A 144,179-nucleotide genomic window follows, 5' to 3' on the forward strand; every position below is an offset into this window, starting at 1 on the left:
AGGTGATGGTGGAACCCTAGTACTTTCTCATTTTGAATTCTAAAAATTGTTTCCTTTTTCCTTCTTTAAAATTGCAAATTTTAGTTAACCTTTTTAATTAATTTCGTTTTTCTTAATTTAGGTCATTAAATCAACCTTTTCCAATCTTTGTTTTTCAAATAATTAACTAAGATTTTGGTTTTACATAAATTGTTTTAAATAATCCCTTTGGAAACGACATTGCTTGAGCCATTTATACTACAACTACCTTGTTCTCTCGCAAGTGTTTTTGTATGTTTTTATCCCTACTTTTGCAGGTGGTAAAAATCCTATCAAAGACACCCCAAACCAATCTAAAGTATATCATTAATACAAATAGAGCATCCCTGGGGAGCTCCTATAAGACCCATCGTTAAATGTTCCATAAGCCATTGGGGAGTGAGCTCAAAAACATACAGACCAAGGTTCAAACTATAGCTCCGATTGACTAGCTGATATGCAACATTGTTTAATTCCTTGAAAATGTTTTAGCTTACATTGCGCAATTCGTCTAATCATATCTTTGCGACTCTTCAAAAGGGTAGCAAGATGATGAAAATTATCTTGCATAGATTCATCAATAATACAACAGAGACATAGTCCATTTCGATAATTAATTAGATGGATACTATAAAAACTATTAAAAACTAACGATTCTTACACTCACAATTACCTCTAGGACTCTAAATTGAGTGTTTTTATTGAATTTTGTGAATGGTATATTCATCATAAGACAATCAGGTATAAGAGATAGCAAATATATATGTGTTAGAGGGAAGACAACAAGACTACCTATCCCTCCTTGATTTACGTCTAAAGCTAACAAAAAAGAACAAATAAGACACATCTCTTGAATTAAGGGAATTGACAACAAGACAAATAAGACACATGCCTTGAATTAAGGGAATTGACAACACTATCTATCACCCTAAAATCCTTTGTATGGTGAACATGCAACCTAACCTAACCCTAGTTTCCATTCTTTCTTCCAATACTCCCCCTCAAGCTGGATCAAAAGGATTAATTGATAAGACGCTGAAAATTAGCAGAGGTTAATCCTTTTGTGAAAATATCCGCAAGTTGATTATGACTGCGCATGTAGTGAGTATCGATCACCTTGGATTGAACTTGATTTCTGACATAGTGACAATCAACTTCAATATGTTTAGTTCGCTCATGGAATACAGGATTCGATGCAATGTTCATCGCGGCCTAATTATCACAGTATAGGGACATGGGTTGTTGATGAGGAAAACCTAAAGCCAACAGAAGGCTTTTGAGCCAAATAAGTTCACAAGCAGTCGACGCCATAGCACGATACTCTGCCTCTGCACTAGAGCGTGCACCAACACTTTTTTCTTGCTTTTCTAGGTAACTAGGTTGCCTCCCACAAATGTACAAAACCCAGTGGTAGACCTGCTATCGAGAGAATTGCCTGCCCAGTCAGCATCGGTATAGCCTGAGATCTGAGTATGACTATTGTTGCGCATAAGAATTCCTCTACCAATGGAACCCTTAAGATAACGTAGCACACGATGAACAATCTTCAAATGATCCATGCTTGGAGAGTGCATAAACTGGCTAACAATGCTGACGGCATATGATATATCAAGATGTGTGATAGTCAGATAAATGAGTTTGCCAACCATTCTTTGATATTAACTTAAATTGGGAACTGGATCATCGTGAGTTTTTAGCTTCAAGTTGCTATCCAAGGGGGTACAAGCAGGCTTGCAAACTGTCATTTTTGCTTCGTGAAGAAAATCCATGACATACTTGTGTTGGTTAAGGAAGAAACCCTTGTGAGAGTGTGCCATCTCGATGCCCAGAAAGTATTTGAGAGTGCCAAGATCCTTGATAGCAAACTTGTGAGAGTTTGACATATTATCACCTGTCACAATTAGATCATCAACATAAATGAGCACAACTAGTTTACCCACTGAGCTGGAACGAACAAATAGGGAAGAATCGCAATACTTCGACAAAAACCAACCCTTTCCAGAACATGACTGAGCTTGGCATACCATGCACGTGGACTTTGCTTGAGACCATAAATGGATTTATGGAGTTTGCACACTATTTCTGGATTGTTTGATTGAGGATAACCTGGGGGTAACTTCATGTAAACCTCTTCTTCAAGTTCACCATGCAGGAAAGCATTTTTAACATCCATTTGAAAGAGAGGCCATGCATTGTTAATTGCAACCGACAACAATACTCTAACAGTGTTCATTTTTTGGCACCGGAGCAAATGTCTCTTTATAATCGACGCCATAGGTTTGTGTAAAACCTCGAGCAACCAAGCGAGCCTTATTCCTTTCGATTGTGCCATCTGAATGAAACTTAGTTTTGTACACCCAATGACTCCCCACTGCCTTCTTTCCTTTTGGAAGTTTCAATATAGTCCATGTGTTATTTTCATGGAGGGCTTGAAGCTCCTCTGCCATAGCATTTCTCCACTCACTGTGAAGATTGGCTTTTGAGGTTCTCGAACTTCATTAATGGCACTTAGGAATGTAGCAAAAGAAGATGAGACTTTGCTATAGTCAATAACATCAGTCATGGGATACGTGGCAGTGTAGGTCACATAATTATGCAACTTGGATGGAAGTTTCCTCTCTCGTGTAGGATTGCGATGAACTGTAGGAGATTGAACTACAGGTATTTGAACAACATCATGGTTGGAAGGATCACTGGAGGGTGCAGTGTGAATCTCCGATGTGGAAGGGGTTTCATCTTCAAGATGTTCCACCGAGTGAAGATTAACATCATCCGGCACATGATCACTAGGAGTGCATGTTGCATCTTCTCCGTTTGGATATGGAAAAGGAAATAAGTCCATCAAATGCTCCCCTTGTCTAGAGTAATCCAGTGATTGTGAGAAGTAAGGAACATGTTCTTCAAATTTAACATCCCTTGAAACAACCATTTTTCTAGTTGTTGAATTATAGCACTTGTAACCTTTTTGGGTAGATGAATAACCTAGAAAGACACATTTGGCAGCCCTTGGGTCTAGCTTGTCACGATTTTGAGCATGAATGTGAACAAAGCATGTACACCCAAAGACTCTCAAATGGGAAAAGTTGATCTTTCTATTTTTCAAGACCTCATAAGGTGATTTAAAATTCAACACTTTACTAGGCAATATATTGATAAGATATGCCGCAGTAAGAATTCCTTGAGACCAAAACTTCTTAGGCACATTCATGTGAAACATAAGAGCTCTAGTCTTTTCAAGTAGATCTCTATTCTTCCTTTCGGCCACCCCATTTTGTTGAGGTGTTCCAACACAGCTAGTTTGGTGTAATATACCATGCGTGCTCAAGTAGTGTGACATGTTATGAGACATATATTCTGTGCCGTTATCTGATCGTAATATATGAATTTTTGAAGCAAATTGGGTGGCCACAAGTCTATGAAACTCTAGAAAAACTTCCATCACTTCACTTTTAAATTTCAAAAGATACAACCAAGTAATCCTTGTGAAATCATCCACAAAAGTTACAAAATATTTATATCCATCAAAAGACTCTAGAATTGGTCCCCAAACATCGGAATGCACGATTTCTAAAGGATTACTAGCCCTAGACAAAGAGGAAGTAAATGGTAATCTAGTAAACTTAGAAAAATGACAAAAATCACAAGGACTTGTAACTTTGCACATGTTTGGGAACAAGGTGGATAGAACCTTTTCAAAAGGATGTGCTAGACGTTGGTGCCAAAGTTGTTGTTCTTGATCTAAGCTTGAAGTGACTTGAAAAACCTTGGGAACTTGAATATGCTGGGAAAGATAGTAGAGACCATTTAAGAAAAATCCTTCACCAATCGTCTTCTTGGTGACTACATCCTGAAAGATCACATTTTTTGGAGAGAAAATGGCAAGACAATTTAATGAGTTTGTGATCTTGTCAACAGATAAAAGTTGAAAAGGGAATGAGGGAACATAAAGAGCCTCAAACTCGACATCACTTGAGATCAAATGTATTTTTCCTTTTCCCACAACCATAGCATTTTTTCCATTGGCAACTGACACTTGAGATGGAATAGAAAATTTTTCAAATTTATGCAAGTTTGTAGACTTGTTAGTCATATGATTAGTGGCTCCAGAATCTATAATCCAATAATCATGCACATTACCAATGTTGAGAGCAGTTGAGAAGGAGTGTAAGATACCTGGGATGTCCCTTTGTACAACGCCTTCATTTCCAGCCCGGAAGCCATCAAACTGTCCTAATAGTGCAGTTTGATTATTGTCACACTGATTTAGTGGTCCTTCACTATTTCCAAGACCTTGTTTCTTGTGAAGAAACATAGCAAACTCGTTGATCAGTGCAGCTGGATTAGTGGTGAACTTCAGTGCTCCCTCAAAAGAAGTTGTGGCAACATGATTTGCCTTGTAAGAAGGGTTGTACAAGCCTTTCGAGACACCTTTGTTATCCCTAGGAAACTTTGGTTTTAACTCTGGATGAAGAATCCATCATCGGTCTTTTGAGTCCCCACCAGCATCACAATGGCTACATTTTAAGCCAATTTTCTTTCCTTTGTAGCCTCTCTCCTCACCAAGTTTTTGGTTAGAGAAGTAAACCCTAGCTTCTGGTATATTTGCCTTTATGTCCAAGGTCATGACTTTCCTTCGAACCTCTTCTCTTTGAATTGTGGCACACACACTTGAAAAAGAAGACAGGTCAGGATTCATGAGGATATGGCTTTGAATATCTTCGAATTCAGGGCTCAGGCTTGCTAGGAGTTGGAATATTTTGTCTTCCTCGGCTCTCTTAGTTAGCAAAGCAGCATCGATGGTGTGTGGTCGATACACATTCAGCTCGTTCCACATAGTGGTCAGCTTTCCAAGATGTTGCACAAATGGCTTTCTTTCCTGTTGCAAACCAGCAATGTCTTTCTTTAACTGAAACACACGAGCCGCATTGTTCTGATTTCTATACATTTCCTTGAGATTTTTCCAAAGAGTCATGGAGGATTCAGCATAGCTAAAAATTTCTGCAATCTTACGATCCATGGCATTGAGTAGCCATGACATGACCAACTGGTCTTTGCATAGCCAAGCATCATACTCCGGTGAGGTAGTCTCAGGCATTGGAATAGCACCATTAACATAACCAAGCTTTAATCGTCCTCCCAAAGCAAGAGAAACTGCTCTCTCCCATGGAAGATAGTTAAACTCATTTAGCAAGACAGAACTAAGACGTTGATTTAGGTTGATATCAATATCTGAGTGTGGTGAGGGTGGAGTAGCATGAAAGCCGTCTCCTTCCAAATTTACTGAGCTTTCTTCAGCCATGATTGAAGGACAAGAAGAAGCTCACAAATCTCTCAAGAGAACACCACAGAGAAGCCGGTTAGGGTCACTGCTCTGATACCATATTGAATTTTGTGAATGGTATATTCATCATAAGACAATCAGATACAAGAGATAGCAAATATATATGTGCTAGAGAGAAGAAAACAAGACTACCTATCCCTCCTTGATTTACGTCTAAAGCTAACAAAAAAGAACAAATAAGACACATCCCTTGAATTAAAGGAATTGACAACAAGACAAATAAGACACATCCCTTGAATTAAGGTAATTGACAACAAAAGACACATCCCTTGAATTAAGGGAATTGACAACACTATCTATCACCCTAAAATCCTTTGTACGGTGAACATACAACCTAACCTAACCCTAGTTGCCATTCTTTCTTCCAATAGTTTTATGATAGTTTTACGCTCACGAAATCACAATGATAGTGTCTATTGCATACAACATAAAAATCCCAAAGCTAACTAGTACGTACATGAAAACTTACCAATTTTCAATTTTTCAATCATCATTTTGTTTTTAATTTGTTTGATCGTAATTTGAACGAAACCTATCCCAACGTTCTCATCGTGCGCATGCGATGTGACCTTCAAGCATGCATGCAAGAGAATGTATGCGCGCGCGCGCGCGTGCGCGCGTGCGTGTGTGTGTGATATTTGTGTAAACATATGGATGCCCCGAATGAAATGGAAACCACGTCCTCTCATTCAAAGATCAAATATGTCCATTTTGTGTAGGACATGTACCATAATAATATACTGCTCAAACAATAGTTAGTACAGGCAAATGGAGCAACGTCTTTGTAGATAAGGAAAATGATCCTCGCCGGATTCTTTTCCTAGGTTTCTTAGGAATTCCGTGATCGTGATTGTTCATTGTATACCGTACGGTCAGAAATCATTTCAAATTTTAAAATTTAAAATTAAATATAAATAGTACCTAATGAAAAATGATCGCACGATATATGATGAACGGTCACGATCCCGAAATTCTTAGGATCCTCAAAAAATAGATCCGGTGAGGATCATTTTCCTGTAGATAAAACCAAATATGTGCATTCTAGCTATATATCATTATTCATTAATTGGGGAACACGATCCACATGTGGCGCATTGCTACATTTTCAAGGCTTGTATCAAATATTGACCCTCTACACTATGTTGCATTTTGTACACGATGCACCAAATTGTCATTACGGAAAGTTTGGAGCTTCAGGTTTTGTCTATTTATGTTGGGGATCCTACTACCCTAAAATGCATGGATGGTCCATATATATATATATATATATATATATATATATATATATGTGTGTGTGTTAACTATAACTTTTATTCGAAATTATGTGATGATTTCGCATACATGCGGTTGCTCAAATGGTTAGAATTTGAACATTCAACTCAAAATTAATAACCGAAAAGATTTATGTAAAACTTTCATTTCAAACATAATATGCTCTCGCGTCTCAACAAATCATATGCATGCATGATGAATCTAGTTTCCCGGGACTCGGAGCTGCGTATGTACCATGACTGGTCAAGGGGCCTATGATGTGCCCATATTTTAATATAGGAAAATTTATGTTTTTATTCTTATTTTTTCTACTTCATTGATTAAAGAGAATTTTAACGAAAAATTTCCGGTACTGTTTACTTTAACAAAAAATCACAATTTTATACTAAAAAGTCAATCTTGGTATTATTCACTTTACCCTTTATTTTGTTCTTATCATTAAAATTGAAAGTTTTCAAACCTTTTTCATTAGTTTTCTTTTGATTAAAAATTTATTCTTCTTTAATTTTTTTTATCAAGGTCTTTAGATTTTAATAAACATCATCAATTATTTCAAAAATAAAATATTTTTTATTTCTAAATATATTCATTTAGTGTTAGAAATGTTACATTTGTTATATTTATATTCATGGCTAAAATTTTTATCATATATTTCTATTTTTAGTTTGTACCCATTTTAAATTTGCAACTTTTGTTTTTCAATTTGTACCAATTTTCTTTTCAGTTTTAATTTGTACCCATATATTAATTTCTTTTTGTGCCCATATTTTTTAAACTCTTATTTGTATTTGTACTCATATTTTTTAATTATTTGTACCCATTTTTAATTTTGCTAAATGTACCCACGCTAATTATATGTATTTATTTTATGTTTTAAAATATATCAATAGTTATTTTTTAAAATATGTTATAATTAGGTGGGTACATTATTTTTTTTGCTATAATTTTTGTGAAGAACACTATTACTCTCAAATTGATTATTAAGTATTTATTATATTTATAAATATTATTTAAATTTGTTTAAATTTCATAATTTGTGGGACATTAAATGCATGGATGCATAAATTAAATCTCTTAAATGAGGCTAAGGACTTCGATCAAAATATTTAAACAAATAAGATTTCAGTCTAACAATTAGGTTGATTAGGGACCAGAACCAAAATGATCCTTTAATATATTTTCAATGAATATTTACCGTACATTTTGCAGTTACGAATGGGTTAATTGCATTAATTCTATTGTTTTAATTTCTAGACATTCAATATTGGAGTTACAAGAAAAAATAGGAAGAATGAGCTTTTAGAGTTCATAAAGTAATGCTATCGTGCAAGGGAAGAGACTTGGAAGTTGAACCTGAATTGAAGAGTTAATTAACGTGGAACGCTATCGAGACTTGGGATATTTTATTCTATTTATTTTAGTATTTATGTTATTTATTTTAATAAGGATTACAAAAGTCCATTAGGTTAGGCTTTGAATTGGTTTAATTTGATACCTGGCCATGAGTTTTATATAAGGAGGTTACTTCTTTTCAGGAGGAAGCCACCAAAAAACCACAAAGAACAATTCATATAGGGGCTGCGGCAAGGAAGGATAAGAGGAAGAGCTACTTTGGAGTTTTTCTTTGTTAGGGTTATGATGTAGTCTGATAATAAATACTTAATTTTTTTGTGGTATTGTTATTATCATGTTTTTCATTTTTATTGAGTATCTTTTGATATTCGTAATGCGCTTGATTTTTATTTAGATGATTGATGACCACCTAGGTTTTAATCGAATTGATTTGATGCAAGTTAGAGTAGATGTCATACTTAACTTGAGTTTAGCTTCTTGCAATTGATACCATAAACACCTATTTTTAGATGCCATGGAATTAGGGTTTGTGTGATTTTCCAACGATTTCCATAAAGCTTTATGGATTCTTACTTGTTTAAATTCATCTAGATGTCATATAGATGGTAAACATGTAAGGATACTTTTAGTGCAACCAGATGTCATGGTCATTGAATAGTTTAGGGAAAATCGATCATCAATATTGGGGAACTACTTGAGCATAACATATTAAGGGAATTAAGTAGAATTGGTTACGATGAATTCGGATGCCCTAGGTTTTTTTTTATTTATTTATGTTTTTCATTTTATTATTTACATACATTTTACTTCAAGCTTTGTTTTATTTCAGTTTAATTCAAAATTTCCTATCTTTTTCTTTAAAACTTCTCAATTATATTTATTTCAATTTAATTAGTAAGACTTTAGAATCAATTTGATCTCTATGGGACGATATTCGTGCTTATATGCTACACTGCCATTTGATTCGAATACTTGCGAGCACAAAAATTCGAGACTTAATGAAGCCAATTTAATGTTTCTAATTTTTGCAACAGCCTAATATTGTACCAGCAGTCAAAGGACGAGAAGTACTCTTTGACTAATATATAAGGTAAGTGAGAAGTCACCGTATATGCAAGGTTAACTTATACGCATGTGGATATAAGTGGTCAGGACTCATGAAATACTAAAGAGAATACGTTTCCTATGTTGTAGGCATAATTTACTGAACAATTATGGAGGCTAGAGAGAAAGGGTGCATCACATAAAGAGAGAAGAGAAAGATGTGTAATTGTGAGGTGTGTGTTATATCACCCCATTGTGCCTTTATTTATAGTAGTAGGGAAGGTTAAATCCTTACCCTTTTATGATTACAACACTTAATAGGATATTAACTACTAAAAAGAATATTCCAAGATATCCATAGATACACTAGGATTTACACAATCACATTTCTAATCTAATAGGATTGCAACACTCCCCCTTGAGTGTATAAATACTCAACTAAATGACACATCAGGTATTCAACGATGAAGTAAGTACAGTTTATGAAATTGTCGGCACAATGAACGAATGTAAGTTTCAGATCAACGGAAGAATGCATAGAAAGTAAAACTCACAAAACCTCGCTATGGTAAAACCCAAGGTGGGAGAAAACCCATAAACTAAGGAGAAAAGTGAGAAGTTGCATTAAGTCAAAACTATACGTCTTTTGGACGCAAGTAGAAGAGCTCACAAGGGAATAATCAACCTAGGATGGGTGCCTCGTTAAAACCTAGTTAGGTAGCAAAAACTCAATGGGAAAAATTCTCCTAATTGTAGGGAAAATAGTACATTAAGATCAAGTGAGTATACTTCTGGTTTTGGATACTCCCCCTGAGTTTGCAGAACTTCCAAATGAGAACTACAAGCATTGCATATGAATAGTTAGGCATATCAATTCCTTGAACAAGTTTCTGGAAGGTTAACTTCCGCAGTGACATCGTGTAAAGGTCAGCAAGTTTATCTGGGATCGGCTTGCATGACTTCAATCTCATGATGCTTCGCTGATGTGATGTAGACGCAATATGTCTTGGTGTTGACTTCGTTGATGTATCATGTCTTGGTCAGGTGGATACATGTGGCATATTCTTTCTGGATCGTCGTCAGGACTCAACGATGGATGAAAACAACAAGTACTTCGAATATGCTTAACAAGAACTCCTAACCATGTCTCACGTGTGGTGTAGTGAAGTGAGGTGAGTCTTGGAACGATTAGAAGATTTTGCAACTAAGGTCATATCGTGGACCTTTAAGATATTGCGATATCCCTAAAGGTCAAGACATAACCATTCGAGGATTTGCCTTGTGTGGGTTTGATACGTAATCAGCGTCAACATAACAAACAAGGCAAATATCATTTCGAGGACCAGGGGGTTAGATCCGCTCGAAATGTGTTGGGATCAAGGTCTTAAATATCAATATTATTGGCGATATTTCACGGATAATATCATTTTTTTTAGAGGGGGATATTTTCACACGTATCCACCTTATTTTCGTCAATATATCAGGATAATATCGATGATATCGGTAATATGGGGATAATATCGGTAATATAAACATAATAATTATGTGTGTGTGTGTGTCAGTGTGTATGTGTGTGTCAGTGTGTCTGTGTTATGATAAGTTACATAATATAATATATAATATATATAATATAAATCCCCCAAACGGGCCAACTTTTGACAAGACAAAAGGTAGTGGTGGTTGGTTTCATACTCAAAACCGTGTGCCACTTCCAACACTTTCACATTCGGAGTATCAGATCATCACACCTCTATTACACCTTTTCGCTTCTTCTTCTTCCCTTAGCCCTTTCAGAGCCTTTCCATATTTAAGGTAAGTTTATAAACTTATATTTATATTATTGTAATTTATACAACAACAACAAAATTTGTGTGGACCCGTACATGTGATCTAAGAACCAAATAATACTTGCATGTTAATTTTTTGAAGTAATTAAGTAATGTTGTATAATTATTCCCTAGGATAATTTTAATATGTTTAATGTTATTTATTATTGTATTATTTTATTAATATTAGGTTTTATTATCAAATTAGATTATTATTCATTAATATTAGGTTTTTTTATTATCAAATTGGATTATTATTCATTAAATTGGATTATTATTAAATTGGATTATTATCAAATTGGATTATTATTCATTAATATGTTTAATATTAGGATTATTTTATTATCAAATTGGATTATTATTCATTAATATTAGGTTTTATTATTCCATATTATTTTTATAATTACTTAAATTCTTACAATCATTTTCTTTACTTCGTATTTAATTCTTCTGTAGAATAACTTTATTATTTAGGTTCTCTTATATAACCGTCATCACTACTATATTTTTTGGCCAAAAAATAATTGCCTAATTTCCATGAAAAATAAATATAGGTACGTTTAAAATGTCTAGTGGAGTTACTAAACGTGATCCAGCTTGGGAACATGGAGACCCAATAGATGTAAACAAACATGGCACAATTTGCAAATATTGTGGTCGGGTAATGAAGAGTGGAAGAGTGACACAACTTAAGTACCATCTTAGTGGATTAGATTCAGGAAATAATGTCCAACGATGCGATAATGTCCCCCAGAAGTGAAGGCATTCATCACCACATTATTAAAAAATAAAAAACACCAGAAGGAAAAGAAAACACATGGAATGAAAAATATTCGAGCTGGGCTACGAGGAGAAGTCATTGGCCATGTGGTTGACAGTGATGATGATGACGATGAAGACGAATGTGATGATGACATAGGACCTGAAGAACGACGCAATTTCAAACAAGCATTACGTGTCTTCAAACAGTCAGCATGGGAAAGAGAACACCTTCATAAAATTCCTAATAGAGCATAAGGTTCCGGGACAAGTGGTGGTGCATAAATGAGACAGAGAGTAAGTGTTAGAGAATTACAACCAACACCACCAATAGCCCCAAGTTTATATAAGTCATCCAAAGCACGTCAAAAAAGTGTTTCGAGTTATTTCACTAGAGGTAATGTGAAGGAGGGAATGGGGTGTCTAATTAGCAAGTTCTTTATCTATGAAAATGTCCCTGTTGAGAAGGCATCATCACATCATTTAAAAAATATGGTATTGGGATGTCAACAGGCCAGTGTTGGAGTACAACCTCCCACTTCCTATGAGGTAAGAAACAAATATTTGGAAATGGAGTATAAAGACATTGGCGAGTATGTTAACAAGTTGAGGTCAAAGTAGGAAACTAATGGTTGCACAATCATGTGTGATGGATGGACTAGCCCAATCAGATTGTCTATCATAAACTTCATGGTATACTCCAAGGGAAAGACAATTTTTTTAAGTCCGTTGATGCTTCAGACCATATAAAGAACTACAAGTATATTTACAAATTATTGAGGGATGTAATCATGGAGGTGGGAGAGCATAATGTTGTCCAAGTCGTGACCGACAACGGTTCTGCATTTGTCAAAGCTGGAAAAAAATTAATGAAGCATCATAATGTGTTTTGGACATCATGTGCAGTACATTGTATTGATCTCATGTTTGAGGCAATGGGGAAGAGAGAGAATATTGCTAATGTCGTAAAAAGAGTTAGAACAATCACAAATTATATTTACAATCACGGCTGGTTGTTGGCAAAGATGTGTGAATTTTGCAAATGAGAAATTATTCGTCCAACTACCACTCAATTCGCCACCAACTATACTGCATTAGACAGTCTACTTAAGAAGAAAGCAGGGTTGAAGCAACTATTCACTAATGACGATTGGGCCAACCACAATTTCAGCCACTCAAATGCAGGTCGTATGTGGAAAGTATAGTGCTTGATCATGCTTTTTGGACTCAATCAGAACATGTGTGCCAACTGTTTGAACCTCTTTACAAAGTTTTACGGATCGTTGACACATAAGTGTATCCTACTATGGGGCCAATATATGAGTTGATACGTGTAGTGAAGGAGGACTTGGAAAGAAAACATGGTGCAAGGTGGGTCATAAAGATAATTGATGACCGATGGTATAAAACATTGTACCATGATTTGCATGCAGTAGGTATAAATTATGTCATAATTTGCAATTCATTTCTTTAGTTACATAAGTATTATTTCTCTTATTAGAGTATGTGTTTCTTTGAATAGCATATTATTTGAATCCTCGATACCAATACAGACTCGGTGTTGGAGATGATGGTACCCTTATATGTGTTGTACATAATGTATACTCTAAATTAGACCCTGCATCACCAGCAGTTGGCCAAATAAGGTACATAATTACTTAAATTATAATAATTACATTGTTGGATTAAACTAACACGATTTACTGAATTCAACTAACATGGTTTAAAGATGCAAGAATAACTTTTGGAGAACCAACATCAGTTGTTGCTCAAACAAAAATGTCTCCTAGTGAGTGTAAACATATTTCACTATCAGTTTATAATAGAATTTGTTAGAGTTATTAAGCTTATCAACATTGTTTTTTATTATAGCTGAATGGTGGATCATGTATGGGACTAATGCACTAACTGTGAGAAAAATAGCAATCAAAGTATTATCACAAACAACTTTCTCATCTACTTGTGAAAGAAATTGGAGTACATTTGCACTCATACACTAAAGCAAAGAAATAGGTTGGCTCATAGTAGGTTGGAAAAATTAATTTATTGCTACTACAATATGAAGCTTCAAATTTGAGATAAGGAAGTAGAAATAGATCATGTCGACCGTGGTGACCCACTAGATGTGTTTGATATTGTTGTTGAATATGATGATATAGAGGGTATCCAACTTTATCAATGAATTAGACCTCTTCATTTAAATGATGATGAAGGCAACCCAGCTCTAAGAGTTGCTGAAGAAGCACGTAATGAAGGGATAAATGTAAAAAGATTATTAGAGGATGAGGTGGGATCTAGCAGCGCTGACTCTTTCGAAGAACTTTTACGCCCAATACCAAGAAACACTGGAATTCCACCTTCTTCCAGTCCTACACAACCACAAGATCCTGCTGATACTAATGATAGCTTTAGTACAAGATCAGGAGACTTACCTACCATCGGATGTGAGAATGATGAAGGATATAGTGGAGCTGGAGGTAGTGGTGGATATGGAAACTATGTTGGACCACCTTCCGGATTTATGAGCCCCTTCACTGGTGAGGCAAACTTCATGCATGCAACACAGGATGAGGACCATGACAGTAGGCGGGCAGGACCAGGAATTGGTGTCGTTAGAAAGGACTATACTCGTAGAGAAAGAGGCAAGGGGACTTTGTCAAGTCAAAAAGATGACTCGTTATCTATAACTTCGGACTCTGTTGGAGTGAGAAGTAGTAACTATGTTTATACTCATAACCAACCATTTCCCTACCCTTCATATCCCATTCCTATTGGAATGGAATCGAGTGACTCATGGAAAGAATCTGAGACTCAATCTTCAAATGATTTTACTTATGGACAACGTCAACCAATCTCGGATCCATATGGGTGGCATGTTAACAATTACATGTAAAACTATTTTGGGGATTTAACATTTGATGACTACTCTTCACAATACACTTACTCTACATATAGAGATGATGAAGATAGTGAAAATTTTGAACCTCATAGGAACTCTATGTGGTACTAAGTCACTCATGTATCTTACCATGCAATGTATAAAATGTAAAATATTGTACTAATTCATTATATATAAATGATTATGGTGTGTTTAAACTCCTTTCATTAATTACTACATATTTTCCACACTCACAATGTTTGCCAACTCGTTATATAATCAACTTAAATCAGTTAAATCCATCATGCAATGCATTTCCTTCCAATTTTTGGTGATAAACTAATAGATAATTGACTAAATAAACATCCTGCAAAGTTTCAATAAAAATTTCCAAGTTTTTCTTACAATTTCTGTGGTTTTTATTCAATTTTTATCGATATCGATAATATCGCGATATTTCCATCGAAATTTTTGTGTTTTTAGGCTACTGATATTTCCAATATCAGTGATTTTTCAGACCTTGGTTGGGATTAGCCCAAATCCATAGTACCTTCAGGGTATGTCTTTAATACCAATTCAGTGGTTGTGTAGGCACGGTGTTACATCTTTACCAATAGATCAACAGCGAAAGAGATGTCTCATCTAACGTAATGAGCTAAGTACAACGAAGCACAAAGTTGAACTTAGATATGGAATTTCGGATTCCATAACCTCTTCAAGGGTTTCTTTTGCATATAGCGTATGAAAGATCATAGGTATACTCAAAGGTAACACCTTCGGGGTGTAGTTCAACTGGTAGACTAAAGTACCGCCAGAACAATGCTTGAACTTCAGGTTAAGGCATAGACGAGTTTCCCAAGATCCTTCATCTCAAATTCTATCTTCAGGTGCGAGACAATTTTCTCAAGCTTTTCTAGAGTCTTAGTGAGATTCATGTAAGTAACATAAACTGTAACTTTAGCAATTCGTAATAAGACTTTATAGTTTAACACGCAATGGCATAATTCATATCCTTGACAAATCAAATAATCACTTAGATGGGTATACCACATCCGTCGGTTTGTTTTAATCTGTAAGTGAACTCCTTAAACAAGTTGAGAAGGGGTTCCGTGGTTTGGAACTATTTGAGTTAGTCCATGTAATTCTTCGGGAACTTACATGTAAATCTCTATATTACTATCCCCATGGAGAATCACTAACCATATTTCATAATTGTGTTGTCAATCACATGGCATTTGAGAGAAACCTTGCGCCATAAGGCGTGCATCATATCACATTGTTTCATTCATCTCATTACACTTCCTTTCCCACATGTAACACATCAGGGTTACCTTGGACAATGTTGGAACGATAGGTCCAAACATAATTTGGTAAGGAATTTTAACCTGGATTGTAATTTTGGTTGTCCAATCAGTTCTACGTTGTCACTTAATCAACGAAACACAGTTCAATATCATCACTTTTCATTTATGTTGGTAGCTACCATACAAGTGAAAGCATCATCGATGGTGATCTCGTTTCAATTCCATTAACTCATCTAAACTAGTATACTGGACCAAGAACTTCAAGTCTTGGGAGTAATCCAGATTAATCTCATGAGATGGAAATGATTTGAGACAGCGATCGAGTGTAAATTCATTTTGTACTTTGTCTTCCTCTTCTAGGGAAGGGAATCTTATGAACCAAGTGATTTGTCATGCTCCAGGCCAAGACAGATTGATTAACTATCCGTCGGTGTACCGAACATCCAATAGGGGTGGCACACCTTCCAGGGATGTTGACTCGAAGTTCGTTAAGTACATCTATCCTTGTAGGCATGTTTGTAGCTGGTATATGATTTCGTCACTTTAGCTAAATCAGAAGATTGCTTATGCAACAACATTCTGAAAACTAGAATACATCACACTTGCTTATCCCATTTATGCGGTAAGGAGATCGAGATGAGACATAATAGGTAACGTCCATGTAAATTCACGCCGTTCTACAGGAACGTTGACATTCTTATCTCCTCCTAACGGTGGGAAGACTGTCTCATTGAAGTGACAATCTGTAAATGAGCAGTAAAGATATCGCATGCAAGGGCTTTAAGAAGCTGGTATGAAAGAGAATCGTAATAGACAAAGATTCACATCCTTCTTTTGAGGACCCATATTGGTATGTTGAGGCGGTGCAACTTGGCATATGGAATGCACACCCAAATACGTAAATACGAAGCGTCATGTTCGTACCCAGTAACTAATTGTAACGTCGAATAGGTTAGGTGGCAATAGGCCTTAAGGTAGACCAACATAACTGAGTACAATATTGCATAGCCCTAGATAGAAACCGAAAAACTTGGTACATTCAATAAGGTACAGGCGATCATTTAATTTGCGCTTTATGATTACTATGCCAGGCTATTTGGGGTGAACATGGGAATTCGATGTTCAATTATAAACCCAAAAGACATGCAATACTTTATCAAAAATCGTTGATATAAACTCTTTGGCATTATCCAGTTTCCCAGACTTCAAAAGATAAGTAGGGTGGTGAACCCTTAAAATTGGCCAGGAGGTTTAGCAGCCATGTGTGTGGACAAACATGTGACTAGTTTGTCGATTCATTAACCAAACCATAAGTATTTATACGGTCCGTAATTTGGTTGGATTAGTCCACATATATTCCCTTGAATCCACTGTGAAAATAGGGTGATTTCGTATCTTTGCGAGGGATGATTTTGAAAATCAATTTCTCTAACGACCAAGCTTGGCAAAGTGTGCTTGTAGGCACGAGATCCTTACTTCGAGTAAGGAGATGCATCGTAGCATCCTTGTTTAACCTAAGTGTTCCAAATGGTCGTGCCAAGGCAAGTAAACTGTTCAATCACTAGGCTCCAGGCCGGCCATATATGGCGTGTTCCCAGTCGGGAGACAGCCCATTACCCCAAATCAAAGCTTCAGGCTCATTTTTTGATGTGGTGTAAAGATATTCCACTATATTTTCTTCGGTTGTTTCATTCATGGTCATTGTTCTCTCGAATATCTTTAAGACTCAACGACGATCTTCTGGAACATGGAGAATATAAGGTCTCTTAAATGGTAATTTAGTACCATTCATACAACGAGGAGCGTGCCAATGCTTTTAATCAGGTTTGACAGACTTGATGAAGTCGTTGCTAAAGATGTGATTTAGGTATAAAGTCAGTGTGCATAGTATCACATTCATCTAGACAACTAACTTTTCTACATTCGTACCTAATCACGTGTTTAAATGAATTTGGTCACATGTATACAAGAAACATGATTCAATTAACTCGTATTCAAGGACAATATCAATAAGGTTATCCATAACTAAATCATACACCCAACTTGAATCCAAGAACATGGAAAAATGTTCACAAACTAAATCAAAATTACTAAGAGGATTCGACCAACAAGGCCATTCATGTCAAAATTCTGCTCTTCCAACGATGTTTAGTGGAGCAAAATTATTCTCCCATATTGACTACTAGAATGGTACTCCTGAATGACATTGGTAAGGGCACATACAGGTGCATAACTAATGATTTATTACATCGAGACGGAAATAGATTATGTAAGGTTGAGGCTTGGGAATATTATCCCTTATTCTTAAAGTTTTAGGTCTTAGGTGCCAATTATCATGCTTCAGAATCCTCAGAAACATTGATAGAAAAACTATTGCGATGTCGAACAAGTCCAAAAAAAACTTAGAGATTCTTCGAGAATCTCTCAAATTCGTTTTCTGCCCATGAAGATGATTGCAGATCGTTGAGTTTTGTGACAATAATCTGTCCATGAACGACTTAGAGAAGTCGGAGATCAAAGTTCTCGTCGGGAAAATCATAAAACGAAGAGATCGAACGACGTCGTTCGACCTGTGCATCTGGGTTCTGGGATAAAACCAGCTCGGCTTAGCTCAGTGGATTGGCTTAACCTTGGCTCCAGCGACTGGCTTGGCGTGGCAACGCAGCTGCAAGCCGTGGATCAACCAAGTTTTCCTTTTTTTTTTCTTTTCTTTTTCGAAAAATCCTAGGGTTTTTAAACATAAAAAAAATTAAAAAAATAAACCCTAATTGCTTCTAATTTAGTTTGATTCTTTGACTCACAAATTTCACATAGTAAAAATTGCATAATGCATGAACATATATATTGACAAATATATGAAACATATACAATATATATATATATATATATATATATATATATATCAGAAGGTAAATATACATGTAAGGGGTTCATGCATCATGGGGAATGTTTTCAAGCTTCAAGGTCATTTCAAATATCTTCCTTTATTTTAAGCGTACGTGATTGACAGAAAACAATAAAAAGCCTTTGAATTTGTAAAAGATCCATCTCGGAAAGCCGGAATTGCATCTCCAATGTGTTGTATCACTTTCAACATAGAAAAATTAAATTGAATCAATAGCATGTAGATTAATTCAATAAAGTAATAAAATAATCATAAAATGAATGATTAAAACGTAATACTCTCCTTATTGAAGATCAAACTCTCTTTAGCGCAGTGTCAAGAGCGTGCTGATAATGTGTTGTAGGCATAATTTTCTAAACAATTATGGAGGCTAGATAGAGGGTGCGGCTCATAGAGAGAGAAGAGAGAGATGTGTAATTGTGAGGTGTGTGTTGTATCACCCCCATTGTGCTTTTATTTATAGTAGTAGGAAAGATTAATTCCTTACCTTTTTAAGATTACAACTCTTAATAGGATATTAACTACTAAAAGGCATATTTCAAAATATCCCTAGATACACTAGGATTTACACAATCATATTCCTAATCTAATAGAACTGCAACATCCTTTTTTTTTCTTTTTGTCAAACACTTCCTATTATTTTGGTTATTCACAAATACTGCATATCAGTGTAAAAGTATGTTCAACTATTACGGGGCGGGTCTTTTTTTTTCCTTGACAAAAAGAAAAAAAAAAAAAGATCAGCCCCTAATAGTTGAACGTAATTTTACACTCATGTTACAACGTAATATTATCTATTGACTTTTGTTTTAGGTAATGTGATCGTGGCGTTCAAAATTTCTGCTTTATGTTGTGTTCAATATGAAGGATTACAAAGTACTAGAGATTTAGGTAAAGTAAGCAAGAAATGTCCAACAAAACATTAGATGTAACACACTAGAGTAACTTGTAAATGACTATTTGCAATGAGTTATATGAATTGTGAAAATATTTGGTTGAGGCGTTATTTGAAAATCATGATTTTCAATTATTGTACTTGGTGTTTTGTAGTGCATTCAATACAATAGCCAATAGAACACCTTTCTTATTGGATTGAAGTTGAGGTTGCATTATAAAATGAATTGATAATATAAAGAATAGTCTAACTCCTTATAAGAACATAAAATGTCATATTTATTGTGAAAATAATTTTGTTGCTGATGATTTGGCTCGTTTGGGTTTGTCATGTAGTTTCAGTCCAGTCTAGGGTTGGGCATGGGCCAAGTTGGGCCCAAATTTGAAGGAACCAAACTGGAACCGGTTAAAAATGAAATGAAAAGGGTGGGCTAAGTCAGGTTTTGAGATTTCTGAATTTGGAATCCGACCTTACCAGGCCCGTTTGAAACGGGCCAATTCGGAACGGGTCCACTGGTCTAATTATATTTTTTTTTTTGTCAGCACAGGTGGGACAACCTCGTTGAGGTCGTCTTCATCATCACAGCTTTGTTTGCAGGAAGGATTTGCTCCTTCGTTGGTTGTTAGTTGGTTGTTAGTTGCAAATATAACTGGAGTCTCGTGGCCTCGTGATATTCTTATGTAATCTTTCTCTTTCTCTTGGGCTTTTGTCCCGTTGTCAACAAAAAAAAAAACATAAAATGTCCATTCTTTCTCTAATTTGAGATTTACTCTCAACACTTATTAGTGTTTTTTTTGGGCAACAGTAAATTTTATTACCATTAGAAAATTTACACAACAAAGGCTCAAACCAAAGGAAAGAGGACCTTCCAAACAATAGACCAAGAGACCAGACAATGGATTAGGCCTAAAAATAGAAACAAACCAAAAGAAAGCCCTAGCCTTCTACTACTACCTCCGCCGCAGCACCTCACGAGCAGCACGAGCCCAATGAACGTCAGCAATCCAACTAAACAATGACTCATAGATAGAAGAAAGGAAGACTCCATGATCCAGCAAAGAAACCCTCTTTGAATATAGCCACCAAGTAGAAGAAATCAAAAAATAATGTGGGATTCCCACAAGCAACACTACCAACAAAGGCAGATTGAGAAAATGTGCTGTGAGAACACCCAAGACGACATGAACACCGGAGCTCTACACACCTTCTTGATGGACCGCAATAGATCATGGTAAAAAATGACTGCATACTAGCTTTGGGAAGACATTGATGAAGGACGGAGCCAAGTCGAAGAGAATGGAGATCAGAGTTGCAAAGAATGGATGAGGGACGTGAAGATAGAGGGATAACATGGATTTGAAAAAAGAAAAAGATGGATCTGAGGACATAATTGAGTACGAACGATAGTTGTTGGGGAGGGCAGATCACACTAGTCATAATGGATAGCAGGGAAAAACAAAAAAACAAACAAAAAAAAAAAAAAAAGAAAGAAAGAAAAGACCACCACCGATCCATACCATAGCTAAAGTCGGTGGCTGAACAAAAATTTGATACAAAAAAACCTCACACTAGTGGTGAGAAAAACTCTCAGTTAGAGAAAAAGACTCCCACCGACTCACTGATTAGTGTTTGTTGCTGTATAATCCCTCGTCCAATCACGCTATTAGAATTAGTCAATAATTTAAAAGAAGAAAACATTTATACTTCACTCCTACAAACAACCACCATCTTCCTTAAATCCCTAAACCACCAAAAAGGGGAAGGGTCCATTAAGACGGAAAAGGATACTCGCCTGATCCTTTTCTAGAGATCTTAGGGATCCCATGATCTCATCCGTTTATCATATATCATACGGTCAGTTTTCGTTAGATATTATTCATATTTAATTTTAAATTTTAAATTTTAAAATGATTTCTGACCGTACGATATACGATGAACGGGTGAGATAACGGAATCCCTAGGATCCTTAGGAAAAGATCCGGCGAGGATCCTTTCCCCCACCAAGACAACCATTCTGCATAGGCCATCAATCAAACATTATTAGTCATGATTATTTGTTCAAATTAATGTGTACGAATATGCTTCTATTTAGAAGTTTTGACTTATGTGAGTAACCGTCTTTTTATCTCTAATCTTTTAATGAAGAAAATGGTGCACACGATAGACTACGAGAATGAGCTCCTGCCAAAAAAAAATTGGGTGTATACAAGATCTTCTTGAACCTCTTCATGGGTGTATCCAAGCACCCCATGTGAGGAATCTCAATTTTTAAGAAAGCTATAACTTAAAAGGCACTACTTACTTTATGAAACTCAAAATTTGTTTTATTTTAACTTATGAACTCTCTCTTCTTCCGAAACTCAAAAGTCGCCCTCTTGGAACATTCGTGGGACCCCACCACCAAACAAGACTATGCAAGTTGTGCCAATAAATTTGATTATAAATCTCTACTATGTGTTAACATCAACAATCAGACAATATTAAGTTCAAAATAAATTGAAGAGATAAAAAAAATAAAAAAGAAATTGATTAGTCTAATGCACTTAATTCAAACCCACATAAGGGAATTAACATAATTAAAGCAATGTGGAGTGAATTTTGAGTTTTATGGAGTAAAATATGACTTTTGAGCTTTAGTGTGCAAATGAGGATCAAAATCAAGTTCTAGAGCGAATTTTGAGTTTCAGGGAGTCAAGTGGCTACTTTTGAGTTACATATCGCAAATTGAAATTAAAATCTAATTCCAAAGGGCATAACTAAAAATAAGCCTTAAATATTTATAAATACACCCTTGTAGTTCTGTATAATTTAAGTAGTCCCTTCTTGATTTCATGTATCTATTTTCATTTGTTTTATTTTTTTTAGGTTGGTCGGTATGGTGTTTTCAAGCAAATTTTGGTAGAATGGAGCTTTATATATAGAGACAAAAACTTTCACTATATTTTGATGAACTTCACTAGTTTTTAAACACGTCAAGAAGAGACAAAAACATAAAAACAATGTTTTAAAATATCATCCATATCCTTAAGGCCTTAGGGGTATTAATAGAACCCAACCCTCACAACTTCAACAAAATTAATATGTGTCATAAGCTCAACACATCATCGATTGTTTCTGCAGAATCAGTTTTGAAATTATATGTAGAATCAATTTGTATCATTTACTACTAGAATCAGCTCAACCCATCATCGATCATTTTTGCAGAATCAATTCAACTCATCCTCGATAATTTTTGTAAAATTAGTTCAACCCGTCCTCGACCTTTTTTCAGTTTTGTAGAATCAGTTCAACCTGTCCTCGACAATTTTTCCAAAATTTGTTCAAACCGTCACCAACCATTTTTGCATAATCAGTTCAAACCGTCCTCGACCATTTTTGCAAAATTAGTTCAAACCATCACCGACTATTTTTGCAGAATCAGTTCAATCTGTCCTCGACCATTTTGCAGAATCAGTTCAACTCCATTCTCGACCATTTTTGCATAATCAGTTCAACCCGTCCTCGACCTTTTTTTTGCAAAATCAGTTCAACCCGTCTTCGATCAGTTTTGCAAAATCAGTTTAATACGTCATCGACCATTTTGCAGTTCAATTCGTCCTCGACCATTTTGCAGAATCAGTTCAATCCGTTCTCGACTATTTTTGCAGAATCAATTCAACCCCATCCTCGACCATTTTTGCAGAATTAGTTCAACCCGTCTTCGAACATTTTTGCATAATCAGTTTAACCTATCTTCTACAACATGTTCTCAACCATTTTTGCAGAATCAGTTCAACCCGTCTTCGGCCATTTTTGCGGAATCAATTCAATCTGTTTTCGACCATTTTTGCATAATTAGTTCAAACAGTTTTCGACCATTTTTGCAGAATCAGTTTCGAATAACCTGACCCTAGTAAAAATTATTGAGTTAACACAGTTGCGCTAAACTAGGTAAATAGTAAACAAGAGAGATCCTTAAATCCTATCGAGCCGATGACGAAAATCTAATTTCCATTCCAAGCCAAAATATTGCTACCACCGCTATACTATGTCATTAGACTTTTAGCTTTCTTCCCCCTCCATAACACTTTATGCAGATGAATGGTATCATGTATAGCATTAGAAATAATAATAATATTAAAAAATTTAATAAAAAAAAATTTGCGACTAGTTTTATCGTTAAGTCTCCATGCTTATCTCACATTGACTAAACTACAACGGTTATAATAATGGTACGTAAATATTTGCACCAACAGGTCCAATACCGTGCTCCCCATCAACCATAAGTGCTAATGACCTTGCTTCTAGTAAGACCTGCATCACCCATGTCCAACTTGCAATCTACAATGATTGTTGTTCCAAGCATTGGATAGATTTTGACCAGTATTTGATATTGTTCCCAACACCATTTGTGTTTAATTCAAGCCAACTTTCCTGCTACCAAATGGAATGACAGTGCATAAAGCCGTTTTTGTCGATGAAGTCTTCCTCTCGAGTCTAATTAATTCAGCAAGCACATTTTGTATATTTGCTGCGAACAACCCAGATAAGTGAATTCCTTCACTAATTAAGATGCCAAAACATGAACCACATATCATGCATTGCTTGATCGATGCAGTCGTATGATGGATAATAAGGGCCATGAAATTGAAGAGGTTGCCTATTGTGATCTCACTCTTCTCTTAGCTATTTCATCAAACAGTTATGGTGTGTGCAAATAAGATTTTTGGAGGTATTTTTACGCACTTTATTTGCACACACAATCTCAATCCACCCATCATAATATGCAGAATTCAATTTCGCATAAGCATATCTACCCAAACAATAAAAGAATTTTTTTTTTGGAAATTAAGAAAAGGAGCATTTGATTTAGAACCAGTTTTTGCAGGCTTGGGACATCCAACAAATATGTACATTCACCATTAACGAGGCGCTGGCTTAGAGCACTTGATTCCGAGCCAGTTTATGCAATATCACCATTAACAAGGTGCAATCTAGCAGAAACAGTGCTGGCGGTGGCAAGGAAGCTACAGCTAGGAGGTGGTGATGGCGACCATGGGAGAAAGTAAGAGAAACAATGGATGAAAGGAGATAGAACTGTGAAGACGTTACTGGCATAGAAGATATTTTCGTAATTTACACTCGGAAACAAAAAAAAAAGTCTTACGATATCCTGTTTTGCAAATATTAATTTTTGTCCCTCATTGAAATATTTAAAAAAATATTATCTCAATATATAATTAAATATTAATAAATACTTTATGTGTAATTTTTTATTGTTCTAACTAATTCATTTACGTGCATATATTCAGTATGAACGCATCGATCTTAAAAGTTGAGGATGTAGCAAAATTGAGCAGTGTCGTCTGATGCTTATTTAATAGACGAGACATGGAAAGGGACGCAAGCCAAACAAGCACTGCACAGTGCTTTATCAAGCCGGCCAAAATCGACAGATATATCCTAATAATGTTTCGGTTTAATTTGTCATTTTCTCCCATGTCTTTTATATTTAACGCATTTATTTTCTTTTGTCCACTTCGATAATGTATGGTGTACCTAAGTGAGAAGCAAAGGAAATGGCTAGCTGTATGTGGTAATTGACAGTATCTTAAGGGGTGCCAACTTATACGTATGGGTATGTTTATTTATATAAAAAAATATTTGATAAAAAAACAGCAGTATAATTTCTATTGATCATATAGCAATTTATAACTAAAGGGTGAACAAATAAGTGAGTCTCACAACGATTTTGGGATGAGATACCAAAAAACCTATGTATGAGAAAATTTGTGGTCAATTATATCATACATTCATTCAGGCTATCATATTTATTCATTCTCGTCTCCAATCCTTAAAAAATAAACACACGTCCCTATAAATTATATTGCAAATTAAAAATTCTATTTACTCCTGATACATATACAACCAAATGTAGCATTTCTTTGATACATGTACAACCAAATGTAGCATTTCTTTTACAAGTTTCTTGAACAAATGGATAGTTCCCTCCTTGTAACATATATCTTTAACTCTAATTTCCATTTTGTAAAATTCCTATAAGTTTTCCAACAAATTCTACCAGGCCAATAGGTTCCAATTGACTTCTTTGGGTTAACCATTTTGTAAAGGCTCCAATGTTAAAATGGTCCATGTGTTTTACTCTATTGGTCAATTTAGTCCCTGTGTTTTCATTTTGGTCAAATCGGTCCCTGTGTTTACATCCTTAGCCGATTCAAGACAATCCGTTAAAGGACCATTAAAATTGACATGTGCCAGACACGTGAGAGGACAAAAATGTAAATTTATGTACACTCACTAAACGGATATGATGCCTACCTTTAAAAGTTGTCACTTCATTCAATTCACTTGAGTACTATGCGATTTAGGACATGTCAATTGTAATTGTCTTTTAACGGATTGTCTTGAATTGACTAACAGATGAAAACACAGGGATCAATTTGGCCAAATTAAATACACAAGGACTAAATTGATCGATAGAGTAAAACACAGGGACCATTTTGACATTTAAACCTTTTGTAAATATGCAGGAAATAATACTGTGGCTCATGGTTTCGGGAATGATCCTGATTCCTTAGAAATTTACTTATATAGCATTTAGGTGTCTGTATATACCACATTCAATTTAAAGCATTTCATATACTTATTATTCTTGGAGGCGGATTCGTAGCACCAGTTTTTTTATATAATTTTTTACACATTTTTATAGGCCCACTTTGTAAGGTATTTTTGTGATGACCAGTCCCGAAATAAAATATATTCTATCCCCGAAAATGTGGAAATGACGATTTTGCCCTTGGAACGACGTGATGTGATTGTATAAACGGACTAAGAAAATGGAAAAGGGGCAAGAAAATGGACCAATTACCTTATTTCCTATCTCTTGGGATCCAATTAAAATTGTAGAGTTGTTTAGGACCAATTTGGTGGCCTAAGTTGTAGCCCAATAGAAATTATGGCAATTTAATATTGCCCAATCCAGACAAGGTCACACACATACACCACAGGTGAACACCTTCCTGCACCCTCTTTCTCTCTCTTGAACTCTCTACTTTGTCCATCCAATCAAGAGTTTTCATCTTCAAACTAAGCCTAAAAGCTACGGATCGAGCTTGATGTTTCCAAATTCTTACTCCTCTCAAACCCTAGAGTCTGGTGATACCTTGGATTGGGTGTTTTGACTTCGGAAACCTGAGATTCTATAAACCCTAATGAGGAGCTAAACTGCCTCGAAGTGATCGTGGGATTTACCTAAGGATTTAAGACTTGTGCTAACCCTTACTCGACTCCTCTAGCATTGTGGAACGATTTTGAAAGGGTTTGGACGTCGGGACACTCGAGTTTATTGAGTTGTAGTTTTGGCCGGACTATCGAGGAATTTTCCGACTAGTTTCCATGGGTTTTAGGACTTCAAAGTAGTAAGAATGTGTTCTAATCGTTTAGAGCTTCATTTTGGCATAAATTTCATGAAATTTGGTTGAAAATGGGAAGATATTAAGGTTTAAATTTTTTCAAGAAACCGATGATATAGACGGCGGTCAGCGCCGGAATCCGACGAACCATCGGAGAAGAAGGAGAATATTCCGTATATGCTGACGGCGTCACTAAATATAACGGTATATGCTGTTATTTAACAGATTATTCTCTAATGCCATTAGGGATTCCGTCCAACGTGCCAGGCACGTGCCTACGTATAGCCGTGCCTTAGCAGGCGCGTGGGGCATCGAAATTTTTTTCTAAAAATATAAGGATGTTCATGGTGTTGAGTAGGTCACGATGGTATATTCAAACACCTCAATTAAGCAACGTATAAGAAGTTATTATGTAGTTTTGAGTATGTGCTTAAAATTAATGTTAAAATAGTTGTTTCACATATAGGTGAGACGTTTCCATAGGACCAGCGCAGTCAGGCGATCCTCGGGGGTTACAACCCTGCTACACACCAGTGAGTGGGCTTTTGGTTTTTAATATATGTATATATGCCTTACGTTTTTCCCAGAAAAATTGATTTAAATGATTTTGTGTTTTAGATGCCATGTCAAATGCCTTATATTTTAGAATATGCATTAGTAGTTATGTATGTTAGTATTTGACACTACGGACACTCAGGTAAGTTCCAGATGAGTATATGAGTTATTGATTGTGAGTTGCATTGTGATGGTTATACATAGATGCATTTAGAGCTCATAAACCTGCACCCCGGTGTTAGTGCTTCCACCCGTGGCCAGGGCACAATCCTTCACATGATGTTCACCTCCCGCATCACACGCTCACCTTGGATCCAAGTTTGGTGCACAGTCCTATTGTACAGACCACAATAGGTGGTTCCGACTCGTAGATGACCTGCGATTTATCGCACAGCCTTCACGTGATCGTAGCACTTGAGCGTACTTATTACACCTAGCACTGTCGTACATACCACATTAGGTGGTTCCGACTCGTGTGCAGGCATACTTGATGAGCTATAGGTTCAGCCGTACATGCCACATTAGGTGGATCCGGCTGACATATCACTTACATTGATTTACTTTACTTGGTTTACTTAATTATTATGCTGAGATGTTTGACATGGCATATATCTGGATTTCATTATTTTCGAGTATGGTTTTGACATATGTATATATTCTATTTTCTATGAAACTATACAGGTTTTACGGCGAGGGGTTATTACTTTTGGAAAGAGAAATGGTTTTAAAAAACTTTGTTTTTGCCCACTCACACTATCTGTTTTGCGCCCCTCCAGGTTCTAGGTAGACGTGCTTGTTGGTGGCTTACGAGGAGTCGACGGCAGTTCTGACAGACTAGAAATATTGTAGGATCATCTTTCTGGTATTGTATAATTAATACTTAACTCGTTGGACTGCACTTAGGTTACCTATACTCTGAATAAGTGTAACTGTACTTAAATATCTCGCACTTATATATTATAATAGTGTAAATTAGTTAGTTTGTTTTATTTACTCGCATTTTTATATCGCTATCACTTTCGCACTACGCACATGGCTACATCACCCTCATGTGACGGCCAAAAAGCCTCAATTTAGGTCAGGGTGTGTCAGTTTGGTATCAGAGCCTAGGTTTGGAAATCCTGCATATTTTGTGAATATTCTAATTATTTTGGTGTCTAATGTTAAAACCATGCTGCCTCGTAGAAAGCCATGTACTTCAGCTGAATCTAGTTTCCCCGATATTACTCAACTTGGGGAAGCAAATGCCAATGCCATTCAGTCTTCGTTTCATCCTTCCCAAAGGACTTCCTTAGAAATTGTGTACAATTTAAAGTTGAATAATTTTGTGGGTACTGAGGGTCCTGGGGGAGTTGAGCGTTGGCTCAATCATCTTGAGAAAACTTTTCAATTGATGTAGAGACAGTGGAACCTTCATGAGGATAGATGGGTCGAGATGACCACTTGTTTTTTGGGTGAAGAGCCTACATCCTGGTGGAGGCAGGAATATTTTTAGTTGTCATTAGGGGAAGCTACAAATTGGGAGATTTTTAAGCAGTTATTCCAGAAGAAATTTGTACCCTCAGAGTATATAGATCGTAAGAAGCAAGAATTCACACACCTAAATTAGGGAAAGATGTCAACTAATGAGTATTATCGGAAATTAACTAATTTATCTCGTTATTGCCCCGAGATTGCTGCAAATCCTGCAGAGATGCTTCACCGTTTTAGATTGGGTACTAGAAAGAAGTGGCATTCCATGGCGACCACGACTCCATGTGCTACATATCATGAGTTTTATGAGATTCTACTGCGGGTTGAGGATTCTGAAAATATGCCCCAATGACAGTAGGGAAGAGGAAGAAAAAGATAATAGCCAGAAGAAAAATGATAATAAAGATAAGGGCCAGTCATCACAGGGATCTTGCAAGACGCAGAGTTTTAAGAGAAGTGGTACTAGTTCCAGTTCTTCCAATGGGGGTTTGAGTTCTACTGCACCGAAGAGAGGCGGCCGATTTTCAAGAGGTTCTCGGTTCCAGAGGCAGGGGATTCCAGTAGTACAGGTGCTCTTTTATGCCGTAGGTGCAATAATCGACATTTTTTTGGAGTGTATGAAAGGTAGTAGTGGATGTTTCACTTGTGGCCAGATGGGACATCGAGCTATTTAGTGCCCACAGAATTAGCAGAAGCCCCAGCCACCTTCCTTACCACCACCAGTTCCGATTCAGCTGGTTCCAAGGCCTAGTGGTTATACCCAGACGGGTCACGGAGGTGCTTATCATTATCAGGGTGAGATAGCTCCATATTTTGGAGGACAATATCAGTATCCATAAGATCCGTATCAGTAGAGTGGTTATGCTCAGTATTCAGAAGGTTATATGCCATATCAGCCATATTCAGCTGGTGGATCACAGTGGTATACGTGGAAGTTGCTTCTTGTAATGCAGGATCATCGAGGTAGCCTAATCAACCTGGTCGAGGTACGCAGAGACGTGGAAATCAGGCTAATAAGGGTCGTGGAAAACGACAACAGGCACAAGGTCGTATTCACCATATTACCCTGCAGGATGCTCAGAACAATCCTAATTTGATCATAGGTATGTTGAATATTCTTGGTCATTTTGCTAGAGTATTAATTGATTGTGGTGCCACACATTCCGTTATTTCTCATACGTTTTATTAGATGACACAACCTCATCCTACACCTCTCGAGTATGAGTTAGAGTTTTCAATGCCTAGAAGTGAGACATGTTACGTTAGCTGGGTGTATCCAGGATGTCCCATGTTGGTGGAAGATGTCGTTATGCCAACTGATCTCGTTCCATTATATATTATGGATTTTAATGTTATTTTGGGCATGGATTGTTATGGGAAGACAGTCACCTTCCATCGTCCAGGCTTACCTATGGTCACATTTGTGGGTGAGCCTGGTGGAGTGAGACACGGTGTTATCTCCGCCATAAAGGCTAAAAGGTTATTGAAAAAAGTTTGTCAGGGGTATTTGGCTCAAATGGTATTAAATGATGATACTCCTAGCAGAGTGGAGGATGTACGAGTAGTCAGTCATTTCTCTAACGTATTTCCTGATGATTTACCTAGATTACCCTCGTATCGAGAAGTAGAGTTCACTATCGATTTACTTCTAGGTACAGATCTTATTTCCTTAACTCCTTATCGAATGGCTCCTGCTGAATTGAGGGAATTAAAAATCCAGTTACAGGAATTTGTTGATAAGGGTTTTATCCAGCCTAGTACTTCACCCTAGGGAGCTCCAGTCTTTTTTGTACAAAAGAAAGACGAGACTTTGAGGCTATGTATTAACTATCAGCAGTTAAATCAGGTAACAATTAAAAACCATTATCCGTTGTCTTGTATAGATGATTTATTTGACCAACTTCGAAGCGCTTGTGTGTTTTAAAGATCAGAAGTGAAGATGTCCTTAAGATAGCTTTTAGGACTCGATATGGTCATTATAAGTTTCTTGTGATGTCATTCGGGTTAACTAATGCACCTGCAGTTTTTATGGATTTGATGAATCGAGTATTCAAGACATATCTTGAAGGTTTGTCATTGTATTTATTGACGATATTCTGGTGTATTCTAAGTCTAAGGCAAAACATGTACGACATCTCACTATGGTGTTGAAGAAATTGAGGGAACACCAATTATATGCTTAATTTAGCAAGTGCCAGTTTTGGCTAGATCAAGTATCATTTTTGGGGCATGTCATATCAACTCAAGGTATTTAGGTGGACCATTAGAAGGTAGCAGCCGTTGAAAATTGGGAGCAGCCACGAACCATCACCGAGGTATAGAGTTTTATGGGCCTAGCAGGTTATTATAGATGGTTTGTTAAAGATTTTTCAGTCATAGCATTACTATGGACGAGGTTGACTAGAAAGGATGTTAAATTTGAGTGGGACGATAATTATGAGCAGAGTTTCCAGCAACTAAAGTATTGTCTCGCTCATGCACCTGTTTTAGTGCTTCCAGATGATAGTAGTAATTTTGAGATTTACAGTAATGCTTTGTTGCATGGTCTGAGCTGAGTGTTGATGCAGCATGGTAGGGTGGTTGCCTATGCTTCGCTACAGTTGAAGCCTCATGAGATGAATTATCCTACTCGTGATCTTAAATTAGCAGCCATTATTTTCGTCTTGAAGATTTGGAGACATTATCTTTATGGAGAAAAAATGTAATATTTTCACGAATTATAAAAGTCTTCAGTATCTTGTCACCTAGAGAGATCTTAATCTTCGCCAACGGAGATGGATAGAATTGCTCAGCGATTATGATTGCACGATTGAATATCATTCTAGTCGTGCAAATGTGGTAGCAGATGCACTTAGTAGGAAATCTTAAGGCCGAATTAATACTTTATACGCTTGTCGTATTCCTCTTCTCACAGATTTGAGATCCACTAGAGTGAAGTTAGGGGTGGAAGATCGAGAGGAAGCTTTACTTGCTAATTTCCAAGTAAGACCAAATTTAATTGATTGTGTGCTCGAGACTCAGATGAATGATGAGGAAACTCAAGAGTTAATTCAGGCAAGATCGTAGGGGAAAAAGAAAGATCTCAGAATTCGGGAATATGATAGTATGCTTATGCAAGATGGACGAATGTATGAGTAGAATAATGTAGAATTAAAGAAAGATATTCTTAATGAAGCACATATATTGGCATATGTGATGCATCCTAAGAGTACTAAGATGTATCACACTATTTGACCTTTCTACTATTGGTCTGGCATGAAAAGAGAAATTGCTGACTATGTGAGTAGATGTGCAATTTGTCAACAAGATAAAGCTGAGAGGAAGAATTTTTTTGGACTAATGCAGCCACTTCCTGTTCCACAGTGGAAATGGGAAGATATTACCATGGATTTCATGTATAAACTTCCTCGTACGCGAAATGGTTACAATGGTATTTGGGTGATAGTGGATTGGCTTACTAAATCAGTACACTTCATTCCAGTACGAGAGAAATATTCTTTAAGCCAATTAGCTGAGTTATTCATATCAAGGATTGTTAAATACCATGGGGTTCCGATTAGTATCATTTCTGATCGGGGTTCTAGGTTCACTTCTAAGTTTTGGGTGGCATTTCAGGAGGCTCTTGGTTCGAGACTATTTTATAGTATGACATATCATCCACAGACAGACAAACGATTTGAAATGACTATTCAAACGTTGGAGGATATGCTAAAAGCTTCTGTATTGCAATTTGGCGACGCTTAGCATAAGCGTTTGGATTTGAATGAGTTTGCCTACAATAATAGCTACCATTCTAGCATTGGTATGTCACAATCTGATAAGACTATTCAAACGTTAGAGGATATGCTAAAAGCTTCTGTATTGCAGTTTGGCTACACTTGGCATAAACGTTTGGATTTGATGGAGTTTGCCTACAATAATAGCTACCATTCTATCACTGGTATGTCACATTTTGAGGCACTCTATGGTAAGTCTTGTCGTACTCCTTTATGCTGGTCAGAGGTTGGTGAAAGAGTATTGGTGGGCCCTAAGATTGTAGACGAGACTACACAGAATATTCAGGTAATTAAATCTAACCTGAAAGCGGCCCGGGATCGACAAAAGAGTCTCGCTGATAAACACGCCACTAATGAAGTGTATAAAGTTGGTGATTGGGTATTTTTGAAGCTATCACCGTGGAAAGGTGTAGTACGGTTCGGGAAAATGGGTAAGTTAAGTCCTAGATACATCGGACCGTACCAGATTACTGAAAAATTCGGTGAAGTTGCTTATAGGCTTGAGTTACCTCCAGAATTATCCAAGGTGCATGATGTTTTTCATGTTTCTATGCTTCGCCATTATGTCTCAGATCCATTGCACATGATACCTCCTCAACCTTTAGAAATTAATCCAAATTTGACTTATGATGAGGAGCCGGTGACGATTTTGGATTGGAATGATAAGGTTCTGAGTAACAAAATTGTGTGCTTAGTGAAAGTTTTATAGAGAAACCATTCGGTAGAGGAAGCCACCTGGGAGACGGAGGATCGTATGAGAGATATGTATCCACGCTTGTTTTATGGATATTAGTGACTGTTATGTTGTGTAAAAATTTCAGGGTCGAAATTTTCTTAAGAGGGGTAGGTTGTGACGACCCATCCCAAAATAAAATATATTATATCCCCGAAAGCGTGGAAATGATGACTTTGCCCTTGAAACGACGTGATGTGATTGTATAAACGAACTAAGAAAATGGAAAAGGGACAAGAAAATGGACCAATTACCTTATTTCCTATCTCTTGGGATCCAATTAAAATTGTAAAGTTGTTTAGGACCAAATTGGTGGCCCTAAGTTGTAGCCTAATAGAAATTATGGCAATTTAATATTGCCCAGTTCGGACAAGGTCGCACACATACACCACAAGTGCACACCTTTCTGCACACTCTCTCTCGAACTCTCTACTATGTCCGTACAATCGAGAGTTTTCATCTTCAAACTAAGCCTAAAAGCTACGGATCGAGCTTGATGGTTCCAGATTCTTACTCCTCTCGAACCCTAGAGTCTGGTGATACCTTGAATTGGATGTTTTGACTTTGGAAACCCGAGATTTCATAAACCCCGATAAGGAGCTAAACTGCTTCGAAGTGATCGTGGGATTTACCTAAGGATTTAAGACTCATGGTAACCCTTACTCGACTCCTCTAGCATTGTGGGCCGATTTTGAAAGGGTTTGGACGTTGGGACACTCGAGTTTATTGAGTTGTAGTTTTGCTTGGACTATCGAGGGATTTTCTGACTAGTTTCTGTGGGTTTTAGGACTTCAAAGTGGTAAGAATGTGTTCTAATCGTTTAGAGCTTCATTTTGGTATAAATTTCATGAAATTTGGTTGAAAAATGGCGAAGATATTGAGGTTTAAAGGTTTTCCAGAAACCGGTGATACAGACGGCAGCCGGTGCCGGAATCCGGCGAACCATGGGAGAAGAATGAGAATATTCCTTCAATTTTGACAAAATATGCTAATGGCGTCAGGTAAATATAACGATATATGTTGTTATTTAATGTAATATTCCCTAACGCTGTTAGGGATTCCGTCCAACGTGTCAGGCACGTGCCTACGCATGATGGCGTGTGGGGCATTAGAAAAATTTTCTAAAAATATAGGGATGTTCGTGGTGTTGAGTAGGCTATGAGGGTATATTCAAACACCTCAATTCAGCAACATATGAGAAGTTATTATCTAGTTTTGAGTATGTGCTTAAAATTAATGTTGCAATAGTTATTTCACATATAGGTGAGACGTTTCCACAGGACGAGCACAGTCAAGCGAGGCTCGGGGGTTACGACCCTGCTACATACTAGTGAGTGGGCTTTTGGTTTTAATATATGTATATATGCCTTACGTTTTTCCCAGAAAATTTGATTTAAATGATTTTGCGTTTTAGATGCCATGTCAAATGCCTTATATTTTAGAATATGCATTAATAGTTATGTATGTTAGTATTTGACGTAGACACTCAGGTAAGTTCTAGGTGAGTATATGAGTTATTGATTATGAGTTGCATTATGATGATTATACATAGATGCTTTTAGAGCTCATAAACCTGCACCCCGGTGTTAGTGCTTCCGCCTGTGGCCAGGGCACAGTCCTTCACATGATGTTCACCTCCCGCATTGCTCGCTCACCTTGGATCCAAGTTTGGTGCACAGTCCTGTCGCACAGACCACAATAGGTGGTTCCGACTCGTAGGTGACCTGCGATTTTTCGCACAGCCTTCACGTGATCGTAGCACTTGAGCGTACTTATTACACCTAGCCCTGTCGTAAATACCACATTAGGTGGTTCTGACTCATGTGCAGGCATACTTGATGAGCTATAGGTTTAGCCATATAAGCCACATTAGGTGGATCTGGCTGACATATCACTTACATTGATTTACTTCACCTAGTTTACATAATTATTATGCTAAGATGTTTGACATGGCATATATCTGGATGTCACTATTTTTTAGTATGGTTTTAACATATGTATATATTCTGTTGATGCACAAAACCGGAAGGGTCTTGGAACAACATAAATCCGACCGTGAATCTGCAAGAAAGTAAATAACACAAGATGTATCATGGTTCACCCCAATGTTTGGGCTACGTCCACACTGATATTGTATTTCTAAGAGGATTGTGAGGGAGAGAGTGTGAGGATCCTCATGGCCTAGGAATTGGCCTCCCTCAATGAGGAGAGTGAAGAGTCCTTTTATAGAATAAGAGTTCCTCACTTATTACATATTTGCCATTTGAGTCCCCCGAGTATTTATACGAGATCTAAATACGGATGCCCTAAGTATGGTACAAACAGTAGTCCCCCAAGTCTTCAATCAAGAGAGTCTTTTGGCTGAAGACTTGAAATTCAGTCCATGTGTAGGCTGAAGTAACTAGATCGGTATGCGGCAGTCGAAGTAACTAGATGTCGTCTTGAACTGATGTTCGGTATGCGGCGGTGCCCAATCCGAAATGATGCTCAATTAGAAGTAGTACATGTTGCAAGGCTATTCGGTTTGTGGCTTATGTTACCTTGGTTGGCTCGGCTTGTGGCGTTGAAGGTGAAGGGGTCCTTTCTATAAAATAAGGGCTCACTCCTCAAACATAAATGATGGGCTAGAGTTGATACTCACAGCGAGGCGGTTGCTCAGTAGGCGGTGATGCTCTCTAATGGTGGTGAGGGAGTCCCTTTTATAAAATAAGGGCTCGCTCCTCAATACATAAGTGATGGTTTATGAGTGATGCTCGCGGCGAGGCGGTTGCTCAACTGGCGGCGTTGCTCTCTAATGAAGGTGAGGGAGTCCCTTTTTATAAAATAAAGGCTCGCTCCTCAATACATAAATAATGGGTGCTCTCTAATGAAAGTGAGGGAGTCCCTTTTATAGAATAAGGGCTCGCTCCTCAGTACATAAATAATGGGTGCTCTCTAATGAAAGTGAGGGAGTCCCTTTTATAGAATAAGGGCTCGCTTCTCAGTACATAAATAATGGGCTAAGTCCCCCAAGTATATTTTATGAGGCCCAATATATGGTACATAATGTAATCCCCCAAGTCTTCGGTCAATAAAGTCTGTTGGCTGGAGACTTCAAATTGAATCCATGTATTGGTTGAAGAGGCTGTTGTTCGGATGCTGTATTTGTATACTCTGCACTAAAGCTTTGTAGGTGAAGCTTTGCAAGTGAAGCTTTGAAGCTAGAGCTCTGTAAATGAAGCTTTTGAAGCTAGAGCTTTTGTAAATGAAGCTTTTGAAGCTAGAGCTCTGTAAATGAAGCTTTTGAAGCTAGAGCTTTTGTAAATGAAGCTTTTGAAGCTAGAGCTCTGTAAATGAAGCTTTTGAAGTTAGAGCTTTTGTAAATGAAGCTTTCGAAGCTGGAGCTCTGTAAATGAAGCTTTTGAAGCTAGAGCTTTTGTAAATGAACCTTTTGAAGCTATAGCTCTGTAAATGAAGCTTTTGAAGCTGGAGCTTTTGTGAATGAAGCTTTTGAAGCTAGAGCTCTATAAATGAAGCTTTTGAAGCTGATTGACATGAGTGATGCTCATGAATGTTTATGTTGATTGATATGAGTGATGCTCATAGATGTTGACATGAGTGATGCTCATGAATGTTGACATGAGTGATGCTTATGAATGTTTATGTATGATTGATATGAGTAATGCTTTTGAATGTTTATGTATGATTGACATGAGTAATGCTCATGTATAATTTGAAGTACTGAGCGTACTTTTGATCACCTGGTTTGCGATAATAGCGGCGGGGTGCCGAATAATTTTTTGTAGTACTGGGCGTACTTTTGGTCACCTAGTTGGTGCTATTTTGGGCTTTGCCCTTTTTTTTTATTATTATTACCATATGATGGAGTTATACAGATATCTCCAAAAGATACGAAAAATAAATTACATCATTCAAAAATAAATAAAGTAAATCACATCATTCTGGTGGGGTGTTTATTCCTTGCTTTTGTTTTTCTACTTTGCTTTTGCTTTTCCCATTCCATTTCTTTCTCTTTTCTCTTTTGGCAGATGGCAGACAACGCCAAAGGGGAATAATAATGGAATTGTTGTAAGATAGCTTATCTTCTGCCTGGTTTTCCACTGCGCATCTCTCTTTTGCTTTTGCTTTCCTTGATCTCTTTCCATTGCGCCTCTGATTTCTTTGAGTATAGGGTTGCATCATGAAAGTTCCAAAATTTTCTGGTAGCTAGGAAAGTAATGGTGATAAAGTAAAATAATAAAGAAAAAATGAATCTTATCTCAGCGGCAAGTCCATCATTCTGTCAGGGGCAAAGGTCTTGAGCTGCTCAAGAATGGAGATATTGGAAGCGATAGACTAAACCGTGGCAGCAGAAGCAGCCACCTTACACCTCACTCCTCTTTGAATTTTGAGCTTTCGACTCTTAATGGGCCTCACAAAACCCACCCAACAGGAACCGCTAGAGGCCCTAGACAACGATGAAGATTTCGAGAGCAGAGCCTTCACCTTTGCTCCAGAATCAAGACCTCGGACTACGTCACCGCCTGGAGTGGCAGCGGCACTGACGAATGCAGCAGGTACATGTAAGTGAGCTTAAAGGGCATGCTAGAAGAAGCTGAGGAAGCGGAGGAGCCGTGACAGTGGAAAAGCTCGCTGATAATGTTCGAGATTTCTTCCGAGTCTGGCGCTGATCCGTACAGATCCGCCATAGTTGAAATTCGTAACTTTCATAACCCGAGAAAAAATCAAACAAATTCACATAGTCGTCGCTGCTCAGCCGGAGACGGTGAGGTTTTAAGTCTGTCGCTGCTCAGCCGGAGACGGTGAGGTTTTAAGTCAGTTGTTAGCATCGTTCCCAATTCGCCGTCGCTGTTGCTTCTATCTTTCCTTTGTATTTCTCTTTCTTCTTATTATGTGTTGTGCTTCCGTAATTCCATCTCCGCCTTGTGACTTCTTTGAAGGTGGTCTGAATCAGACCGCCCCTGATCAATTGGGTAAAAGCAGAGGAGGAACGGGAGAATCTGAGATGTGTGGCCAAGATTTCAGAGATGGTGATGGTGAAGAAGTATGAGCAGCAATGCCGCTCAACTCACCTTAATGTCTGTGCCCTCCGTGACAGTGGTCATGTCCATGCTCATGGCCCTGAACTTGGTCGCAGTCGTAGGCCTTTTCTACGCTATCCTGGGTTTGAGCAGTAGTCTCAGCTAGCTCACGAGCTGAGATTTTAGATGAGAGAAAGAGAACGGCAAAGGCAAGGCCAAGAAGAAGAAAAGTCCTTGAGGATGCCATAATTTTCCTAACAATATTAATACAAAAAGAAGCATAATAATGGTTTCCGAAGGTTGTGTATAAGAGAACATTGTTGTGTCTGTGTGGGTTTTGCAGATCCACGGTGGACAGTGGTGAGGTTGTGAAGGTTTCACGGTGGTGAAATAAAATATTGAGAGAAACTGACATAACTTTTCGTATCGATTCCCATAGACGGCGCCAAATGTTGATGCACAAAACCGGAAGGGTCTTGGAACAACGTAAATCCGACCGTGAATCTGCAAGAAAGTAAATAACATAAGATGTATCGTGGTTCATCCCAATGTTTGGGCTACGTCCACACTAATATTGTATTTCTGAGAGGATTGTGAGGGAGAGAGTGTGAGGATCCTCATGGCCTAGGAATTGGCCTCTCTCAATGAGGAGAGTGAGTGGTCCTTTTATAGAATAAGGGCTCCTCATTTATTACATATTTGCCCCTTTCTTTATTACATAATTACATTTGAGTCCCCCAAGTATTTATACGAGATCTAAATACAGAGACCCTAAGTATGGTACAAACATATTCTATTTTATAGGAAACTATATAGGTTTTACAGCGATGGGTTATTACTGTTGGAAAGAGAAATGGTTTTAAAAAACTTTGTTTTTGCCACTCACACTTTCTGTTTTGCGCCCCTCCAGGTTCTAGGTAGGCATGCTTGTTGGTGGCTTACGAGGAGTCGACGGCGATCTGACAGACTATAAATACTGTAGGATCATCTCTTTGGTATTGTATAATTAATACTTGACCCGCTGGACTGCACTTAGGTTACCTACGCTCTGAATGAGTGTAACTATACTTAAATATCTCACACTTATATATTAGTATAGGTAAATTAGTTGGTTTGTTTTATTTACTAGCATTTTTATATCGCTATCACTTCCGCACTGCGCACATGGTTAAGTCACCCTCACGTGATGGCCAGCAAGCCTCAATTTAGGTCGCGGTGTGTCAATTTCAACGATCCGAACCGTTTATCTTTTAGGTGTGTGTTTATACCACATTCAATTTTAAAGCATTTTATATACTTATTATTCTTCAAGGCGGATCCGTAATACCACTTTTTTTATACAATTTTTTACACATACTTTTATAGGCCCACTTCGTAATGTATTTCAACGATCCAAACCTTCTATTTTTTGGGTTTTCCTTCAAAGATCATATGTACCAAAAATTACCCAAACTCAAAATTATATGACTGTTGGATTAAGTTTAGTGTTTCTGGGTACAGCAGTATTCATCAATTTCCTTCACTACAAATGAATGTCTTAATAGTTTTGGATTTGTCTAGATTTTTGCAAGGATGATATATGAATGATGTTCTAAAATATAGACTGTTCGGATTGTTGAAATCTATTCCGAAGTGGACCTTACAAAAAGTGTGTCAAAATTTGTACTAAAAAAATGGTGTCACGGATCTGCCACATTGTTCTTTGTTCTTTGATTTATATTCATATATTTAACTAAAATTAAATGAAAATTTGACTCTAGTCCTCTGTATAAGACACTAAAAGAAAATTTGTGATAGGCAACCTATGGTGGTTCCCGAAAGTCGAAAATCCATTCGCTAAAGATATTCGCAACGACTGAAAGTCGCTGCCAGCATCGTTGGTTTTGGGGTCTAGAGCATTTCCATAAGATTCTTAAATGAGCACTTAGCAAGTGTACATAGTGGAAGGGGGAAATTGAAGCTCAAGTAGGCTCCCTATGTTACTATATATTTTGGAAAATTACTTTTTTGGTTCTCTATAGTAGTCATTAAGCATACTTTGAGTCTGAGAAAATATTAAATTGTCATATTTTCAGAAGGTAAATAAGATTAATAGTTAGAAGTTATTCAGTTGGTTAAAAATATTTATTTATACTTTTGAGATTTTGAGTTTATTTTTCATTTACATAAGATCACTTGTATAAAGAAAAAAATTTGGTTACTCACATTTCACACCTATAGGTTTGAGGTGATTTTTAAAATTGATCATGAGATTTCAATTTTCTCACATTGCACCTTAAGATTTAAAAGTTGTATCAATTTATACATGTGCCTTAATTATGTCTGTTTTAATGTCTAATCTTCTATTAAATTAAGGACATGCCACCCATTTCTAGGATGACATATAAGCCACACTTTTGCTTTTTGGAGCAAAATGTGTGATTATTTGTTATTCTGGGATACATAACTTTGTTTTGAGAGAAGTCGAAGCTCCATGGTGAGTTATTTTTGTTTATGTAGTGCAAATGTGGCTTCCACGTATAACTTGGAACCATTTTTAGGAAGTCATATAAGCCACACTTACACTTTTTGGAGCAAAATGTGTGATATTATTTGCCATTTTGGAATACACAACATTGATTTAAGAGAAGTCAAAGCTCCATGATGAGTTTTTTTTGTTGATATAGTGCAAATGTGGCTTTCACGATAGCCGAGAAACGGGTCTCAAATTCACAACGCATCAATTTAATGAAGGACCAAAAGGTTGAATAATCTAAAGGCATAAAAAAATTCAAAACCTTATATGGTGTAATATTGAGAAAATTTGAACTATATGAACAATTTTGTAAATCACTAAAACTTGAAAGGTGTAACATGTAAGTAGTCCTATTGTAAGTTCGGAACCTATTTCCAACTTCGTCGGGCCAAATAAGGTTTCATCGCTTCTATATTTGCCCGATCATATTTTGTAGGGCAATGTTCATTGTGCAAAACCCGTCGCTCAAAAGTTTGCCCGACAAATTATAGTAATATGGTGGACAAATTATACTTACTCGACGAAATGTATCCATCGAGTGAATTGTGTTCACCTACTTAGCCTGAAGAATGGAACTTGCCTGACAAAATGACATCGTCGGGCCTTCGTAGATAAAAAAAACAATTTAAAAGTCATTTGCCAGACTAAATAGTTGTCGGGCAATCATTTAAAAAAAAAAGACACAAAATACATGCTCAACAAAAAAAATTCAAACTTTAAATAAATGATTTATTTTTAATTATATTTAAATAAAAATCACAATATTATAAAATATTTAATTATAGTAGAACGAAAATATTCATACAAATGTATGTAAAATATCTTAAACAAACTATTACTGGGTGGATGGTGGGATGGCAGTTGAACGTCGCTCAGAGGATCGGGAAGGCGAATGCTAGAAGTTGTCATTGTCTATGTTATCCCAGCAATGTACCGCTGAAACTCCTCATCTCGTTGGCTATACGCTTCTTCTTGCAAGCATTCATCTTCCCAAGCTTCTTCGTCCCGCTAGCATAAGGCCACTAACTCCATCTCCAGCTTCCCAAGATTCATCTTCCTCGAGGTACCGAAACTCGACCCGCTCCTAAGCCGCGTATCTCTTTGCATTTCCTTCACCTAACCCAATCCACCATCAACTGTAAAAACACCCTTAGATCACGTGTCAACTACTCCATTAGTGTGAGTCGACAAGCTATTGACTTTTAGGCTCTCTCGTGGATGCAGTGGGTCGTAATCGACCAAGATATTGTTTTCCATTATGCTAGTGATTCAATTTAAGGACAAGCCTTTACATATCCCCACACCTTGACCTTTTTCTCGACTGGAGTTTTGTATCTCCTTTCGGGCGTACGGCGGCCTAATAGGCATCGGCCTCAACGATGTCAATAGGGGGTTGGGATGGCACAGCTTAATGTTGCCTCAGGTTGTGAACATGCCTAACAGATCGAGGCACCCGGCCTGATGAAGCAGAGTGGGGCTAGTCCCCGACTCGACAGTGGCCTCCTGGGTGTCGTTAAGCATCTCTGGTGCCAGCTTACTCTAGCCTAAACCAGAGGCAAAGCAGCGGTCACTATGGAAAGAAAAAAAAAAACAATAATTTCTAAATTCCTAAAAATTTCCCTTTTTTCCTACAAATTTCACAAATTCCAATTTTCATACAAATTTTAGACTTTCACATATTGCCCACAATATTCCTACAATTTTCAAATATTCTTCAATTTTCACATATTTCTACAAACTTCATAATATTCCTACAATTTTCACAATGTTCCTACAATTTTACAATATTCCTACAAATGTCACAAATTCTTACAGGTTTCACAAATTCATCACAACACAAGATTTTGCACATGTAATTGATATAAATGAAACAGATGAGCAAACATACCTTTGGTTATTGGGTAAAAGATGTCAACAATAGCTACTAGACATTATTGGTATAGACAATAGACTTGTAATTATTCCTCTAGCTAGCCATCATTACTTTGCTTTCCTTTTCTCCTTATTTTCCTCTTCTATGTTTTCCTCATGTAATCATCATTTGGCTTGTCCACTTGTTAGGACTAGTTGTGTAGTTTTTGGCCCTCTATAAGAGAGGACTTCCCTTTTGTAAATAAATAATAATGAAGTATATTACAACTTCTGAGATGGTATCAGAGCAGTCGATCATGACTAACTCTTGAACCTCAAAAACATAAAAAAGCTTCCGCCATATCATATCTCAATCATCATATCACTTTTATTTTTATTTCAACTTCATTGATCTTAAGCCTATACAATGGCTAGTGATGATGAAGTATCAGACCCACCAATTCAGTCATTCACACCAGGTGAATCAAACTCCACCACACAAGTGGTCACCATTCAAAATGATAATTCCAATTTCTCTGCAGGAATTAAACTTGATGAGAACAACTATTCTCTATGGCATCAAGTCATAGAGATGAAAATTGCTGGTCGAGAAAAACATGGGTATCTTTCAGGTGATACCAAGCAGCCTGCAATCACAGACCCACTGTATAACAAGTGGCGAGCTGAAAATTGCCAAGTCAAAAGTTGGTTATTTGATGTTATTACACCCAATCAGATGAAGCGGTTCATCCGTTACGACACAGCCATGCAGGTATGGGATGCCATAAAAAAGACTTACTCAGATGGCTCTGATGAAGCCAAAATTTATGATCTTCATAAAAGGTCATTTACCATGAAGCAAAATGGAGCTCCTATTGCTAACTATTACAGCAATCTCACCGATATTTTTCAAGAACTTGATCAACTTAGTCCTACTAACATGAAGGACCCAGATGATATCTTATTAAGGCAGCAAGAAATTAAGCGACTTCGAGTCTATATTTTTCTTGCAGGATTAAACAACAAGTTTGATCAAATTCATGGTGATATTTTGAGGATGGAGCCCAAACCTGGTCTTGAAGGAGCATACTCTCATGTCAAACGTGAAAGCAATCGACAAGGAACCATGTCAGAAAGTGCCACCATGCCTGAAGCTACTGTGCTCTTTGCCATAAATTCTTGATCTCCACAAGGACCTCGACTTCAAAACATAAACTCCTCAATAGCTGATCGATTTCGTAATCGACCACCTATGCAGTGGACAAAATGCGGATTGAAAAATCATATTATTCAAGGCTGTTATGAGATTATTGGCTATCCAGAAGGATGGGTTCACAAAGGACGAAAGAAGGAATCCAGCAGAGCATCATTCACCACCTTTGAGTCTTCTCAAGATGTTAGCTCATATGACCATGTCCCAAAAGCCTTGAACACCTCAGGTATATCTAATTCTACATCCGCTAATACTTATAATAAATCGTGGATTATTGATACAGGTGCCACAGATCACATGACATCTGATGCTAACGTTTTTCACTCACTAAAAACAGCCAACCAGACATTCATTACCAGTGTCAATGGTTCAATCTCTCCAGTTACTGGAGAATGCTCTCTTTCATTAACTTCCTCACTCAATCTTGATCATGTCCTAGTTGTACCATCCCTAGATTACGATCTTTTATCTGTTTCTCACATTATTAACTCCCTTAATTGTTCTGTTTCTTTTTTGCCACTATATTGTCTTTTCCAGGATCTGCTCACCAGGGCCGTGATTGGTTGTGGTACTAGAAGAGGCAATAGATTGAGTCAAGTGCATCATGTAAGCAGAGACGAATCAACCCGAATGAAGAAGATTTGGTTATGGCACAGGCGATTAGGACATCCCTCATTTGGTTATCTTAAACTTTTATTCCCTTAACTTTTTCCCCAATTCAAAGAATCCGATTTCCATTGTGAAATTTGTATTTTGGCCAAAAGTCATCGTGTTTCCTATCCATTAAGATTAAATAAAAGTTATGTGCCATTCATGGTCATTCATTCTGACGTTTGGGATCCTGCCAGAATTCTTACCACTTTTGGATTTAGATGGTTTGTGACATTTATAGATGACTGTATTAGAATGACCTGGGTATTTCCAATGAAGCACAAGAGTGAAGTTCCTACCAAGTTCAATATTTTTCATCAATATGTTGCAACTCAGTTTGACAAGAAAATTCAGACACTCAAGTCTGATAATGGAGGAGAATATGTCAATCATGCTCTACAAAACTATTTGCAAGAGCATGGTATTGTTCATCAAACCACATGTGCCTATACACCTCAACAAAATGGTGTAGCAAAGAGGAAGAATTGACATCTCTTAGAAGTGGTTCGTGCATCTTTATATGGTGCCAACATGCATCATAAGTTTTGGGGGGAGGCACTGTGTTCTGCAACATATCTTATAAATCGAACACCATCCAGTACTCTTCAATATCAAACACCATTCCAAACATTTAACCACCTTTTCACCATTCCATCTATCCCAAACTTAGAACCACGTGTCTTTGGGTGTGTGGCTTATGTACAGGTTTATCCACATCAACGGGGGAAGTTTGATCCATGTGCCCTCCAGTGTATATTCTTAGGTTATTCTGATACAAAAAAGGGATACAAATGTTTTCATCCTCCTACCCAAACTCTATACATCACTGCAGATGTCCAGTTTCAAGAAGGAGAAACATATTTTTCAAAGGGAGACATTAAGTATCCCTTTCAGGAAAAGAATAGTATGTTTGAAGAGGATACCCAAGACATTAGCAACATTAAAATTGTTGCAGAAATTTCAAAAACTGAGATAAATGTTGATAAGTCGGCAGACAACTGTAATCAAACAATACATGCAGAAACAGAATCATCGACTCCAACATCAGACACAAAAGTACATCCAGCAACATTAAGTCCAGATGGCTTGGGATTACCTTCTTCGACAGTACCACATGATCAATCAGCCCCTGAACACAATCAACAGGTAACTGATCAATCTAATTCTATTGAGATCGTACCTGAGTCAAGTCAAATGGAGTCCACTAATTATCAACTTCTCCCTCGAAAATCTCGAGGGATTCCTAAACAATTATATGATCCTGATCTTAGAGCCAAGGTTAAATACCCAATTGCTAACCATGTGTCCCTCTATAGGCTATCTACATCATGTGAGGCATTTGTAAATCAATTATCCACTGTATCTATTCCTTGTAGTGTAGAGGATGCTATGAAAGATCCTAGGTGGACTCATGCAATGAATGAAGAAATAGAGCCACTCCAGAAAAATTCCACTTAGGAGTTAACTAACCTACCCAAGGGGAAGAAATTAGTTGGTTGCAGGTGGATATACACAGTAAAATTCAATGTAGATGGCACTATTGAGCGATACAAAGCAAGATTAGTGGCAAAAGGCTACACGCAGACATATGGCATTGACTACGGAGAGACTTTTGCCCCTGTAGCTAAGATAAGCATTATTCGTGTACTCTTATCCCTAGCAACAAACCTTGACTGGCCTTTGCAACAATTCGATGTCAAAAATGCTTTCCTACATGAAGATTTAGAAGAAGAAGTTTATATAGAGCTTCCCCCATGATGCAAGCTGGATCCCAATCAAACCAACAACGTTTGTAAACTAAAAAAGTCGTTGTATGGTTTAAAGCAATCACCGAGAGCTTGATTTAGGAGATTTACCAAATCGATGAAATTTTTCGGATACAAGCAAAGCTACTCAGATCATACTCTTTTCTTAAAGCATTAAAAAGGTAAAATCACTGCTCTTATTGTATATGTGGATGACATGGTGGTTACAGGAAATGATCCAGAAGAGAAGGCAGCACTGCAAAAGTATCTAGCAAGTGAATTTGAGATGAAAGATCTCGGTGCTTTAAAGTATTTCTTGGGCATTAAGGTGGCCCGCTCACAACAAGGAATATTTCTATCACAACGGAAATATGTTCTTGATATTTTGATGGAAACTGGGATGCTAGCATGCAAACCAACAGATACCCTAATTGAGCTGAATCACAAACTTGGTGAATATCCTGATCAGATACCTACCAACAAAGAGAGATATCAACGAATTGTTGGTAAGCTAATATATCTTGCACATACTAGATGAGATATAGCATATGCAGTCAGCATGGTAAGCCAGTTTATGCATGCACCAAGTGAAACACACATGGATGTTGTAAACTGTATCTTGAGGTATTTAAAGTCAGCTCCTAGGAAAAGATTAATGTTTTCAAAACATGATCATCTAGACGTTAAAGGCTACACTGATGCTGATTGGGTTGGTGATGTAACTAACAGACGATCAACATCAAGATACTTTGTTATTGTTGGAGGAAAACTAGTCTCTTGGCGTAATAAGAAACAAAAGGTTGTTGCTAGATCAAGTGCTGAAGCAAAATATTGGAGCATGGCACATGGAGTATGTGAACTGCTTTGGGTGAAGAATTTACTGAGAGATTTGGGATTTAGGCCCAAGCATGCTATACCTCTACATTGTGATAACAAGGCTGCAATTGACATTGCTCACAATCCGGTTCAACATGATCGAACCAAACATGTGGAGGTGGATAGACATTTTATTAAAGAAAAAATTGAGGCAATACTTATTGAAGTTCCATTTGTTAAATCTGAAGATCAATTAGCAAACATGCTCACCAAAACAGTCACAAGTTCAGTATTTCACAACTCACTAAGCAAGTTGGGTATTCATGACATCTATGTACCAACTTGAGGGGGAGTGTCAACAATAGCTGCTAGACATTATTGGTATAGACAATAGACTTGTAATTATTCCTCTAACTAGCCATCATTACTTTACTTTATAGCTAACCATCATTACTTTACTTTATAGCTAGTCATCATTACTTTGATTTGCTTTCTTTTTCTCCTTATTTTCCTCTTCGATGTTTTCCTCATGTAATCATCATTTGGCTTGTCCACTTGTTAGAACTAGTTGTGTAGTTTTTGGTCGTCTATAAAAGAGGACTTCCCTCTTGTAAACAAATAATAATGAAGTACATACACACAAGTTTGACGGTTGGGTTGTTCAAATTAGTTCTGTAAATTGTGTATCCAGTCAAAACAACGTGTTCAACAAACATTTAAAGTTTATTCTATACTTCTGTTAAGTAGAACATAAGATTTTATGGTAACTACTAATGTAAACATTTTAAATTGATGATCGGGTTCGTTTAATGTATCCATCTAGGGTTGATGAGCATCCTTGCAAAAAATAATCAAAATTATAGCGAAAATAATTGTTAAATCGTGATGATATGTTCTAACCATCAAAGAATTTCGTCTTGTTACCTAATCCTCAAAAGTTTGTTTTTGGAGAATTTGGTGTATGCGATCTCAGAGTATATACCAACAAGTTTGACAATTGGATCTTAGAGTTTATTATATACTTATGTTAAGTAGAACGTAAGATTTTGTGGTAACCGCTAGTCAAAATATATTAACTTGATGATCGGGTCTATTCATTGTATTCTTCTAGGGTTGATGAGTATCCTTGCAAAAACTCATCAAAATCAGAGCTAAAATAATTGTTAAACCGTGAGAATATGTTTCTAGCCGTCAAAGGAATTCGTCTCGCTACCTAATTATCGAAAATTGCATTTAGATGAGTTTTGGCATATGCCATCTCGAAGTATATACCAACTACATTGACGATTGGATTGTTGAAATTAATTTTGCAGATTGTGAAAAACATCGAAGGAATTGGATATACCAAAATGTCACTCACCTTTGCCTGATAGAAAATTTAGTTTTGCCTAATGAACGTTAAACCCTAATCCCTAAATCATGAAATATACCTTTGCCCGATTAAATTTGAAGAGTTCGTCGCTTAAATGGTGGCATATGATGCTCTAATTTTTTCCCTTGGCCTAAAAACCTTGCCCATCGAACGTTGTTCTTTGGGCAAAAGGCTCTGAAAAAACCAAGACAACTAACTCGTTTTCAATACAAAGGAATAGCAAAACCAACCCAGTGGGCTGGTCAATCTCATAAATCTTCTCGTCCGGCAAACCAGAGACGGACGACCACGGTCCCGACCTTATTAGCACCGAAGGTATACAAATCAACGAACCCCAAAACCTACTTTCTTTTCTAACAAAATCAACCAAGCCTAACCGGTCACGACATGTTGTTGATATTGATTGAGTTTGGAATGTTGACCACTTTTACCCACGAACTTTTTTAATATGTCGAAAGTTACTTTATCCAACGAAATATGATTTGTAGGGAAAATGGTAATTTCTGGTAGTGACACTTACTCTTTTTGGAGCAAAATGTGTGATTATTTGTCCTTTTTGGATACACAACATTGATTTAAAAGAAATTGAAGCTCCATGATGAGTTATTTTTATTCATATAGTGCACATGTAGCTTCAACGTTAGCCCATAAATGGGTCTCAAATTCACAACGCATCAATTTAATGAAGAACCTGAAGGTCAAATAATCTGAAAGCATAAAAAAAAATATGGCGTAATATTGAGAAAATTGGAATATATGATCAATTTTGTAAATCAACTAAAACCTGATAGTGTAAAATGTGACTAGTCTAAAAAATAATGATTAGCTAATTACAATCTTTGCTATTGCAATTAGAATCCATTTAGAATTTCTACTTAGTAGGAGGGGGAAAATGGAGACCAACTTATATTTAACTTGTTATTGCACATGAAATCTCCTTCAATAAATTAATGATATGTGTAAATTTCTGAACACATATCTTTAGTTTATTGAATAAAGTCGTTATGATAAGTGGTAAATCTATTTTAGATGTCTTTTATAGGAAGAAGTAGTGTTCACACTCACACTCAATATTGGATCAGAAATAGTTATCATGCATCATAAACAGATTAGGTAATGCAGCCAAAAGTTCTCTTCTCTTATAACTCTGTCAAGTCCCAACTCAAATATAGCTGGTATCCTATGGTAGTACGTGAACCGCATTTGTTGTCCAATAAATCAAAGAGTAATGTTAAAGAGACTAAATTTGTAGATAAAGTTTTAAAAACAAATAGACATGGAAGTTGATGATTAGTTTATCACTTAAACGTTGATAAACGTACTCATTACTATTTGTGACACATTATTTAGTTTGTAACTTTAATCTACAAATTTAGTCTCATAACATTACCCTAAATCAAAACCCCGTTTTCCATAAAACCCGCTTTTTCTTTCCCTTCCCGGTCCCAGCATTTCTTGTCTGCCCTCGCCACTTCCAAGCCCACTTTTTTTTAATCATTATACTTCCTTACCCCTCACCCTTACCACTTACCTTACCCCCTCCCCCCCCCCCCCCCCCACCCCCTTCTCTCTCTCTCTCTCTCACACACAACTTCTAGCTCTATATATGGTGTATTATTGGATTATTACATAACCTATCTACACAGCAAGGAATGGTTGAGAGAGAAGAAAGTGCAATTTGCAAAAGCTGCTGAGCTTGGTTTGTTCAAAGGAAGGAGGATTTCTTAATTCAGTGATAATTGCATCCAGCTGATACTAAGCGACATGACGAGCTGCGTCGATGTTGCGACTGAGCAACTCTGTTACATCCCTTGCAACTTTTGCAGTATTGTACTCGCGGTATCGATCTCTATCTATCTATCCATATATCTCTCTGATATTTTCCTCTTTCTTCTTTCTTTAATGGAAGATCTGCTTTTCAGTGATCTTCTCAAAACCCACTTTACCTATCTTATTTCTTCCATATATATCTTTCTAGCATATATACAAGAAGCAAAAGCAAATCCGATCCTCAGAAATTAAAATCAGGTTTTAATTAATTTTTGGTCAGAGTTTGGTGTTTTTTCAGTGGTGAAATCAAATGGTACACAATTTGATAGTTTAACAAAGAGGGTTTCTTTTGTTTTGTTTTAATCAGCGAGCTAGGTATATACAGTCAGGTCTCCATCGTTGGACTTTACTTTTTCTTCTTCTTTTGCAGTCAAAGAAAAGTCATACCTGAAGGTCGTCCTGAAACGCTTAAGACCAGAGAGAGAGAGAGAGTTGATTGGTTAATTTATGTTTTGTTGCTGTAAGTTAATGGTGCTTCTTTTTAACATAAAATACAAGAGGGTTTGAGGATAATCCACTGACAAGGACAAGTCCTCCCTTTGATTTCTTCACTCTCTGACCTTTTTTGTTACTAAAAACACTACATCGTCTCGTCCAAACTCATCACCTTCTTTTATTTCTGATAGCCTGATGGGGAAGACAGAAAATGAAGCCTTCTTCTCTCACTCTCTGTGGTGTTCTTTCCTATGAAAACTCCCCTCACAGCAATCTGAAAAGGAATACATAGGGTTTCGAATCTCGCCTTATGTGTTTTTTTTAGGGAAAGAAATTAGGGTTTTATGCTTATAAATTTATAATCAACTTTACACCTTTCTTTGAGAAAAGAAACATACATAAATTTACCCCAAATAAATAATCCATTTAAGATCTAGCAGTACCCAATTCTTAATTTCTTCTTTCTTCTATTAATTTCTGAGAAATGCATTTTTGCATTTAATTTGATCTATTTGTTTTTTTTTTTTTTTTGGTAAAATTTGATCTATTTGTTTAATTACTCTTGCAGTCCTGATGTGCAGCTTTTAAATCAGTGTATGATAATTTTTGGGTGCAATTAACGAGCTGAGAAACATGTAAGAAGATACATATATTAATATAGGTCCGCTCATGTAGTGGTGATAATTTTGTCAGGTGAGCGTTCCATGCAGCAGCCTATTTGACATTGTGACCGTCCGATGCGGGCGCTGCACCAATTTATGGTCCGTGAACATGGCCGCAGCCTTTCAGTCACTGTCCTGGCAAGATGTTCAGGTGTGCTTTTTCCCCTATTTAATTATTTGTTATTAACTAATTCTACGAAAATAATTAATTATTCATTCAATTAAAGGAGTTAATATTAGAATCCCTCTCTGAAATCTAGGGCTAGCTTCTTCTGGGTATTACTTCTTTTTTTAGGAAATCGAAGACTCGAGGATCTAACATAAATCGATCGAGTATTTCAAAGCATTTTGCAGTAGTGCAGAAACCCTAAGTCGGTTGCTCAGACAGCAGCCGCCATAACCCACAATCCAATACCTAAATTTTTGCTTTTTTAAGATGCAGGTCAGGGCCTGTGCCCTCCTGACGAACAATTGTTGCTTGTGTATCCGATTGCACCAAAACATTATCTGTTATGAGCAACATGATTAATATATTTTTATTAATTTTAATATAAGACAATAAAATGTGTTATAATTTTAATAAAATAATAAATACAATTTTACGGTTTTCTGTTACACCAAGCAATCTCTTCTTTCTTAACCATCTAACGCATTTTCTTTTTTGTCAATTAATCAACGTTTATAGTCTCTTTTTCTTTTGCTTGATTTGATTGAACGATTGAATGATAGGGTTCTTAGGTTCATTGATTTCTTTTCTATCAACTTTGTCCTCTACTGTGCAAACACAAACCTTACACAGTTTGATTTATTTTCCAACCAACTGTCAATCTGGGTTTTATATGCTTTATTTTATATGACAGTCTTAACTGATTCAAACCTATCAAGCTGCTCTTCTTTTCGTGCTCCCGCCGCCCGCCCCCCCCCCCCCCCTCTCTCTTTGTCAAAAAAACCGAGCCCGGCCACCTGGTAGGGTAGCTAACTAGCCATAAATGTATAAGGTAAAAATTAAATAATTAATTACTTGACAAGCTCTCTATTCATTACAAAATATTAGGTTTTCATTCCAATTTTTTCTACTCCGCTATTTAAAATTTTATTCATTTTTAATTTTTTATCAAGGTACTTAAATTTTAATAAACATCATTAATTTTTCAATAATAAAATATTTTTTTTATTTCTAAATATATTCGTGTTAGAAACCTTACATTTGGTATATTTATATTTATGATTAAATTTTTTATCATATATTTTTATTTTTAGTTTGTACCCATTTTTAATTTGCAACCATTTTTTTATTTTGTACCAATTTTCTTTTCAGTTTTAATTTGTACCCATATATTTATTATTTTTTATGCCCATATTTTTTAAACTTTTTTTTAATTTATTTGTACCCATTTTAATTTTGCTAAATGTACCCATGCTAATTATATGTATTATTTTATGTTTTAAAATATATCAATAGTTATTTTTAAAATGTGTTAATAATTATGTGGGTACATTATTTTTTTGCTATAATTTCTGTGAACAACAATATTACTCTAAAATTGATTTTTAAAGTATTTATTATATTTTAAAAATATGATTTGATTTGTTTAAATTTTATAATTTGTGGGACATTAAATGCATAAATGCATGAGTTAAATCTCTTAAATGAGGCTAAGGATCTCGATCAAAATATTTAAATAAATAAGGTTTCAGTCTAACAATTAGGTTGATTAGGGACCGGAATCAAAATGACCCTAAAAAAACTGGTTTCATTTATTTAATTTCATGGTTGGTGATGTTTAACTAATGAATACCGTTCTTATAAAAAGATTGATCTTCTTGATTTTGTGTTATGCATTTAATTGATCTTCTTGATTTTGTGTTATGCATTTAATTACTTTTAGGCACAAAACTACAACTGTAACTCTCAAAACTACCGGATTGATTCGGGCTCCTCTTCCAAATGCAACAAGAAGAATGCAACCGGAGACCCAACTTTAGATCCTGCCACGGAAGAAAGGGGTGTGAACCGACGTGAGTTATCAATTAGTCATTCCATAATTTGTAAAACTAAAAGATAATCAAGTATATATATATATATATATATATATATATATATATATATATAGATATATATATGCCTCCCTTTTACTGCTAATGTGTCTATGTGTTTGCGTGCCTCTGTGTAGTCTATAGTATATGTGGACTGTTGCTATTATACATATTGATAAAAATGGAGTGAGTTGTTGTTTTCCTTTTCAGCTCCCGAGAAGAGGCAACGTGTACCTTCTGCATATAACCAGTTCATAAAGTAACTAAACCATTATATTTCAATTTTATTTTCTTTTAATTTGCTTCACTTATAATTAATTACACAAGATGAGATTAATTACGTTGATAGGGAGGAGATTCAGAGGATCAAGGCTAATAATCCAGATATTAGCCATAGAGAGGCTTTCAGCACTGCTGCCAAAAATGTAAGTGGACATGCATTTGCAAACAGCTACGTTGTAAAAACACCAGTTATTGGTGAGATTTTGTAAGCAATATTGATGAACTTGTTTTTTTTTTGTTTTTTTTTTAAATTAGTGGGCGCACTTCCCTCGTATACATTTTGGGCTGATGTTGGAGACCAACAGTCAGGCTAAGCTGGACAATATATGTAAGTAATTTTACTAATTTATGTGTTTCTAAATTACTTCCTTGGCCTAATTAATCTTTTTTATATTAAAATAAATAAATATATATATATATATGTTGCAGGACCCTGAGAAACATCTTATGTCAAGGTCTGCACTACTGAATAACTGATGGCCACGATAATTTCCGGCAACGACGCTGGTGATATCAAAGTTGTTCTTAGTGTAAAGGAATTGCCTGGACTGATCTACTGTGTTGTTCTTTAGAACATTTCAATATCCTTCTTCTTTGTACCTGTCACTACTCCCCCTTATTAGGGATTTTCTTTTGCTACGTGACTTAGAATTAAGCAATACGCTACTTTCCTTAATTTAATTTGTTATCTTGATCAATATTACTTAGTTTACAGTTTCCAACATGCATACTTTGTATATTTATGCAAAATTGAGACCACGTAATATAATATTGTATGTTTAGGAAGTACATCAGTCCCATGGAAAGAACTTTATCACCATATTTTTTTAGTCTATTTTTAGGATTCTTTATATATAGATCTTGCAACTCTTATTTCCTAGACAAAAACCCACCTAGTTATTAACATCCAAATAAGACCCACATTTAAAAATGATTGCCAAGTATATAAGTAATTGACCTATTATTACAAAATATTTACAATTTATACCACAATATTCAAAATAAAATCAATAAATGTTATTACTCATATATTATTACCCCTAACACACACATATATACGTTCAAATGTATATATTACTACCATAAGCTCAATATATATATATATATATATATATGTATATATATACATATATAGTTTACCTATATATATACACACACATACATACATACACACATACTATATATATATATATATATATATATAGTACTACTATACGTTCACATATTTATATATATATATATATATATATATATATACACATGCACAGTACTACATATATGATCAAACATATTAAACTAATTAATCTACCTATATTTAAATTTATGATGAGCAAATAACATATATTTTGTAGGTAAATTAATATTGAATCAAATAACATTCTTTTATTTTGTAGGTAATTTATTTTTCATGTATTATTACATATATTTGGCACATTTTATTATTATAATATATATGTACAAATAATAGGTAAATTAATCTTGAATAAAATAAAATTGCTTTATTTTGTAAGTAAATTAATTTTGAATCAAATAACATTTCTTCATTATGTAGGTATTTTATTTTGTATGTATCATCATATATATTGGGCACATTTTATTATTATATGTACAAAAAATAGGTAAACTAGTATTGAATAAAATAATAACATTTTTTATGTAGGTAAATTATTTTGCATGTACTTTGCATATATTGGGTTTGCTTTATTATGTAGGTAAATTATTTTGCATGAATTGTTTTTGTATATCAAGTTTTTTTTTTGTTATATATATGTACGTGAAATAATTTACCTACATTTATATGTAAAATATAATTTTATTGACTTAACTAAGCATGTATTACTACATTTATTGGGCATGTTTTATTGTTATTATATATTAGGCAATGAATTTATTATTTTTTAATTTTTGTGAAATCATTAATTCTCCCTTACAATTTGTATGGAATTAATTGTGTAAATCAAACATTCAAATAGGGGTGTTTTGGGCATCGAAATTTTTTAAATGTGTAAAGTCAAATATAATTAATGAATTTGCTGATGTGGAATCTAGTCAATGGGTTTTATTTGAATAAAAAACTTATGTCGGATTTTATGTGGAAAAAATTAAGTTTCAAGGGCTAAAGTCATATTTTCAGCTATTTTTATTAAAACTTTATCATCATATTAACACGCTTAATTGTAGATAGTGCATGGCATATAGGAGAACTTTGCGCATGTTTGTTGGGTAGGTTTAGCCTACACATTTATTGGCTAAAGTTCAGGGTTAAATTTTAAACCTTTTCAAGGTCTGCTATGGCTCCTTTCTCTTAGAAAATGCATTTACCTACAAATAAAACGTGCGATTGGTCACGCTTACTTGAAAAAGAAAAAAAATGTTGAGGTGACTTTCAAAAGTGAGACTCTCCATAGACTCTCTGTCACTTCATGTTTTTAGCACAATGTTTTATAATGTTGGTACGAGAATTGATGTTAGCTTGTGAGGTGACAAAGAGTTCGTGGAGAGTAGTCCTACTTTAAGAGAGTCTGCCTAGCAGCATTTCTCATAAGTTTTAAAAAGTTTAGGAATCGCCACTTAGTACTATGGTCTAGGTATTCCTCTTCTCTCCTTACTTGTAAATGAGAGGTCTTAAGCTCGATTCTCGCAAAATGCAAATTTGATCCATATTATTATGGCAAGCTCATTTTGAGGATTAGCCCACTCTCCCAATCCTTTAGTGTAAATAATATCGTTTGATAAAAATAAAAATAAAAAGTTTAGGAATCCCACATGTCCAAAATTTATAAAAACATTAACACAATCCTCCTTCTTGGTATGATGGTATATATCTTAAACTTACAATCAAAGTAGGGTTTTACCCAATTTTTTTGCGTGGCTTACAAACGAAAATACCTCATCAATTATTTACTCAAAGAAAAACTCATCCATATAAACTACTTGTTATATGTTCCCATCCTTCATTCTACTATCTCATCGATTTAAACCTTATTAATTTTTTATTTTTTGTTCAAACCTTTTTTCCTTTTATCTACGTCATTATTTGAATACTATAAGATTAACACGTCAACATATTTTAAATTTATATTGAAAGCCTTATTTAACTTTGTCCAAATATCTTTTAAGAGTTAAAAGACGTTACACTTTGGTTTTTTTTTTTTTTTTTTAAATTGCCAATATTCTTTTTAATGTTAATCTGTAATCATATATTTTGAATTTGTTTTTGTGCTCATATTTTTTTAAATTTTATTTGTACCCTTATTTAATTTTGGCATGTATCCATTGTTTTTTGTACCCATAAGTTTTGTGATTTTTCCAAAAGTTTTATTTGTACAAAAAAGAATGTAACCGTACCAATTATATGTATATTTTTCATGTTTCAAAATTCAAATGTATTCTCATAAATAAATTACGTGGGTACATTTTTTTTTTTTTTTTGCTAGAACTATGTGAAAAATAATACTTTTTTATTGTTAATTTTTAAGTAAGTTTTGTATAGTGCAATTTCATAATCATAAATACACGAGATAAATTTCTTAAAAGGTGATAATTGAACAAATTGAAATGAAAAAAGGCAACATAGCAAAGTGCTTTAAATTTTGGACTTCGATTAAAATATTTGAAAAAATAAAATATTGTCTAAAATTTTAATAGATTGGGGGAACTAAGGTGACCCTTAAATTAATCTGCTTATCTTTCACTGTAGTTAGAGAGATTTTTCAATGACCGGAATGCAGAATAGTACATAATGTATCACTTTCAAAAGGTGGGATACATATATTAAAAAGTTAATAACTTAAAAAAATAAATTTATCATCACTTATATAATAACACGTGACGTACCATCCATATTTTCACAATAAAAAAATTTCTCCTGCGGCTAGACCTAATATAAGTAATAGTCATCATCTGCAAAAGCCACTTTATATATATATATATAAAAACGCACACGTGTCCCTATGATACCCTTGGTGGCAGACACTGGTTTGTAAGTAAAATTCCAACCATGCAGCAAGCATATCAACTAGCTAAAGCTACCATGACTTTATATAATTTGTCCTAATTTCCTGTTGAATTATTGCTTGCATGTAATGTGCTGTTGGGGGAAAGAGAAAAAGGTATTCTTTCCCTTCTTTTTTTTCTTCTTTCAAAATTAAAAGAAGCAAATATCTAAGAAAAGCCATTGTCTGTCCACGCATGGACTGCAACTCATAAATATTATGACCCTCTGTGAAAAGGAATTCATGGACCACCATTTTTGCTCTGAGGCATCCCCATTTTTCATTGATATCTCCTGGGGATCCCTTTCAAAAGCACTAAAGATTGTTAGTGATCATCGGGAAGCACTTTAAAAAAAAATTCTTATTTAATTGCTTCAGGGAGTTGCTTCCAACTTTTTTCTTATTTAGCAAGGATAATACTCAGTTTCTTTCTTTGAAAGTAGGCATTTGTATGTTCAAGCTAATTACAAATTTGACTTTTTTCAAAAAAAAACTTCTTTTGTTATTTTTTAAGGAAAACTAATGAAAAATCCAAAATAAACTTTGGTTTTAATGAAAAATGACAAATAAATGTGTAGTGAATAGTACTTAGGAAGGGTAAAAATGTGGTTTTTCATTAAAATTGAACAGTACCGAGAGTGTTTTGTTAAAACTCTTTTTTTTTTTAGTTATATTTGCATGATTTGCATGAATGAAAAATGATTTGTTTGATAAATGAGGTAAGAAGCTAGGTTTTGATCAAGTTACATTAAGGGGCACAGTTTGGGCTAATTATAATTAAGTCTCGAACTTGAAACCTCATAGCTACAAGTAAAAAATAATATTGTAGCGTTATTGACCAGTCCAATCGAAGAAAATTTAGAAGAAGAAGAATTATATATGTGTATATATATATATATATATATGTGGTGAGATAATTAAGATGGTTGGCCTTGCATTGCATGGACAAAGAGTGAAGGGAGTAAAGTAAACAGTGAAGTAGCTAGGGTTGGGGTGGTAGATATTGAGGAGGGGACCATCGGATGTCCTGCGGATCTGGAAGTGGGTTATGGTAGATTTCTCATAAGCTGGCAAGTTTTCTTTTTTCCTTGTTTTTTTGAAAAGAAAGGAAAAGGGAAATATAAATATATATATATATATATGTATATATACCCATATATATAGTACAATATGGAGGTGGAGGTGGAGGTGGAGGTGGAGGGGGCAGAGTAATACGGCTGAGAGGCTGCTGCTGCGTCCTGCTGCTCTGCTTTGACTCCCTTCCCCATTTCTGACATTTAGAATCTGAAACGTCAATTTCATGCCTGTCATATCAATTCAATGTCATTTCACCTCTGACTTCCCCCCTTCCCTTCCGCTCTCTTTCTCTCACTCTCCCGTTTGGAATGCGGGTGTCCTCAATGAAGTTTGATGACCACGAAGGTGGGCCCCATAGAGTGAGTGACTAGCTAGTAAGCTGAAAAGATTAGAGAGAGGAGAGAAGTCTAACGACGACTAAAGTTTCTTCAATACAAACAAATGGAGGCAAGATGTGATTCCTATGGCATCAAGTTCTGTGTCTGGAAGTGCATTACAACAAATTCTCCATCTCCCAACAGTCCAATGTGTGTGGTAAGAAACTGTGACACGTAAGTTTATCAGAAACCCTAGCATGACTTGTCCACACGTGCGAGAGTGGATGTGGGTCGTTGATGAAAGAGTAGGTTCTTGACTAGTGGCTAGGCGTCTAGGTGAAGATATGATTATTCCTCATGTTTTTAGTATATTCTAATATTTTAAAATCTATGTCATTCTATTTTGCAATTTATATCTCAATACAGTTATGTATATTTTTAGTGTGAATAGACATTAATTTATATATAACAAATTTAGTTTAAATTTATTATAATGAGTGTTCATCCAAATATCTAACAAGTCTTGAAAAAATTAAATACAAAATAGAAATTATCAGTTTTATGTCTAAGTGAGAGTTGTGCTTTAGGCATGTACTTAAGCGAGTCTGGACGCCCTTTCTTAATTTTTTTAATGTTTGTGGATTAATCGTGGCAATGGCTGGCCACCTATTGCCTACGCGGGAATTTTTAAAACATTGTGCTGAATGTGCCAACTACCCATAGTCACTCACGAGCCGAGTGATGCTAGCATAATTTATCTTTATATTTAGGTAATGTACACACAGTTGTGAGTCATGAGTGCTTCAATTCAACTACCATGTATGCATGTTGATTGTGCAATCATATCATAAAATTAGAACCGTGCTGCTCACCTAAGATCATCATTTTGAGAACATGTGAGGTCCTCTTTAATAGGAGCTCTCATATTAATCTAACAGTAAATTTACCTAGTAATACGGTCTAGTGATATTCTTCTTCACTTATATTTAGGTTCGATTCTTGCCAAAAATGAATTTGAATCATCTTATTGCTAGCCCATTGTGAGGCTAAGCTCATCCCCTCCCCTTAATATCGATTGTTTAAGAAAAAAAAAAGTGAAATCAATTCCAACGGGAGAGAGGTAATTGTGTTCCACAGTTCCACCAGGGTTTCACGCCTTCAAAAATAGTTCTTCCATCTTCTCCATCTAAATTTGTAGGATTGAGAACCAAATGAGTAACAATGCCTTGAGATAACCAAATATTTCTCATGCTTACAGAAATATTGCTTACATTCAATAGAAGATGTTAAACAAGATCAATAAAACAATCCTGGAAAACACGTTTCATTAAAAAATAAAAACTCACTCCCCACATGTTTGAAGAACCAGAGCGCCATGGCAGCAAAATTCTAGGGTTTTGGTACCCAATTTAAATCCTAAGAATAGTACGAAAGCCTTCATATGATTTAGCTCTGCTGGGATGAGAGCTGCTTGAATTTTGATTCGCAACGGAAGAGCTTTTGCCTATAGAAGCAGCTCTACCTCACGAAGGGATTTCACATTCGATCACTGCTGCTTCTTTTTTTCTTAGTATTTTTTATTTTTTTTATTTTGTGGATTAGGATTTCGATTAAGTATAAGAGAGACATTTAAACTTATAAGTTAATCTACCGTTAAAATAATTCGCAGACTTGTATTGAAGAGGACCTCACATGGCCTCAAAATGAGCGAAACAGCACTCAGAATTATAAAAACATGGATGGGCGACGAAGCGCAGGATCACTTGAAGCACATTACAATTTACACTGCTGCTGGTTCGAAAACTCTAGAGCACACAAATGTATAGCATATTGCTGAATTTAACGACCAGATGCACAAGCGCTCGAGAGAGTTTAAGGAAATCTAGAGAGATTCTGACACATAACCGGTCGTATGTCTCTATATAATTACCGCTCACATCACATGTTCATGTTAATACAAAGTAGTAAACATGTAGGGGTATGAATAACCAAGGAGACCTGGCCAGAATCCACCGATTCATTCACGATTGGACTATTTGAGTAAGGGAAATGCACACTTGCTATACTAGTTGTCCTGCTTTCACTCAATTCCAAGGTGTACAATGAGGCAAGGGTTGAAGTACGAAAATCTTAAACCTATACTCGAAAAGAAATGCTGGTACGTCTTCCTGTTAGTTAATAGCAGATGGCATCTTTGCCTATTGAACCGAAAGACAACTTTGGCTTATCTGATCCAAAACTGAACTTGATATCTGAAGCATCGTTCTGAACTTCCGCACTTGTAGAAGGGAATGCAAATACAAGGGGATCCGACTTCTTGGATCCAAAATCGTAAGTAGGAACAGCATCTCCTTCTTCTTTTGGCTGATGCTGACTGCTTGCCAGGGAAGATGGCATAAAGGATGGTGTCGGTAGTTCAGAAAACACTGCAGACGATGTAGAGACAGGGAAAGTGAAGCCAGAGCTGCTACCAGAAGAAAAGGCCCATTTTGATTCAGGCTTGTCAACAGAGATGGAAGGAAACGCGCGTTTAGCCTCTAAAGATTGAAATGCAGGCTTGTTTTGCTGATTTAGCACCCCAGAGCCAACAACATTTGGAGCAATCTTCAGAAAATCCTGCAAATTAGTTAAGTTAGCTCTATTTCAGTATGATCGAATCTCTCTATCACCATAAGGCAATATTGCGTTTCAGACAATGGGTGTAGTAGCAAAAAGCAATGTAAGAAATAAACACCTCATTTGTACTCTTGCTTAAGGATCTTCCATCCCTCCCATCACCAGCGGGGATATTGTTTGCAACAGTGGTGGCTTTTACAGTGTTCTCCACAGGTGGAATCTTAAACAGAGAATTCCCCTTGTCAGCATTCTCATGAGCAGAATTTTTCTGGTAATCTTGATTTATAAGCTTACGAGAATTGAACCCTCCAACTGGTAAGCTATCATGCCCATTCTGGATGACTGAAGAAACACCAGAAGACGGGGTTTTCTTCCATGCAAAGGCTAGCTTTAACTCTTCTGACTTATCTTTCGGAGTGGGTGGGTTTCTATCAATGTGCTCCAAGATTGTCCTAGCAATCAGGCTAGACTGTGGATGAACAGTTGGCACACCAAAGCTGGAAGACTTCCTGTCTGATGATTGGATTTGGGAGTTGCCACTTAATCCTCCAAGTTCAAAATTCTTGGCGGCAGGCAAGAAGCCTTTGGTAGCACTGGAGTTCTCCCCCCGTGAAGATCCAAATGGAGAGGAGTGAACATACGGAGACCCTGTGGCAGGACTTTGTGCAGCAGATTTATGTCGCAACCTACGAACCGGTCCAGCTGATCCATAGCCACCATCCAATGTATCACCCCTTGGCTTCACCAATGCATTGAAACACAAAGACAAAAACAATTAAGTCAAGAGCCAAGAACATGATTATAATAATGTCAATTATCATGTAAAACTGCATAGTGATGCTAAAATCTGTGATTCATCCTTTCGGAAATTATGTATTTAAGTATTTATTACGCATTCATTTTTTTTTAAAGGAAAACTAATGGAAAGGGCTTGAAAACTTTGAGTTTTAACGATAAGAACAAAATAAAGGGTAAGGTGAATGGTACCATGATTGACTTTTTAGTGTTAAAATGTGGTTTTTCGTTAAAGTGAACAGTACTGGGAACTTTTCGTTAAAGTTCCCTTTTTTTAATTATACAAGCATGAATAGACATTATACACTTGGCTATAAATGTATGATAGATATTGAAAGATTAATCTTTGCACACGTGCACCGGCAACTAACAAACACGTTCTGAGATTCCAAAAACTAACATGAACTCAATTTCCTAATCTGATAAAGTAATCCACAATACTTGTAAATTAACCATTGGCAATGATCACTGATACGTAAATTTACCTGCCCATATATAGGAGTCTGCGATTGTTTCAATGGAGTAGATAACGTTCTTTGAGTTCTGTCATTACCACCTTGTAATTGAGTTAGCTGATGACATGCAATAAAGAAAAATTACCATCTGAAGCATGAAGCATGACTACTAAAATCAAAATGTTTGAAACCAAAACATGTATCAAGACCTTTGACGTACTTTGGATTTGGATTTTGAAAAGATAGTTCTAGAATAAGGAGTTCGAGGAAGATTATGAAGGCCAAATCTGCCTCTTTCAGTCTGTGGGGTTGAATAATCACGCTGATCCTGTACCATAGAACCAGGCCAGCATGCCGATGGCTTATAAGAAGGTGTTGGAAGAAATGGTTTTGAAGAGAACTCATCGCCATGCAGTGTGGCCCTTTCATCTTTTGACATTGCATTCTTTGACGAAAGATCAATTTCTGAATTTCTGCTTCCCATAAATGCTCTTGCAATTTCAACAGGTGAAGCACCAACCTGATCTCGTATCTGCAAATTTTAAGAGAAATAATAAATTCCTCTAAGAATATATATCAAGTGAAACCAAAAAAAAAAAAAAAAAATCAATGTACATGGAAGGTGTTTTCACAATTCCACTATTTAAGAAGTTAATACTTATCTACAAAAATATGTTGGTAAGTTCTATTAGACACTTAGTTTTTTTCTTTTCATTAGAAATTTAAAAAAATTCACAGATATGCAGACTTAAACAGAATAAAAACAGTTTGGGCAAATCATTGAACAACAGAAACTACATAAGACCACTCAAAAGGACAATTATCCATTGAATAATCTTTTAATCTCTCCTAAAATTTCATCCACCAGTATTGGTAGTGATGATTGAAATGACAGAGATCAAGTGGACTGAGTAAGTATGAAGAAACATTTCTTGTGGAGGACAAATGTGCAAATTAACAATTTCACATAAATATGTAACGAAAATTGATTCTGCCTGATGACATTGAATAAACAAAGCAAGTTGACAGTGACACTCACAGCTGACTGCAGTAGAGGGGTTGAGGTTGGCCAAATAGCTTTATTCAAGTCTTCCTGCTTTTCTTCAGATGACTTTGGAATATCATTTGTAATTAAAGGCCACTTGGCTTTTTCAGCAGTACTAAAGCTTTGGTTTTTCTTTTTGTGATCCACAGTAGGAGGTTCAACAGCCCTCGAATGTATAATTTCCATCAAGTGATTGACTTCATCCCTGGAGAAAGATGGAGTGAGCTTCAAGAGGGAAAGAAAGACTGGAAAGATAATGCATTTCAAGACCATGACTGCATGCATGAGTGTCCACAGCGAATGAAATTGCAACCTGATTTTTAATGGAAGAGAAACTTGAATTTCTAGGTCACTATATAACGGTGGAAACTGTTTTGATATCAGAAACAGGTTTCTTAAATCTTCATTAACACAATCTATGTAGGAAAGAACTACTTTATTTACATTTTTTTTATAACAAATTACTTTAATCATGCTAACAAGAAACACTCATCTAAACCAAAACTAAGCTCCACCATTATGACTCATTAGCATCTTAGTGGCAAACTATTAGCAAATCGACGTTTTATGCACAGCTATAATCATAAATGGAATAAATACAGCACATGCAAAACTTGCCTAGAAAACTTTTTCCCCTTCAATAACTGCTCAATTTCAGAAAGTCCAATATCATCAGACTGGTCACTCTTCTTATTCCCTTCAAAATCCGAACAACTTATTAATCTATCTGATTTTTTGCTAGGGCCTACTATTTCAGTTGTTCTGGAGATCCCATTCTGCAAAGATAAACACCAAAGAAGAATTGAATATGAGAAATGATTTTACTGGCAGGAAATCATGTACAATTAAAGACGTAGCTATCCCTATCCATAGTTGTAGAGAAGACCACACAAAAAACTGGGTATCTCTATAGCAATCAGAAGATAATCTAACTTAATGCTTCTTGATATACACCACAGGAAGAAAAAAACAATGAGAATATGCTTCATATACCTATCACCACATAACAGAAAAGAGGAAAAGTTAACGACTCTGAATTCCAAATAATTCTTAATGTCATCCAAGCATGAATCACATAAATGAGATTTTGCACAAAAGAATCAGGTATATTAACATGAATGGAACAACATGCTACAACATAAGTTTACGGTTTGAAGAGCAAAAACACTGTCCGTACGCGCAACCCAAAAAAATTACAACAGCTATAGTAATGACCGAAACTAAAGCGCAATGTGACTTGAGAAACAGCAGGAACTGATGTTGATACATATCCACAAAATACAACCCCATGTGGTACTTTGAATTGATCTCAAAAGACTGAAGCCTCACATTTACATCGGCATTGTCCTCACGATCGCCAATAGCATTTTGTTCCGTCACCGTGTGCTGCTCATCTGCTCCAGAGCAACTCATTGAGTTAAAATCCAAAGAATAATCCACAATGTTCAACGCTAATCAGTAAAAGGGTATTGAAAAACAACTCAAAGTAACTACTCAATCCAACTAATTTCGACGAAACCAACAATAATCGAATTAAGGAGCAATCCAATCAATTAAGCAAAGCGCACAAACCCAACTTAATCATTCCAAGTATAAAGTAATAAACTTAATTTAATAAAATACCCATAAACTCACAAATTCAAATAATTTAAAAATAAAAATGAAAAGAACATTAGAAAGAACAAAGTTCAAAACCCTAACGGAGAGAAAATTGGGGCTGACCGTGATTTTGGTCATTGGGCGAGGGAAGGGCATTGACGGAATTCGATTTGGAGAAGAAGGAGGGGAAGAGCCGAGTGGCGCCTCCAGATATCAGCCGATACGCCGGATCGACAATACCCGACAGCCACCGCCGCTGTCCCCGCGCGGCTTCGTTCGAAGGCGGACGGGAATATGGCGTCGTACTCGGCTTTCGAGACGGCGGCTTCCTCAGCTTCCCTCCTGCCCCTCTCTCTCCGTAGAGCCCTGAGGAAAGAGCCGTTTCGCCGCCGGTCTCCATTCGTCTCTCTCTCACACTCTCACTCTCTCGCTTGCTCCTCTGTGTGCTTTCCACTGACTTTGTGGTGTATCCGACGTGGACTCTCTGATGAGAAGCGGAAACTTGGAAACTTTATTTTTATTTATTTTTTTTTTTGGGGGGGATTTTATTGAGTTTGTGATGTTTTTATTATTTGAAGATCTAATGTCACATGTTTTCTTATTTGAAGATTAGAGAAGGAATGAGAACTGGATCAACTATTCTTAACCGAACCAAGTCAATCCAGTTACTTGGAGTTCAATTCAACCTCGGTTTCAGTTATTCATAATATTGTTCCTCGCTTGAGTATAACCGTCCAGTTTGCATATGTATTCATGTCTATTCACATTACAATTGTTTATGTCTATCCATATCACAATTCAAGAAGAATGATAGTTTGGGATACTCATGCTAATGGGACACCGTCATATTTAAGTCTTTCTTCATTTAGTAGTATCTCATCAATACAAGACAACACAGTGAGTATGCTCCGCTTGACATACTATCTTGATATAGAAATAGAAGTTGTTCTCCAATTCAAGTGATCCTCCGCGGAACTGGATTTAATTGCTAATCCGTCTCAACAATATGTCTACATAGGTTGATTGTGGCGACCAAAAGACGAATCTCCTTTTCTCCTACAAATCTGATGCCAAAAACTCGGTCTCAAAGGCCTTTTGCTCTTCAATGGCCTTTTACTCTTTAATGGTACACCACAACTTCCGCTCACTTTCTGGAAAAAGAGAGAAAAATCTTGAACTCAAAGTCAACATCTGGTCAAGTGTGTGTGCGCATTACCAAGCAAAGTGAAGTGCATAATTGGCACACACAGCACAAAACCCTAATCATGGTTGTACTTTTAGCAGAGCATCTTTTTTCTTATCTGGCATCAAATGTTGCATATGGTTCCTGTGTATAGTACACCTTTATTCTAATTGGAGCCGTAATTCAAGACTTTAGGTCATTTTCAATTGAAAGGATTAAAAATAACTTTATATAGAATTATAGTTTTGTAAGAAATTATTTTTAAATGACTAGTATCAAGTTATATTTATACAATATCTCCAACCGAATGGACTAAATATAGCCCCTCAATAATTTATTAGTTTTAAACTTATACCTTAAATTTATTCGATAATTTAATTAAACTACCGTTGTATGTTTCAAATTTAATGGTTGAATTTGAATCAATTATTGCAGTAGAGAAGCTAGCCCCCAAAGAAAGGGCTAAGAGGGGAGAAAAACTTGTGTGGAACTCGACTTGCCACTAGACCATTTTGAATGGTACTACACAGCCATTCATTACTTGCCATGTGTTAAACCAAAATAACAAAGAATAAAATGTAGCAATAGTCCTTCAATTAAAAATCTATTACCAATGGTCCCTCAACTCATAGAAATATGTAGCTATGGTCTTTTTTCTTCAACTTCGTTAGAACTTTGTCAAAATAAGTTATGTTGGAATGACCATTGCGACAATTGAGGTCCCTCAACCCATCAAAACGTGTAGCTACAATCATTTTCGTCAACTTCGTCATAATTTTGCCAAAATGAGTTATGTTGGAAGAACTATTACTACAATTGGATTAAAGTTGAGAGACCGTTGCTCTAATTGGGTTAAAGTTGAGGGACCAATGGTAATGGATTTTTAGTTAATGGATCATAGTTGCACGTTTTGATGAATTAAGGAACTAATGGTAATGAATTTTTAGTTGAGAGACCATTACTTCAATTGAGTTAAAGTTAATGGACCATTGCTATAATTTACACAATAATAAAAGACTCTCCTCATTAAGTTTAATTAAAAATTAAATTACTACATAATTATAATTAAAATTGAATTTAAAAAAAAAAAAAAACTTTAAATGACCAGGGAGGGGGTGGTAGTGGCTACTAGTGGGGTTGCCGATGACTGGGTTCGGTCAGTGTTTCATTTTTTCATTCTGGGTATGAGTTGATTTACATGAGGGGGGTGGGAGGTCTGAATGTCAGGAGGTGTGCTTGAGCAAATGAAGTTTTTTTTTTATTCAATTTAAATTAATTACCTAATTAATTATGTAGTAATTTAATTTTTAATTAAACTTAATAAGGAGAGTCCTTTATTATTTTGGTTTAACATGTGGTAAATACTGAATGGTGGTGTAATGCCACTCAATATGATCCAGTGGCAAGTCAAGCCTCATACAAGTTATTCGGGCTACACTTGGCCAACCTAATGCCCATTTAGCCAAATAATGTCATGGTGGACTCCATATAACTACAGTCCAATCATCTATTGGGGATGGATTTTTGAGCAAATCAGATCATTTTCGACTTTAATACTTTTACCCCTCTTTATTGAAAATGACCTGAAAAGGATGGTCATTAGGTACCTATTTAGAACTAGACACTCCTAAACAACATGTTTACCGGATTTTATCATTAGTGGAAAGACTCATGATGGGATATTCAATGAGGGCTCGTTTGTTACTTAATCCATAAAAAAACACTTCGGCTAATAAGCGTTTTTACTAGAAATGGTTTTGTTTTCAAACACGTCAAAATTGCTATTAAAAGTGTGATAGTTTTTGAAGTATTTTTAAATTTTTCTCCCACACATAGTCATGAGCGTTTTAGGTTTTCAGAAACCAGTCCTAGCTAGCCCTTCCACAAACAGTCTCAGACAAGCCTAGTTGGGCTAGCAGCATGGTATAATGCAATACAAACTTTGTTTGCCACAGTTCCTCTGAGAAGCTGAACTAGTTGCCTTTGCTGCGTCAAATCGTACGAGTGATGAATGGTAATCTTTGAGTAGTACTTATGTTCTGACTCTGCCACTTTCTGTACAGAAGCATCAAGAATCACAGCAACTGGTAGTGGAACCCAAAAGATGATAGATTTTGCTTCACCAATGAAAATGAATCCCTGACAGTATAGAAGAACATAATCAAGTTCGCTGGTGGTTAATCCAAACCAACAATGTGACACCGGGGACACGCATATAGGCCCCTCTTCCACTTCACATTTAACATCGATCGATCAATTGATAATCTCTTGATAGAAACAGGTTTTGGCTCTCCTTCAATGAATTTCCTTTTTAGGTTACTTTAGCAAGCAATGACAAGACTCAAATTGGTGATAATTATCAATGTTTCATGGTCAATGAAGGCTTTTTTAAAGGAAAACTAATAAAAAATGCTTAAAAACGTTGAGTTTTAATGATAAGGACAAAATAAAAGGTAAAGTGAATAGTACCAGGATTGACTTTTTAGTATAAAAATATGGTTTTTCATTAAAATGAACAGTACCATGTGCTTTTCGTTAAAGTTCTCCTTTTTTAAACCCTAAATAGTAACTAAACCCATGATTATATCTTTTGATTATATTCCCACACTGATTATATCTTTTGATTATATTCCCACTTGGAGCTAAGGGAAGACTTGGTATAAAACCAAGTGCAGTGGCGCTCTAAAATTCATACAGCCGACCGCACATAGTGAAATAAGGTTTGGTTGTTGTTGTAGTTGTAAAAATCAGAAAATATCAAGGGGGAGGAACATAATTTCTGGAAAATCTTCGGTCTTTGTTTTTAATCACCCAAATATTACCACCCATCCATTGATGTCCCTACTCAGCATTAATTTTTTCCCTACATGAATGAGATAGCCACATTGATGCTGCTTCCAGATCCATCAATCAAATCCATGAGTCAAGGAAAGCACGTAGCTCGAGCTGCCAGATGGCCCAACAGGCAAAAAATGTGTACACAACCATGTGTTTATCTCACTCAACGCATTCTAACTGGTTCGGTTTAGCCACAGCTAGGACCTATCAAGCTTTGGAGATTCCAATCTTGTCAACTCGCTATGTTCAATCGCGCCTTGAAATGGTGCCTTAGTAAGTCCGACCTACGCCAATAGGCGATTTAGAGCTCAGAAAATGGAAGGTGGACTGAAGGTTAGTGTTGAATATCAAGCTGAGCCAAGAGATGCTTACAAGATTGCTTACATTATTCATTTCTTGCTGGGAGCGGGCAGTTTGCTACCTTGGAATGCATTCATAACCGCCGTTGATTACTTTGGAGGTCTCTATCCGACCAAGCATGTTGAGAAGGTCTTCTCTGTGGCCTATATGAGCTCTTCGTTGCTCGTATTGCTCGTGATGATGAGCTGGAGTAACTGGTGGGAGAAGATGAGTCCTCGGCTGAAACTCAACTTGGGATTTTCTCTGTTTATTCTATCGTTAATGGTAGCCCCAATTACGGGCTGGCTTTCGCGCGGTTCTGCGCTGAGTAGCGGGAGAGCTAATGCGGATTATGGTGTGACAGTTACATCAGTTGTAGTTTGTGGCCTAGCCGATGGCTTGGTAGGAGGAAGCTTGATGGGATCCGCCGGCAAGCTTCCGAAAAAATACATGCAAGCTGTTTTTGCAGGAACTGCTTCTTCAGGTAACTATAAGCTATGTACACAAAGTTACACCTTCATGCTTTAGTTTTTTCCAATCCAACGTTGTTCTGATCCGTGCAGAACATCGTGTCTTTTTTAAATGCATAACGTATAAAAACAGGATGCCTTGAGAAAACCTCACTTCTAATTGTACATTTGGCAGGTGTGATAATTTCTCTGCTGAGGATTTCAACCAAAGCAATGCTTCCACAAACCCCGAAAGGACTACAAACAAGCGCGAATTCGTACTTCATCGTCAGCACCATATTCCTCCTGTGCTGCATCTTTGCCTGCAACTTGTTATACAGGCTGACAGTCATACAGGAACACTGCAGGCTTGCTCAAGACGAACCCTTTTGCGCAAGACCAAAATTTTGGGACGTGGCACGTAAAGTCCCCATGCCAGCTTTTGGGATTTTCGTAACGTATACAGTGACTCTGTCGATTTTCCCTGGATTTATCGCCGAAAGTCTCGAATCCAAGCTTCTTCAAGATTGGTATCCTATTTTGCTGATCACAGTGTACAATGTTGCAGATTTAGTGGGAAAATCTTTGACTGCAGTTTATCTTCTAAAAAGTATTAAAAGGGCAACATTGGCTTGCATTACAAGGCTCCTATTCTATCCAATCTTCACTGCTTGCCTCCATGGACCTCCATGGCTGAAAGCTGAAACTCCAATGGTGGCTCTCACATTTATGCTTGGACTGACAAATGGTTATCTGACAAGCGTTCTCATGATGATTGTTCCGAAAACTGTGCCGGTTACGGAAGCAGAGCTGTCTGCAATTGTAATGGTGGTGTTCCTTGGAGTTGGCTTGGTTAGCGGTTCGGTTCTCGGGTGGTTCTGGATTTTATGAGGTTCCATTGTTAGAAGCTAAGAACCCTGTCAATACATATGTAACTCGTGACTTTGTATTAAGTGTTTTCGTAGTCCCTTGACTTAGCCCTGGTGTTTAGTTCAGTAGTTCTGCTCAAATGAATCGAAAACTTGCCTCTGCCACTTTCCAAGATTTATTTACTTCACTCAAATGAATTCAACTAACTCAAAATTTTGATAATTCAACTCGAACAAAACTATATCTGTTAAGTAAAATACAAGAAATTTTAATACAAATTTAATTTGTTCTATCAATGAAGTTAAATTTGTACTGTTATATGCATGTGGTAAACGGAAAAAGGGGCAAAATTTATACTGTTTCATCCCTTCTGCTTCTTCTTCTTCTTGACAAGATCTGCTAAAAGCCTAACGCAGGCTGTAAAGGCGCCTGGTGGATTGCCTCAGCAGCCTGCAACTCCTCTGAGTCGTGCACTAGCACAATTTCTGCAGGCATGACTTTGCGGCTTCTTCTTCACCTTCTTCTTCCCCTTCTTCAACGACCCGTGTAAGGGTTTAGGAGACAGAGGTCCAGACATGGCTCTTGTTCGAGAGGAAATACTTCTGTTCCGTTTTGGGGGCAGGGAGACATGGCCATAACTGTGGATTTTATATCCTTCAAAAATGACGGAAGGATGGTAGGCATTTTCCATTTTTAGGGTTGGATTAAGAACTTGATTTGTGTTATTATTAACAAATTAGACAGTGTTCTCAACACTCAATCTCTAATCTTTACAATTCGAAGCGTCTCCTTCAAGCTTAAGAGGGTTCCGAATCAAATCGAAAATCCAGATTAAGGAATGATGCAGTGTTGCAGAGAGAGGGAGAGAGAGAGAGACAGAGTTATGCCTTCAAAAACTCCATTTCATCACTTATTTTTGTTACATTTCTTTTACAAAGATATGACTAGAAAAAGATCTTGAAAACAAAAACAGAGCCGTCAGTTAACACAACCCAATTTCTCACCCCCAGCTGCAGCCAAAGGATCACTAAAAAAGGTTTCTAAAATTTAAAAATATAAACAGAAAGGTCAGCCTCTGAACATATAGATACATATATCTCTCTATATATAACTATGCAGCAGCAGCTAACGGAGGTGGTGAAGGAGGAATTCCAGTAAACAAATTGGTTGGCGACGCTCTGTTATTCCCCCCTTCTTTCAGATTCACCTCCTCGTCCTCCTCTTCGTCTTCCTCCTCGGAATCCCAGAGAAATTTGGCATATGATGCTAGAACATAACTGCACCATCAAATCCACAAAACACAGTCAGAACAATTGATCCGCAAAACGTACCAACATGTTATCGACACATTTAGATACAATATCTACGGCGAATTACCTATCATCAGGGGCAGCTTGAACAGCTTGATCAAAGTAAGACTGAGCTCTTGGAGCATCCTTGTGAATCTGCCATACCAAATCCGCAAACATTGACAGAACAGTACCGTCATTCGCGCACGCCAGAATTGCTCTCCCGCAGTACTCTTCGGCTTTTCCGAAATCCCCTTGAACCTGTAAAATGTTTCCCATCACAAAATATCATTAGCTTCAATAAAGATTCAATCTGTTGTATTTAAATTTAAAGATTTTGGTATGAATTTGGATACCTCTTTCAAAAAGCGAGCATAATTGCTAAGGAGCATGGGATTTCCAGGATTAGCGTCGATCATTTTCTGGTAGTACAAATCGGTGCTCGCACCGCCTTGATTCGATTCCCCAAATCCATTGCCCTCATCTCCGTCGTCCGATTCACCACTCCCTCCGCCATTACCACCGCAGATCTTGCCGCCTCCTCCACCAACGCCGCCCCCTTCCAAATCACTCAGCAACCTCCTGTCCTCCCTCAACCCGGCCTCACACCCCTCCAACTCCACCAATCCCAAGGAGGCCGTTCTGCCCAACCCAGAGGCAGCAAAACCCATCTCCATTTTTATCTCGTCTTCCTCCTCTCTCTCCACAAACCCATCCATCGGGATGCTGATGGCCTTTCTTTTCAGCGGCGCCACCATGAAATCTCTGAGATCGTCCTCGGAGACCGCCCGGGTCAACCTCCTCCCCGAGTCGCTGATCGGCGACAGCAAAAAGGGCGACCGCGACGACGCCGTGAGGGTAACGGAGCGAGTTCTCTGGATTTGCTGCACCATTTCCGGTTGCTGATCGAAAAATGTTGAATCTTTGGAATACTGCAGCCATGAGTTGGGCACCGGCGTCGATGAGCTCCGTAGAAGCATATTTTCTTGTTAAAATCTGAGTCTCAGAAAAACCCAAACCTCAGACTCCAAAAAGACTTTAAAATTCGACAATTCGAACCGAGAGATTAAAAACATTGAGGGGGAGAGAAACTGGGTTTGTGAAGGAATTCGAGAATTTTGCAGGTGAGAGGTGAGGATTGAGGAAGAAGACAGTAATGGGGAGATAATATATAGAGGAGGAAAGGGCGGGGTGCGGATGAGATCTCAGCCGTTGATTGTATCTGTGTCTAGTGGAGTGATGTGAGATGGTGCGAGGGAGTGTAAGGACGCGTTTGTTAGTATGGTTTGGTTAAAAGCAAAAGCCTAAAAGTGCTTCTGCTTTTTGGGCAGTTTAGGGATTTTAGGCTTTTGGAATTTTGATTTGTTTGGTCAGATCCTCAGCGCAAGAATCGCTCATGCAAACCCTAAAAAAGTGTGATTTGATCCTCTCCATATGCTAATGCACCTCAATTTGTTATATTTTGTCAAGGTTAATTTTGGAAAATACTACTAAAATCAGTAGGTACAAGAATTAGGAAACTTGCATATTTGTTTTTATAGTAAAACGTTAGGAGTTAGGACAACCAATGAGGGGATGAAGTCAAGAAAAACCTTACAACTTATCTTGCACTTGATCAACTTTTTTCCTTATTTATTTCGTTCATCTAGTACTGAAATATAGTCATATTATAATTAGTCCACATGTTACGATATGAGTACATATATATTGATACCATAACTTAAAATGGAAAATATTCATCACATGATCGACAATACTCTTTTTACTCACCTCCTAAAGTTAGGGTGATGCTCACCTCTTTATAAATTGCTGTTAAATAAGTTTAAATTTCAATATTCATGTTTTAAATCATTTAAATCAGACTAATTTAACGACAATTTGAGAGTAAGCAAAGTTGCGCTTAATACTCTACAATAACAATAACAATGGCTATTGCTACATACCCATTCAAAGTAAGCATAAATAAGGAAAAAGGAAAAGTCCATTTGGTATGCACCTGCAATTGCTACATTTTTTCAAGCTTAATTTTGGATATAAGATTGCTAAAATCAGTAGATACATAAATTAGGAAAGTTGCATACTTTTGTTCCTCGCAAACGCAACCACCAATAGTAGTTTCATTTGAGATGATGGATAACCAAATGAGAAATAAAGGTCAACAAAACCTAACAATTTATTCTTGCACATCATCAATCTGCTTACAAAAAAATAGGATGTGAATGTGAGAGTTTCGACGATGCATTTCTTTTTAATTTATTCAACTTGTTCATGACAATCACAAAAACTATTGTGTGCTACTAAAAGTCTTAAATGCAGTTGCATATAATTAGGATTTGTTTGAAAATGTTTTTAAATAACTGAAAATGTTTTCAAAAAAATTGTTTATGAAACAAAAGCACTTAAAGTGTTTACTGCAAGAAGCACCAATTATTTACTTCTTGTAAGAAGCTCTTAAGTGCTTTTCCATAATTCACTTGCATTTTTATTAAATATTGATTCCCAAAATATTTTCACAAAAAGCATAAGTACGTCAAACTTGTTCATTAGATAATGTGCCAATGTCCAATTGATTTAAACTTTATACTTTAAATCTTATTAATTACTAACAAAGAAGATACTCACATGTACACTAACACGTTATTTAGTGAATAATTTGATGATTCTAACATCCTTGATTATAAGATATTCTGTAGTTGAATCACCTCTCCTGTATTGATTAAAAACTTGAGAAAATAGAATGAGAAGTCAATCAATAAACCCTAATAATTTGCTTTTTAGATCAAAAGTTGGTTCATCTAACAATTTGTTCAAAACAACTTCATGTGGCTATGTCTACCAAAAAAAAGAAAAACTAATGAAAAATGTTTGAAAACTTTGAGTTTTAACGATAATGACAAAATAAATGGTAAAGTAAATAGTACCATGATTGACATTTTAGTGTAAAAATGTAATTTTTCGTTAAAAAAAAAATGGGTAGCACCAAATAATAGGCTAATCACATTGTGATCATGAAAAATGACAACTTTAAACGAACCCTAATACAAATCATATTTTAATTGAAGTTCTTTTCGTGTTGGATGTATTTTCGTGCTCAGTGCTCACCAAACCCAAAGATTCAACGATATGGTGGCAATTAAATTTGTCAAGTTGACCTTATTTTTTGTTTTAGATTTCTTTTTGTTGGGATTTAATCCAGAATGTTCTAACCCTTATCGTTTTGCCTAAAATTATATACCTTTTTTTATAGGGGTGGGGGAGGGGCCGGGGGATGTGTTTAGCCAAAGTATTGCATGATTTTTCCATTAATTGGGGGGTTGTGTTTAGCCAAAGTATGGCATGATTTTTCCACTAAACCTATTTAGCGGCCAGCCCAGCTTTGGGGGCGGGGGAGGGGCCGGGGGTGTGTTTAGCCAAAGTATTGCATGATTTTTCCACTAATTGGGGGGTTGTGTTTAGCCAAAGTATGGCATGATTTTTCCACTGAACCTATTTAGCGGCCAGCCCAACTTTGGGACGGGGGATGGGACCGGGGGCCGGGGATGTGTTTAGCCGTAGTATTGCATGATTTTTCCACTAATTGAGGGGGGCCCGGGGGGGGAGGGGTATTTACCCAAAGTATGATATGATTTTTTCACTGAACCTATTTAGCGGCCAGCCTTTGCTCTGGCTGGCCCAGTATTGCATCCTGGGTGGAGCCCACGGGCCCACGATCGGGTTCAAGGGTAGAGATGTGCCGTTGAAGGCCTGGTCATGACGTCAAAGGCGGGGCTTACTGATTGTTCAGCTCCCCTGCAAGATTTGTTTATCCCATGGAACTATGGAAGAACCTTGTTTGTCAGAGAGTGCGGCCAACTTGCTCTGTCAAGGGTAAATTTGTCATTTGGAGATGACGAAGATATTTTTCAACCTCCCGTGTACTTATTCTTTCGTCATTTCTTACTTGGTTGTACATGCACACATTTACGTCGGGTGTGGTGCGCGGCCCTTACTGGTTACTAGGAGCGTTTGTTGAGTCGGAATATCTCGGACTAGACTAGTTTCAAGGATTAAGCTGGACTGGCTTAAATTAGACTAAACTGGACTAACTTAGTGAAGCGTTTGGTGCAGTGTTGGACTAAGAAGCTGGATAATAACAAATTCTAATATTATATTATTTAATATATAAATTATTAATATTTTATTATGATCTAGGTGACTGGAAATGACGAGGAGTCTATCGGGAGTGGTTGTTGAGCATGACGAGAACGAGAGAAGATAGTCTTAGCTAGTCTCATGGTTATTGGGAGGTCTCGCTAGGACCTCTTAGTGAAGGGTTTTGTCTATGCTAGTCCCCTTTAGTCTCATTAATGTTATTCCCAGCATGCAACAAACACAGTATTGGACTAACAACTAATCCAGTCCAATCCAGTCCAGTCCCACTTAGTGAGAGCAAACAAACACCTCCTAGTAGTACTACAAAGTCTTGTACGTCATGTGAGTCAACGGTGGTCCAAAATTATTAGGTTAAATATGACTTTTCCACAATGCTTGCCCATGCAGCTGTGCTGGGGGCTTGTTTGCATGCATGAGCTATCACAACCGTTGAATATATATAATGGGTAGAACTTAATTGTACATTTACAATCATCAATTGTTGTCTTATCTCAGCAGCATAATCAATGCGTAGAACTCAATTGTACATTCACTATCATCAATTGTTGTGTTATCTCAGCCGCATAATCAATCGACAAACCACCACCATAGGGATGTTCTCGTCGCTCTTAACTAGGAATGGACAACAGTTACGATAACGCTAGGTAACATTAGTTATTTATTTATAACCGTTTAAGTCTTTATTGTATAACTGTTTATCTGTTCGATAATTATATAAACTGTTATACACATATTCATAACTGTTTATAAACGGTTACTCATACCCATAACCCCATACTTATTTAACCGGTTACCTATTTACCCGTTTTTAACCCGTTTACCATTTTTATCCATTTACTCCTGTTTTACGTATCTACATGTTTTTTTACTCATTTGTAAGTACATTTAACATGCATTACCGTGTTTCAATCTCTGAAGTTCTCATACCACTGCAATAATTGAAATTATAGAGCGAACAATATTTGCAACTACATCCACCTTTACGCTTGGTCCAAGCAATTCAAGATCTTATTAATTGCTGCAAGTTACTTTCTTTCTTTTTTATCTTTTTTCTGCAACATTCCCCTTAAGCTTACGAAACTTATTTGCCCTTTCCTGTGAAGGTTAGTTGAAGGGAACTTTATATGTGCCCTACAATTTGCACATTATACCTCACAACTTATTGGAATAAGATGGGAATGTCGTGAGTTTGTAGGGTATGCTACAAGTTACTTAAGAAAAGTGAATTAGTAAGAAATCAAATGCTATTGGCCTGGCGTGTAGTCTGGATTATAATAACCATGTTTAATGCCCTTATTCAAGTAAAGTTATGAACAAGTCATTTGACTCCGTTGGAAGTAACTCTCAACAGCATATCCATGATCGGATTTCGTTTTCTACTTGATCCTCTAAGTTTTATCAAATCATGTAATATTTCAAGATCACACTAAGTATATTTGGATTGAGCTCGATCCCACCAATGCGTAGGCGAAAACCATTCGTAAATTGAAATTATAACGAATGAGATATAAGGAGTGAAGGCAAGGGTAAAATGTTCATTTGAACCAATAAGCGGTTAAATGGGTATCCGTTTATAACCGTAGGTAATACCCATAACCACCTATTTAAATTTCACAGGTAAACGGTTATACCCTTAACCGTTTATTTGTTTAAACGGTTACCCATAACCGTAACCGTGAATTTTAAATGGGCGGGTAACTGCAATTACCCATACCCATAAGTATTTTGCCCATCTTAACCCACTCACACTTCTACCCACTTATACATAGTGTCTATCAACCATTGATGTATCGGATGCCGTATCTAGTTCAAAGACTAGGATTCACCCACGCACTTATGAGCGATACTATTATGAACAATTCTCTGATGTAAATTTGGACTAACTTTTAAATTCACGTGATAAATCACATACAAATAAAATAACTGTATTTTATGTGTAAAGATGTATGAATTAGTGATAATGTTCTTTAAACTCTCAAATATGGGCTTGATTTGGAATTAATTCTCACAATTGTCTGCATATCTCCCACCTACACCATTATTTGGCAAATGGAACCAAAGTATCAGTGGTATTCGAAGGTGACTCTCATTTCAAATAATGTAATTAACTACTTCTGTATAAATCAAATTGTAATCTTATGTGTAAGCTTATTCTTTTGCAATATAGTTGTTATCAAAATTTATGATCACAACAACTAAATATGCTATCCAGTAGTAGAAAATTGTCTGTATGCTAAATGAGAGGTGTAGATGTTCGGGCCAATACTTCAGGTAGAGTGGGAAAAGAGAATTAACATTAGGATAGATTATTGGTTTGATATCAACAGATCAAGATTGTAGGTTGTAGTATCACAAACATGATATTGGAAACCAAATAAACGTTAGAAGACTCCACTTGCATAAGTTAGGAAGTAGACTGATGAACAAAATGATCCCTAACCATTCCACAGAAGAGATAGAGAGAGACATCTAATTAGCATATTTTAATAAATTATAGTGGAAGACAGAAAGAGATATAAAGCGAAGAAAATAAAGTGACAGTGATGTGAATTTTAACATCCAATTTATGTGATGGGGATTACAAGCATATGGGTGGTAGTCAAAATATAGACCGCAAGATCGAAAGCAAACAACCAAATCAAACTCAGGCCGTATAATCCTCTAACACCCTATGGGAGAAATCTGTATCTTTTATCTCATTGCATCCTCCAATAAGAATGGGAGGATGTTAACAAGTGGCAACCACCTCATTTTCATTTCTAAAGTCTGTTTAGGGCTGATTGTAATTTAAGTGATTATGAACATGTACTCTCCGATTTCAGGTGTCATGCATACACAGTGAGCTTGAAGAGAAAGGTGTTTTTTTTTTTGGAGGGGGCGGGGGGGGGTTCGAACAATAAATCTATCAAACTCCTATCTTATCCACCATCTATCACCAGGCTAACCCCAATAGTTTTAGAACAAAAAGTATTTTATCCTTCAATATCTTTGTTTTGCTAAATTCCTACATTATCTTCGTGTTATTTTTGTCGGCTTACAATCATATCACACACATATTCTGGATTTAACTGGGATTGTTGTTACATTTCAAAGTGATGAGATAAAGTCAAAATCATAGTTTGCTTTATAAGATTTGCACAATAATGTATTTCAATCTCGTATGAATATTCCCAAAAAAAATCTCATATGAATATGTCAATTTTACAAGTTTAAATGTCTGATATATCCTTAAATATTAATTGTTTAGCAACCATTGGAACATAATGCTTGAGTGATAACAATAAAAATTGCTTTAGATTTCCCATTTGATTATATGTATGATTAGATTAAAATAATGTTCTCCTCCTACGCACCAAATTATTTTAAATCTTTTCTTTATAGCTCAGTTGGTCAAAAGCATTTGCCTTTACATCGGAGGTGTTGATTCGAATCTTCTCCTTATAGTTCAAATGAATTTAAATTAAATTATCTTAACGTTTGTTAAAAAAAAAAACTAAAATATCGCTAAAAAAATGGTATGAACTAACCCAAGTAAGAATAATACTTGTGTTCTCCCATTGGGGGAATACACATATCTCACATTTTGCGAATAACATTCGGGCCAAACTTCAGGTAGAGTGGGAAAAGAGAATTAACATTAGGATAGATTATTGGTTTGATATCGAGAGGTCGAGATTGTAGGTTGTAGATTGTCACAAACATGATATTGGAAACCAAATAAACGTTAGAAGACTCCACTTGCATAAGTTAAGAAGTAGATTGATGAACAAAATGATCCCTAACCATTCCACAGAAGACATAGAGGGAGACATCTAATTAGCATATTTTTATAAAGTATGAAAGAGATATAAAGTGAAGAAAATAGAGTGACAGAGATTTGAATTTTAATATCCAATTTGTGTGATGGGGATTACATGCATATGGGTGGTAGTCAAAATATAGACCTCAAGATCGAAAGCAGACAACTAAATCAAACTCAGGCCGTAATATAATCCTCTAACACCCTATGGGAGAAATCTATATCTTTCATCTCATTGCATCCTCCAATAAGAATGGGAGGATGTTGCCAAGTGGCAACCACCTCATTTTCATTTCTAAAGTCTGTTTAGGGCTGGTTGTAATTTAAGTGATTACGAGCATGTACTTTTCGATTTTAGGTGTCATGCATACACGGTTTACTTTAAGAGATTTTTTTTTTTTTACTTTTTTATCATCTTTTGTTCTGGAGGGTTTTGAACAATAAATCTTTCAAACTCCTACATTATCCACCATCTATCACCAGGCTAACCCCAATATTTTGAGAACAAAAAGTATTTTATTTTATCCTTCATTATCTTTGTTGTGCTAAATTCCTACATTATCTTCATGTTATTTTTGTTGGCTTACAATCATATCACATACATATTTTGGATTTAATTGGATTGTTGTTACATTTCAATGTGATGAGATAAAGTCAACATCATAGTTTGCTTTATAAGATTTGCACAATAATGAAAAAATATCTCATATGAATATGTCAATGTTACAAGTTTAAATGTCTGATAAATCCTTAATTAAATATTAATTGTTTAGCAACCATTGGAACATCATGCTTGAGTGATAACAATAAAAATTCCTTTAGATTTCCCATTTGATTATATATATGATTAGATTAAAATAATGTTCTACTCCTACGCACCAAATTATTTTAAATTTCTTTTCTTTATAGCTCAATTGGTAAAAAAATATTTGTTTTTGCATCTGAGGTGTTGATTCGAATCTTTTCCTCACAGTTCAGATGAATTTAAATTAAATTATCATAGCGTTTGTTAAAAAAAAACTAAAATATCACTAAAAAAATGGTATGAACTAATAACCTAAGTAAGAATAATACTTGTGTTCTCCCATTGGGGGAATACACATATCTCACATTTTGCGAATAACATATCTTTTCCTTATAAACTCCATAATCGAAATCTTTCAATTCTTAATCTTCATTTCAAGATCATCCCTATACAAAAATTATTCAAATCAAATGTCATTTAGTCATTCAAATGTGTCAAATAAATGGACTGTTCATTATGAATATGTTACTTTGGTGCTAACACCCTTAATTTATTTCATAAATTTAGATGACTAAACGATCTCTGATTCGAATTATTTTTTATAAGAATGATCCTCAAATGAAGATCAAAAAGTTAAACAGTTTCAATTATGAAATTTGTATAATAGTTAAGAAGAATATGCGTCTTCTCCAAGAACAGTAGTATCACAAATAAAGAAGCCCGAGTGCACCAAAAATGAAGGGGGAAAATTATTCAAATCGAATGTCATTTAGTCATTCAAATGTGTCAAATAAATACACCATTATTTGTCAAATGGAACCAAAGTATCAGTGGTATTCGACATTTCAAATAATGTAATTAACTACTTCTGTATAAATCAAATTGTAACCTTATGTGTAAGCTTATTCTTTTGCAATACAGTTGTTAATAAAATTTATGATCACAACAACTAAATATGCTATCCAGTATGAGAAAATTGTCTGTATGCTAAACGAGAGGTGTAGATGTTCGGGCCAATACTTCAGGTAGAGTGGGAAAAGAGAATTAACATTAGGATAGATTATTGGTTTGATATCGAGAGGTCAAGATTGTAGGTTGTAGATTGTCACAAACATGATATTTGAAACCAAATAAACGTTAGAAGACTCCACTTGCATAAGTTAGGAAGTAGACTGATGAACAAAATGATCCCAACCATTCCACAGAAGAAATAGAGAGACATCTAATTAGCATATTTTTTATAAAGTATAGTGAAAGAGATACAAAGCGGAGAAAATAGAGTGACAGAGATGTGAATTTTAAGATCCAATTTATGTGATGGGGATTACATGCATATGGGTGGTAGTCAAAATATAGACCTCAAGATCGAAAGCAAACAACCAAATCAAACTCAGGCCGTATAATCCTCTAACACCCTATGGGAGAAATCTGTATATCTTTCATCTCATTGAATCCTCCTATAAGAATGGGAGGATGTTGCCAAGTGGCAACCACCTCATTTTCATTTCTAAAGTCTGTTTAGGGCTGGTTGTAATTTAAGTGATTACGAGCATGTACTTTCCGATTTCAGGTGTCATGCATACATGGTTTGCTTCAAGCGAAGGTTTTTTATTTTTTATTTTTTATTTTTTGTGATTCTGGAATATTTCGAACAATAAATCTATCAAACTCATACCTTATCCACCATCTATGCTAACCCCAATAGTTTTAGAACAAAATGTATTTTTTATCCTTCATTATCTTTGTTTTGCTAAATTCCTACATTATCTTCATCTTATTTTTGTTGGCTTACAATCATATCACATACATATTTTGGATTTAACTGGGATTGTTGTTACATTTCAAAGTGATGAAATAATGTCAAAATCATATTTTGCTTTATAAGATTTGCACAATTACAAGTTTAAATGTCTGATATATCCTTAATAAAATATTAATTGTTTGAGTGATAACAATAAAAATTGCTTTAGATTTCCCATTTGATTATATATATGATTGGATTAAAATAATGTTCTACTTCCTACGCACCAAATTATTTTAAATTTCTCTTCTTTATAGTTCAGTTGGTCAAAAACATTTGTCTTTGCATCTAAGATGTTGATTCGAATCTTCTCCTCATAGTTCAAATGAATTTAAATTAAATTATATTAGCGTTTGTTAAAAAAAAAAAAAACTAAAATATCGCTAAAAAAATGGTATGAACTAACCTAAGTAAGAATAATACTTGTGTTCTCCCATTGGGGGAATACACATATCTCAAATTTTGCGAATAATGTATCTTTTCCTTATAAACTCCATAATCGGAATCTTTCAATTCTTAATCTTCATTTCAAGATCATCCCTATACAAAAATTATTCAAATCGAATGTCATTTAGTCATTCAAATGTGCCAAATAAATGGATTGTTCATTATGAATATATTACTTGGTGCTAACACCCTTAATTTATTTCATAAATTTATATGACTAAACGATATCCGATTCAAATAATTTTTTATAAAGATGACCCTCAAATAAAGATTAAAAAGTTAAACAGTTTCAATTATAAAATTTGTATAATAGTTAAGAAGTAGAATATGTCTCTTCTCCAAGAACAGAAGTAGTATCACAAAATAAAGAAGCCCGAATGCACCAAAAATGAAGGGGGAAAATTTCTTGTGATTGTGTTGGGCCAGGGCTGAACTAATCCAATTAAAACTACACGTGTCCCGGCCCAAAGGATCAAGCTTATTCCTTCGCTGACTTCCGAGATGCTCAAGGAAAAAGGCCCCCGTCTGTTTACCGACCCAGAGACATGCATAAAATATCGCGCAGGTTGCGACGTTGTTTGAAATCTACTTAACCTCGTCATCTTTGTTTATTCAAGAGATTAATTATAAACGATAATTAAGCTCGAATTAGTGATTAATCAATCTCACAAGTTGAAGTTGCGACCATGACATGTCTATGAGTAGGAGGGGAAATTCGACAAAAAAAAAAGAGTAGGAGGGAAAAACTTTCGTAATTAGCTGGTTAGGTAACTCTCACAACGTTTGCTGTTATATGTGAAAAATAAAGCTGAAGGAACATTCTCTTTTTGAAAGTGCGTAACAATTAAATTATCCAACTAGTTAGGTTGTCATATTCAAGTTTTAAAAAAAATTAGCCACTTGCCATACCACGCCCATGTGTCAATTGGTCATTTTTATTGTTTTGTTTTTTTAATTTTGGGAATCCTAATGAAATGCTTCTGATATTGTTCACTTTTAACATTAATGATATTTTTACCTTGAAAAGTCACTCATGGTACTATTCACTTACACCTTTATTGTGTCCTTTTGTCTTGAGTTTTATTTTTTTATTTTTAGTTTTCATCTTCTTGAAAAGTAAATACCAAACAAGATTTCAGTTAAAACAAAAGTAAAAATTAAAAGGAAAACTAATGAAAATGACTTGAAAACTTTGAGTTTTAATGATAAGGACAAAATAAAGGGTAAAATAAATAGTACCAGGATTGACTTTTTAGTGTAAAAATGTGGTTTTTCGTTAAAGTGAACAGTACCGGGTGCTTTTCGTTAAAGTTCCCAAAATTAAATGGTTGTCAAATAGTTGCTAGACCCACCTCTTGTCTTATTTATCCAACCACACCATAAAAAGTACAAAAAACCTAATCATCTTTTCCCATCCACTGTTATTCCTAAATATTCCTATGTTTGAAATTTAAAACAAAAATTGAAGATGGAGAAAAAAGCACAATTCAACAACTACGTAGCGGCAGAACTCATTAGCCAACAACAACCAAACTCACCACCGCACCCGCTGTGGTTCTCCTCGCCATCAACCAAATTTTTTTCCTCCCATTTTCTTCTTCTCTTTCTCTTTTCCCATGATCCAAATATAAAGACTGTCGATATCAAGAACTATATTCAAACTTTTTGAGATTATTGCTAAGAATTGAAGCCCCTCACCATATATGTGACATCCCACATCGTCTAGGGGAGTAGATCCTGTAAGACTTATATGTATATTCCTATCTCTACCTAGCACGAGGTCTTTTGGGAGTTCACTGGCTTCGGAGTTCATAAGAACTATGAAGTTAAGCGAGTTCGTGCGAGAGCAATCCCACGATGGGTGACCCACTGGGACGTTCTCGTGTGAGTTCTCAGAAACAAAACCGTGAGGGGGTGGTCGAGTCCCAAAGTAGACAATATCGTGCTACGGCAGATTCGAGCCTGGGATGTGGTGGGGGTTCGGGTCGGGATGTGATAATTTGGTATCAGATCCAATCCCAGGCAGGAAGTGTGTTGACGAGGACGTCGGGCCCCTAAGGGGGGGTGGATTGTGACATCCCACATAACACAGGGGAGTGGATCCTGTAAGTCTTATATGTATATTCCCATCTTTACCTAGCACGATGCATTTTCGGAGCTCATTGGCTTCGGAGTTCATCGGAACTCCGAAGTTAAGTGAGTTCGCGCGAGAGCAGTCCGAGAATGGGTGACCCACTGGGAAGTTCTCGTGTGAGTTCCCAAAAACAAAACCGTGAGGACGTGGTTGGGGCCCAAAGCGGACAATATCATGCTACGGCGGAGTTGAGTCCGGGATGTGGTGGGGGCCCGGGCCGGGATGTGACAATATCAGAATTAGAGATAGATCTGATTTGGAAATACATGTTAAATATGTCGTTAGAATTTGTTCTTATGGTTTTTTATTAGGACTTAAAAGTCATTTTACAAAAAAAATTAAACATGTTTTTAAAATTTTCATAAAAACAAACAGGTGAGAAAATATGACATGTGAGTTGCTTGAGCAGCACTCTTCATTAATCTAGTTGTCTGGACTAATCCTGAAATTAAGATCAATAATCTAGCTATTAGAAAATTAGAAATAAACACCACGTGGTAAGCTCATGAGATTCTACAGTATCATTATTCCATCGTGGTAGCGAAATAGTTTTGCTTGTAGTCCTCAAATTACTGTTTTAATTAGCATACGTTAACTCAAGCTATTTATTTTATTAACAATTAAAAACCTGCAAGTCTTTCTAATTACTTGTTCACCTTAACTTACATAATTTCACCAAGTCAAAACACTAAAATAATCTCGATTGAGAAGAAAAATCAAACTACATACCTTCAGCTGTGTACATCAATATAACTTTACATATGTGACAGGTAGTTTCTCATCTTTGTCAGCCCCATTACTTTTTTATTTTTTTTAAAGAGAATAACCGGTGATTAAGTCATCATAATTATTTTTTTGAATCAGAAAAACTCATAGAAACATTTTAGAATTTCCTTAATTATCATTGTGTGATTCTAGTACTAAAAATCAAATTCAAAACGAATAGTATGAAATACGAGTTTGAAATTTATTCCAACTGTTGAGCCATTCCGTGGTGGCTTCTTTTATCAGCTCCATTTTAAAGTTATATGTTTGTTTAGATTATTTGACAAATTGTTTAATCCAAAACAAGTAGCCAAACTAAAACGCAACGACTTTTTCTATGAACAAAACGAAAAAGGTTACGACTTTTTTGGAAACTAGCCAAATTATTCTTCGTTCGATTACATCCAGCTTAACATTTCTACAAATAAAACAAAATAAAATCGATTTTTTCACTTTTTGGATTGTATTATGTCAAGTTAAATAATGCGTTTATCTCAATAAGTGTTTTTTGTATGTATAATTTCCTTTTTTTGAGTTACAAGGAGGCTCAAAGGCCGAGGAAAACGCTAAACAAAAAAAACAAAAAATTCATCAACTAAAATGATTTACACAAATAGCAGAATTCCTAGCAACCCTAATTGAATAGTTGGATGAGGAGGTTCATCAAACACAACACATCCAAAGTTCAACAATAAAACTTATTTGAAAATACCTTTAAAATATCTAAAAGCGTTTTTTGTAAAAATATCTTTATAATCAATTCTTAATAAAAATACGAGTGAATCTTGAAAAAACACTCATAATACTTTAAAACCCAAAAACATTTTAAAAGCATTTTCATTTATTTTAAAAATATTTTCAAATGAAACCAGCCTCATCAAACCATCATCCACCAAATTTCTTTCTGTCTGACTCAGTTCACATTGATCAAACCAAGAGACACGTCAGATGACAAATAATGATGATCCAATTCCATTTTTATTGTTTGGTTTCATTAAAACATCACATGTATTTTTCTTTTTAATTATATGAAGTTTAGAGTGCTAAATAAAGAGCTCGTTTTGATGTGTTTTTAAAATAATTGAAAACGCTTTTGATGAAAATACTTTCGAAAACTATCCTTAGTAAAAATGTTAGTAAATCTTGGAAAATCACTTAAAGTGCTTCATAGGAGAATCACATAACTGGTGCTTCTTGTAGAAATCACTTAAAGTGCTTTTGGAACTCAAAAATATTTTTCTCTAAAAACGATTTCAATCATTTTAAAAGTATATCCAAATGAATCAAAAAATTTTTAAATGCTAATAACAATTCTTAAAAAATATTATATTACAAAACAAGTGATATATAATATATATATATACACACACTTGGTGAGCCATGAATTACAAAACTTTCGTAAGCACGTCACGTCATCTGCAACATTCATAAAACAAAGACGAGAGTCACGAGACACATTAATCGGAGCACCCGGAGGAACCTGAAAACCTGACGGCGTCTATCCACGACAATATTCTCGTTCTCCGGTAATTGCCTCGCCGGAATGTGCTATATCACTCCGGTTCTCCACCTCCCGATTAATTTGGTGAATTTTAATTGCCGCAAATCACAGCCACGCGAATTGAATTTCCCAATTTTCGATTTCTGTTTATGCTCCATGATCCATCACTGATCACTCAGCACCCAAACAATGTCTTAGGGTTCATCAGTTACGTGTTAATTGAATTTAATTGAAAAAAGATTCGACTTTCATGCTTAATTAAGAGTACTGGAACTTGGGTTGATTGAGTTTTCTTCTAATTTGGTGTTATTTTTGAAAATTTTGGAGAAATTGAAGCTGAAATTGTGTTGCTTGATCGTGAAAGTTTGAATTTTCCGGGAATCGGAAAGTTTGGTTCTGTGATTTTTGTGGAAAATGAGCTCAGAGAGACGACAATGAACAAGTCGAGAAAGGTAGGGAAGTATGAGGTGGGGCGGATGGTTGGCGAAGGGACATTCGGCAAGGTTAAGTTTGCGAGGAACTGCGAGACCGGCGAAAGCGTGGCCATGAAGATTTTGGCCAAAAGCACCATTCTCAAGCACAGAATGGTTGATCAGGTGATTCACCTTTTTGTCTTCCCTTAAATAATTGTGTCTTGGATTGCGGATATGAGCATAGCCACATTGGATAGAACAGATGCGCTCTCCATATGCACCCGAGTTCAAATCCCCATATCCGCAATTGAGACAGGTTTTTTTAGATTAGTGTATATTATAAAAATCGTTGTGTTTATGGAGTAGGCTAACTTCTATTCATGTTTCAGATTAAAAGAGAGATATCAATAATGAAGATTGTCAGGCATCCTAATATAGTAAGGCTGCATGAGGTATGGTTATGACATTCTGAATTAATGCCTCATTTCCGAGGACTTGTGTGAATATTTGGAAATTTGTATGCTATATTTGCGTCTTGGCATCTCCGCTGATGTGCATTTTTTTCTTTGGCCCTGTTCCTCTATGCCTTCTCCCTTCGAAATACTAGGTTTTGGCTGGTCGAGCGAAGATATTTATAATTCTCGAGTTTGTAACTGGAGGAGAATTGTTTGATAAAATTGTAAGGCTACTTCTTCAAGATTCGGACCATCATTATAATCAATACACTTACATTCCTATAGGCGTGTCGTTATTTTAGAAAATTTTAACGTTTAAATTTTTATCTACAGGTTCACCGAGGAAAGCTTCCTGAAAATGAATCCAGGAAATACTTTCAACAGCTTGTGGATGCAGTTGCCCACTGTCACAGTAAGGGTGTGTACCACAGAGAGCTGAAGGTGCAAACCAATATTCTGTTGGAGCTAATTTCCACTTGCTTTTGTGGCTTCTATACGGTGCTGTGGTTCTAATGGTTTCCCTTTCTTTTCCTTGTGATGTACATTTACAGCCCGAAAATCTTCTCCTTGATGCTTATGGAAATTTGAAGGTTTCTGATTTTGGACTAAGTGCATTGCCCCTGCAAGTAAGGATGATCTTGTTTTGTTAATATTCAATCACGCTTGAGAATTTTAATTTTATGCGTATGATTTTCTTGTACTTTACCCTTTCGTCTTTTCTCCTCATCTATCTCTCTGACCATTGCTCCCGTGTTGCCTAATCCTTGAGCAGGGGGACGGTCTTCTTCGCACCACATGTGGAACCCCAAACTATGTTGCTCCTGAGGTACAATTTCTAGAAACTTCACTGCTGTATTCACCCCTTCCACTTGATGAGATAGCTATCTCGTCAATTCATAATTTGTGCAAAAAAAAAAAAACAATAATTATAGGAGTCAGCTGGAGAGAACAAAATCTTATGCTAAATATGTTTTGTTACCAATGCCCAACAGGTGCTCGGCGATCAGGGTTATGATGGAGCTGCTGCTGATATTTGGTCATGTGGGGTCATCCTGTATGTTCTGATGGCTGGATACCTCCCATTTGATGAGACAAATCTATATACCCTCTATAGCAAAGTATGTTTCCATTGTTCGACTTAGTAAGAATTATATCAAGTTATACAATGTTTGGAATGTTCATGTCTAACACAATGGTTTCCTTCACTATTTCAAACATTTTGCACAGGAACTTAACTTTTTTCTATTTTGTGCCTTTGAGAGGTCTTGTATATTGTAACTATCCTATTGCATGCCTACTCACATACTTGGAAATGCTGTATCACAGTATCAGCAATGCAACCAAGATAGGCTCCAGAACACATTTATACTTTTATGACCCTTGGGAATGCGGATTTGATCCCTCCTGTCATTCCTTCAATGTTTTTATATATGGACTCTGTGGATAGTGCTAGATAGTATGAGATCTAACTCTTTTGTTGTCTTGTCTGTAGATTACTGCAGCAGAGTTCTCCTGTCCATATTGGTTTTCTCCCGAGGCAAATAAATTGATAGAGTATGTGTTATAATCGAGAGAAAAAACTGGTTTCTACAATCAGTTAAAGGAAAAGAAAAGATAAAAAGAAAATCTACATTTTTTGGAGTGTTAAGGATTTTCCTAACTTTGTTTAACTGGTCCATGTTTTAATGCAGCGAATTCGGATTGATGGTATCAGAAATGATCCATGGTTTAAGAAAAATTATGCTCCTGTCAAATATAGAGAAGATGAGGAAGTAAGCTTGGATGATGTTCGTGCAGTCTTTGAGGATATTGAGGTTGGTTAATGCATAGTTGTGTTATACACTTTTTAAGAATTCTTCTAATGCATAGTTGTAAAGTTTTGTGATTTACGTTATGGTGAAGTACAGATTAGTAGGATGCGGTAAACTAGTGATAACCTAATGTCTGCAGAGACTTATTTAATTGGCATAGTTTATGCATTTCTAAGTCTATTTCATAACTAAAGAAGAAAGTATTTCTACACTATTGGTATTATGTCACAGGATCAATATATAGCAGAGCGGTCAGAAATTAAGGATGGTGGTCCTTTGTTAATGAATGCGTTCGAGATGATTACCCTATCCCAAGGGCTAAATCTATCTGCATTGTTTGACCGAAGACAGGTATGGTTGTATACTTTCGGCACTTGTGCTGCCACATATTTACTCCCTTGCCCAATTATTGGCCTGCCCTTAACTTGTTATTTTGTTAAAACTTATAAAGCTCTTACCTTTTGCAGGATTATGTAAATCGGCAAACCCGATTTGTTTCCCGCAAACCAGCTCAAGTTATAATTTCAAATGTAGAAGCTGTTGCAGAATCAATGAGTCTCAAGGTCCATACGCGCAATTACAAGGTATTATTGCACCTCGGCTTCAGCCATCCAACATTGACTAATGTTCTTAGTTGAGGGTTGAGTATGATTGGTTGGGTTACCCTAGTACTTTGTATTGGAAACTAATATGTACTCTGGATGATGCTACCTGAAAATCATTTGGTTCCTTTTTCTCCGTTTATTTAATATCATGTTCTGATTTCGTGTTTGAATTTTTGCACCGCAGACAAGACTTGAAGGAATATCAGCAAATAGGACGGGACAATTTGCAGTTGTCCTCGAGGTAATCTTTAAGATTCTCAGCATAACCACTGTAATTATGTTCCCAAAGGAAGATTGGATTTCAGTACAACTACTATTTAACATGATCGTTATCTTTTGCATATAGGTTTATGAAGTTGCACCATCCCTTTTCATGGTAGATGTTCGGAAGGCCGCAGGAGATACTCTTGAATATCATAAGGTTAGCTTCTAGTGGATGCCATAAATTCAATTCTAGTTCGTTGTTGTTTGCCTATCATATTTGGCTGCTACAATATGTGATCGTTTGACGAGTCTCAAGTACTCATAAAAGCATTCCGTGATTCGGATTTTGTTTCTCCTTGTACAATATTTCTTTGAAGATTGCGTGCTCGCATCAGTTAATTTATCTTTCCTGTGATTCTTTACGGTTCGTTTTGCAGTTTTACAAGAATTTCTGTGCCAAATTAGAAGATATTATTTGGAACCCAATAGAGGGTACGGGGTAGTTCGAACCTTCTTAGAACAAGGACTTGCTGATCCATTTCCTTGGGTGTGAAGCAAATCAGTGAGCAGACCAACAAAGGAAGGCTATTTCTCTAGGGACATTTTCTGAAGCTAGTATGTCCTTCACATGTTGTATTTGCTTGTAATTTTGTTCTGTAAGTCTGTCGTTTCGATATTATTAACCCTGAAAACATGAAGAAGAAAAATGTAGCTGATTTCCGTTGAGAGATATCGCCATGTATTTAGTATCTGCCGAACATGATTCGCAGAATGTATAAATCGTGAAGATTGTTCATTTAGTCCACCATTATAGCAGTTTCTTAATGTTTTCAACAAGTTTTCTCTCTTGCATCGACATTTTCACTTTAGAAAGTATGTCCTATCACTAAATGTATATATGTATCTACGTGTCTATTTCTCATCACAGCACATGTTTATATACAATTGGTGGCACATGAGAATCTCTCTAAGTGTCATCTATTGAGTTATGTTGCGATATGGGTATTGACGAGAGCCACCAACATATGATTATGTACACCGACGAGACTCAAAGAATCTCGTCGAGTTATATTGTAATGATTTTAAAGGAAATCCAACCCAAAATTCTGCAAATGAATGTTTTCAAGTAATCACAATGAAAACAGCAACAATCCGAAGGGCTTCCCTGCCTCAATATTAAAGAGCAATCCATGGAAGGACTTTAGAGCTCATAAGTCTTTGTATCAACATCATAGCTGCTTGAGTACATAGGAAGCAGGGACTCCTTGCCGACAAAGTAAATGCTCTTAATCACTTGAGCTACATGCCGCTTGCAGAAACATCGTTACATTAAACTAAAATCTAATATATTCAAGGATGGAACAACTTGTTCCTGCATCTGCATTTCCAAGAGAGGAGATAATAGTTCTCATCTCCCTGATAAGTTGTTGCCTCGAGATTACTGCTCTTGTGGTGTGAAGAAGCAACCAGAGTGGCCGTACAAGGCCTGCAACTCATGCATTTGTTCGCACATTGCGGCGGCCTCGATCCCAGCACCGTCTTCATTTGATTTTTTAATCGTTGATCACCATCTCTCTTCAACATGGACTCAGCTACATTTCAAAGGAGAAAATAATTAGAAGAACCAAGATACATATTCAGTAGGAACAATTATTCACACGCCAAAAAAATTGTAATGATGGAGACGGAGTCCACGACAACTAATTTGAAGTGCTAATAACAATTCTTTTTTAACAGAGCGATGTCTTGACTTAAATGGGTTCGTTTCGGTTACCTGAAATGGAAGGAAAGAATGTGAGAAACAAGATAATGACAGTGATTTTTAACCCATTTGGGCATTTTCTTAAAGAAGCCATCAATGGAAAAGGAAAAGAAGAAGAAGAAGCAGCAGCAGCTATGGTTTATGAGTGTGACTTTGATCACTGGCTGAAGCAATGCATCTTCTGAGTTTTGATGGATGGATGATATTGTTTTTTAAGCTTTATTCTGGAGCAAACTGGCAGTTTATCTGACTTTAGGTTTCAGTGTGAATGACTGAAGTTACAAGTTTTTCTGCCTAAATTGACTTTTCCTTGCCTGCTTTTTCTAATTATTGGTGTACAAATGCCCCTCCACCTTTTCGTCATGCAAACCCTTTTATCCCCATTTGCTTTCTTCTCTGTTAAATAACATATATGAGCTTCAATTTCGTAAAATATTTCAGTAGAACAGTCTGACTACATTATTTGTAAGACAACTCTCGTAAGAAGATTAATATATTCTACCCCATATTAATTATACTAGTGTAAAATATGATATGTCAGCAACCTTGCCGAAATTTCTGTGCTAAATGTTGACCCCATGTGAATGGAAAGTAGCTAAAGATGTACAACTCCACATAGAGTTGGAAGATAGTAGGTTTTAAAACCTAAAAGCATTTTCTACACAGGGTGTTACCAAGTTTTCTTAAGTTGTAAACTTTGCATTAATTGCCATGCCCACCACCATGATCACATTGATTGATGAGGAACTGTGTACCAACTCAAAAGTGAAGAGCTCACGCTCATGCTTCCAGGAGTTGTACAGATAAACTTACATTTTGCAGTGGTGTGTCATAAAATTTTTTAAGTTTTTTATTTTTTGTGATAGACGACGATCTTCTAGTTTGCTCTAGTGTACTTATAGACGACATGGACCATACTATAAATTTTTATTTTAGTGAGGGCGAAAGAGAAACAACAATTTGCTCAAAAGGCCTCATCAATCCACGTGTTTTCTTATAAGATTAAGAATGGCATGAGTGGAATTCTAATATTTTTCTTTTTCTAGAAACAGGGAAGATTCTGTGCACAGAGACAGTCTAACTGCTCAACATCTGAGGCTTCAGAAGAACCACATGCTGAGAGGACGCAGCAATAGTGGGCTATCGAACCCCCTACCACAAATCACGCATATCTTATAAAAGTATGAGATTATTTTATGTTCTAGTCTTACCGACTGCATGTGATTTCATTCAATTCAATTGCATTAGTTAAATAGCCTTACTAAAGTTTCTTTTAGCAAAGATATATTTTAATCTCATTCGATCACACGTGATCTCATCTAATTACGCTAGTTGGACATTCTTACCAAAGTTTCGCTTAGAGATACATAAGGACAAAGAGTCATTCAGATGATAAAAGAATCAACACTGTAGCCATATGCCATTCTTTCACCAGACCAGAAAAGATGGCTGCTTTGCTTGCTTTCACTACCTTGGGTAGCTCAACCACTACTCAGTCACCAGTTGCATCACTCTGACATTTCTACCACCTCACCCCACCACCATGTCTTCACTGTAAACAACAATGGAGATACCACCACCACCTCCAAGTTTCCAACTGTTGCCCTCTAAAATCTCATGAAGTGTCATTCATTTAAACGTGAATTCGGTCAATTAACCAGAGCACATGCGCCGTTCGTTTACCCTAAGAGAATCGTAAGTACAGATGTTGCATGATGCCTCTCTCTCGATCGGGTGGAACTGCGGACGGAGACGAGAAAAAAACAGATGGATGGAGATTCTGTTCCCTTTTTCTCTCCCCTCCCTCTCCTCTTACACGTTTTTTTTTTTTGAAAAACTTTAACGAAAAGTTTTTGGTATCGTTCATTTTAACAAAAAATCACATTTTTACACTAAAAAATCAATCATGATACCATTCATTTTATCCTTTATTTTGTCCTTATTATTAAAACTCAAAGTTTTCAAGTCATTTTTATTAGTTTTTCTTTTCTTTCCTTCTTTTCTCCCTTTATAAAGATAAAATCTTAAACGTCCAAACATAAGGAGAGAAAGGGAGAAAAAAAGAAAAGAAGAGAGAATCCTTATCAAAATAAAGATACAAAAAGCCATCTGTGTATAAAATGACATTCATTTCGATGTCTTTTAGGCAAATTAATTAAGGCAGGTGCACCGTCATTTAGTAGTATGATCTAATGATAATCTTTTTAAGTGAAAGACCTTAAGTTCGATTGCGAAATTGAATCATATTATTCCTAGTCTGTTGTGACGCTAAACCAACCCCTCCTTTTTTTTATAGATAATATAATTTGTTAAAAAAAAAAAAAAAAAGGTAGGTGCACCACCCATGTACGCTTAAGAGAATCTGTGTACCAGTGCCGCATGCTGCCTCTCTCAATCGTGTGGAAACACGGATAGAGACGAGAAAAATGGAAATACAAAAGACCCTTTTTGTGCAAGTGGTGGTGGAACCCTAGAACTTTGCCGCTCACCTTAATTTGACTCCGCTTCTAAATAGTTTAGAATATCGCATTGTCCAAGTAGGAAGTGTCAATTCATTTTTCTATGAGTTACGTACTATCACTATTCTTTTCCAACACCCAAACCATAAGCCTCAGTTTTTGTTTTTGGTTTTCAATTTTCATAACTTATTAGTGAGGACATAAGATCCAAGAGAGAACCCATCAATCACATGTATATAAGAGAAATGCATCCCACATATACAGAGGAAAAAGCTAATTACATTACTAGTATGTGCAGAGTACAATTCATAAACACGGAGAAACCTGCAAAGCTACGACTTGGTAGGGAAAAATAACAACCCTAAAACAAGGTTGCCATGGCAGAACGACCGGAGTCGCTGCCACCAACGAAGCCCAAAACGCAGGAGGAGAAACCCCATCCTTTGAACCGAACAAAGCATCGAAACACTAGATATGCGCATGAAAAGGGAAAACTAGTCCCGTAAACATGTGCAAGCCCGTAAACATAAACACAAACGAAAACTAAGATCTCAGACAACAGACTTCCATCAGACTGAAAATATGTAAAGCTTCATCAAACACGCCGTCTATGGAATGAGGGACGCAGCTAAAAACACCACGTAAACCATCCAGCGGAACAAAAAGAGGACCGAACGCAAGTGGAAACACCTTATATCAGCGGTTGGTGGACTGTATTCTAGGGGAACCATGGCGGTGAAGAGAGGCAACCTCCCGTTGATGAGAGGCTAAACAGCGGAAACAGGCTTTCCTGTTTGAGAAAGCCTGCAAAAAAATGATGATCATCAGGCAAAGTCCCCCTGGAAAACAACCAAGCCGCTGATCTACCAGCAAGGCCACTACCAATGGGCCAAAAATTATGTATGCTGAACGTGGATACGCCTGTGAACTGACCGTGTGAGCTTAACATCTACGAACTGCCGAATCTAACCCGAATTCCTTTGATTTCTTGATCTTACCCCTACTTCATATCTGCTTCTCTCCTTCGCTTTATAGGCGTATTGTTCTGTTCCTCATTAGGCCAAGATATCACATCTCCACAAGCTGTCCACAAGCAGCTCAATTGATCTGTTGCTGATAGCAGTACAATGTTGGAGATTCAACCCCATCAAGGTCTTGCCCAATTTTTTCAGGGAAGGGAGGCTTTTGTGTGAGATTTCGGAACAGCCAGAAATGGAAAGGACTTGCAAGTTGATCTGCTCTGCGGAAGAAAGGGCAGCAAGGCCAGAGTCAGTGATTGCACACTTCGACACATCTAGCTCACGAAGAAACAGGCAGTTGTTTGCGATTGCCACCAAGCTTGCATCAGTAATCTTCCTGCACCCATCAAGATTCAGTACCTCTAGGGTTTCCCCATGCAGACTAACCAACGACACAACTGCTTTATCCGTCAAATTCAAGCATCCGTTAAGATTCACTTTGACAAGCCCTTCCTCCGAGCTCTCAAGAAGTGAGAGAATCCCTGCATCTGTCATTCCATATAGACCACTCAAGTCTATATTATGTAGCTGAGGGCACAACCTTCCTACCATGGCCAGGCTAGCACTACCGAACCCAGGGCAGTTTCGGATGGACAAGGATCGAAGTGATCTGCAACTAGAGGTCATAGGTACTGCTAAACTTACATCCTTGATTCCCATGCACTTCACTAAGGTGAGAGATCTCAGCTTTTCTCCGCAGTTTGTGAGGGCATAAATTATTCCCGATTGTGTAACCCTGTTACACTCCTCCAGTTGCAGGCTCTCAAGTGATCCTGCAGCTTTGGCAAAAGCTACCAGCCCGTTGTCGGATACAAAGCAACACTTGCGAAGACACATCTGCTTCAAACTTGTGCATCCCTTGCCAATGGCTTCAAGACTGACATCTGTTGTTCCCCGGCATGATGTGATTGTCAATGAAACCAGATTCTGCAAAGCTTGAGCATTACCCATGACCCAAAAACCTTTCTCGCTAACATTCTGGAGACCACTGAGAACTAAATTGGTAACAGCATTTCCATAATGTCCAATCACGGCAAGAGAGAAATCCGTGATGTTCAAAGCCTGAAGCTTTAACTTCATCAGCACGGAAGAAGCTGATGATAACAGACTAGATACTCCATGATCGCCAACAAGAACGCAGTCCCTGATAGATACGGACTGCAACTTGGAGCAAGACTTTCCAATAGCTTGCAAGCCCTCGTTCCCAATCCTTGAACACGATTCGATATTCAAAGAATTTAAATTTGGGCAGTTCTCTGCGATTGCAATCAAACCCTTGTTGGAAATTGAAGGGCACCCGCAAAGATCAAGCTTCTCCAACAAAGGGCATCCTTTAGCTATCTCAATCAGGCCTTCGTCACCAACGGAAGAGATGTTCCACAATGAAAGAGACTTGAGAGAAGGGCATCCCTGAGCAACTGCCGAGAGGCCAAGGTTGGTAACTCCACGGAATGAGTTGCTACCTCGGATCGATAGCTTTCCTAGTCCTCCACGGCTACTGGTTCCAACAGCAATAGCAGCAAGTCTAATATCCGTTGCTTTCTTCCCTTCCAAACACCTTGTGAGGAAACCATCATTTTCCTGTTCTTGATCTTCATCACCAGTGATCATTTCAGCGTCATCAGAATTGTCTACAACAGGGATCTTGCATAGATCAACCTTCCGGATACTGCTTATGAGCATAAGCCACTTCTTAGAGACGGATGCACAAGAGCTCCTCTCTTTACCACCCTTGAGGCGCCTGAAAATCTCAAAGAGGCATTCATCGGGAAGAACGTTGATTGACGGATTCTTAATTTGTTCAAAATCGCTCCTTCCAGAGGCGTATTGGGAACTGATGCGAGCCCGCTTGCTAGGAGGGCAATACACATCCACATGGGAGCCCATTGACAACAGGCAACCCAAATCCATGGGATTTGAGTAAAAAGAACCCCCAGGGTAGAAATCATCGTCACCTGGTAAAACCCAAAAACAAAAACTAAATTCAGCTACAAGTATCCACAAATTCGTTCAAAACCAGTCAACCATAACATCTGATGAAGAAATTCTTCATGCCAAATCTTAAGTCTTAACAAAATTACAGGCTTTCCTATTGAATTCAATTTGTAAGGATTACCATTCAATGTAACTTACTATACAATCCTATTGAATCTAAAATACTACTGATTGGGATTTCTCAGCTAATTTTTTCCCCTAAAAACTCATAAAGGTATGAGATTTCTGAACTTAACAAACATCCAAAGCATATATATCACAACATAAGATCTTCAACAACTTTAAGATATTTGAAAATTCAACCAGGCATTAAATCTAAGCATTCTTCAACCACTAAGGGACCAAATATTAAAGCTATAGACCATACAGATCATTACGAATTGGATACAAAGATTAACAAAGCCCATAAAAGCAATTCACCAAAATTCACCAAAACTAGATCAAAATCCCACATAACTAAAAGAAAAAAAAGAAAAAAAGAACAGAGACTCACCGCTGTAATTAACGAGGGCAGGCATGGTCGCAGGCTCGTAACAATCCACGAGAATCCAGAGATTTCAAAAGCAAACAAGTCGAAGACGAAAAGCGTTGAGATTAGAGCGATGAGGGCACGGAGCATTTGGGGAAGAACCCTAGGGAGTAGGGAAAAAATGGAGGTGGAGAAGGAGGAAGAGGAAGAGGAAGAAGAGCGTGTTGAAATTGAAATGTGGGAAGATGTGGGGGAGTCTGGGTATATATGTGTCATTGGGAGAAGATTATATGGGGAAAAGGGAAATATGGAGGTGTCGCTCTCACCTTCTCTCTTTCTCTCTCTTTCACTCTCTCTCTCTCTCCTCTCGTACATCTGATTCTGCTACATGCATTGTATCCTTCCTCAATACCAGTCACCCCCTGCCCTAACCACTTCCCCCAGCCCAATACCGCCAAACCGGAAACCGGCATTCCTTTTTTTTTTCTTTCCTTTTTTGTTTTATGACATTTTTATTTTCGATGTTTTTCCTCTAATTTTTTCCCTCTGTATCTTCTTCTTAGTGTCACAAGCTTCACAAAAAATATTTAGATAAAAATACCCCTCAAACAAAAAACTTCAAAAGCAATCCAAAATAATGCATCAAGTGTGACAGGGGTATTTTTGTCATTTTAACAGTGTTTTTAAATAATTAATTTTTTTGTACATTTAAAAAAAAAATTAGTACCTCACAATAGGCTAGCAATAATGTGATTTAATCAGTTGTTCATTAAATATTATTTTCTCTATTTTTAAACACGTTCAAAACATTTTAAAAGGCGTGTAATGTTGCTTATAAAAAAGGTGTTTCGCACGCAGATAATAATGTGATTAAATTATTTGTCAAATTATTGTTTTTTTTTAACAAACGATATTATCTACACAAAGTGGGGTGAGTTTAGTCTCACAATAGGCTAGCAATAATGTGATTCAATCAATGATTTATTAAATATTATTTTCTCTATTCTTAATATAAATTCAATATAGACCAATTTTATTATGTGGATTTAGTTGCTTTAATTGGTTTATGAGGGATTCCTTCTAGCATGATCTAAGATTATTCATTTACTTCAAATATTTGACTTTCCATTTGTCAATTTACACATATAAATACATTTAAAACGTGTAAGCTGCGCGTAGTACGTCGTGATTCAAAAAATGTCTTCTGCACCCACGTGAGCGCATGCATGAAGGCTTGTATATATAAAGCCAACAAGCCCAATAAATAGTGTTTTTTGGTGTCACAAGCTTCACCAAAAATAATTGGACAAAAATGCCCCTCAAACAAAAAACTTCAAAAGCAACCTAAAATAATACATCAAATGTGGTAGGGGTATTTTAATCATTTTAACATTGTTTTTTAATAATTAATTTTTTTTTGTACAGTTTTTTAAATTTTTTATAACTAGTACCTTATAATAGGCTAGCAATAATATGATTCTATTAGTTGTTCATTAAATATTATTTTCTCTATTTTTAAACACTTTCAAAACATCTTCATAGGCATGTAATGTCGGTTATAAAAAATGTCTTTCGCACACGCATAATAATGTGATTAAATTAGTTGTCAAACGATTTTTTTAAAACGATATTATCTACACTAAGGGGTTTCTTCTAACATGATCTAAGATTATTCATTTACTTACAATATTTGACTTTACTTTTGTCAATTCACGCATATAAATACATTTAAAACGTGTAAATAGCGCATAGCACGTCGTGATTCAAAAAATACGAAAAAATAAAGATGTATTGATTATTTTCACAAAGCGATATTCTATATTATTCTAATGTATGAATATACGAAAAAATAAGATACAAATTTGTGCGCAATGAGACCAGCATGCTAGTTTGTTTAATTGGCCTAATTCACATTTGTTACCTAGTTCTTCGGGTATTTTTTTCACAGACCATTTGTACTCAGAAAAGAGAATCCAACAAGTTTTTCTCAGTTAGAAATATGCCCTAAAAAAGAGAAAAAGAACAAAAAATGGAACTATTAACGGGTTTACAACAACAACTTGTGCAAATGGCAATTTCATATAGCAAAATTAGTATGAGACTAAAATTTAGTTAGCAAGTGCTTATGTTGGTACATTTGTACGATTAGATGTACATGGACATGGCTAAAAACATGGGTATAGCGAATCTGTGTGCTTTCCTAGGATAAATCTTCCCTAATATGCAACGAGGATAAAGACGCTCCTCTCCTAATTTGGATATAAAAAATACGATTTAGTTGGATTACCACGTATGTGGACATACCTAAATACATGGGTATAGTGAAATTGTGTATTTTCCTAGTTTGGGAATATACTTTATCTATTTCTGTCGTAACGGCTTTACAACGGAGATAGGAAAGCCCCTCTCCTCTTTCGGATACCAAAAATTATGACTTGATTGCATTAGACATTCCAACTATTTGTTATGTTAGGAAAAATTGAACTCAAAACTTTTCTTGCTGCTTACGTTGGTAGAATCGAACTTTAAACATAATGTAATTGCCCACCCTTGGTGAACACACAAGTTAAAAGCAAATTGAGGATTATACACTTATCTATTAATCGCAAATTGGGGATTTATACATTTATCTATTATTCATTTTCTCAATCATCAAACAAAGCATAATAATGATTCAATTTCTGAATCACACTCTTCAGTATTGTGATATCGGATTAAATTATTTCACCTTAATTACGATTAAAGTACAAGATAAAAAATTTAAAAAAAAAAAAAAAAAAACTGCAAAAGATCAGGAGTTGGAGAGCAACACAAGGTAACTTAGTGTAAGGAATCACAGGACATGGTATCAATCAGACATCTTGATTGAAGATAGTTTTATTGTGTGATTATATCTTTTTCTCTTTTATTCTATAATGCTAGCCTCTTTTTTCTTGCTCCGAATTGAAAGTTCTTGCAATTTTTTTTAGAGGTTCTCTTCTTGTTTATGTTCTATCATCTATACGTATTTTATCGACATCTTAATAATAAATATCGTACTCTCCATAAAACTAAACCTGAATACACTTGATACTTGCTTTGGCTCGATTATATGGTTGGAAATTAGTTTAGATTAATTAATATACATTTATACATGTTTTGTTGTTTGTGAAATTGGTACTTGATGATCAGGTTCATTCATCTAGGAATAGGGCGTTTAAATGGACTAAGAGACGAGTGTTGGAATCTTGAGCCAAAAGAGTATGAGTCAAAAATTACATAATAATAAATCACACAGTCTGTCCAAAAATAAATAAATAAATCACACAGAATTGAGAGGAAGGGTGGATGTCTGGTAATTGGAGAACCGTCCCAAGAAACCAATTATACATATAATACAATAAAAGATAAACTTTTGACTGATGACTATGAAGGAGGGAACACAAAAATTCAAAGAGAGGGAAAAAAGCAGCATGAAGTGTTGAACTTTGAGGAGTTATCATCAGCAAAGGGTAAATTTGCTTCTGCCTCGTAATTAAAGGATATAATTTTCTTACATTTTTTTGTTTGTTTGTACATTTCTATTTTTTTTTTCAGTTTATACAGCTAAAATTTATAAATAATCATGAGTGTTGTTGTTAGGGTGGGTGACCAAAGCTAAAGAAACTGAACTGAACACCGAATCGAAACATGAAAAACCAAATTGAAGAAAAATCGAACCAAACAAAAATCTTTTGGTTTGATTTTGATTTCAATGGTTTCCAACCGCAACACGCCGACACCTCCTCGTCCAGATCATCCTCACTATCACTCTGCTTTGTCTGCGACACCTCCTTTACGATGTCTGCGATAACGCCTCCACCGCGCCGTCTGTGACAACACTTCCTCAATCTTCTGTTTTGTTGTGTCTTCCAGTTTCACAAGGCAAGCAGATAAAAACGAAAGCGTATTTGCTTAAACGGTAATGTTAGGGAGACTAAATTTTAGAGATAAAGTTTGCAAACTAAATGATGTATCACCAATAGGAATGAACACGTTTATTAACGTTTAAGTAATAAACTAATTATCAACTTCCATATAATTTAATTTTCAAAATAACGTCTATAAATTTAGTTTTCATAATATTATCCTTTCTTAAATAGTGTAAGCGGATAATCAAAATAATGTTTTAATCATGATTTCTCTTTATTCTTTTTTTTTCTATATAAAAATAGCAAGTGAAAAATCAAAGAAAGGTGTTATGTTGCCCAATATGCCACTTAAGCATTAATAAACTCTCATTCAATTTTGAAATGGTTAGGTATTGAAGTGTTGAAGACTTAAAATGGTTAGGTTTTCAATTTTAATAAAAACTCTTGAAACCGAACTCATCCCTAATTCCTATGGTAAAAAAATGTATGTAGATATTACTTCCTCATGATTAAATCCCTTTTAATTAATTTTTCCTTCCCAAAAAACAATTTCATAATTACTTTCCTCTTGGACCACTATAATTTGGACGCAGCATTATTGAGAGTGGTGGCATGTCTAATCAACTACATATATTTATGTGGGACTGACGTGATAATATCATTCATAATACCAATGCATGAACAAACAATGATTTGAGACACAAAGTTGAATTTTAAGTACAAAGTAATGTTAGAGAAATTAATTATTTAGATTAAATTTTGTATATTATATGACGTGATAGTTGACGATTAGATTATCATTTAAATGTTTGTTAATGTGCTTATTTATTATTAATGACACATTACATGATTTATAAAATTGGTCTAAAAATTGATCTACCTAACATTATTCTTAAGTACATATTCATATTAGAACTAACAGAAAATAGAAAATTCCTGGAGAAAACGAAAAAACAAAACTAGATTATTAGGATGTCAATGTTAAACAAGACATTTTTTTTATCAAACAATGATGTTAGATTAAATTTAATCTTTAACCTACCATTATACGTTACTTAATTGAATATTTTATCTAGTTTGTCATATAAAAAATAAAACTTTAACGAAAAACTCCCGGTGCTGTTCACTTTAATGAAAAATCACATTTTTACACTAAAAAGTCAATCATGATACTATTCATTTTATCCTTTATTTTGTCATTTTCGTTAAAACTCAAAGTTTTCAAGTCATTTTCATTAGTTTTCCTTATAAAAAATGAAAATTGATTTCCACACTTTTATCTTCTTCTTTACACTCATTCCGTTGTTTATTTATGTTTCTTTTATTTATTTATTTAATCCAAAGTTAGAAAGAAAAAAAATGCGAAAATGCATTTTCCATGGTTAAAATCCAAAACACTGTAGAAAAAAGGGTAGATGTTCACACGCATTGACAAGTTGCCTTCAAACCACTACAACAATACAAGTCAACCTAGAGTGGTCAAAAATTGTTTCCCAAAGAGAATGAGTCACACATACATGCTGGTAGACTTGGATAAAACAAATTCCAAGCCAGAAAGGAAATATGGGTGTAGTGAGAGTGACCGATGTCATATTCAACCTGGTTCTCTTGTTTTGGGCAAAGAGGTGTGAGGATGTGCAATGAACTTGATATAAAAATAATTTAGGAAATTGTCTGTAGGTCCAATGCATGGCTAAAAAATAACAACATTTTCAGACTTCATAGGCTTTAAAAAAATATAATGATCGCTTTCGAAGTCTCTAGAGGTGATGCAAATTCCAAAACTTGGTTTTTCTTTCCTCCGGTTTTTCCATTTGTGTTTTTTTCTGATTAAAGTCGATAGGTTTATTCTTTTTCTTTAAGTCTCAGCAAATGTATACGGACTGACCATTTCTTCTTTCATTATTCACCAACCTTTTTCATTGCTTGGATAATCAGTATTTTCTTCGGGATATGAGAATACATCATTTTCTTTTTTTACACATTTTATTTATTTTTTATTATCAAAAATTAAATAGAAACAACGAACGAGATTAAACATGAACGTATATGAAGATAAAAATGATGCGTGATTATCATTTCTTTAATTTTCTTAAGTTGTGAGAGATATACATTAATTAGCCAATGGTATTTTGCTATACATTTCTTAAATTTTGGGTCATGTTTTATTTGTGAATTTCTTATACGAATTAGCTGCTTTTGACTATTATACATTGACAGATATTGCATAAATACATCATATTATCCTTCAAGTTTCGTAGGATTATAAATACTCTAACATTAGCTGTTTAACACGTAAATATGAAGGAAGATAGGACATTTTATAAGAGATTAGTGCTGCTTAACAAATATTAACTACTAGCAACCAATCTAACATTTTTAAACTTTAATAAACGATTTTAATGGTTTTAAGTTATAAGTTGATATCAAGGCAATTGATTTTTGTAAAATGTTGGCCACTTGAATTTAACTAATGAGGTTCACACGCAGCTGACAGCCAACCAAAACGACATGAATACATGATCACCTGTCAATTAATAAGCTTTTCTCTCCATCCACTTGATTCTTTTTTTTTTTTTTTTTCAGTTTTGGGACACTTCCAAATTAAAACTGGTGGAGTGGCCATTTAAGTATAAGTTGTATAACAACTATTAGCAGCTAATTGTATTATAATTAATATAGATCGAAATATACTCTAAACTAAATAACTAAAGAGAAATCTTTTTCATGTGTTTGCTCCTGTTGTATCCAAGATCAATCTTACAAATTGTGAATTGTCCTGGTAATTAGAGTCTTTTTTTTCAACTCCTTACCTTCCACGCACTCTCCTCCATTTCTTCGTGTAGATTAGTATAAAAGGTTAAATCTTATGCTTTGAGCCTTGAGATTTATATTAAAACAAAAGGGCTTTTCACTTGTATTAGTTGTTTATAACCAAAAAACAAAAAGTTGGTGATTGTGTTTAATTAGTGACATGAAAATGATCTCATGTAAAAATTAAGCCGAAAATGAGCGTGTGGGCAATCAACTGATTTGGTTTGTTGTGTTAAGTAAGATGAACTAAGTTCGATTATATTATTTGATTTTGATGTGTCTAAATAGTATTACTATATTTTTATGCGCATAGGGCCCCAAATTTGATGGTCCTCGAAATTTTTGGAATTTCTCTTTATTTGTAAGTGAGAGGTCTTAGATTCGATTCTCACCAAAGGCGAATTTAAACCACATTATTATGGCTGGTCTATTGTTAGGCTTAACCCGCTTCACCACCCCTTATTGTAGATAATATCGTTTGTTAAAAAATAAAATAAAAAAAATCTTATTGTGCACTCTTTATAAGCGTAATTGTTTTCTTTCTACATATAAAAATATGGAGTATAATGATATATTTTCAGTGCTAATGATAACACCCTAAAAACAATATTTTTTTCAATTTTATTTGTATAATATTATATATTTAAGTGAAATTTTAATAAAGTTAGAGTTTTGAATTTTTTTTCTTGTTTGGTTGTTTAATATTGAACTGATTTTGATTATTTAGTGAAGGCTATGCTTGTAGTTCTTTTTTACTTATTATAAATGGCATTTATAAATTTACAATCAGTGAGTGCTAAGGTTTGTTTTGGTTTAAGTGTTTGTTTTGTTCTATTTTTTTTCTTAACCATCTTAAAGAAGAACCTTTTTATAAATTTCGCACATAGCTCCTAAAATCTCAGAATTGATCCTGACATCGACATAATGTTTTAAAGGGTGCAAGCATTTTTGCCTTTCTTTTTCTTTGTTATATTTACAATTACGTCGAAAATGTGCATTGAATATGAGTTGGCTGACCTGATGGCGAGGCTAGAAACATTGGACCCTCTCCCACTTGTTATGCAGACTTGGTAGACAAAGAAGACTAGGGTATTAGTCTAATTCACCAAAAATACCTTGAAATTTCAATGCAAAATTCAGAAGTTCAGAATCTAAACTGTACATGCACCTTCCTCCACCAATGAATTTCCACAAATCTCATCCAGAAAAAGAAGGAAAAAGAAACCCATAAATATTTTTTTGATTTGTTCTTCGAATCGTTCTAGATTTTGCTACCTAAACTAGAGTCAGGTTTGTCTTCAACAGTCCGAACCATTGAATAGTCCGTCTTGTTATCTATTAGAATTATTAAGTAAGAAATATTTTTTTTTTAATTCAATCATAATCGTTTATTTTTCAAACTACTGAATAGTTTGGACTATTAAAAAAAATTAGAGAGTTTTAGCAAAACACTCCCGGTACTGTTTACTTTTAACAAAAAAATCATATTTATACATTTTCCTGGCACTATTCACTAACCTTTAAAAAAGGTTTTTCATTAAAATTGAAGTTTTTTTGGACTTTTCGTTAATTTTGCTAAAAAATTAAAATCATCAGGTACTAATTTACCTTTCGAGGTAAAAGTTGAATCGAAACGCATGCTTGGTTTTTCTTAGAATGTCCGTGATTTGTATCCGGTCTAATCTCCTAGGAAGAAAAAAAAGAGAATGAAATTTTTTTATTTTTTTTCTAAAAGTTAGGGTTTAACTTTTATGATCAACTTGGCGTATTGTAATTAGATTAGGACTAGTTGTTTACGTACGTACTCATAGTTGCCAACTTGCCTACTTGCCGTCTTGAAGCAAGCAACGAGGCAAAAGACTGTAAAACCCTAGGTCAGCGTTGGTAATGGTATACCAGGCGCTGCTCTCAATACCCTGCAGAGACAACCATGCACAGCATGCCATCGCCAGCTAATAAACCCTAATCGTGCACTAATTTCTACTAATCAAAGATGTTTTACATTAATATAAAAAGTTTCGGGAATTATCTCATCCACTTAGCTTGCCCACAAATTCTCTAATGAAAAAGGTTGAGAAAGGTAAAGGTAGTCACACGATTCATGCACCGTAAAATGTCTCAATTTAGTCCACTTTTATTACAATTTAGTAATATTTTTCTTTCTTGACAAGTTAAATTCATATTTGTTTCTTATGGCTCGTTTGAATTTTTTTTTTAAATAACATAAAATGTTTTTAGTAAAAATGATTTTAGAATTAATCTTTAATGAAAATGTAAGTGAATCCTGAAAAAACACTTAAAGTGCTTCATGTTCTTTAAGTGCTTTTAGAACCCAGAAACATTTTGTGTAAAAGTGATTGCAATCATTTTAAAAGCACTTCCAAACAAACTCTTAACAATGACGAGTTTGATAACTAATTATGTTTAACCCGTGGTATAGCTTCATATTTTAGGACTGAGAATTTTGTTAAGAATGTGGACATGATCCAGTCTAATGGATTTGTTGGTTGACGATATAGAATATATGTTCTGTGATCTTGGTACTCTAAAGTCTTCATCTTTGACAATTTTCGTCTTAATTAATTTTTTTCCTTTTATTACCACCAAAGTTATCGGATCAAGTGATCTGAGCTTTTAAAATTTCATCAACGACCCACCTGTTTTGATTCCTTAAAAGTTATAATAATTTGTGGCCGTTGGAAGAAATTTTAAAGGTCTGAATCACTTGATCCAATGATCTTGGTGGAAGAGATTTGGAGAGGATATCTCTTCTCTTTTATTACCAAGTCTTTGCCATAATCCATGCGGACTTTTATGACTTGGAAATACAAACATAAATAAATAGTCATCAAAATACTATGAAATATATGCTACGTACTTGTAATATGGATATTCAAGATATTTGTAGTGGTAGCCTTTTTGGTATTGTCTTTATACATGCATTGTACGAGGGATATATTTATATAATTCAACTTGGTCCTATTGTTTGTTCCTCCTTTTATAGGAGTAGTTGAAGGGATGAAAAAAGATAAAAAAAAATGTATATGAACCCATTGGGAATTTGATATGTTTTGTTCAAAAAAGCAAGACTCTCTCCCTCACTCAGAATCAAGTTGGGGGGGGGGGGCCATAAAGTCATAAAACATGGAACCAAATTATAAGGTGCTACTTAGTGTTTTCTTTAGTTGCCTGCCTGTCTGTGGGTAAATATAACTTTAGGCACTAAGATACAGTGCTGAAACATATTTTATTGTTAGACTTATTCAACGGTTCTCGGTCATTTAGATATTAAAAAATTGTGGGTGGGTGAAGGGGGCAAAAGAGAGGTAGGGTGAGGTTCTGTAATGGCAGCTTAATTTGGCAGCATGCATCATCCAATCCATGCAGGCTTTTATTTGTATACGAATGTATTTGGCACTAATGGCAGTGTCTGACCTCATGAAATTTATATCTGAATAAAAATGCAAATTAATATTTACTCTTCAGTGCTCTGTCTTCTCTTCTGGTTTGTTCATAGAAAATGCACGTAATCTATGATTCAAATATATATTCAGTTCACATTTTGGTGAAGTAGTTCTTTGCATTCATATTATTAACTCTTGAATATTCAATAGGGCATTCGTCAGCTGTTGTGTGGAGGCCCGGATGCCAAGTTAGATAATATATTCATGATTTAGCAAACAACAAACCTACACTTGGAACAAGTTTCACTGAATCGGTAATATGCAGATGCTTCTTCCCTTTTGACAGACATTAACCCCACATGTAAGAAGTTAATGTATGTTTTCTTCTTTCTTTTTTAGAAAGGGGACAATTGGTGACAAGCCATGATTATTCACTATTTTTGGGTTTGGAGAGACTATGGGGAGTTTCACTCTGCCCGTGATCACAGTCAAGCAGATTCACCAGTTGGAAGCATCGAACCTAGTAAAATCAATGTGTTTATCTAACCATAAAGAACAAGGTTTATTTATTTATAATACTGTTTGGTTGAAACGGGTTTATAGACACGCAATTGAGTCAACGAGGCTAAGTCATGTCGAGAGTATCCTTCTTCGAAGGATGAAAGTCTAGAATTAGTAGTTAAACGATCTTGAGTTGGCTTCGGTGTGTGGGCGACTCAAATCTTGGTGAGGCACTGAGAGTGGTTCTGACACTTGTAGGAATCTAAATCAACACGATCCCATTTAAGTCTAATACATACGGAGTCCGGCCCATGACATGAACTGAGGTCCATGGCCGTTAGATCTTTAGTCGATGAATCCTTGACTAAGGATTCAACAACCATGAATATATCGGTCCATAACTAATTTAGAATTTTAGATACAGAAAGAAATCATGGCTTCTCAACCAACACTTGAAATACCTTATACGAAAGCAAGTCTATTTTATAGGGTGTTACTATTCACACACACAGTTTTACCGTTCACACATCGTCTTAACTTCCGGCCATCAAATTGAACGAATTGAAGAAGATAAATGGGCACAAATTAACAACGGTATGGAGAATGTAAAAATAAGTGTGAATATCACTCTCCATCTTATATTGTTTTCGACATCCATGTCAATACAGATCCAGCAGCCAAAGATCTCGATTCATGCTATGAACCGGTCGATTCTAGAATTTCGAGAAGGAAGTCACGGCTTATCCACAAACACGTGGAAAAAGCTCAGACGATAGCAAGTCTATCTCATATTGTTTTCGGCATCCACATCAACACCAACAAGCCATTGACATTCCTTGAATTATTACATGGAAAACAAACCCAGCAAAGCAACGAAGTTTCCTAATATACATGCATCAAAGAGTTTTGGCAAATTCCAAAAACGTCCAACCGGCTGTGAGGTCATAGTTAACTTTAATACAGACCTAACAAGATTGTCAAGAAAGATGGGAAGAAAAAGAGCAAGTGCATGAATGATCCATGTCGTCTTCAGCTCCGGTTGCTTTTCCACCTAGAAATAGAAACGCACGGAAAAAAGAAACGAAACGATTTTCACGCGCTCCATCCCTCCACACCCCTATTCATTTACCTATTGATTTGTTCAATCCAATAGCCGAAAATAAATGGCGGTGCATAGGGGGAGAAAAATAGTGCGAAAATCACTTCCTGAAAGAAAATGGATACATATTTGGGAGAAGAAAAGAACAAATGGACACAAAGATCACCATGAATCTAGGTGTATATTTTGAAACCCTTTTTTTTAACTTTTGTATTCACACAAGCAAAAGCTAACTGCTGCTTCTGTATTCAGTTATGCGTGGCAGACGACATTTTCCACAATTACATGGTTACAAAAGGGAGCGGAAAGGATGAAAATATTACAGTTAAACTTGTTGTATCGAATTCCCTCTTTGCCCCGTCCATATAGACACACCTCGCAGATTTACAAAGACAAAAGTATCTTCCTCACGTTAAAAGGCAGATTCTGGTATTCACTCAATCGTACAGACCCTCCTGCTCCCATACTTCCACGAGAAATTCTACCATGTCCTGTTAATACCAACCCAATTAGCATTACAATAGGATGATGAACTAACTACATGCAATACAAAAAATCAAGCAGAATTCCCACCAAAGGAAAACGAAGACTTACAGACAAAGGAATGCGTTGCGCGTAAGGCGACTGTCTCTGTTTGGTTCCAACCAATCTTTCATAAGTTGCATTCCAACTGCAAAGGACATAGTTAGTCGACCACTGGGAGAAAGATCAAGGCAAATTAAAATGCAAAGCATAGTTAAATAAAATATGTCTACTAGATACACCTGCTTATGGGATTTCCGCCATTCATGAGATCATTTAATTCACCAGCTACTTAAAATATGGTAAAAGTTGATGAGTTGATTTTATACTATATATTATTCTCTATTCTTGGTATATTTTGGTTATTATTTTGATGCTTTGCTATGTGTTTTTAATGTAGGACATGAGAACTTATTTTGAGCATAAAGTAATCAAACGGTGGAATTTTTGAGTGACTCCAATTGAAGCGGGTTCGTGAATCTGTCAAGAAGGTTGTGTCAAAATTTCATAAATTTATCCCGAAGCATCTGATCGTGGTGAATTAATTTATGTCCAGCGTGCAGTGCTGGCAGATTGGGCTGCAAAGTTTATTTGCGACTTTTGGGCTGGAAGATGATGGATTTTGGACTTGGACTCTTCTTGGAACTTGAAGAGGATGTCCTAATCTTTAATTTGAGTCATTTTAGACCTGTTTTAGAGCCCTGAAGGTCCAGAAACGTGGCTATCTTTTTTATGGGCAGATTTCCTAGTCAGAATAGGAATGTAATTTATAATTATCCTTTTGTTATTTTATTTCCTAGTTTTTAGAAAACCATTTCCATGAGGGTTTTAATTTGGAGTAGTATAAATAAGGCTTTTTAACCATTAGGGTTCTAGGGGGACGCAACATTGAGAGAATTTAGCATTATTTTGGAGAACTTTAGACTTTTTACCTACAACGTGTTTTCAATCCTTTTCCTAGTTAATATATTTTCTTTAGTTTTTATTATGATTGTTTGTAACTAAGTTCTTGTGCTAGGAGGCTTAGCAAGAATATGTAGTTTCTTTTCAATTTACTTATGATATTATGCATGCATGTTTTGAATTATTAATCACCGTTTTAAATTATCTAAGTGTCTTAGTGATTCGTGACCGTTAGGATATTTAAAAAAATAATTTGATGCAATTTTGGTCGGAAGGTTCCCTGAAATTGGCGCTGGCTTCTTGTGATTAATAATTATAATTTCACTTAAGAGGAACACCACATCTTAAGAGTTGTATGGTTTTTCAAAGGGTTTTCATAAAACTTAATGAGTCTTTCATGTTCATATTTGATCCGAACATCCGGACAGGTTGCATGTTAGATATACGTTTTATGTTGGAGGTTCCAAGTAGAATATATATTAGGAAAAACTAACCTTCAAAATATGCATGGGTAATTTATAAATAATTGGAAGAACTACGTAAGATTGTTAAGATGATGGCTGAACCCTAGTACTTTTCCAAATTTATTTCTCAAAACCTTTTCTTTTATATTTGATTTATTCTTAATTGGTTACTAGTTGTTTCTCCTAATTTACTTTTATTAAAATTCTTTTTTATTACTTTTAAATTCAAAATCAACCTTTTCCAATCTTTGTTTGCAGATAATTAACTAAGATTAGGGTTTTTCATAAATTGTTTTAAATAATCCCTGCGGAAAACGACCTTGCTTGAGCTGCTATACTACGATAACTTTGTACTCTTGCAAGTATTTTAAGTGATTTTAACCTCTTTGCGCAGGTACCTAAAAATCCTATCAAAAGTATTAAGCTAAAAGGGATAAATTATATTGTTAGAGAAATAAAAAGAGTAGCTTCAGCAAACTAGTTAAACAACAAAGGTCATTACTTTGATTTAAAGCAGTGAATGCACTTACATTACTCAAAACTAATGGACCCCGACTCAGATTGCAGTCACAACCTAAGTTACAAAAGCACAAGTAACATACCTTACTCTGGTTTCCCGACTTTTTGGAATTTGATTCCTAGGGTTGCCACTTCCGATCCACTCAAGCCTGTTCTGGTTCCATAGAACAAGACCTGTAGTTACGAAATGTTGTAAGTCAATAACCTATACACTTACAAATATGAAAGCTCACAAGAGCATGAATACTGATTATACCAAATTACAGTCAATGTAGGTGAACAAAAAGTTCCAGCACCATAAGTAGATAATACATAGCATAGCCATCAAGCGTAAGGTTATATACAGATACAAGATGTAGAAGAACAACTATACTTCACAAATAATAAAAACATACTCTGCAAATTCTAAAATTTACATGACCTAACACACCTGTTAAAGCCAAGGTTTATGTGAAGATAATTGGTTGTGTCAACATTCATTTGTGAAACCTTTGTTTCACCAGTTAATGAATTTGTAACTTAACTATAAAAAAAATTTCCCCTCATGAAACATCTCATCCGAATTCTATTCACATTGCTTCCCAGTTTTTCTCAAGCACCGTTTCTCTCTTAGTCAGGCCTCTGCGTTTAGAAGAAAATTATTAGCATCTCAGTTAGGGCCACACATTTTAGCACCAAAGGTATTTACAAGCATATATTTGCCAAAAAGAAACATAAAAAAATCAGAAATGTCTTTGACTACTAAGTATTATCAAACACAGTTTGAGTTTATGTATAACGACACAGATCCTGTTTTGTTGGTATTAACTCAATATGACAAACCACAAAATACTTACGCACAATTACCAGACCAAAATAAGAATGCTGTAAATAACATACAACGAAAACTTGCCATTATTTACAAAGTCAGATTGGCTGCTTGTGCTACTACCAGCCACACTGGCAAAGTTGAGGGTCTGGTTGGATGTGCTGATGGATGAGATACTTCTCTGGGATTGAACGGCACTATTGTCCAAATCATAAGTACTGCTGCTCCAAAAGTCATCCGAGATGCCCGGTTTCTTAACACTTCGCCCTTGAATTCTCAATCCCTTTGAAGGCTCATCGACAGCAGTAATTGGTGTGGGTTTAGTGCAGCATCCAAAACAACCACTGCTCTGTTAAAACCCAGGTTAAAGCACACTGCAGAATAAACTCCACCAAAACACAAACTAGACACCATCGATTTTTTTAATACAAATTTAGATGCATAACTGTTGAGGTAAAATTACTCAATACTCCAGATGAGCATGCCACTGTTACAAAAAATTCTTCAAATTTTCGAAATCCGTATCATAAATTTCTTGTTTTTGAACTACTTTTTAATCTAAGCTTGCAATAAAGTCCCAAAATTTTCAGAACCCAGATCATAAATTTGTTACTTGACATACTTTCAATCCGAAACTTATTTCACTTAGAAAGTCAAAATCTTTACCACAAGTCTACAACCAAGTCAGAAACAAGTCAAACCTTCCAAAAATAACAGAGTTTGGTTAACAAGTCAAACCTTTCAAAATTAACAGATTCTGGAAGAACCCAAAGGCAAATAACTACCAAAAATAGCAGATAATTTCCCGCGAAGTGTAAGCGAAGACTTACCCCATGCAAGCGAGTAAGTGGCGGATCCAGGCCGCCATGGAGGTGTTGAGCGTCGCCGCCATTGAGTCCCTGCGTCTGGAGCTTTGCCGGCAAAATTCAAAGGCTAGGAATCGGTTTTCATCGGCGAAAGAATTGGTGAGAATTTGGAGGGTTAGGGTTTCCGGATTTACAGGGAAGATTGGGAATCGAATTGGTGAGGAAGTGAGAGGGAAATTCCACGTGAAAAAGAAGTGGGGGAATCAGATGTTTTCGATTGGCAGCTTTTGGATCAAGTGTTTTTTGAAAAAGTGAAATTATTTAATTAAATACGTTGCCGGGCGTTGCGGTTTCTTTCTTCCCACTTGTTTTGTTCTGATAACTGTGTGCGCTGTTGTCGACTGTCGGGACGAGAGACCACGTCGTTTTGAGTTAATCCAACTTGAGTGCAAGGAGATGGATGTCCAAGTGCTTTTAAACCATTATAAAATTTTCTATTATCCGAAGTGGACAGTTAGGTCTCATTCCTAACACGGTCACAACCACCAACGTGACTCCGAGAGTGAATTGATCTTGAACGTGCATACACACTACCCTAACTAACTGCCTGGATCCGCGTTTGCTTCTTTTTGGTTGTTGAACAATATTAAATGCCTTAATAATAATTCTTGTGATGCATTATTGAGAGCGTTTAGGTATGCGAGTATTATAGAAACATGCATAATTGGCTATTTCAGCTTTTGATTTTTGTCAAATAAGAAACGTATAGAGGGGCCTTTGCCTTTTGGATATGACTTAAGAAAAGGGAGCTGGTACACCTGCCTGCATAATTTCTAAAGTTAAAATATTTTTTTCATTTTCTTCAACTTTAAGTAGGAAAATTTTGGTTCCATATGATCTTTTGAAATGACATACGATAACTAGCAACATACAGATTCCAAATCGTCTCACTTTCATAACGTCTGATTCCGAAAAAGGCGTCCTTTACAACTCAAGGCATCCCATTCCGGAATTACATAAACCGAGCAGGTGAAGGTCGCTGCCATTAAAATGTCTTGCACGGCAAGTTTACACATACCAGAAAGCGAGGGAGACACGGACTAAATTGTGTAGTGGCAGACTAAACGATAAAATCGAAGAGAAAATAGAGTAGATTATAACAATTTGAATATGTATGACATAACCAAAGAAAAGAACCTAAAAACTTGGATCAAGTTTGCTGTCGTCCTGTTTCAAGTTTTGAAGCTAATTGGTGTTTCTGGACAGCATGGATGCCAGGCGCACCCTCCATCCGAGAATCGTGGTGGGCATAGAGGGCATAGAGGGTTCTGGCTTTTTGGGTATCAGAGAGGCCAAACCTGCCTGCAAGGTGTGACCAGAGTTGTTCTCCTGCTTGGAACTAGTCTCCACAAACCTGAAAATGATGCAAACATTCAACTGGAAAATTCGGAAATCCATTCAATTGTCACATCAGATTTCTTTAGGAAATTGATACTTTGCTGTGAGAGAAAGGATAATGCACATATGTCTGATAATATTTGATCAGCACAATGAAAAATTCAAAGCAAAAGCTATTTTCCTATCAACAAAAATTATCATTTTAGATAAGCAGGCATGAAAGACTCGACACAGGGCAATCAAGCTAGATAACATGGTGTAAAAGATGGAAACTACCAGCTCACGAGCAAAAATTAGAGAAGGCAGTAACTAAATCCTTCACTCGATAAACGTTGCCAGCATATAGTAGGAATTAGGAAACTGCTTTTTGTGTGCTTAACCACGTGTCTATGCCAAGCCAAGAATCAGTTAGTAAAACTACCCAACGAAATAATGAAATATGTACAAGAAGTTTACAACAGGCAAGCGTCTCCCAGCTTTATGGAAGATTAGGATTGAGCGAGCGAGACAACAAACTCGTCAAACAAGCATTGCTTTTCTCATGATACGAGGTGCTTAGCATTCAAGATTCTATATAAGACTTGTCCTTCAAACTAGGCGCAATAGAAAAAGTTGTCAAATTAAACATACAAAAGCTAAAAATAAAGAGAAGTGAATGCAAGAAGGGAACTTACAGGGAGGACACCGTGCCTTCATACGCCAATGTCGACATGCCCTGTCTTTGCTTATGCTTGGGATTGGCTGTGCAAATCACAAAAACACGCCCACGACGCTTCACAGTCTTACAAAACTCACACATCTTCTTCACAGATGAACGCACCTTCATGGCTACTGATAAAAACAGAGAAACATGTATTTACGAACCATCAAATTCAGCACCCACCAATCCCGCTTGCGACGCGTAACTTGAAACAGAAAATGGTTGCCAAATTGCGAATTGAACAAGCAGCTTGCAGAGCAGTCAGTCACAATTTCAGATTTTGCATCCATCCCAATCCACAATATATTAACAATCTATATTTAACAATGAAGATGCTGACTTTTGGATTGGAAATGTAAAACCCTAAATACCAATTTCTGAAAGGGGAACAATTTATACAAGAAACCCTAGCAGCATATCGAAATGATTACCGTAAAATAATGTAATTAGCAGAGTGGATTAAGCATAATTAACAGCTCAACTTCTATACGTAACTGTGTACATCAATGGAGGACAAGTACCTGGTGGCTGACGGCGGCGTTTGGCTGGTAAAAAAATTGCACCGCCTCTCTTATTCTGCAGTGTCAGTGATTGCTTCTTCTTCGTATTCTTCCTTCTGTGTCTTGTCTGCGTGCGAGAGTGTACAACTTCTGTTTCCGCGAACTAAGTATGTTGGGCCTAGTGTGTAGCCCAATTTGTGGTGGACTCAAATTTTTTCATAAGGCCCATGCTTTACTTGAAAACTCATATTATTATTTTTTTGTTGAAATAAGGGACATTGTCATTTTTTTTTAACAAACGATATTATTATACTAAAGCAATGAGGGATTAGACTAAGCCTTATAATAAATTAGCAATAATGTGACAAGGTGATAGTATTTTATTGCATAAATGTTAAAATCAAAATTAATCATTCTCTTTATCATCTAAAGACATTTTCTAAAAAAATTCATTTGATTTGGAGACTGTTTAGTCATCAAATAAATATAAAAAAAAAATTGATAATTAACCATGAGCTACTTGTTACCATAACTATCGAATAAGAAAATGGAAAAACAGAATCGCTATTGGATTAACTAGCCTTCTGTAATTGATCAGATCCTTATTTTAAGATGTTGGATATAAAACTCACATTATGTTTTTCATTATTAAATATGTGACATGAAAAATCATGAATCTTAACAATTCCAACACCAATATTTAGCAAACATTTAAAAGGTAAGAATCGGCATAATTTCAATTTGGGACATTTTAGATGCAGTCCCTAACTATCAATATTCTTTGACTAAAACATTGTTGGTTTTCAATTTTTAATTGAAGTCCTTGAAATTAATGTGATAATGTATTTCTATGTAGGTTACTATATTTTTTAAATTAAAATTTGAAATTTATAGTTGTTTGTATTAATGAGATTTTAAATAAAAAAAAACCATAATTTATGGATTAAAATTATTAAAATATAAATTATACTCTCCAATATATATTGTGTGTGTGTGTGTGTGTATAAACATGGGTACATTCATTAAAATTAACAAAAAAATTATTGTACCAAAATATGGGTACATTCTTCAAAACCACACAAAAAACAATAGATATTAGGCTATAACATTAGTAAATTTCTTTGATTAAACTTGACATGGATACATTCTGAAATCAAGAAAAAGAATGTACCCATATAAGTTTAAAAATGGATTAGAAAAAAATTGAATAGATTTTATATAAAAATAGGGTTCATTTTACTACAACAAATTGGTATATTTAAGAATGCGTACATTTTAAGATTAAAATTTTGAAAAATTACATGAATGGGTACATATAAGATTAAAAAATTGGAAACCCTTTTATAAAAAATTAAGGGGTACAAACTTATTCTAATTTTTTTATTTATTTTGGAAATGTTTTGAATTGAAAATTATTTAGGAGTTTAATAAAGGTGTGAGCATTAAAATCCTAAATCAATTATTAATTTTTATTTTAAAAATTATGTAACTAATATGTAAATTCATTATTGCATTAATGCTAGGGACCTTAATCAAAATCTGAAAACTAATAAAGTTTCAATTAAAGAATATTAGTAACTAAGGACCTGATACTAATTTTTCCTTTCAATTTTCACTCTAAAGTAAACATGTCAAAAATATATTAAATAGTTAAAAAACCTTCCACCACTCCTTCCCCTCTTCTCATCTCACTTCTGAAGCACTCTAGTTTAGAGAGGCATCATGACTCATGAGTAGATGACCATGATCGTTGACTATGGCCAATGTTCTTAAGTTGATGGCAGAAACAAACAAAACGTGGGAGGCCAAATGATAAAATAAAATAAATCAAAGATAATAAACAAATAATTGACATGCATGATTAGAACACAAGTTAATTGGTAAAATGTTTTCCGATGGATGGATAAAATTTGCTGGCAAATTACAAACAAATGCGTTTGATTTGCGGAATCTAAAAGAATATTTGTATATGTTAGGGATGTTCCAACATTAACTTGTGAGTATGATTTAACCCTCGACGTCATGGCCACTAATCAAAGTAGTTAGGAGGATTTAACTTCAATTAATTAACGAATTATCAACACTGCTGATAGTACTGCCTGCTCATGATCCTTATCTTCTACAACAAAAAAAACATTTACTTTAGCTACTTTTTGGGGTTAAATAATTAAGCTACTTTTTGTTGTGACAAACTGATTTGATCTCAATCAACAATTTTTTGGTTTATTCAAAATACTATCACATGTCGTTCTTATTTACTTTACTCAAATTATATCAAGTCTATTTTATTATTTTATTAATATAACTTAAAAGTATCGCATACGAATCATATCGTTTACTCTTACAACAAGTAAATTATTATTTTTTTGGAAGAACCTTGAATGAGAGAATTTTTCCAATATGAAAAAAAAAAGTGAGCAAAAAAAAAAAAAAAAAAAAACAGAAAAAGAGGATGGACATAAACCTTACTTTTCTTAAAAAGGAAAATACAAAAAAAGAGAGCGGACAAAAACTTTACCCCTCTTGAAAAAGAAAATACAAGTAAAAGAGGGGGAGACATAGGATCAAACATCTCTAAAATAAAACCTAAAAGGTTACCTGCAAGTTAAGCAACAAAACAAAAAGAAAAATCCAAAATGATTAGATAAAAAAAAATCACACATTAAGAAGAGGAGATAAACCTATAATTTGATATGACCAACAAACCTGAATGAATCTTTATAGAAGAAGCATCATGCCAAACAAGAGAACACGAGAAAAGTCCAAAATTGCTAATTTGTCAGCAACTGCTTTCCCCTCTAGCAAATGTTTGAGAATAACAAAAAATCATGTGGTGCAACTAATAAATACAGTTTTTTTTAACAAATAAAATGATACACTATGTAATTTATACTTTCGTTGCCTATAAAAACTTATTGATTTTCTGGTTCCCATATTTGGACAAGACGAAGTTTCCTAGCTAGCTTTCACCTTTTCCCACCAAATATGCCATATTACAAGAAGTCATTTCAACTAATAAATTAAATTAAACATGTTGGCATCTGATTTGTTGAAAAATATTGCATGGTTGTTCTACTACTTTCTACTAATCATCATTTTATTAAAGTACATTATGGCAAAGCCACGAAATTATGAGCACATTGTTGCAATTAAAGTACTAATATTAAGATTAATTTAGTTAATGAAAGTTACTTAATTAAAGCAAAAGCAGTGGGTCATTTTATTGACTAAATGGAGGGCCAAGAGCAAGCCATGGACCACTGAGATGAAAGCCTCTCCTCTCGCTTTCGCTTTTGCGGTTTACAGTTTACATAGAAAAATGTTTATAAAGTTAATGAGGTCACTGAGAAAGTTGACGAAGGAAGCATCTAATATAGAATTTGCAGATGTCATGCTCCTTTTTAACTGCGCTGTTGATGGGTGAATGGACAAATATTGTGATGTGTTTTTGTCATCTTCCACTGTTTATTAGTACAATATAATTTTGTCATTAAGTTGGCACTATCGTAACATTTTAATTTACCACTCAAGATGAAATTAATATTTGAAATTTTTTTTTTTGATAAATTAACTTCGAAACTATTTGAAATGAACCAAATAATTTATTATCACTAGATTCGATGAAGTTTTATTTACTTTATCATTAAATATTGACACGTGATTACTTGAGGATAAAATTGTATCATTAAGTTGGAATCTATAATTGGGGCTTTGCTAATCCAACCCAAGTGAACCATTAACTAGATGTCTTCCATCATATGATCATCACAACTACTATACATGGCATCATGTAATTAATAACCATAAAGCGTCAACCAATTAGTAATATAATACAACATTCATCACTCGTTTGATTATTAAAAAATGTGATCCATGTTATGAACTTCCATTTTAAGGTCATCAGATCATAAGATTACATTGTGAACTGACTAATCAAGTAAGGAATTGGCGTTTGAGCACTACTATACGTGTAATATATATTGTGTTGGAGATGTGAATGATGTGAGCTCTAGTTTGCATAATATTGAACTAACAGATATTCACGAAACTTGTTAGAACATACAATCTAATTCGAAACATCTACGACTCTATTTCCAATTATTGTTCGATCCATACGTTGTACTCACATTTAGCTCATTTGTACACGGTACCTCCATTTTTGACCTGCCACTGACCTTGGTCCCAAAATTGAACCGGGACCATTCTCCATTTCTTGTTGTACACGTGAAGGAATCAATGGTACGTACATATATATTCCTCCAATTTATAATTTTTGAAGTGGATTAATTAAGGTATAATTCAGTGAAACCAAATTGATCCAATATTATTCATCAAGTCAAACAAAACACAGAGGATGTCACGTTGCACGTGTGCCGTATATAAAAGACTCGTGTTGGTGAGAAATCGACTACAACGAGAATGTCACTATGTCGCGTATATTGACATTTTTTTTAGCTTTTACAATTGAGAAGTAGGATTGGCTCATGCATTAGGGCAGGCTTTTGACAAATGACTTATCCGATCAAAACCATAAGTATATAAAAGACTCGTTGGCGAGAAATCGACTATAACGAAAATGTTTCGTGCATGTTAACATTTTTTTAATCTTTTACAATGGAGAAGAAGTAGGATTGGCTCATGCATTCGTGCAGGCTTTTGACAAATGAGTTGTCCAATCGAAACCCTAGGTATATAAAAGATTCGTGTTGGCGAGAAATTGGCTACAACGGGAATATCACTGTGTCGTGTATATTGACAATTTTTTTATTTTTATTTTTAACAATGGAGAAGAAGTAGGACTGGCTCGTGCCTTTTGAAAAATGACTTGTCCAATCAAAACCCTAATACCTTGTGTTTTCAATTTTCATTGGTGACACTCGAATGAGTAGGTTCAGTGACCAAAACTTTGGATACTTGAGATGTATTAGCTAGTTTGTGGCAAATTGTAATTTAATAACAGGCTAAAACAAATCAGATATTAAATAACGTAGAAAAAGGATGGGGACATATTACATCTGATCTGGGACACACTCCGTGAGCCCCCACAAGGAAAAAACTTCAGTTACCCATCCTGCTTGATTAACCTACAGGGTTTTGCTGTTTTTATATTCATGTGTATGTATTCTTAAGAAAAATCTACACAGTGCTTAAGTTAGAACGTATGACGTTTTAATATACGAATTTGAAACTTTTCATTGATGTATAAGAAGTTGAAATATTAATCGAGCATATAACATGTTAAAGCATAATTGGTCAAACTAATTGGGCTTAATGACATTTTATTTATATGTCCACGTTGATTAGGAATCAATTAATTATGCTAAGATGGAGATTAGGCAATAATTTAATGTTTTCTGTTTAGTTACTCATACGGTTGGCTTTGCTTCCAATCCAAGGTTTCATTAGGCCAAATACGCAAAAGTCATCGTTGAATTGACAAAGGAAGCATCCTGGCACATGGCCGTGTTCACACATGCATGTACTCTCGCATGCGTCCACGCGTGTTATGTAAAACACTTCACATTATTGAAAGCTCCGGTCAAACCCTAGCAGAGTTGTGGACAGGTCCGACCATCCAGCTCACATTATTTGTTGCTGCAAAACAATTACAGCTCACTTAGTTAAAAGCGTTTATTTTGTATTTAAAGTTGTTAGTTTGATTTTTCTCTCTAATGTTGCATGTATGTATAAAGGATCGCTTGCGATTCTCCATTATACAAATAAAAAATTATCATATCTGCGTAAATAAAGAATTACAAACGAAGGAACAAAAGAAGTAAACTTTCTGCACCAAGTGTGAAAATGTTTAGCATGTAAGTGGGAATGAATAAAGTCTTCTCTCAAGTCCTAACCACCAACCCCTGTCACACATAGTCACATTGCCGTCATAAAGGCTTTACCTAATGTCAAGGTTTCTTAGTTATCTAGAAGCCATCCAAGTCATTGGATAGAAAACCTTTAACACATAGCAATATGACCACTTGAATTTGTCATCATCATTGTTGGAACTTGGCACACTATTTGTAATTCAACTATTTCTTTTCCATCTTTTGGTTGCTATATATTTGATACCGATAGATGCAAAAAGGCTAAGTCTTTGTTGAAATTTCTCAGTTGCCTAGAAAAATCCCAAGAAAATTAAGAATCAAAATATCGAGATTTTCTAACATGTTTCGACATAAGGTATGTAAGGTATGTTATAATATCTTTAACCGCATATCAAAACATTCATTTTGTTCAATGCCATACATCGAAACATAATAGAACTCTTTCGCAAAATATCAACAAATATGTTGGTATTAACAGGGACTCCACCATGTACCCAATCATGTTACAAGAAGAAACATAAAACGGCAGCAACTAACCAAAACCTGTGGGACCCATCACTGCATACGATTCCGAATATACCTTCCAACCTACTTAACCTCTCATCAGCAAAAGAAAAAAACTAAAATTTGTACAAATTAAAGGGGAAAAAAAAGAAGAAAGATTCGATCTTTACAGAAAATCAACCCCAAAAATATACAGAAAAGATGTGGGAATTGATCAGTAGGAGTAGGCCAACCGGTAACCGCCACGATCCCTGAGAATTCCATTGTACAGAGCCGCCCGGTTTGCAGGCATTGATCCTCTGTATTTCTGGGAAGTTGCAGAAGAAGAAGTTGGAGATTTGGAAAAAGCAGTGGGAATTATCTGGTGCTGCCGTCTAAACTCCTGATTGTCTCCAATCGGATCCACGACGTCCTCTGCAAAGTGCACCCTCTTGTTCTTCTTCCTCCTCTTCTTTCCATCTGCAAACTCACCAGCAAAAGAAAGTCAGCCATATATGAAATTACCCAATTATCCTTGAAACACAGAAAACAGAGTAAAACAGAGGATTGAATGTTAAGCATACCAGAAGATATACAAGATCGTAGAATTTGAGGGGAGGACTGATGGGTAATTTGATCAACTGGGTATCCGTGAGAATTGGGTAGGGACTTCTGGAGGCGGAGGGCGAGGAGGATGACGGTGCCGGAAACCGCCATGGCGGTGGCCAAAACCACCCCTTGAGAGCCCAGCACCGAAGACATGATCTTTTTCTGCAAGAAAACCAAGAAGTAGGAAGAAACAGGAAACCCAATTGGGATTTGGAGGCAGGTAAAAGAAACAGAAAGCAGAAAGAAGTAGAGTTTGGATGAAAGAGGGAGAGACAAGTGTGGGAGAATTAATTGTAGTATAATATAATGGGGGCAGAGGGAGAGAGAAGAGAGGAGGGGGGGGGGGGGATAAATAGTTATGGTGGTGCAGTGGGAGAACAACATGTGAATATGATATTGAAATCAAACAAATGGGGTTATGTTATTGTTTTAAATTTCTTTAATCTGCCATTGGTCAATAGTCATGAGTTTTTCTTTCTTTTTCTTTGATATTTTTGTCTTCTTTTTTCACTTTAGATTGGTAAAATGTGAATGTCGGCATTTTTATAAATGTGGATTTTTTTTTTCTTTCATAAGACGGGTTTGTTTAGGACTGCTTTCGTATAATTACTTTTGTTCGATATTAAATTATGAGATTAATTATAATATTTACATGTATTTCTGGTTTGAAGCATAAAATAAAAGGAAAACTAATGAAAATGGCTTGAAAATTTTGAGTTTTAATGATAAGGACAAAATAAAGGGTAAAGTGAATAGTATCAGGATTGACTTTTTAGTGTAAAAATGTGATTTTTCGTTAAAATGAACAGTACCGGGAGCTTTTCGTTAAAGTTTCCTAAAATAAAAGACCAAACTAATGACTTGTCAAAACATAAAAGACCATTTGTAATATGCTAATGCTACGGAGACGATTTATTTAAACCAAATTTTGTAAATTATATAACGTGATTGTTGATGATTTGATAATTAAGTGTCGATTAGTGTGTTTATTTTCTATTGGTAACACAATATATAATTTGTAAATTTGATTTAAAAAGATAATCTACCTAACATTATTTTTTGTGATAAAAACCCAAATATAAATGGGCTTCATAGAAAAACATTTGAAGGGTGATTCTTCATGAATTGCTTGACCCAAAACCCACTAGCAGAGCCACGTTAAGGGCTGCTGTGGGCTGTCGTTCAGGTAGCTTCCGGTGGAAAAATAAAATATTACATGTAATTTTAATTGATTTTCGAACGTAGTCCATCATATATTTAGTCATTAATCTGAATTCTCTATGTTTAATTATATAAAATTATATAATATAGTTTACAAACCATTTTTTTTTCTTACATCTTTTTTCTCATCGCATCTTGTACATGTACAAGTTTGAATTTGAACACGTATTTGTTTAATTACAAAAAAAATTGGCTCACCTTGTGAATTTTTTTAAGCTAGCTGATAATGTAAAAAATACGGTATCAAGTTTCTTTATTTATAAAAATGTAAATTTGTAAGCTAGCCCATCCGGTAAAAAATTCCTAACTCAGTCATTGCCAAAACCATTTAAGTTTTTTTTTTTTTTTTGCTAGTAATATTTTAGTGATTCTAGAAGCAACTCTAAACATGATCATCAATATTTTGATGTACCATAATTTATCGGAAAAAAGTGCAAACTTAAATACCAAACGACAAAAACATTGTTCTCACAAATTAGTCTAACCGACATCTGCTATGTATAATTGAATGTGTCTTTTTATTGGGGGGATAGGGTCTCTCTCGCGCGCTCTCTCTCTCTCTCTGATGAGTGGTCCGGCAAGTAACTTTTGTTTGTGCACCGCACGGCAATGCCAAATGAAGAAGAAAGTTTCATGGTGACGTCAATTGCTAGTTTGGAAAATGGGAAAGGAGGGGGACTAACTCTTCCACAGCATTACTTTTTGTCACTTTCACAATCTTAGGCAATGTGAGGATTAATATGGAATGGTAGCTGCGTGCAATGCACCCTCTTAACACCAATACCTAACCACATAAAGTTTCGAGTTTCCTACCTACACAAAAGACGTAACGATCAAGATGCTGTTTCCGAAAGAGGCTCGTTTTGTGAATCGAGACTGATGAGTTTGATGTGGTAATCAGGTCAAAATGCTGTATATTTGTTTGACCTAGATGAAATGAAGAGTGGTGGATTCACTGGATTACACTCTTGAATGTAATGGAGCTTGAGGTAATGGGGCTCAATTATTAGGTTTTTTTTTTTTTTTTCTTTCTTTCTTTCTCTCTCTCTTTGATACACGCAGCCGTTGTCATGCATGACATGTCAGGCCGTTCCATGCCAAAATATTGGAGTTCTTGATGGTCAGATTTAGTTGAAGATAGGAAAACGACTGAAGGCCAATGGAGTTTTAAAAGTTTTGAGCTTGAAAGCAACTTATATGGCATGAGTAAATTAATTATATAAAACTTCATGTAACGGTATTTTTGTGTATTATTGACATAAAAAACCACAATAATAATATATGCGCGCGCGATGTTAGTTTTTCTCATAGCTTCGATGAAAATAAAAATAAATTAATAAATAAAATATGTAGGAAGCTTCCAGCAAGCACATGCATGCCCCAGCAGTTAACATTACTTAGTCAGAATGTTACATGTGTGGCTTGTTAGGTTCCCAAAAGCCAATAAGCAAAAGGCCTTGGACTGTGGTTGGATGTTGGCCAAATTTTAGAAAATGGGATAGAAGAAGACTACATAAACAACATTATGCAGAACATAACTGGTTAGGAATTATTTTATATTTTTATAGTTTGAGTAAGATAAAGAACAAGCATATCTGGCTTGGATTATATTGCCAGCGATTCAAAGGAGGATAAAAAATGGAAGATATGAAACGATAGTACGGGCAACATATTTAACCTAAGATAGATGATCGATAAAGATTCACTTACTTTCGTGATAATGAATACGAGTCACTTTTCTTTTAATTTAGTGAGAAATTCTTGTAAATGGCTGTCTGTATGCAACATATGATGGGACTATAAATTTTTTTTTGAATAGGAGTTAAGACAAGTCAAAAGTCTAATACGGTATTATTTCAATTTATGATTTGAAATATATATGTGAGTCGTGAGTATTTCACTCATCACGTGACACTATAACTATAAGAGTAACGAAGGACTACCTTAAAGTGTTAAGTTTTTTCTTCTTGGCAACACCTTTAAAGTGTTAATGTTAATGGTGCCAAAGGCAAATATCAAATCCCAATAATTGCAAAAATGGCCTTTGATAATATGTTCATGTTCTTTTTCCAATAGGGTTTTTGAGAGGGAGAGATGTGAAAGGGTGTTCATGAAGATGGTCTCACTCATCACAACCAATAGTTATCTTCGAAATTTCTTATCAACAAAAGAAGTGATGTTGAAAACTAAAGCAACTTCAACCACAATAAAAGGAAATTTGAGAGGGAAAACAAAAATAAAAATATAACGCAAGGACAAATTTATGAGGAGGTAGGTGGGGAGGAGGGCGAAAGAAAGAGACTAAGAGAGTGAAATTTGAGAAAATACGAGCATCAAAATTTCCACTAGATACAAATTATATTTGATCAAATTTATGTTGCAATCACATATGTAGCTAATAAAAATAATAATTGTGATAAAAACATAGCGAATTATCCGATCTACAATAATTTTCTTTTGTAATTGTGTAAGGTAACTTCTTATTATATTAACACATATTTACAATGCATTTAGCATAGTAAAGTGAGAAGAAACCTTTTTACTCCTAAGTAGTGAGGACTGAAGGAAGCAAATCAGATTTCGACCCGAGAATTCGAGCCTTGGTGTCGGGAAAAAATTCTGTTCCGGGCAATTCTGTAACCTCTCCATTTTCAGTAACTGCAATGGGGTAGCTAAGCAAATGCCCTGGCAAGTCACCATCCAATGTGTCACATGAATAAAGGTCCCAATGCTGGTCTGCAATTTGGTTCACCTTTCTTATGCATTCCACATTTGTGGTTCAAGAAAGATGTCATCAAGCAGGCCCAAGTGTTCATACCACAATGACATTCTGAGGCCATGAATTTGTCCCCGGGCTGGCTTTCCGGTGGATAGATGATAGGGTTGGCAGGCCCCCATGGCAATCTCCGAATCCCTGGCTCCATCCATTGATCTTTGGTTGATGTTTGCGGACCCAATGATTATGTACTCATCATCAACTGCAAATTATGCAACGCATTTCAAACACTTCAATCAGTATATGTTTGTCCTTCGTACAAATCCATGATTCTATTGTGGGGACGTCCACTTTTTCTTTAAGAACGGATGTTTTGAGAAAATCTCACTTATTATCAACTTTGTTCTACTTTGATTCGTTTATTGAAAGAGTTGATAATTTAGAGTTCATAATCACGCTTTAGAGCTTCGATTTCAGGTTTTATGTATTACATTTCAGGCGAATATGAAGTTTGGAACCTAAACTCGAAATGATAAACCAACCCGAGATTAGAATCTAAATTTTAAGCTCTACCTGATGATTCTACACCCTTAGAACAATCAACTATGTTAATAAAAAGGAACAAAACTGAAGAAAATTGAGTAGAAGTGAGCTTTTCTCAATGCGTGTTTTCTTTAAGTTAAATTAAAAGTTAGAATAATTAATTAAGAAGAATGTGATATAAGATTGGCTTACCTATCATCACCTTGGCATGAACATAGATCATGAACCGCCTCGCTTGTTGTGCTCGACTGTAATCTGATCCATGTTCTGGTTTTTCCGGAGGTTCATATTCTCCGGGTAGCTTCTTCTCGTGGTTACCAAGGCAAAAGAATGCCAAATAATCCTTAGGGTTTGCCTCAATCCCCTTGACTTTAAGAGTTTGAACAATGTCCCTATACATCATGTCCATCGTCATCCTCTGCCAATGCAACATTGCCTGAGCGGTTTGGCTTTCCGGGATGCCCTCTGGCCACATTGGCATCACAATGTAAACCGTAAATCTTTCTCCGGCTTCAATCTTACTAACAATCTTTAGTGACAGTTCCTTTGGGATCAGATGCAAAGCACCAACCTCCTCAACTTTTAGGGTAACATAATCTGAATGCCATCCGAAAGAGCTTCCAAGAAAGTACTGATTTTCGATGTAGATAAAAGACTTTGCGTGCCGAATGGCATTGATGTAAACATCCTGAATGCTTCGATCAACCACGTGATCTTTCCCGGTGACAAGGCCTGCCCTGGCAGCATCTTCGGGGGAGTCTGGGAATCCGAATGCAGCTCCTCCATCGATGGAGTGAAACAGCTGAACATTCCATGTATCATGGTCTTGAGGGGACATAACCGGAGATGGTGGTATAAATGTGTCATCAAGCTCTCTGAGTTCAACAAGCAAGTCCTTCCCACCTTGCTTCCTCCACCTTTGCTCAAAATTGAATAAGACGTCCCACGCAATAGGCCCTTCCAACTGACAACGTATGTCGTGCCAAGGCTCCCTTGGACCACCTTTTGTGAACGAAGCGCCCCCAAAATTAGGCTGATGGAGTGTTAGTGTTTTGAAAGGTTTATATTTTGTAGAAATGTTCTTGACAGGGTTTTTGGTTATTGAAAAACACAGAAATGTAAGAAGGGATTTCGGCTATTGCAGTCTGCTCACTTAGCAGCTCATAGCAAACATATATATATGCTGTCAGTAGGGTTTTGGAATACAAGGTCAAATCTTATCTCCATTGGAGCTAGTTGACAAAAACCACAACCACCAGATAGTACTAAGCTAATCTAAGCCCTTCACTGGAGCTTTTAATCTAAGCCTTACACTTGTAAAAAAACAACTAGCCGTTAGCATGTAGCTGCTTCATTTCTTCGATCAAACTGGAAGTGTTTAGCATCCAACACTCCCCTTTAAACTCTTCCTGGTGTTGACTCCAAGCAGGCTTCGAAGGTATGTGAACCTCTCTTTTGGTAATGCCTTTGTAAAAATTTCTGCCATCTGATCTTCAGTTTTGCAATACATTAATTCAATGACATTTTCTTGTAGTGCATCTCTGATAAAGTGATACTTCCTCTTTATGTGCCTTGTTTTCTGATGAAAAACTGGATTTCTTGTCATTGCTATAGCTGAGGTATTATCACACATTAGCTTAGTTGGCTCACCTTGCATTTCTCCAAAATCTTTTAGAACAAATCTTAGCCAGATTGCTTGAGATGTTGCTTCTGCAGCACTTACATACTCAGCTTCGGCTGTTGATAGTGCAACACTTTGTTGCTTGACCGAGGCCCACGAGAACACACCATAGCCAAATGTAAAAGCATATCCCGATGTGCTTTTCATATCATCTTCACTACCTCCCCAGTCACTATCACAGAAACCAACCAGAATAGCTGACTGTCCTTTTTCATATTTGATTCCAAAATCAATTGTTCCTTGCACATACCGGAGTACCCTTTTTGCAGTTCCCAAGTGTATTTTGGTAGGACTATGCATGAATCTTGAGAGCAGACTTGCAACATACATAATGTCTGGCCTTGTTGCTGTGAGGTATAACAGGCTGCCAACAATTTTCCTGTAGAGATTTGCATCCACTAACTCATTTCCATCCTCACTCTTGAGCTTCTCATTTGCAATTAAGGGAGTGCTTACTGGTTTGCATCCCTTGAGTCCAAATTTGTCCAACAATGTCTGTGCATATTTCATTTGATGAATGAAAATGCAATCTGATTTTTGAATCACCCCCATTCCAAGAAAGTGGTGAAGTAACCCCAAATCTGTCATCTCATATTTTCTCATCATTTCATTTCTAAATTCATCCACCATTTTCTTACTGTTTCCAGTAAAAACCACATCATCCACATAGATGGACACAATGAGAGTTTCTGACTTGTTCTCAACCTTGGTATAAAGTGTTGCTTCACTAAGGCTTTTCTTGAATCCACACTTAGTGAGATGTGCATCAATTTCACTATACCAGGCTGTTGGTGCTTGCTTCAGGCCATAGAGTGCCTTATTTAATCTATACATTTTGCTTTCGGACCCTTTGACTTCAAAACCTTGTGGCTGATCCACATAGACCTCTTCCTCTAGTACACTATTCAAGAAAGCAGACTTGACATCTAACTGATATAGCTGCCAACCCTTCTGTGCAGCTAATGGAATTAGTGTCTTGATTGTATCTAGTCTAGCCACAGGTGCAAATGTCTCATTAAAGTCAATTCTAGGCTTTTGAGAGTAGCCTTTAGCCACTAATCTAGCCTTGTTCTTCTGTATTGATCCATCCAAGTTCAACTTGGTTTTATAGACCCACTTCACACCTATCATAGGTTTATCACTTGGTCTGTCTACCAGAGTCCAAGTTTCATTTTTCTCTATCATTGAGATTTCATCTCTCATTGCCATCTGCCATGACTTGTCATTTTCAGCCTCTTCAAAGGTATCTGGTTCAATAACACAGAAATTGCATGCTGCATAGATTTCTTCTAGGCTTCTCATTCTAATTGGTGTTGATCCTGAGCTTGAGTTTGAACTCGAGCTTTGTTGCCATCTCTGTTGAGATGTTGAACTTGCACTTGAGTTTTGTGTACTCTGAGGGGTTTGAACTAGTGAGATATAAGGAATCTGCAAGCTTTCTTCTTCAGATTCATAAATTTCACCAATTTCAGTTTGTGCAGTTCTTTGCTCAGGGACATCAACTTGCAGTGATACTTTGTCTTGTTCTACTGCATTTGTCTCCCAATTCCACAATGATTCTTCATAAAAAATTACATCTCTTCAGAGATTGATCTTCTTGGTTCTCAAATTATACAGCCTATAACCTTTTTCATTTGTGCCATACCCAACAAAAATGCACTTATTGCTGGATTCTTGTTACTTGTGTCTGAGTTGTGATGGCACCAGTGCATAACACACAGAGCCAAAAACCTTTAAGTGCTTAACTCCAGGCTTTCTTCCACTGAACACTTCGAATGGAGTTTGCTTCTCCAAAGCTTTGGTAGGACATCTGTTCAAGAGATACACAACAGTATTCACAGCTTCTCCCCAAAATGAATAGGGTATTTTCTTCTCATGTAGCATGGATTTTGCCATCTCCACTATAATCCCGTTCTTTCTCTCTGCAGTGCCATTTTGTTGAGGAGTGTAAGCTACTGTGAGTTGCCTTTCTAAACCCAAATCTTCACAGAAAGCTTTGAATTCCAGTGAGGTATACTCACCTCCCCTATCACTCCTTATCTTCTTGATTTGATGCCCACTTTGTAACTCCACCATTGCTTTAAACTTCCTGAATATATTGAAGACTTCTGATTTGAACCTCATAAAATATACCCAACACATTCTTGAGTAGTCATCTATGAAAGTCAAGAAGTACTTATTCCCACTGATGGATGCATTTTTCATTGGACCACATACATCAGTGTGAATTAGTTCTAGTGGTTTCTCAACCTTCCAAGCCTTTCCAGTTTCAAACTTGTCCCTGTGTTGTTTCCCAAATGCATAGCCTTCACAAACCTCCTTCATTTCATCCATTTGAGGCAAACCTTGCACCATTTCATGTTTTTGCAGATTTTTTAGACTTTGCACATTCAAGTGCCCAAACCTTTTGTGCCATAGTCTCTCTGACTCAATTTTGCCTGCCTTCCTTGCCACTTCTTCCAAGCATTTCAGCAACAATGGAAAGCTTCTGTTTTTCATTTGAACTTTCACAACCAGATTCAATAGAGTTCTATCATCATATACTTCAGCAATGGTATCTCCAAACAACAAGAAATAGCCATGTTCCATCATCTGTCCAACACTTAAAAGGTTTTCCTCCAGACCAGGTACCAACATGACTTCTTCAATGTGTCTTCTTCCCTTCTTGGTTTCTATGATGAGAGTACCTCTGCCAGTTGCTTTCACAATATCACCATTTCCCATCTTAACCTTTCCAGTGAATGTAGTATCAATATTAGTTAATAGAGACTCATGAGCAGTCATATGATTACTGCACCCACTGTCTATATACCACACTTCACTGTCTTTTACAACATTGGCACTAAAAGCACAAAAGACATTGTTTTCTTTTTGTTCTTGTTTTGCAATGTTCACTTGCTGAGTGGTGTTTAATCTGCAATCCTTCTGCAAATGGCCAAACCTATTGCATTTGTGACATTTTGGCTTTCCTTTAAACCAACATTCACCAAAATGGGCTTTATCACAGTATCTGCACAATGGTTTGGTTTTTCCACCCCCATTGTTGCTTCCACTGTTGTATTTGTTCTCTCCACTTGGTCTTCCTTCCCACTTCTTATTTTTCCCTTTCCAATCTCTCCTTGGTCTGTTTTGATGCTGATTAAAGTGATTTGATGACCCTATGTTTAGTGACCGGAAGGCTTTCTCAGTTGCACCATCAGAATGCCTTTCGAGCCTTTGATCAAAAGCTCTCAAGGAAGCCATTACATCTTGAACACTGAGTGTATCAGTATCCTTAGTTTCTTCTATCACACTCACAATAGAGTCATAAGGCTTAGTCAAACTAATTAGAAGCTTTTGCACTATTCTTTCATTAGGCAGTTCTTTTCCATAAGTTTTCATTTGAGTCACAACATCAAACACCCTAGAAAAATAGTCTTTAAGTGGCTCATCTTCTCTCATGCGTGTATATTCAAAATCACGTCTAAGAGACTGGAGTTTTACTTTCCGTACCTTCACATCTCCTCTGTATTCTTGTTGCAGAGTATCCCAGGCAGTTTTGGCAGTTTCTTCATTTGCTATCCTTGGGAATATGACATCGGAGATAGCACCTTGAATGATTCCCAACGCTTTAGCATCATTCATCATGTTCTCCTTCAATGTAGCTATCTGCTTCTTTGTGAGATCCTCTTCTAGAGCATCTACCTCTATTTCTGGTAACTCATATCCATTTTGAACCATTTCCCAGAGATCATACGACTTGAATACGGTTGTCATCCGGATCCTCCAATAGTCGTAGTTTTCTTCATCAAAGACTGGAGCTTTAAGTTCTCCTCCACCAGCTCCTTTCATCTTTAACTTATATTGACAGTTAGGGTTTCAGCTTTTACCTGAACAACCCTCGAAATAGGTTTCACAACGCCCAGATTTCAGTGATCAAGAACAAAGCTTTGAGGCCATGTTAGTGTTTTGAAAGGTTTATATTTTGTAGAAATGTTCTTGACAGGGTTTTTGGTTATGGAAAAACACAGAAATGTAAGAAGGGATTTCGGCTATTGCAGTCTGCTCACTTAGCAGCTCATAGCAAACATATATATATGCTGTCAGTAGGGTTTTGGTATACAAGGTCAAATCTTATCTCCATTGGAGCTAGTTGACAAAAACCATAACCACCAGATAGTACTAAGCTAACCTAAGCCCTTTACTGGAGCTTTTAATCTAAGCCTTACACTTGTAAAAAAACATTACTTAAAAAACAACTAGCCGTTACAAAAACTAGCCGTTAGCATGTAGCTGTTTGGATCAAAACTTGAACTTTGGGCTCAGGAAAGGGGCTGGCCCAAAGGGATGCCTAAAGGAGAGCCCAGCCAAAGCCCAGAAAGCAGAAAATGGGCTTTTCTGACTTGGTGCAGCTCATGAAGACCACTTGCTCACCTACCCAAAAGCCAAGTGGTATAGACTGGCCAGCTATACAGCCCATAAAGTACTTTATAATGGTATAACAAGTAATATAGCTGATGAGTCACTGCCTCTCAAGTTGTATTCGGGCAAGGCTGCTGCTACAAGAGGCCAAGCTGAGTTGTCTATAAAAGAAGAAAGAGAAATCAGGATTAAAGACACTCAAACAAACAAACAAATGCAAGCACAAACTCTGCTCAAAGCCAGATTTGCCTTCAGAACGAAGCTGTAGTCAGCTCAAGCCTTCATCCCTCTCGGGACAAGCCTTCACTCAAACCCTTGTAATAGCTCTGCTACCCTATTTAACCTTGCTGTAGTATCGATTTCTCTTTGTAAAACTCCTCTCCTTACCTCTCCCTAAAAAGCTCTTAGACCCTTGATAAGCCACAGAGATAGGAACCTGCAAGACGACCAGGCTTGCCCGACAAGGTTAAACCTTGCCCGACCTTCTTTGTGTTTTTGTTTTTTTTCATTCATTAGCCTAGCAATATGTTGTATACTTCCAGTTATATTCAAGTTATTTCTAGCAAGATGACTATTAAAAGGCTTTCTCAGTACTCGGATCCGATTTGAATATATATTCATTGTTCAAACCAGATCTAAGTTCTAAGCCCTCGGGCATGTAAATTTGATCAGTTAAAAGTCCTTGGCCTCAAGGCATAAAAAAGAACTTTATGTGGACTTAACCCATCCACGACAATCCTTGATAAACGAGAAGTCCGAAGTTACTTGGGGCCCAAGTAATCGACCTACCTCTTAGTCTTATTTCTATTATATTATGATTATCATAGAACGCTTAAGCATGGAATGGATTCTGATGGGAAGCTTCAAGGCCTACACCTAAGGCCCCACGAAGGCACCTATTTGGATTCATTCCGTTCTGCGGTCTAGAACGTTTGAGTATAAGAACGAACTCTAATGGGAAGCCTCAATGCCTACACCTAAGGCCCCACGAAGGCACCTATTTGGGTTCATTCTACCTCTCGGACTCGGGTAATCAGAAGTATAATAGTTATAAGACTCCTGCACTCACGAGAACAAATATGATGTGTTCGAGCACTGGTTTAGTTATTGATAGGAATCCTCAAGGCTTACACCTAAGGCCCCACAAAGGCACCTGTCATAACTAACACGGTTTCTCAGGTATAGACATATATACAACTAAAACTCGACATCCATTTCGTATCTGCCATGCTGAAGATGGTAGTGGCACGCCTGAGTACTTAAAAGTGAACCTTGATTGTGAGCCTCAAGGCCTACACCTAAGGCCCCACAAAGGCACCTCTCAAAGTTAACTCTGTCCTTCTCTTTCAGCCTTGCCTGACGAAGCCTGACAGAAAAGCAAAAGCCCGACAACAGCCCTCAACCGGCGCCAACCTCCTGGGGAGCTGTGCGCTCGTCGGCCAGGAAACGTCCCCGACGGAAATTCCTGACGCGAACAGTAGCTGCTTCATTTCTTCGATCAAACTGGAAGTGTTTAGCATCCAACATGGAGATCATTCTTGTGTGTTGTGTCTAAAGTCCTGAAAATGGGATGTGAAGGTGTGTCATATCTTCCATCACAAAGATCAATGCCACCAATGAAGCTCACAATCCTCCTCTTTTCCAAGCCTCCTCCATTAGGCAATTCGCTGTCCACCACGACAATCTTCTGGTGATGCGTAAACATGGTGGACACCTGTAAATCCTTGACAATGCTATTCCTGTTGTCAGGGTTTCGGGGACACAGCACGCAATGAACTGCTGTGTTGTGGAAGTAACTTTCAGTGTCTTCATCATGAGTAGCCATCACTCCATCTCTCTTTAGCAACTTCACTGAAGTTCTGTCATCCCACGCAACCCGGGATTTGCCTCTTTGGGTCCCTTACTAATGTGATTTTAGTACATACAGACCAACCTGCTATGTATATCAAGCGTTTTGCATTAGAAATGCCATTAAAAATGTCTTCCCAGCATCGGTGCGGTTCATAACACTTGGAACCAGCAAGAGGGATTTTTGGGGTGAAATTTTTAGGGACATGAGCATCTTGATAAAGGGTAACTCTGCAACCATTCCTCTGAGTGAAAAATGTGTATGGAACTCCTTGGAATTCAGGACTTCTTATTCCGCGAGACCAAGTCGACTCCTGGTTTACGTTAAAGAAACGCAACTTCACGTGAATTTTCGAACGTCCATGCAGAGGTTTGTTGTGATAGATGATCTTAACCCATCTGTCCACTACTTCGCTGTTGAGGAGTTCTGCAGCCGGCATGTGAGCCCTTCCGATCACTTTGGCCCCGAAAGCATTGTCTTCTTTAATGGAGAAAACAACATTTGAAGTCATGTGTGCACAGTAAATATGAAAAGATTCACACCACTGGGGATTTTTCGTTGAGTTTTCAAGCAGTCTAGTTCGTCCAACTCTTACATTTTCCAAATCAATTGTTGCATAGAGTCTGGAACCTTTCCCAAACCCTACTGACTCTCCAAGAAAATGCAATGAAATTAAATCATGACATTTACTGAAGTTAGATTTCTCACATTACATTTAGCAAGTCAAAGGAGGTCACACAACCCGTTGAGGATTATTATTATTATTATTTTTTTGTCTGAAATTGTGAAAGTACCAAGATAAAATTCAAATAGAAAGAAGTGCATGCGACATTTTTAGAGTGTCGATATAACAATGCTCTGAAACTAATGGCGAGATTTTTAAGCACAAATCATATGTTTAGTTAGTAAAATGTCTCAAAATGAAATTTAAGTGGTCAAAGCGCCACATGAGTCAAAATCAGGTAGCATTATTATAATTTATCCTAAAAATCAATAATGCCATGCGAGTCATTTATGGGCATAGATCAAGATGCCATTATTGACTCAAGGTTGAAAATGTCTTGTAATTAGGATGATGGTCCCCTGAAAGTTGGAATACAGATACAGTAAATGTTACTGTAGTTGCAGCCACTTTGCAGGATGAAATCACACAGCCAAACATGGAAGTTCGATTATATCATGGAGAATTTTTCAGAAAAAAATTGTATTCCACAATCAAATTTGATAAGTGATATTTCAAATAAGTGTCTACATATATACTCTTCTTCTTTTTGAAGAAATGATTCGTCGGAATATGCTACTATCACCTCTCATGCAGAAATAAAACTAACGGTAGATACGCCATAATAATTTATTGCACAAGAAAATAATGAGAAATTTTGGATCATGATTGAATTGTTAGAGATAATAATATATGAATCTAAAGCAAAACAAGTTTAAAGGAAAAATAAATTATGACTTGATCATCAAGTTTTGAGAAGGAAAAATTAAAAACTGAAATAACATGATAAACACAATTCAGAGAGAAAAAGGACAAAGAGATTTATACCTTGCAGAAGAAAATGCAGCAACCACCAGCCATGAGCCTGTCAACCTCGTAGATGGTTGCATGGAGAACTCCATGCAGTAGCACTGGTTTCGCCGCCATATCGATCTCTAGAACTGTATCCGCAAATCGAACACAGGCTAGCTAGCAGCTCCGGCAATCAACTAAATCACAAGTATCTTTTATGCTGCTGAACAAAAATGAAGCATTAATTAGCTCGCAAGGAACAAGAAGTTCTAAATTTTGGAACAAAAGGTGAGACCAAGAACATACAAGTCAAACCAAATCACGAAAAATAACAAATGAGATTGTATTGAGTTGTCACTTCCTGAAAATATTTTCTACATATATATACAGACATAATTTTAATATATGGGTATATTGTATGAAACAATTCTGAATTGAAGCATTGTGGAGAAAAATGAAGATAATGTATGCGTATATTTCCGAGTGGTTTCGTTTTATTTTTCTGTTATTTTGGAGTGGTTGCGTTCGAAACAATTGTGAACAGATAATAAAAATACTAAGATATGCAGTGGTGGTGCAGGTAAACAGCCACGCAATAGGATTAGCATGTTATCAAATGGCGGAGATTACGTTAAATTCCTATTTAAAATTCAAAACTTGCTCTAGTTTTGATTACCATTTTGGATAAACATTCTATCCTAACTGTCGCATTCAAATTTTGAGGCTTCTTAACAACAAATAGGTTGCTGAAAAAGGTGATTAGTTTGATGGAAAACGTATTAGGTACGATAATTCTAAAATGTATTAGGTATGATAATTGTACCGCGTGATCATATAAATTATGTGATACAATTCATTGTGTCAACCTATTATCTGAAATTATTCTTGACTTTTTAATGTTTATTGAAATATGATGTATCGAAATTATTTCAATTCCGAGTTTTCTTTGTGTCTAACACATAAAATTTAATTATAAGAAAATATGAGTTCTATGTAAAAATTCGTAATCCAATTAATACTTGAAAAATTAGGAGTCAAATCAACTGACGGAAACATGCCAAGTTGAGGAAACATGAATAAATAAACCTTCTAGTTGATCACAAAGGCTTTTATTTAAGGTGCCAAATTGCAAATTAATTAATTTTCTGCGGCTGATTTTGAGGGTCAATCTGTGATTGTTCTTACAGGGACGTGAGCGAGCCAACCAGCCTTAATTAATTGATTACGTTAGTGAGATACTCATGCATCTGAAAATTCATGAAATTCAGCCTGATTGGCTGTAGGTTGCAACACATTTTCCATATCATTGAGAATTGTTCGCACAAATTAGCTAAGAGTAACTCCAGTGTGGGGAGTCCGAGGGATAGTGGAGGCCCGAGCACCAGGCCTGTGAGGAATTGCCAGCCCGTGAGCCCGAAGTGGATCTAACGCAGGGCTGACGTCATCCAGGCGTTAGCCCAATTTTTTATTTTTTTCTGTCAGGTGCGTGCACCTCACCCGCATGTGGGGGCGCGTCACCCAATACGGTTTCAGCGCCTGGGGCCTGCGGCGCAGTTTCAAAAAGTTACTGTTGGGAAGCCACGTGGCTTCCCATTGTCCGTTGGATCTTAACGGCTATATAATGTGGACTGTCCGATTTGCAACGGTAAAAAAAATAAAAAAGTCTTATTTAATATCAACCGTTGGATCTGAGATCAACGGTTGATATTATTCTCCTTTATAAATAAATAGAAAAAGAAAAAATAGTTTTAAAATTAAGAAAAGTTACCGTTGTGCCACGTGGCACAATTTAGAGTGTTGGAATTCAAATTTTTTTTTTAAATCCAATGACAGAGATTAATTAGTTGAATAAAAGTTGTACTTTTCTATAAATACCTTCTCATTATCATCTACCTTACACCACAATTTCATATTTTCTCAACTACTTTCAATCACATTCCTATCTTTCTCTCAAAGTTTCAATCTAATTTTTTTCAACAAAATGACTACTGATGCAGGTACGAATTGGTCAACAACAACAACAACAACAACAAAGCCTTTTCCCACTAAGTGGGGTCGGCTATATGAATCCTAGAACGCCATTGCGCTCGGTTTTGTGTCATGTCCTCCGTTAGATCCAAGTACACTAAGTCTTTTCTTAGGGTCTATTCCAAAGTTTTCCTAGGTCTTCCTCTACCCCTTCGGCCCTGAACCTCTGTCCCGTGGTCACATCTTCGAACCGGAGCGTCAGTAGGCCTTCTTTGCACATGTCCAAACCACAGTAACCGATTTTCCCTCATCTTTCCTTCAATTTCGGCTACTCCTACTTTACCTCGGATATCCTCATTCCTAATCTTATCATTTCTCGTGTGCCCACACATCCAACGAAGCATCCTCATCTCCACTACACCTACGTGTTGATGCTTCACCGCCCAACATTCTATGCCATACAGCATTGCCGGCCTTATTGCCGTCCTATACAATTTTCCCTTGAGCTTCAGTGGCCTACGACGGTCACACAACACGCCGGATGCACTCTTCCACTTCATCCATCCAGCTTGTATTCTATGGGTGAGATCTCCATCAAATTCTCCGTTCTTTTGTAAGATAGATCCTAGGTAGCAAAAACGGTCGCTCTTTGGTATTTCCTGATCTCCGATCCTCACCCCTAACCCATTTTGGCCTCCGTTTGCACTGAACTTGCACTCCATATATTCTGTCTTTGATCGGCTTAGGTGATGACCTTTAGATTCCAACACTTCTCTCCAAAGGTTAAGCTTCACGTTTACCCCAAAGAATATCATCTTAAATATTAAGTTTGTGATCTTCGCTAGATTGCTTTGGTCATTAGTGTGGATAAGTATGTAAATGGATAGTGACAGGAAGCAAACACAAGATGTACGTGGTTCACCCAGATTGGCTACGTCCACGGAGTAAAGGAGTTCTCATTAATTGTGAAGGGTTTACACAGTATATAGGTTCAAGCTCTCCTTTAGTGAGTACAAGTGAATGATTTAGTACAAATGACATTACGAAATATTGTGGAAGAATGATCTCGTAATCACGAAACTTTTAAGTACCGAAGTGTGGTATCGTTTTCACTTGCCTTATCTGTCTCATAGGTAGATGTGGCATCTTCTTTGGAAGTACTTTTCCTCCCTCCAGGGGTGGTATCTTTAACTGGTGGAGATGCACAAGGTAATGTATCAATTTCACTTGACGCTTACTTGTAGTTTCAGGCCTGGTCAAGCACGATACAAACCATGTAGTAGGAGTCCCCCAAGTCGCCGAGCTAGGGGATCTGCTGAAAGAGGTGACAGACAAGGTAAGCAATCAGAGCTCCAAGCAATCAGTCCCAGATTAGAAGTTTGATTTCGAGTTCCGGCTGATTGTTATCCTTCTCCTTATTTTGCAGGTAGCATGAAGGATAAAGAGAAGAAAAGGAGAAAAGGTGATATGAGATACTTTTGCTTTTGAAGAAGTAACTTTCCACAGGCTTATTCTTGAACTGGGCTGGAGGGTTTTCTTGTTTCCGCCAGAGTATAAGGCCGACTGAAGAATTTGAGGGTCAAAACAAGTCCATCAAATCTAGAGTACGTTCGACCCTGCTGATATGGGATACTTTTACTGTTGACAAAGTAGTGGATGTATCGGCACGTGTTCTGTTGCGCTTGTCTCCACATTCTTCCTTGTATCTTTCTCACTTGCCCTATTTGTTCCTCAGGCAGATGTGGTATCTTCTCGGGAAGCATAAGATGTTGAAGATGAGTACTTGAGAGCAATGGGGTTCCAGGCAGCCAGTTCCGGACTAGAAGCTTGATTCCAAGTGCTGACTGATTGCTCTCTTTCTCCTTGTCTTGCAGGTAAGAACAAGGCCAAAGGAAAAGACAGGGAAAAAGCATGATATGAGATACTCTTGCTTTTAACCCTGATGATATGAGATATTCTTGCTCTAGTGTAGCTTGTTTGCAGAGGTATTCTCGGGGGGGGGGGGGAAGAAAGCTGAGTATTTCGAGAGGCTTCGTTGGGAGTGCCCTATCAGATATAAGGAAGGGTTGAGCATTTTTGCAGGTCTGCTTGTCCGTTGAGGATGGAGGTCGACATATATAGGAGTCTCCCTAACAAGGAGTAATACTATTCTTTTACCCTGATTGGTCATAGCACGGTAGTGGAAGCTGCCAGTTTCACGTGTTTTAACTCTGTCAGAGCACTTTGAAAAAGTGGTCTGTGGTATCTGGAAAACTGATGTTACGTGTGAAGATTACAGACAAGCTTTATCCAAGGAGATCTGGCTCTCGAAGTTGAGAAAGCGGTGCCTCTTCGGTTTTCGAACAAGCAATCCTGTCGGGGATCTGTCTCTCGAGATTCGGAGAACGGTGCATCTTCAATTTTTGAGAAAGCAATCCTGCTAGGAGTCTGGCTCTCGAGATTCGAAAAGCGGTGTCTCGTCGCTTTTTGAGAAAGTAATCATGTTGGGAGTCTGGCTTTCGAGATTCGGAGGACGGTGCCTCTTCGATCTTGAAGCAAGCAATCTTGTTGGGAGTGTTTTCTCGAATGTGAGTAAAGGTTAGGCCTGTTTGCTAGTCTACCTTGCCACGGAGCACAGAGGTTAACCTACAGGGACTTTCCAATTATCCAGCAATGGTCCTGTTCCTTTACCCTTGTGGGTAATAATATGGTAGCTAGACCTTCAAAATTTATGTGTCTAAACTTTGTTAGTGCTGTTTCTTTGCTATTCTTTTACCCTTCTTGGTCATAGCGATGTAATGGGAGCTGTAAGCTTCACGTGTCTAAACTTTGTCAGAGATTTTTGGCAAAGTTATCTGTGGTACCCGTGAGCTGATGTTGCGTGTGGAAAGTGAATGATTGAACAGTAACATTCACGTGCTTTCTACTTCACTAGAAATCTTCGACAGAATGCCCGTAATTTCCGTAAAGTTGAGTGTGCATGTGACAGGTGCTGACAAGGCTGAAAAAGCAGGTGCCTCTTCGATTTCTGAGATCGGCCTTCGTAGTCTCTGAGCAGCCCAGCTTTTGAGAAAGCAAGCGCCTCTTTGATTTCTGCGATCGACCTTCGTGGTTTTTGAGCAGCCCAGCTTTTGAGAAAGCAAACGCCTCTTCGATTCCTGAGATCGGCCCTCGTGGTCTCTGAGCAGCCCAGCTTTTGAGAAAGCAAACGCCTTTTCGATTTCTGAGCAGGCGCCTCTTCGATTTCTGAAGCTCCATCGAGTGTGGATTTTTATAGAGGCTGGTATTAAGTTCCAAAGCACACTTGAATCTCCACCAGTAGAAGCTCCCTTCTTGCATTTCTAATATCTTGATTTGTCCGACCTCTTTTCTCTTCAACACCTTTGAAAATGTCTGGCCCCTCCGACCGTCGTTTTGACTTGAACCTTGTTGAAGAGGCAGCCACGCCTTCTCCAGACAACATATGGCGCCCATCCTTCTTATCCCTTACTGGTCATCTTACCGTTGGGGATTCCGTGATGAAGAATGATATGACCGCTGCGGTAGTGGCCAGGAACCTTCTCACTCCCAAAGATAACAGACTACTTTCCAAACGGTCTGATGAGTTGGCTGTTAAGGATTCTCTGGCTCTCAGTGTTCAGTGTGCAGGTTCTGTGTCTAATATGGCCCAACGCCTATTTGCT

General features: G+C 36.3%; 10 protein-coding genes, 1 long non-coding RNA gene and 1 pseudogene across 12 annotated transcripts; 4 read left to right on the plus strand and 8 right to left on the minus strand.

The window, feature by feature from the left end:
* The first annotated feature begins 43,358 nt into the window (after window positions 1-43,358).
* On the plus strand, window positions 43,359-44,114 carry LOC139191695 (uncharacterized). The gene has a single exon (XM_070812692.1). It carries the CDS (start codon window positions 43,359-43,361, stop codon window positions 44,112-44,114), a length of 756 nt encoding a protein of 251 aa, XP_070668793.1.
* A 6,071-nt stretch (window positions 44,115-50,185) lies between these two features.
* LOC103400409 (axial regulator YABBY 5-like) lies at window positions 50,186-54,672 on the plus strand. Its single transcript, XM_029095175.2, has 7 exons — window positions 50,186-50,567; window positions 51,687-51,806; window positions 53,545-53,674; window positions 53,903-53,951; window positions 54,042-54,117; window positions 54,230-54,302; window positions 54,404-54,672. Coding segments are annotated over exons 1-7 (525 nt in total). The 5' UTR covers window positions 50,186-50,492; the 3' UTR covers window positions 54,406-54,672.
* A 6,582-nt stretch (window positions 54,673-61,254) lies between these two features.
* On the minus strand, window positions 61,255-66,792 carry LOC103400410 (nuclear pore complex protein NUP1). Its single transcript, XM_008339059.4, has 8 exons — window positions 65,997-66,792; window positions 65,604-65,668; window positions 64,893-65,050; window positions 64,269-64,479; window positions 63,450-63,761; window positions 63,260-63,346; window positions 62,098-62,718; window positions 61,255-61,979 (listed from the first exon to the last, which is right to left on the minus strand). Exons 1-8 carry the CDS (start codon window positions 66,271-66,273, stop codon window positions 61,539-61,541), a joined length of 2,172 nt encoding a protein of 723 aa, XP_008337281.3. The 5' UTR covers window positions 66,274-66,792; the 3' UTR covers window positions 61,255-61,538.
* A 2,955-nt stretch (window positions 66,793-69,747) lies between these two features.
* On the plus strand, window positions 69,748-71,724 carry LOC103400414 (equilibrative nucleotide transporter 8-like). Its single transcript, XM_008339061.4, has 2 exons — window positions 69,748-70,717; window positions 70,879-71,724. Exons 1-2 carry the CDS (start codon window positions 70,210-70,212, stop codon window positions 71,571-71,573), a joined length of 1,203 nt encoding a protein of 400 aa, XP_008337283.3. The 5' UTR covers window positions 69,748-70,209; the 3' UTR covers window positions 71,574-71,724.
* A 709-nt stretch (window positions 71,725-72,433) lies between these two features.
* Window positions 72,434-74,094, minus strand: LOC103400411 (uncharacterized). The gene is made up of 3 exons (XM_008339060.4): window positions 73,198-74,094; window positions 72,930-73,102; window positions 72,434-72,829 (listed from the first exon to the last, which is right to left on the minus strand). The coding sequence occupies exons 1-3, from the start codon at window positions 73,819-73,821 to the stop codon at window positions 72,664-72,666; spliced, it is 963 nt and encodes a 320-aa protein (XP_008337282.3). The 5' UTR covers window positions 73,822-74,094; the 3' UTR covers window positions 72,434-72,663.
* A 13,977-nt stretch (window positions 74,095-88,071) lies between these two features.
* On the plus strand, window positions 88,072-92,405 carry LOC103400515 (CBL-interacting serine/threonine-protein kinase 24). Its single transcript, XM_070813885.1, is given in 16 exon segments — window positions 88,072-88,210; window positions 88,513-88,781; window positions 88,988-89,050; window positions 89,206-89,277; window positions 89,387-89,494; window positions 89,605-89,679; window positions 89,826-89,879; window positions 90,046-90,171; window positions 90,546-90,634; window positions 90,744-90,867; window positions 91,096-91,215; window positions 91,332-91,448; window positions 91,654-91,710; window positions 91,816-91,890; window positions 92,111-92,164; window positions 92,166-92,405. Coding segments are annotated over 15 exon segments (1,338 nt in total). The 5' UTR covers window positions 88,072-88,210; window positions 88,513-88,619; the 3' UTR covers window positions 92,208-92,405.
* A 417-nt stretch (window positions 92,406-92,822) lies between these two features.
* On the minus strand, window positions 92,823-93,786 carry LOC103400416 (uncharacterized). Its single transcript, XR_001785897.3, has 2 exons — window positions 93,448-93,786; window positions 92,823-93,265 (listed from the first exon to the last, which is right to left on the minus strand). It is a non-coding gene; the product is annotated as an uncharacterized lncRNA (long non-coding RNA).
* A 2,367-nt stretch (window positions 93,787-96,153) lies between these two features.
* Window positions 96,154-99,792, minus strand: LOC103400415 (EIN3-binding F-box protein 1-like). The gene is made up of 2 exons (XM_008339062.4): window positions 99,402-99,792; window positions 96,154-98,868 (listed from the first exon to the last, which is right to left on the minus strand). Exons 1-2 carry the CDS (start codon window positions 99,424-99,426, stop codon window positions 96,950-96,952), a joined length of 1,944 nt encoding a protein of 647 aa, XP_008337284.3. The 5' UTR covers window positions 99,427-99,792; the 3' UTR covers window positions 96,154-96,949.
* An 11,455-nt stretch (window positions 99,793-111,247) lies between these two features.
* Window positions 111,248-115,682, minus strand: LOC103431469 (uncharacterized). The gene is made up of 5 exons (XM_008369625.4): window positions 115,132-115,682; window positions 114,386-114,645; window positions 113,577-113,667; window positions 111,680-111,755; window positions 111,248-111,576 (listed from the first exon to the last, which is right to left on the minus strand). Exons 1-5 carry the CDS (start codon window positions 115,191-115,193, stop codon window positions 111,523-111,525), a joined length of 543 nt encoding a protein of 180 aa, XP_008367847.1. The 5' UTR covers window positions 115,194-115,682; the 3' UTR covers window positions 111,248-111,522.
* A 358-nt stretch (window positions 115,683-116,040) lies between these two features.
* On the minus strand, window positions 116,041-117,868 carry LOC103417987 (uncharacterized). 2 transcript variants are annotated; one of them, XM_008356146.4, is made up of 3 exons: window positions 117,727-117,868; window positions 117,180-117,336; window positions 116,041-116,521 (listed from the first exon to the last, which is right to left on the minus strand). In XM_008356146.4, the coding sequence occupies exons 2-3, from the start codon at window positions 117,329-117,331 to the stop codon at window positions 116,353-116,355; spliced, it is 321 nt and encodes a 106-aa protein (XP_008354368.1). In that variant the 5' UTR covers window positions 117,332-117,336; window positions 117,727-117,868; the 3' UTR covers window positions 116,041-116,352. The 2 variants fall into 2 exon arrangements, with proteins under 2 accessions (XP_008354368.1, XP_028949798.1); XM_029093965.2 differs by having other exon boundaries at window positions 117,180-117,333; window positions 117,727-117,855.
* Window positions 117,869-123,984: 6,116 nt separating this feature from the next.
* LOC103431472 (uncharacterized) lies at window positions 123,985-125,090 on the minus strand. Its single transcript, XM_008369627.4, has 2 exons — window positions 124,601-125,090; window positions 123,985-124,496 (listed from the first exon to the last, which is right to left on the minus strand). The coding sequence occupies exons 1-2, from the start codon at window positions 125,007-125,009 to the stop codon at window positions 124,252-124,254; spliced, it is 654 nt and encodes a 217-aa protein (XP_008367849.2). The 5' UTR covers window positions 125,010-125,090; the 3' UTR covers window positions 123,985-124,251.
* Window positions 125,091-128,238: 3,148 nt separating this feature from the next.
* LOC103431483 (phospholipase D alpha 1-like) lies at window positions 128,239-138,835 on the minus strand (annotated as a pseudogene).
* Window positions 138,836-144,179: the final 5,344 nt, after the last annotated feature.

This window comes from Malus domestica, chromosome 15 (assembly GCF_042453785.1).
Source record: "Malus domestica chromosome 15, GDT2T_hap1".
NCBI classification, from domain to species: Eukaryota; Viridiplantae; Streptophyta; class Magnoliopsida; order Rosales; family Rosaceae; genus Malus; species Malus domestica.

What these genes read in the sequence shown, in the direction of transcription:
- LOC139191695 (XM_070812692.1), top strand. Translation starts at nt 43,359, where the DNA reads ATGGCTAGTGATGATGAAGTATCAGACCCACCAATTCAGTCATTCACA.
- LOC103400409 (XM_029095175.2), top strand. Translation starts at nt 50,493, where the DNA reads ATGACGAGCTGCGTCGATGTTGCGACTGAGCAACTCTGTTACATCCCT. An exon ending in AGAAAGGGGTGTGAACCGAC is followed by an intron (nt 53,675 to 53,902) that starts GTGAGTTATCAA and finishes TTTCCTTTTCAG; the next exon opens with CTCCCGAGAAGAGGCAACGT. An exon ending in TCAGCACTGCTGCCAAAAAT is followed by an intron (nt 54,118 to 54,229) that starts GTAAGTGGACAT and finishes TTTTTAAATTAG; the next exon opens with TGGGCGCACTTCCCTCGTAT.
- LOC103400410 (XM_008339059.4), bottom strand. Translation starts at nt 66,273, where the DNA reads ATGGAGACCGGCGGCGAAACGGCTCTTTCCTCAGGGCTCTACGGAGAG. An exon ending in AAGGGGAAAAAGTTTTCTAG is followed by an intron (nt 64,480 to 64,892) that starts GCAAGTTTTGCA and finishes ATCTTTCTCCAG; the next exon opens with GGATGAAGTCAATCACTTGA. An exon ending in TTTCAAAATCCAAATCCAAA is followed by an intron (nt 63,347 to 63,449) that starts GTACGTCAAAGG and finishes GCATGTCATCAG; the next exon opens with CTAACTCAATTACAAGGTGG.
- LOC103400414 (XM_008339061.4), top strand. Translation starts at nt 70,210, where the DNA reads ATGGAAGGTGGACTGAAGGTTAGTGTTGAATATCAAGCTGAGCCAAGA. An exon ending in TGCAGGAACTGCTTCTTCAG is followed by an intron (nt 70,718 to 70,878) that starts GTAACTATAAGC and finishes TACATTTGGCAG; the next exon opens with GTGTGATAATTTCTCTGCTG.
- LOC103400411 (XM_008339060.4), bottom strand. Translation starts at nt 73,821, where the DNA reads ATGCTTCTACGGAGCTCATCGACGCCGGTGCCCAACTCATGGCTGCAG. An exon ending in ATGCTCGCTTTTTGAAAGAG is followed by an intron (nt 73,103 to 73,197) that starts GTATCCAAATTC and finishes AACATTTTACAG; the next exon opens with GTTCAAGGGGATTTCGGAAA. An exon ending in CAAGCTGCCCCTGATGATAG is followed by an intron (nt 72,830 to 72,929) that starts GTAATTCGCCGT and finishes TTGATGGTGCAG; the next exon opens with TTATGTTCTAGCATCATATG.
- LOC103400415 (XM_008339062.4), bottom strand. Translation starts at nt 99,426, where the DNA reads ATGCCTGCCCTCGTTAATTACAGCG. An exon ending in TGCCCTCGTTAATTACAGCG is followed by an intron (nt 98,869 to 99,401) that starts GTGAGTCTCTGT and finishes GGGTTTTACCAG; the next exon opens with GTGACGATGATTTCTACCCT.
- LOC103431469 (XM_008369625.4), bottom strand. Translation starts at nt 115,193, where the DNA reads ATGGCGGCGACGCTCAACACCTCCATGGCGGCCTGGATCCGCCACTTA. An exon ending in CACTTACTCGCTTGCATGGG is followed by an intron (nt 114,646 to 115,131) that starts GTAAGTCTTCGC and finishes TTAACAGAGCAG; the next exon opens with TGGTTGTTTTGGATGCTGCA. An exon ending in ATCTGACTTTGTAAATAATG is followed by an intron (nt 113,668 to 114,385) that starts GCAAGTTTTCGT and finishes TCGTAACTACAG; the next exon opens with GTCTTGTTCTATGGAACCAG.
- LOC103417987 (XM_008356146.4), bottom strand. Translation starts at nt 117,331, where the DNA reads ATGAAGGTGCGTTCATCTGTGAAGAAGATGTGTGAGTTTTGTAAGACT. An exon ending in GAAGGCACGGTGTCCTCCCT is followed by an intron (nt 116,522 to 117,179) that starts GTAAGTTCCCTT and finishes CATCATTTTCAG; the next exon opens with GTTTGTGGAGACTAGTTCCA.
- LOC103431472 (XM_008369627.4), bottom strand. Translation starts at nt 125,009, where the DNA reads ATGTTGTTCTCCCACTGCACCACCATAACTATTTATCCCCCCCCCCCC. An exon ending in ACGATCTTGTATATCTTCTG is followed by an intron (nt 124,497 to 124,600) that starts GTATGCTTAACA and finishes GTGAGTTTGCAG; the next exon opens with ATGGAAAGAAGAGGAGGAAG.